The sequence below is a fragment of the Ovis aries genome, chromosome X (assembly GCF_016772045.2).
Source record: "Ovis aries strain OAR_USU_Benz2616 breed Rambouillet chromosome X, ARS-UI_Ramb_v3.0, whole genome shotgun sequence".
NCBI classification, from domain to species: Eukaryota; Metazoa; Chordata; class Mammalia; order Artiodactyla; family Bovidae; genus Ovis; species Ovis aries.
Window position 1 is genome coordinate 47,816,421 of NC_056080.1, and position 141,528 is coordinate 47,957,948.

General features: G+C 40.4%; 2 pseudogenes; both read left to right on the top strand.

Annotated features, from left to right (window-relative positions):
- Window positions 1–58,690: 58,690 nt before the first annotated feature.
- Window positions 58,691–72,942, top strand: LOC101105310 (actin-related protein 2/3 complex subunit 5-like; annotated as a pseudogene).
- Window positions 72,943–73,377: 435 nt separating this feature from the next.
- On the top strand, window positions 73,378–121,522 carry LOC101105556 (importin subunit alpha-4-like; annotated as a pseudogene).
- The last annotated feature ends 20,006 nt before the right edge of the window (window positions 121,523–141,528 follow it).

A 141,528-nucleotide genomic window follows, 5' to 3' on the forward strand; every position in this document is an offset into this window, starting at 1 on the left:
ATCTTTCTTGCAGTAGGCAAAAGTTATTTTAAAATTACCTAGCTTTTTTTTTTTAAAGCAGTATGTGCAGAAAGCAAAGTATTTAAACAGTGAAAGCAGCCAGATTGCCAAGTTCACTCCCTAGGGTTACCCAGTGGTAACAGTTTATCATGTGTTTCTTCTAGAAAATATTAATGGCTTATAGAGAACATTTTTTTTACACAAATGGACTCATAATACCTTGCTTTATTTACTTAACTGTATTTGGACAGCTTTCCGTATCTGTACAAATATATTTACTTCATTCTTTTTAATGAAGGTATTGTTGTTGTTCAGTCGCATAGTCATGTCTCACTCTTTGCGACTTCATGGAGTGCAGCACATCAGGTTTCCCTGTCCATCACCAACACACAGAGCTTGCTCAAACTCATGTCCATTGAGTTTGTGATGCCATCCAACCATCTCATCCTTGGTAATCCCCTTCTCCTCCTATCTTCAGTCTTTTCCAACATCAGGATCTTTTCCAATGAGTCAGTTCTTCGCATCAGGGGGCCAAAGTATTGGAGCTTCAGCTTCAGCATCAGTCCTTCCAATGAACATTCAGGACTGATTTCCTTTAGGATTGACTGGTTGGATCTCCTTGCTTTCCAAGGGACTCTCAAGAGTCTTCCAACACCATAGTTCAAAAGCATCAATTCTTCAGCACTCAGCTTTCTTTATGGTTCAACCCTCACATCCATACATGACTACTGGAAAAACCATAGCTTTGACTAGATGGACCTTAGTTGGCAAACTAATGTCTATGCTTTTTAAATATGCTGTCTATTTTTTTTAATTTTTAAATTTATTTAAATTTATTATTATTATTATTATTATTTTTTACTTTACAATACTGTATTGGTTTTGCCACACATCAACATGAATCTACCACTGGTGTACACGTGTTCCCAATCCTGAACCCCCTCCCACCTCCCCCCCCACACACACACGCCATCCCTCCGGGTCATCCCAGTGTATCAGCCCCAAGCATCCTGCACCCTGCATTGAACCTAGACTGGCGATTCGTTTATTTTAATTGGAGGCTAATTACTTTACAATATTGTATTGGTTTTGCCATACATCAACATGAATCTACCACCGGTGTACATGTGTTCCTCATCCTGAACCCCCTCCCACCTCCCTCCCCGTACCATCCCTCTGGGTCATCCCAGTGCACCAGCCCCAAGCATCCTGTATCCTGCATCGAACCTGGACTGGTGATTCTTTTCTTATGTGATATTATGCATGTTTCAAATATGCTGTCTAGGTTGGTCATAGCTTTTCTTCCAAGGAGGAAACGTCTTTTAATTTCATGGTTGCAGTCACCATCTGCAGTGATTTGGGAGCCCTCCAAAATAAAGTCTGTCACTATTTCCATTGTTTCCCCATCTATTTTCCATGAAATGATGGGACTGGATGCCACGATTATTGTTTTCTGAATGTTGAGTTTTAAGCCAGCTTTTTCACCTTCATCAAGAGGCTCTTTAGTTCCTCTTCACTTCCTGCCATAAGGGTGGTGTCATCTGCACATCTGAAGTTATTGATATTTCTCCCAGCCATCTTGATTCCAGCTTGTCTTTCATGCAACCAGGCATTTCACATGATGCACTCTGCATATAAGTTAAATAAGCAGGGTGACAATATACATCCTGGACATACTCCTTTCCCAATTTGGAACCAGTCTGTTGTTCCATGTTCAGTTCTAACTGTTGCTTCTTGACCTGCATACAGATTTCTCATGAGGCAGGTCAGGTGGTCTGGTATTCCCATTTCTTGAACAATTTTCCACAGTTTTTTGCGATCTACATAGTCAAAGGCTTTTGCATAGTCAATAAAGCAGAAGTAGATATTTTTCTGGAACTCTGTTGATTTTTCAATGATCCAACAGATGTTGGCAATTTGATCTCCTGTTCCTCTGCATTTTCTAAATCCAGTTTGAACATCTGGAATTTCACAGTTCACATACTATTGAAACCTGGCTTGGAGGATTTTGAGCATTACTTTGCTAGCATATGAGATGAGTCCAATTGTGTGGTAGTGTGAACATTCTTTGGCATTCCCTTTCTTTGGGATTTGAATGAAAACTGATCTTTTCCTGTCCTGTGGCCACTGCTGAGTTTTCCAAATTTGCTGACATATTGAGTGCAACACTTTCACAGAATCATCTTTCAGGATTTGAAATAGCTCAACTGGAATTTCATCATCTCCACTAGCTTTGTTCGTAGTGATGCTTCCTAAGGCCCACTTGACATCACCTTCCACAATGTCTGCCTCTAGGTGAGTGATCACACCATCGTGGTTATCTAGGTCATTAAGATATTTTTTGTATAGTTTTTAGGTGTATTCTTGCTGTCTCTTCTTAACATCTTTTTCTTCTGTTAGGTCCAAACTTTTTCTCTCCTTTATTGTGCCCATCTTTGTATGAAATGTTCCCTTGGCATCTCTAATTTTCTAAAAGATTAATTTAAGACAGTTTAATGAGTTGATATTTGCACTAACATCAGTAATTTAAGACAGTTTAATGAGTTGATATTTACACTAACATCAGTAATTTGTAAGGAACATATGAAGAATGTGTACAGAAAGTACCAAGCCCTAGTACCTTCCTCACAAATCTTTTAACTATTAGCCCCTGAACTTAAGGATTCTTTCAACCTCTCCCTGAAACCTTATCTTTGAGTCAGACTGTTTCTCTTTTACTTCCTTAGCTAGATCTTGTAAGAAATGAAGTCTTCCTGATTAATTCTCTTTGGAACTAGCCACTCTCAAAAGTTGCTTCTGACAATAAGCATAGAATCTTGCCAATCTCAGTTTATGCTAAGAGTTCTTAATAAATTTATCCAGGAGGAAAAACAAGAAAAACTCACGTTTTCACAGAAAGAGCTGTCTTATTTTTCAATTTTTTCATTGTCATAGTGCTTGTTTAAATTCTGAGGTTAAAATAAGACATTTCCAAATGGTGTAGTAGACACTATAAGAAATATGTTTGAGGGAACAAAATTGCTTCACCCTCACTGTGTAGGTGGAGTGTTGGCATTTGATGTGCTTCTTTTTAATTCCTTGGCAGGTAACAAAAAGATGGTTTCCCAGACCTGCTATCCTGTAAGGGTGCAAGAATCAATAATTAGTCAGTTAAAGTGCAATTCTGATTTGGAAGCCACCCAACTGAGGGTTCACTATTACTCTGTAGCCATCATGGGCAGGAGCATCTTTAAATAATATTTGTCTTAAGGTTTTAAGGAAGCCTTTCTATTAGAGATGCCTCCCCAAATTTAAAGATGTACTTTATTATTTTGAAAAAGTGCTTAAGTGAGTAAAGGCATTATTAACTCAGTCTTTCTTGTTTCCTTGGAAGAATCACAATGAAAACAGAAAATCTTATCTAAGGTTTTACTGAAAAGTACCTTTTGGGTAAATGTTTTGTATACATGGATGGCTGACTCCACAGTCTCTGGGCCAAGTGACCCTTGGTTCTGAGCATCACAGATGGCAGCTCTGCTCTGATATTCCAAACCTCTTGAGTCAAAGATGGGATTCCCCCATGTAAAGTCATCAAGTTTGGCCTCCAAAACTGAAAATCCCATAAAATCATATCAGCGTCCAGCTATCCAGTATCATAAAACACAGACTCAGATTTCCTCCCCAAATGGGGATTTCTTTTCATATGAGTCTGGAATGGTCTCAACACCTAAGGTGAGTGATCAATGAAAATTTCCCCCCAAAATATCCTTTTTATTTTTGAATTACATAGTGTGGCTTTTCTTTCTTTCTTTTTAAAAAACATTTATTTCCATTTATTTAATGAAATAAGTGAAACTGAACTCTTTTCAGTATGTGGGATCTAATCCCTTGATCAGGGTTTGAACCCAGGCCCCTTACACTGGGAGCACGGAGTCTTAGCCACCCAGGAAAGTCCCATAGTGTGGCTTTTTATTCCTACTTTCCAATTCTTATGTGATGCTTCAGTTCCAAACTCCTGCTTGAGAATTTTCTTGCCTGCTCTTGGTCCAGCTCACCTGGAGTAAGTGGGCTTCAGCCAGAAGTGCTCTGCAGAGGTCATGCTTTCTTCCAAATGCCCTTTCTTGCAGTAGATGAGTGTGCCTCACAGAAGCTAGGTTCTGAGGTGAGGGTGATAAGTGGCTTAAGTGGTAGTAGTGAGCAAGGTGGCTGGTATCAGTACTCAAGAATGACTGTTATTCAGAGAGCTGGGTCATCAGGGGGCTGCTAGATATTTTTTTGGATACTGATCTGGCATCCCAAGAATGTTTCCTTCTTGTTGACTTTGTATTGGTTTTGCCATACATCAACATGAATCCGCCACGGGTGTACATGTGTTTCCCATCCTGAACCCCCCCTCCCACCTCCCTCCCTGTACCATCCCTCAGGGTCATCCCAGTGCACCAGCCCCAAGGATCATGTATCCTGCATTGAGCCTGGACTGGCGATTCGTTTCATGCATGATATTATACATGTTTCAATGCCATTCTCCCACATCATCCCACCCTCTCCCTCTCCCACAGAGTCCAACAGACTGTTCTATACATATGTGCCTCTTTTGCTGTCTTGCATACAGGGTTATCGTTACCATCTTTTTAAATTACATATATATGCGTTAGTATACTGTATTGATGTTTTTCTTTCTGGCTTACTTCACTCTGTATAATAGGCTCCAGTTTCATCCACCTCATTAGAACTGATTGAAATGTATTCTTTTCAATGGCTGAGTAATACTCCACTGTGTATATATACCACAGCTTTCTTATCCATTCATCTGCTAATACACATCTAGGTTCCTTCCATGTCCTGGCTATTATAAACAGTGCTGCGATGAACATTGAGGTACACGTCTCTCTTTCAATTCTGGCTTCCTCGCTGTGTATGCCCAGCAGTGGGATTGCTGGGTCATAAGGCCATTCTATTTCCAGTTTTTTAAGGAATCTCCACACTGTCCTCTACAGTGGCTCCACTAGTTTGCATTCCCAACAACAGTGTAAGAGGCTTCCCTTTTCTCCACACCCTCTCCAGCACTTATTGCTTCTAGACTTTAGGATAGCAGCCCTTCTGACTGGTATGAAATGGCACCTCACTGTGGTTTTGATTTGCATTCCTCTGATAATGAGGGATGTTAAACCTCTTTTCATGTGTTTGTTAGCCATCTGTATGTCTTCTTTGGAGAAATGTCTATTTAGTTCTTTGGCCCATTTTTTTGATTGGGTCGTTTATTTTTCTGGAATTGAGCTGCAAGAGTTGCTTGTATATTTTTGAGATTAGTTATTCGTCAGTTGCTTCATTTGCTATTATTTTCTCCCATTCTGAAGGCTGTCTTTTCACCTTGCTTATAGTTTCTTTTGTTGTGCAGAAGCTTTTAATTTTAATTAGGTCCTATTTTGATTATGTTTGCTTTTATTTCCAATATTCTGGGAGGTGGGTCATAGAGTATCCTGCTGTGATTTATGTTGGAGGGTGTTTTGCCTATGTTCTCCTCTAGGAGTTTTATACTTTCTGGTCTTACGTTTAGATCTTTAATTTATCTTAAGTTCATTTTTGTGTATGGTATTAGAAAGTGTTCTAGTTTCATTCTTTTACAAGTGGTTGACCAGTTTTCCCAGCACCACTTGTTAAAGAGATTGTCTTTTCTCCATTGTATATTCTTACCTCCTTTGTCAAAGATAAGGTGTCCATAGGTGTGTGGATTTATCTCTGGGCTTTCTCTTTTGTTCCATTGATCTATATTTTTGTCTTTGTGCCAGTACCATATTTTCTTGATGACTGTGGCTTTGTAGTAGGGCCTGAAGTTAGGCAGGTTGATTTCTCCAGTTCCGTTCTTTCTCAAGATTGCTTTGGCTGTTCAAGTTTTTTTTGTAGTTCCATACAAATTGTGAAATTATTTGTTCTAGCTCTGTGAAAAATACTGTTGGTAACTTGATAGGGATTGCATTGAATCTATAGATTGCTCTGGGTAGTATATTCATTTTCACTATATTAATTCTTCTGATTCATGAACGTGGTATATTTCTCCATCTGTTAGTGTCCTCTTTCATTTCTTTCACCAGTGTTTTATACTTTTCTATATATAGTTTAATTTCTTTAGGTAGATATATTCCTAAGTATTGTATTGTTTTCGTTGCAGTGATGAATGGAATTGTTTCCTTAATTTCTCTATTTTCTCATTTTTAGTATATAGGAATGCAAGGGATTTCTGTGTGTTGATTTTACATCCTGAAACTTTACTATATTCATTAATTAGCTCTAGTAATTTTCTGGTGTAGTCTTTAGGGTTTTCTGTGTAGAGGATCATGTCATCTGCAAACAGTGAGAGTTTTACTTCTTTTCCAATTTGGATTCCTTTTACTTCTTTTTCTGCTCTGATTGCTGTGGCCAAAGCTTCCAAAACTATGTTGAATACTAGTGGTGGAAGTGGGCAACCTTGTGTTGTTCCTGACTTTAGGGGAAATGCTTTCAAGTTTTCATCATTGAGGATAACGTTTGCTGTGGGTTTGTCATATATAGCTTTTATTAAGTTGAGGTATGTTCCTTCTATTCCTGCTTTCTGGAGAGTTTTTATCATAAGCTAATGTTGAATTTTGTCAAAGGCTTTCTCTGCATCTATTGAGATAATCTTATGGCTTTTATTTTTCAATTTGTTAATGTGGTGTATTACACTGATTGATTTGCGGATATTGAAGACTCTTTGCATCGTTGGGAATAAAGCCCACTTGGTCATGGTGTATGATCTTTTTAATGTGTTGTTGGATTGATTGCCAGAATTTTTGTTGTTGTTGTTGTTGTTTTGTTTTCTTGCAGTTTTATTAAGATATAATTGACATACAGCACCACATAAGTTTAAAGTATATAGCATGATGGTTTTTGAAAAGAACTTTTATATTTTCTATTGGAGCATAATCAGTTAACAGTGTTTGATAGTTTCAGGTGAACAAAGGGACTCAATCATACATATACATGTATTCATTCTCCCCAAAATGATTTGACTTATATATATCATGAAGTGATTATCACAACAAGTTTAGGGCATATTCATCATTTCATATATAGATACAAAATGAAAGAGATAGAGAACTTGTTTCCTTGTGATGAGAACTCAGGATTTGCTTTGTTAATAACTTTCACTTATAACATACAGTAGTGTTAATTACATTTATCATATTGCCAATATCTGATGGATCATTGAAAAAGCAAGAGAGTTCCAGAAAAACACCTGTCTCCGCTCCACTGACTATGCCAAAGCCCTCGACTATGTGGATCACAATAAACCATGGAAAACTCTTCAAGAGATGGGAATACCAGACCACCCAACCTCCCCCTTGAGAAACCTGCATGCAGGTCAGGAAGCAACAGCCAGAACTGGACATGGAACAACAGACTGGCCCAAACAGGAAAAGGAGTACATCAAGGCTGTCCATTGTCACCCTGCTCATTTAACCTATATGCAGAGTACATCATGAGAAATGCAGGGCTGGAAGAAGCACAAGCTGGAGTCAAGATTGCCGGGAGAAATATCAACAACGTCAGACATGCAGATGACACCACCCTTATGGCAGAAAGTGAAGAAGAACTAAAGAGCCTCTTGATGAAAGCGAAAGAGGAGAGTGAAAAAGTTGGTTCAAAGCTCAACATTCAGAAGACTAAGATCATGGCATCTGGCCCCATCACTTCATGGCAGACAGATGGGGAAACAGTGGAAACAGTGGCCGACCTTAGTTTCGGGGGCTCCAAAATCACTGCAGTTGGTGATTGCAGCCATGAAACCAAAAGACGCTTACTCCTTGGAAGGAAAGCCGTTTTTGCATCTATGTTCATCAATGATATTGACCTGTAGTTTTCCTTTTTTCTGGCTTCTTTGTCAGGTTTCGGTGTTAGGGTGATGGTAGCCTCATAGAATGAGTTTGAAAGTTTACCTTCCTCTGCAATTTTCTGGAAGAGTTTGACTAGGATAGGTGTTAGCTCATCTCTAAATTTTTGGTAGAATTCAGCTGTGAAGCCGACTGGACCTGGGCTTTTGTTTGCTGGAAGATTTCTGATTACAGTTTCAATTTCTGTGCTTGTGATGGGTCTGTTAAGGTTTTCTATTTCTTCCTGGTTCAGTTTTGGATAGTTGTAGTTTTCAAAGAATTTGTCCATTTCTTCCAAGTTGTCCATTTTATTGGCATATACTTGCTGATAGTAGTCTCTGATAATCTTTGTATTTCTGTGTTGTCTGTTATGATCTTTCCATTTTCATTTCTAATTTCATTGATTTTATTTTTCTCCCTTTGTTTCTTGATGAGTCTGGCTAAAGGTTTGTCAATTTTATTTATCCTCTCAAAGAACCAACTTTTGGCTTTGTTGATTATTGCTATGGTCTCTTTTGTTTCTTTTGCATTTATTTCTGCCCTAATTTTTAAGATTTCTTTCCTTCTACTAACCCTGGGATTCTTCATTTCTTCCTTTTCTAGTTGCTTTAGGTGTAGAGTTAGGTTATTTATTTGACTTTTTTCTTGTTTCTTGAGATATGCCTGTATTGCTATGAACCTTCCCATTAGCACTGCTTTTACAGTGTCCCACAGGTTTTGAGTTGTTGTGTTTTCATTTTCATTCATTTCTATGCATATTTTGATTTCTTTTTCATTTCTTCTGTGATGTGTTGGTTATTCAGCAGGGTGTTTTTCAGCCTCCATCTGTTGGAATTTTTAATAGTTTTTTCTCCCTAATTGAGGTCTAATCTTACTGCATTGTGGTCAGAAACGATGCTTGGAATGATTTCAAATTTTTTGAATTTACCAAGGCTAGATTTATGGTGCAGTATGTGCTTTATCTTGGAGAAGGTTCCATGTGCACTTCAGAAAAAGGTGAAATTCATTATTTTGGGGTGAGATGTCCTATAGATATTAATTAGGTCTAACTGGTCTATTGTATCCTTTAAAGTTTGGGTTTCTTTGTTAATTTTCTGTTTAGTTGATTTATCCATAGGTGTGAGTGGGGTATTAAAGTATCCCAGTATTATTCTGTTATTGTTAATTCCCCTTTCATACTTGTTAGCATTTGTCTTACATATTGTGGTGCTCCTATGTTGGGTGCATATATATTTATAACTGTTGTATCTTCTTCTTGGATTGATAATTTGATCATTATGTAATGTCCTTCTTTGTCTCTTTTCACAGCCTTTGTTTTAAAGTCTATTTTATCTGATATGAGTATTGCTGCTCCTGTTTTCTTTTGGTCTGTATTTGCATGAATATCTTTTTCCAGCCCGGCATTTTCAGTCTGTATGTGTCCCCTGTTTTGAAGTGGTTCTCTTGTAGATAACATATATAGGGGTCTTGTTTTTGTATCCATTTAGCCAGTCTTTGTCTTTTGGTTGGGGCATTCAACCCATTTACGTTTAAGGTAATTATTGATAAGTTTGATCCCGCTGCCACTTACTTTATTGTTTTGGGTTCGAGTTTGTACACCCTTGTTGTGTTTCTTGTCTAGAGAAGATCCTTTAGCATTTGTTGGAGAGCTGGTTTGGTGGTGCTGAATTCTCTCAGCTTTTGCTTGTCTGTAAAGCTTTTGATTTCTCCTTCATATTTGAATGAGATCCTTGCTCGGTACAGTAATCTGGGCTATAGGTTATTTTCTTTCATCACTTTAAGTATGTCCTGCCATTCATTCCCTCCTGGCCTGAAGAGTTTCTATTGAAAGATCAGCTGTTATCCTTATGGGAATCCCCTTGTGTGTTATTTGTTGTTTTTCCCTTGCTGTTTTAATATTTGTTCTTTGTGTTTGGTCTTTGTTAATTTGATTAATATGTGTCTTGGGGTGTTTCACCTTGGGTTCATCCTGTTTAGGACTCTCTGGATTTCTTGAACTTGGGTGATTATTTCCTTTCCCATTTTAGGGAAGTTTTCAACTATTATCTCCCCAAGTATTTTCTCATGGTCTTTCTTTTTGTCTTCTTCTTTTGGGACTCCTATGATTCGAATGTTGGGTGTTTAACATTGTCCTGGAGGTCTCTGAGATTGTCCTCATTTCTTTTAATTCGTTTTTCTTTTTTCCTTTCTGATTCATTTATTTCTACCATTCTATCTTCTACTTCACTAATCATATCTTCTGCCTCCATTATTCTACTATTTGTTCCCTCCAGAGTGTTTTTGATCTCATTTATTGCATTATTCCTTATATACTGACTCTTTTATACTTCTTCTAGGTCCTTGTTAAACCTTTCTTGCATCTTCTCAATCCTTGTCTCCAGGCTGTTTATCTGTGATTCCATTTTGATTTCGAGATTTTGGATCATTTTCACTATCATTATTTGGAATTATTTATCAGATACTGTATCTGGGCCAGCTCCTCTTATTCCAGTAAGACTATCCCTTGTCTGAGCTCCAAACTCTTCATTGATGTCATTTTCCCACTCTGTGTAAGAATCTGAAAAGCTAGGACACAGTAGGCAGCAACTACTCTTCCTGGATACAAAGAAGATAAGAGAAATTAGGTGTTTTGCTCAAAACATTAACCCACAAAGATACCACCTACTTTTCTCCTTCCCAGCCCAGGAAGCCCTCACTCAGCCAGCTCAGGGAGACTGCCTCATTCTTCTGATTATCTGTCTCATGGCCATGAACACCATGTTTGAGGTTATCTTTGTCCCAGAGTACCAAGAAGCCATGAAAAGTATGTACTTCTGCAACATCCTTACTCTGACACCACCACCACCACCCCCGCCCCAGACACACACCATATTCATTGTATCTTTGAGCTTAATGTTCTAGATGGTTTCCTGCCTCTGAGGGACTTAATCAAGTCCCAGAATTGTATGCCTGGACTGATAAGTAGGATAAGATACTTGGTGGCCAACTGACTGGTCAATGGGTACCACAGAAGGATGAAGGATAAAGGGAGGGAGATGTCTTGTATAGGTTAGGGTAAAACCCCTGAGAGAGAAAGTGACTTGCTCAGATCACTGAGGGACTCAGTGGCAGAGTCCGGACTAGAACTCAAGTCCCCTGACTCTAGAACCAGTTCTCTCTCCTTTTCCCAAGGTTCTCTATTCAGAGGAGATCTGCATACTCCCACACTGTACTACCTTATTTTTTATAATCTATGTCTCCTGGGCAAAAATTTAAAAATCAAGGCAGAAACAGAGGTCTGAGTGAAGGAACCTGACAAAGGTGGCAGTGAGGCCAAAGACCTCAGGCATTGATTCTTCCAGCTTTTTTTGAAAGCTCTCTGATGTCCAAGCTTTTATCTCCAGATCTGGTGTTGTGCTACTTGTGTAAAGTCATATTTAACTCTAGCCTGATGGTAAAGGTGGTGAGCTTGCATGGCTTCAGCAATATCTTATATCATGGAGAATGTGAGTGCAGAGGTCCCAAATGTAGAGTGGGGAGCAAAGCAGACAGAGGGAAGGGAGGGTTGTTCTAGCAAAACAACCCCTGTCCTCTCTTGGAACAGGCCATTCTCTGGGACTGGGGGGGTTGAGATAAGCAGGTTCCTTATCATTCCCCTCTCCTTGTTGGGCAGGGGTACACTAGAGTGATTCATGATAGGCAGTATGGCTTAATGGAAAGACCTTTGGCTTTTTCATTAAGACTTGGGAGACCTTAGACAGACTTCTCTCTGGGCACTGGCTTAGATGCCTAACACTGTCTCAAAAGAACACTGGTCTAGGATTTAGTCATCCTGAATTCTTGTCCCAAATCTGTCCCTAACTCGCAGTGTGAGAGTGAACAAGTCTCTTCCCCTTCCTGGAACTTATTTACCCTATCTGTAAAAGGTTTGTACTAGATACCTGGCACTTTGTTTCAAGAACCAAGACACCTAGGATATGGTCCATACTCAGCCATCAGTTTATTGTGTGAACTTGAGAATCTCTCTCTCTCTTTTGGCTTCAGTTTTCCCATATGTAAATGCAGAGGGATGCATTTACATCCATGGATCTCTGAGGGGCCTTTCTGATGTAATGCATCTGTGTGTGGTAACCCAGTGTGATCTCCGTCATGCCTTGCTGCCAGCTCTCCTGAATGCATTCTTTGAGACCAATAAAAAGGTGATTTGGGGTCAGTATGAGTGCCTTGTCAGACATACTCTATCAATTGGGTGAATATAGAATGGGCATCTGGTCCTTGACATCCCTCTCTCTGTGAGGTCTCTCTTTGATATGAACAAAAAAATGTGGAAAAATAGTGACTATGTGTGTACATGGAGGTTCAGGGAGCTCTCTGAGTATGTTCTGTGGAGGTTGTAGATGAGTGAACTGGCACTTGCTAAAAGGCCCAAATGTGAAGAACGTGGCCACAGTAGAGACAGAGACTCACATTCTGCCTCTGAGATGCAGGTCCTTTTGCCCCTTTAGGTAACTTCATCTGTCTCCATTATCACCCCCTCCCCAGGCTGAGTTAATTTAACTCCCACAGTCCATTTCCCCAGTCTTCTAGTGTACAGATAGGCAAACATTTTCTGAAAAAGGCCAGGTAGTAAATAGTTTACTCTTTGTGGGCTATACGATCTCTACTGCAGCTGCTCAACTCTGCTGTTACAGAGCAAAAGCAGCCACAGACAATATGTAAATAAATGGGCATGGCTGTGTGCCAATAAAACTTTAATTCCACAAACTGGTGACCAGATGAACTTTGTACTTGGTTTATAATTTTCCAGCTTCTGTTCTAGTATAACACTGAGCCATATGAATTACAGGCATTTTGTACTCACATTTGTCATTTCTACCAGATCAAGCGCAGGGATAGTGACTTGTTCATGATTTCTTTAATCCTAAAGACCAGCCCAGTGCGTGAAAATTGTCAAATTAACAGATATCTATTAAACACATTCTATGTCTTTCAGTTCAGTTCAGATCAGTTCAGTCGCTCAGTCGTGTCCGACTCTTTGCGGCCCCATGAACCACAGCACACCAGGCCACCCTGTTCATCACCAACTCCCAGAGTTCACTCAGACTCACGTCCATCGAGTCAGTGATGCCATCCAGCCATCTCATCCTCTGTCTTCCCCTTCTCCTCCGGCCCCCAATCCCTCCCAGCATCAGAGTCTTTTCCAATGAGTCAACTCTTCTCATGAGGTGGCCAAAGTACTGGAGTTTCAGCTTTAGCATCATTCCTTCCAAAGAAATCCCAGGGCTGATCTTCACAATGGACTGGTTGGATCTCTATGCAGTCCAAGGGACTCTCAAGAGTCTTCTCCAACACCACAGTTCAAAAGCATCAATTCTTCAGTGCTCAGCCTTCTTCACAGTCCAACTCTCACATCCATACATGACCACAGGAAAAACCATAACCTTGACTAGACAGACCTTTGTTGGCAAAGTAATGTCTCTACTTTTGAATATGCTATCTAGGTTGGTCATAACTTTTTTTCCAAGGAGTAACCATCTTTTAATTTCATGGCTGCAGTCACCATCTGCAGTGATTTTGGATTCCCAAAAAATAAAGTCTGACACTGTTTCCACATCTATTTCCCATGAAGTGATGGGACTGGATGCCATGATCTTCGTTTTCTGAATGTTGAGCTTAAAGCCAACGTTTTCACTCTCCGCTTTCACTTTCATCAAGAGGCTTTTTAGTTCCTCTTCACTTTCTTCCATAAGGGTGGTGGTCATCTGCATATCTGAGGTTATTGATATTTCTCCCAGCAATCTTGATTCCAGCTTGTGTTTCTTCCAGTCCAGCGTTTCTCATGATGTACTCTGCATAGAAGTTAAATAAGCAGGGTGGCAATATACAGCCTTGACGTACTCCTTTTCCTATTTAGAACCAATCTGTTCTTCCATGTCCAGTTCTAACTGTTGCTTCCTGACCTGCATACAGATTTCTCAAGAGGCAGGTCAGGTGATCTGGTATTCCCATCTCTTTCAGAATTTTCCACAGTTTGTTGTGATCCACACAGTCAAAGGCTTTGGCATAGTCAATAAAGCAGAAATAGACGATTTTCTGGAACTCTTTTGCTTTTTCCATGATCCAGCGGATGTTGGCAATTTGATCTCTGGTTCCTCTGCCTTTTCTAAAACCAGCCTGAACATCAGGAAGTTCACGGTTCATGTATTGCTGAAGCCTGGCTTGGAGAATTTTGAGCATTACTTTACTAGCGTGTGAGATGAGTGCAATTGTGCGGTACTTTGAGCATTGTTTGGCATTGCCTTTCTTTGGGGTTGGAATGAAAAACTGACCTTTTTTTAGTCCTGTGGCCACTGCTGAGTTTTCCAAATTTGCTGGCATATTAGGAGCAGCACTTTCACAGCATCATCTTTCAGGATTTGAAACAGCTCCACTGGAATTCCATCACCTCCACTAGCTTTGTTCATAGTGATGCTTTCTAAGGTCCACTTGACTTCACATTCCAGGATGTCTGGCTCTAGATGAGTGATCACACCATCGTGATTACCAGGGTAGTGAAGATCTTTTTTGTACAGTTCTTCTGTGTATTTTTGCCACCTCTTCTTAATATCTTCTGCTTCTGTTAGGGCCATACCATTTCTGTCCTTTATCGAGCCCATCTTTGCATGAAATGTTCCCTTGATATCTCTAATTTTCTTGAAGAGATCTCTAGTCTTTCCCATTCTGTTCTTTTCCTCTATTTCTTTGCATTGATCGCTGAAGAAGGCTTTCTTATCTCTTCTTGCTATTCTTTGGAAGTCTGCATTCAGATGCTTATATCTTTCCTTTTCTCCTTTGCTTTTCACCTCTCTTCTTTTCACAGCTATTTGTAAGGCCTCCCCAGACAGCCATTTTGCTTTTTTGCATTTCTTTTCCATGGGGATGATCTTGATCCCTGTCTCCTGTACATTGTCACGAACCTCAGTCCATAGTTCATCAGGCACCCTATCTATCAGATCTAGGCCCTTAAATCTATTTCTCACTTCCACTGTATAATCATAAGGGATTTTATTTAGGTCATACCTGAATGGTCTCGTGGTTTTCCCTACTTTCTTCAATTTAAGTCTGAATTTGGCAATAAAGAGTTCATGATCTGAGCCACAGTCAGCTCCTGGTCTTGTTTTTGTTGACTGTATATAGCTTCTCCATCTTTGGCTGCAACGAATATAATCAATCTGATTTTGGTGTTGACCATCTATGTCTTTAGCCCCCTACTATATCCGAACAACAGATACATGCAAGGTACTGGCATGCAAATGTCTGTTGAACTTAAAAGCAAATATAAGTAATTGTTAAAGCTGGGTGATGAATTCACAAGGCTCATTTTACTTCATTATTTTTGTACTTTTGAAATTTTCTACATACAAAAGTTCTTTTAATTAATGAATTTATTTTAATCAGAGGCTAATTATTTTATACTATTCTAGTGGTTTTTGCCACACATTGACATGAATCAGTCATGGGTGTACATGTGTTCCCCATTCTGAACCCCCCTCCCACCTCCTTCCCCATCCCATCCCTCAGAGTTAACCCAGTGCACTGATCCTGAGCACCCTGTCTCAATTATCGAACCTGGACTGGTGATCTGTTTCACATATGGTAACATACATGTTTCAATGCTACCTCTTAAATCATCCCACCCTCGCCTTCTCCCATAGAGTCCAAAAGTCTGTTCTTTACATCTGTGTCTTTTTTGCTGTCTCGCATATAGGGTCATCATTATCATCTTCTAAATTCCTTATATATGTGTTAATATACTGTATTCATGTTTTTCTTTCTGACTTACTTCACTCTGTATAATAGGCTCCAGTTTCATCCACCTCATTAGAACTGATTCAAATGCATTCTTTCTAGTAGCTAAGTAATATTCCTTTATGAATATGTAGTACAGTTTTCTTATCCATTCATCTGCCAATGGACATCTAGGTTGCGTCCAAGTCCTGGCTATTCTAAACAGTGCAGCAGTGAACATTGAGGTACACATGTCTCTTTCAATTCTGGTTTCCATGGTGTGTATGCCAAGCACTGGGATTGCTGGTTCGTATTGCAGCTCTATTTCCAGTTTTTTAAGGAATCTCCACACTGTTCTCCATAGTGACTGTACTAGTTTGCAATCCCACCAACAGTGTAAGAGTGTTCCCTTTTCTCTGCAGCCTCTCCAGCATTAACTGTTTGTAGATTTTTTAATGGCAGCCATTCTGACCGGCGTGAGATGATACCTCACTGTGGTTTTGATTTGCATTTCTCTGATAATGAGTGATGTTGAGCATCTTTTCGTGTGTCTGTTAGCCATCTGTATGTCTTCTTTGGAGAAATGTCTGTTTAGTTCTTTGGCCCATTTTTTGATTGGGTCGTTTATTTTTCTGGAATTGGGCTGCAGAAGCTGCTTGTATGTTTTTGAGATTAATTCTTTGTCAGTTGCTTCATTTGCTATTATTTTTTTCCAACTCTGTAGGCTGTATTTTCACCCTGTTTATAGTTTCCTTCGTTGTGCAAAAGCTTTTCAGTTTAATTGGGTCCCATTTGTTTATTTTTGCTTTTATTTCCATTACTTTGGGACTTAGGTCATAGAAGATCCTGCTGTGATTTATGTCAAAGAGTGTTTTGCCTGTTTTCCTCTAGGAGTTTTCTAGTCTCTGGCCTTACATTTAGATCTTTAATGCATTTTGAGTTTATTCTTGTGCATGGCCTTAGAAAATGTTCTAGTTTCATTCTCTTACAAGCAGTTGACCAGTTTTCCCAGAACCAATTGTTAAAGAGATTGTCTTATCCATTGTATATTCTTGCCTGCTTTGTCAAAGATAAGGTGTTCATAGGTGCATGGATTTATCTCTGGGCTTTCTATCTTGTTCCATTGATCTATATTTCTATCTTTGTGCCAGTACCATACTGTCTTGATGACAGTGGCTTTATAGTAGAGCCTGAAGTCAGGCAGGTTGATTCCTCCAGTTCCGTTCTTCTTTCTCAAGATTGCTTTGGCTATTCGAGGTTTTTTGTATTTCCACGCAAATGGTGAAATTATTAATTCTAGTTCTCTGAAACTTGATAGGGATTGAATTGAATCTGTAGATTCCTTTGGGTAGTATACTCATTTTCACTATATTGATTCTTCTGACCCATGAACATGGTATATTTCTCCATCTGTATCATCTTGATTTCTTTCATCAGTGTTTTATAGTTTTCTATGTATAGCTCTTTTGTTTCTTTAGGTAGGTTTATTCCTAAATATTTTATTCTTTTCATTGCAATGGTGAATTGTATTGTTTCCTTAATTTCTCTTTATGTTTTCTCATTATTAGTGTATAGGAATGCAAGGGATTTTTGTGTGTTGATTATATATCCTGCAACTTTACTATATTCATTGATTAGCTCTAGTATTTTTCTGCAGGTGTCTTTAGGGTTTTCTATGTAAAGGATCATGTCATCTGCAAACAGTGAGAGTTTTACTTCTTTTCCAATCTGGATTCCTTTTATATATTTTTCTCCTCTGATTGTTTGGCTAAAACTTCCAAAACTAAGTTGAATAGTAGTGGTGAAATTGGGCACCCTTGTCTCATTCCTGACTTTGGGGAAAATGCATTCAATTTTTCACCATTGAGGATAATGTCTGCTCTGAGTTTATCATATATGGCTTTTATTATGTTGAGGTATGTTCCTTCTATGCCTGTTTTCTGGAGGTTTCTTATCATAAATGGATGTTGAATTTTATCAAAGGCTTTATTTGCATCTATTGAGATAATCATATGGTTTTACCTTTCAATTTGTTAATGTGTTGTATGACATTGATTGATTTGCAAATATTGATGAATCCTTGCATCCCTGGGATAAAGCCCACTTGGTCATGATGTATGAAATTTTTAATATGCTGTTGGATTCTGCTTTCTAGAATTTTTTTGAGGATTTTTGCATCTATATTCATCAGTATATTGGCCTTTATTTTATTTTATTTATTATTATTTTTGTGGCATCTTTGTCTGGTTTTGGTAAAAGAGTGATGGTGGCCTCACAGAACACATTTGGAAGTTTACCTTCCTCTGCAATTTTCTGGAAGAGTTTGAGTAGGATAGGTGTTAGTTTTTCTCTAAATTTTTAGTTGAGTTCACATGTGAAGCCATCTGGTCCTGGGCTTTTGTTTGTTAGATGATTTTTTATTACAGTTTTGTTTTTTATGCTTCTGATGGGTCTGTTAAGATTTTCTATTTCTTCCTGGTTCAGTTTTTGAAAGTTATACTTTTCTAAGAATTTGTCCATTTTTTCCAAGTTGTCCATTTTATTGGCAGACAGTTGCTGACAGTAGTCTCTTAGTATCTTTTGTATTTCTGTATTGTCTTTTGTGATTTCTCCATTTTCATTTCTAATTTTGTTGCTTTGATTCTTCTCCCTTTATTCTTGATGAGTCTGGCTAATGGCTTGTCTATTTTATTTATCTTCTCAAAGAACCAGCTTTTAGCTTTTTTGATTTTTGCTATTATCTCCTTTGTTTCTTTTTCATTTATTTCTGCCCTAAATCTTATGATTTCTTTCCTTCTACTAATCCTGGGGTTCTTCATTTCTTCTTTTTCTAGTTGCTTTAGGTATAGAGTTAGGTTATTTATTTGATTTTTCTCTTGTTTCTTGAGGTAAGCTCGTAGTGCTATGATCCTTCACATTAGCACTGCTTTTACTGAATCCCGTAGGTTTTGGGGTTTTGTGTTTTCATTTTCACACATTTCTATGCATATTTTGATTTCTTTATTGATTTCTTCTGTGATTTGTTGGTTATTCAGAAACATGTTTTTTAACACCCATATGTCTGTATTTTTAGTAGTTTTTTTTTTTTTTTCCTGTAGTTGACATCAAATCTTATTGCATTGAGATCAGAAAAGATGCTTGGAATGATTTCAACTTTTTTTTAATTTACCAAGGCTAGATTTATGGCCCAGGATGTGATCTATCCTGGAGAAGATTCCGTATGCACTTGAGAAAAAGTTGAAATTCATGGTTTTGGGGTGAAATGTCCTATAGATATCAATTAGGTCTAACTGGTCCATTGCATCATTTAAAGTTTGTGTTTCCTTGCTAATTTTTTGTTTAGTTTATCTACCCATAAGTATGAATAGGGTATTAAAATCTCCCACTACAATTGTGTTACTGCTAATTTGCCTTTTCATACTTGTTAGCATTTGCCTTATGTATTGTGATGCTCATAAGTTGGGTGCAAATATATTGATAATTGCTATATCTTCTTGGATTGATCCTTTGATCATTATGTAGTGTCTTTCTTTGTCTCTTTTCACAGCTTTTATTTCAAAGTCTATTTTATCTGATATGCATATTGCTACTCCTACTTTTTTTTTGACTCCATTTGCATGAAATATCTTTTTCCAGCCCTTCACTTTCAGTCTATGTGTGTACCTTGTTTTGAGGCGAGTCTCTTCTAGACAGCATATATAGGCGTCTTGTTTTTATATTCATTCAGCCAGTCTTTGTCTTTTGGTTGGGGCATTCAACTCATTTACATTTAAGTTAATTATTGATAAGTATGATCCCATTGCCATTTACTTTGTTGTTTTGTGTTCAAGTTTATACACTTTTTCTGTGTTTCCTGTCTAGAGAAGATCCTTTAGCATTTGTTGAAGAGCTGGTTTGTTGATGCTGAATTCTCTCAGCTTTTGCTTGTCTGCAAAGCTTTTGAATTCCCTTTCATATTTGAATGAGGTCCTGGCTGGGTATAGTAATCTGGATTGTAGGTGTTTCTCTTTCATCATTTTAAGTATGTCCTGCCATTCCTTTCTGGTCTGAAGAGTTTCTATAGAAAGATCATCTGTTATCCTTATGGAGATCCCCTTTTGTGTTATTCATTGTTTTTCCCTTGCTGCTTTTAATATTTGTCCTTTGTGTTTAATCTTCATTAATTTGTTTAATATGTGTCTTGGGGTGTTTCACCTTGGGTTTATCCTGTTTAGGACTTTCTAGGCTTCTTTGACTTGGGTGACTATTTCCGTTCCCATTTAAGGGAAGTTTTCAACTATTATCTCCTCAAGCATTTTCTCATGGCCTTTCTTTTTGTCTTCTTCTAGGACTCCTATGATTCGAATATTGAGTGTTTAACATTGTCCCAGAGGTCTCTAAGGTTGTCCTCATTTCTTTTAATTCTTTTTTTTTTTCCTTTTTCCTCTCTGCTTCATTTATTCCCACCATTCTATCTTCCACTTAACCCATCTTCTGCCTCAGTTATTCTACTGTTGGTTCTCTCCAGAGTGCTTTTGATCTCAGTTTTTGCATTATTCATTATTGATTGACTCTTTTTTATTTCTTCTAGGTCCTTGTTAAACATTTCTTGCATCTTCTCAACCCTTGTCTCTAGTCTGTTTATCTGTAACTCCATTTTGTTTTCAAGATTTTGGATCATCTTTAGTATCATTATTCTGAATTCTTTTTAATGTAGACTCCCTATCTCATCCTCTTTTGTTTGGTTTTGTGGGTATTTATCATGTTCCTTTACCCACTGAATATTTCTCTGCCTCTTCATTTTGTTTAGATTGCTGTGTTTGGGTGGCCTTTCTGTATGCTGGAAGTTTGTGGTTCCTCTTTACTGTGGAGGTTGCTTCCTGTGAGTGGGGTTGGACTAGTGGCTTGTCAAGGTTTCCTGGTTAGGGAAGCTTGCATCAGTATTCTGGTGGGTGGAGCTGAATCTCTTCTCTATGGAGTGCAATGAAGTGTGAGTTTTGAAGTGTCTGTGGGTTTGGTGCGATTTTGGACAGCCTGTATTTTAATGCTCAGGGCCTATGTTCTGGCATTGCTGGAGAATTAGCATGGTATGTCTTGCTCTGGACCTTGCTGGCTCTTGGGTGGAGCTTGGTTTTGGTGTAGTTATGAAGGTTTTCGGATGAGCTTTTTTTGATTAATGTTCCCTGAAGTCAGAAGTTTCCTGGTGTTCTCAAGTTTTGGATTTAAGCCTCCTACCTCTGGCTTTCAGTCTTATTCTTACAGTAGCCTCAAGACTCTCCATCCCTACAGCACAGATAATAAAACATCTAGGTTAATGGTGAAAAGGTTCTCCACAGTGTGGGACACCCAGAGAGGTTCAGAGTTTCATGGAGAAGAGAAAACGGAGGAGGGAGATAGAGGTGACTAGGAGGAGAAGAAGGGTAATCAAAAGGGTGAGAGCAATCTATTCAGTAATCAATTCCTTATGTGCTCTCCACAGTCTGGAACATTCAAAGAGTTTCACAGAGTTACATACAGAAGAGAAGAGGGAGGAGGGAGCTAGAGGTGATCAGAAGCAGAAGAGGAGGAGTCAAAAGGGGAGAGACAAATTTAGGCAGTAATCAGTTCCCTACGTGTTCTCTGCAGTCCAAAACACTCAGAGATACTCACAGAGTTAAGTAAAGAAGAGAAGCGGGTGGTGGGGTGGGGGTGGGGGGGAGAGATAGAGGTGACCTGGGGGGAGAAAAGGGAGAGTCAAAAGTGGAGAGAGAAATCAAGCCAGTAATCATACCCTTAAGTAAAATTGGGTACTGAAGATTAGATTCTTAAAAGTACAAAATTGATAACAAATACCAAAAAGCAAAGACTAAAAATCTAGATTAGAGGTTAGACTCTCAAAAATACAATATTAAAAATACAAAACAAAATCAATCACAAAAATTATAATATATATATGAAATTTGCTTTAAAAATAGGGTCTTTTTTGTGAGGTAATAGGTTATACAAATGAAAGTTAAAAGAGTAATAAAGAATTTAAATAAAAAATAAAAATAAGACAATGATAATAGTAAAATATATCTAGTAAGATATTTATCTGTAGCTGTTGGTGGCAGTGTGGGGTCTGTTCAGTTTCAGATAGTTCCTTGTTTCAGCTTATACTTCTTCTTAAGGTCTATTGACCTTTTCCAATGTAGTCAGTGCTAGCTACAGGGTTTTAATATGTTGCACCTGTCACTTCCAAAGCTGTTCCCTCGTCTTTGTTTATTTTGGCTTCTTCTGTTTGCAAGTCTTTTCAGTGTCTAATTTCTGCCCTGACACAAGGGGGCAAAGGTGGTCACTTATTTAGGCTTACTTGTTCAGTTGTGCTGTGAGGAGAGAGGAACACTGCAAACAAATATCACTGGTGTGTGGGGGGAGTGCTCCCAGTGTATGGACTACACTGGGTTTGCCCCAGCACACGGCTCATGCACTTTCCCAGTCTACACTGCTCAGGCTCCAGGTTGCTGTGCAGGGGAACTGTCCCAAGCAGGCCCTGGGTTTTGTGCACTTTGCAGGTCTTAGCTGCTCAGGTTCAGGTTCTCGAGTACTCCACAAAGACACAAACTCAGTTGGGCGTTTTGTGCCCTTCCCAGGTCTGAGCATCTCAGAAGACAGGTGCTTGGTGAACGCACTGTTCCAGGTGGGCTGTGCATCTTAATCACCTCCTGGGCCCCAGTCACTCAGTTTCCTGTGTGTGCCTCAAGAGCGCCGTCTCAGGTGGGCTGTGTCTACTCCGGGGAGCTGATCTCTGACTGCGACCCTACTGGCAGATGTCAACCATCCAGGATCCCAGGAAGACTTGGTTAGCAACTGGGAGCCTGCTGACAGTTTGGTGGAGGATGCTGTCTCTGGGGCCAAGACTGCCCCTTGCCTTCCAGCTCTGGCTGTTGCCCACCTGCCTCTCTGCCCAGTCTGCAGTCAGTTAGCTCTCCCTTGGTATTCAATCAATCCTTTGTTTTATGAGCAGGCCAGGCTGTGCCTTAGGTTAGAGCTTTTTGCAGGAAACTTCTCTCTCTCTCTCTCTTTTTTCTTTCTCTCTCTCTGGCTATCCCACAGTTTGGGTTGCTATCTTATGTTAGCTTCTTCGGATTGTCCTCAGGGCATTCAGGCCTAGTCCTGACCCTAAGCATGCAACCCACGCCTCCCTGTTCAGCCCCTACTCACTGGTGGCGGATGTGGATGCGAGCGGAGCATCTGGGCTACTTCACTGGGAGTTGCGGTTAGGCAGGTATTATGTGTGTGTGTGTGTGTGTGTGTGTGTGTGTGTGTGTGTGTGTGTGTGTGTGTGTGTGTTTTCCCCTACTGGTTATGTTGCCTTTTGAGATTCCAAAACTCTCCATAGACCTGCTGGTGGGATGGTTTCCTGGTGTTTGGAAACTTCTCCTCCTTCACAACTCCCTCCCCAGGAGGGGTCTCCATCCCTAACTCTTTTTTCTCTCTTTTTGTCTTTCATATTTTGTCCTACCTCCTTTCAAAGAGAATGGACTGCCTTTCTGGGTGCCTGGTGTCCACCGCCAGCACTTAGAAATTGTTTTGCGGAAGTTGCTCAGCATTCAAATGATCTTTTAATGAATTTGAGAGGGAAAAAGTGGTCTCCCTGTCCTATTCTTTTGACATCTTAGGACCGCCCCTCCCACATACAAAAGTTTTCAAAAAGAATAAGAAAAAATATCCAAGACAAGCAGCAGGAAATAGGAAACTAAAATTTCATGCAAAAGACCTAGAAGTGCTTAGAAAACAATATAAAACACTAGTATCTGCAAACCAGTATGTTGAGTATATGTAAAGGTATTGTTGGATGTGTGTAGGTAAGCACAGTCTGTGTGAATGGGAGTTGTGTGTCTTTGCATATGCAGATCAACCTGTGGGTGTATAGAATGTTATGGTTGTGTGTGTATGCAAAGGAGGTGACAGATTTTGGTCATGTTTATGCCTAAAGGGGAGGAATGTAAGTTCTGTGAGAGGTCGATGTGCATGTATAGCTTTAGGAGGGATTGAACCCAGGTCTCCTGCATTGTAGGCAGATACCTCACCATCTGAGCCACCAGGGAAGTCAAGTATATACATATAGAGTTGTGTAAGAATTTGTATATTTAGGAATGTGTAATTGTGGATACTTTATGATTCTATATATGGACATACATATTGCACACACATATACACACACATCTGAGAGGTGCATGTGTGTGATCAAGAAGCAGGTTATATATCAGTATGTGATGGTGAATTTGGATGACTCAATGTGTGTGCATGCCAGGAAAATTTCACTCAGGGCAGTGAGCCTAAGGATACTATGTCTTGTTCCTCTGTACTTGTGGGCAGAGGTTGAGTGCTATGGAGGTGAGCTAGCATGGCTGTGCAGGAGTTGAGGCAGTCAAAGCTCCTGGACACACATCCCTTATTTCTCATGGGAGTGAAGCTGTGTCTGTGTAAACTATCACTATGTTTAGAACTTTCTGGTAGTCAGGAGGACAAAAAGAACATTGCTTTCCTCCACAAACAGGTTTGCTGCAGCCTCATTCCCTTGCTCTTCAATCTCATGGATAAAAATAAGGAGGTGGTAAAGGTGAGCTCAGAGAAGGCAATGGAGCCCACTTCAGTGCTCTTGCCTGGAGGGTCCCATGGACGGAGGAGCCTGGTGGGCTGCAGTCCGTGGGATCGCTAAGAATTGGACACTACTGAGCGACTTCATTTTCACTTTTCACTTTCATGCATTGGAGAGAAATGGCAACCCACTCCAGTGTTCCTGCCTGGAGAATCCAGGGATGGGGGAGCCTGGTGGGTTGCCATCTGTGGGGTCGCACAGAGTCAGACATGACTGAAGCGACTTAGCAGCAGCAGCAGCAGCAGCAGCAGCAGCAGCAGCAGCAGCAGCAGCAACAGTGAGCTCACAGCCTTCCTTATGCTTTGTTCTTCCCAATCTTTTCCCCTCCTAGCAACATCCCAAGTGTATATTAGTAGCAAACTTCAAGTTGGCCTCTAGAGTCACTGGGTGCTTTGTTTCCCATGGTGGCCTGCAGTCTGTTTCTTCAATCTGGGAAGGCTAGTGTAGGGTTGGGAAGAAGCCCAAGAAGAGCTCATCCCTCCTTCTGGGGCTCAGTCAGTTAGATAAATTCCTCGATGAAACACCTAAGTTGTCTGAGGTCCACCTAACTGAATCTCACTCTTCTCCAGGATGCAAAGACCTCCTGTCCCACACCACTCCTTTTCTTCTCTCCCCTTCTCATTTCCCCTGGTTAAGCCTGGGCTAGACACACACCTTACCCCTCACCCCCAGAAAATGGGGGAGGAGGTTTGTGTGTATCTAGGGAGAGACTGTTTGAGGAGTCTTGTAGCCTGGAGCCACAGCAATGGTCCACCTTCCTTACTTTGGCCCCTTTTACTTGCTGTACAAATACCAAACTCACTTGCTTCCACTTGCCATTTTCCTTTAGTGATCGGACCTCCAGAAGCTTCTTCACCAGATGGCCTGGTATATGGGTCTGTGGTCTTTGTTAAATGTCTGCTGGTACTTTGTAAAGGTGAATTTAATGGTTGAGACAAGACTTTTGGTAAGAACTAGAACTTTGAATTATTTCACATGGACAGAGACCCATGGCATGGCAGCTGACACCATAGATTGGTTCAAAGGTAGCTGGGCTTTAACTGTGATTTCAAGCTTATCTTGTTTCCTTCCTGTAGATGGAGAACATGTTCTGAAAAGTGGGTATTTTCCTTTCCCGAGCCATCAACTAAATCCATTTCAGGCAGCTGATTTTACACAGAGCTACAGTATTATATATACATACACAGATAAGGCCAAGGTTTTCCTTCTTGACACTACTTCCACGTTTCAGGCCCTGATACCCAAAATCCTCCTTCTCCTATTCTTTGGGTTGGGTCCAAGTTCTGAGTGGTTTCATATTCCTTGGCCTCTATGATAGGAGTGAAAATATAGGGGATAGAGCACTGACTTGGAAGTTTAAAGCATTTAAGTACTCCCCAATTCTGCCACCTTAAATCTCTTTGCCACTGTGGCCCAATTCCTCCAGCGGTAAAATTGATTTATTGTAACTTGTCCTGTCCTCTTTCCAAGGAAGTTGAAAGGAGAGGGTCTTTCAGGGTTTTGTATAGGCATGTCTATATGCAAAATAAGCTAGATGACCTATAGGCCTGAATTCCTGGAAAAATGGGTAGAAATCAGACCCCTGAATGATGCTTTTGGACGGTGGATGTACTTGCAGAACAATATGCAAATGACTGCTTTGGTCTTGAGCTGGCCACAGAGTTAATTTTTTAAAAATATTCCATACAGCTCTGCTCACAGCACATTACCTTTTCAGGGAAATCTCTAGTTCAAATTCTAAGCATGTTCTCTAATTTTTACTGGATCCTTTGGGCTTTTGAAGCTGGCTCTGATTGCTCAAGCAACATCTGATAATCTCCAGCTTGAGGTTTGACTAAGCCTTTTCCTTTCTTATTTTTATGTATTTATTTTCTCAGAACATACTGTCAACTTGCTGTCCTGTGCTGTTCCCAGGGTTCTGGATAAAAAAGGTATGGCCTCTTGTTTGGAGTTAATCCCTGAGCAGTGGGTAATCTGGATTACTGGGATGGGGGCAAGAGGGCTTGTTTTTTAAGGCTACCTTGAAAATTGTGGTTCTGATCCTTAAAACAGTCTACTCCAGCACCTTCTGAAGGGACTAGAGGGGTACTGAAGGGGCCCTTTATCCCCAATCTACCCCCTACTAACCTAATAGAGGAGTGCCTGAAAATCCACTCTCAGGAAGTGTTCCTTTGTGTTAAGGACTCATGGTTACAGAAAGCCCCTGATAGCCTTTTTCTCCCCTTTTCCCCAAAGTTATGGGAATATAGCTATGGCTAACTTGATGTACCTTCTCTTTAGGTTTCTTTAGCTCTGTGTTGGCAGTGGTGGAGAGAAGGGTGATGGGTTAAAGGATTACTAAGGTCCCTTTTCCAGTAATAAGAGTCTATGTTACTAATTCATATTTTTAAATTTATTTATTTATTTTCATTGGAGGTTAATTACCTTACAATATTGTGGTAATTTTTGCCATACATCTACATGAATCAGCCATGGGTGTACACGTGTCTTACCATCTTGAACCCCCTACCCATCTTCCTCCCCTCCATCTTCCTCCCCACCCCATCCCTCTGGGTTGTCCCAGAGCACCAGCTTTGAGTGCCCTGCTTCATGCATCTAACTTGCACAGGTCATAATTTTACATTTGGTAAATTCATATTTTTTAACAGGACTGTATTTATTAGACATTCTATTGGGATGGAGTTTTCATGGAAATTAGAAAAGGATCTTCACATTTTGGCCCTTTACTCACTGAGGAGGTAAGAACTATCAATCTAGTTGTTGAGGTGCCATCTAGTTAGACTAGATTCAGCCCACAAGAGATGGGAGATGGCTTGCTGCAGGTTCAACCCCATGCTTTTGTTTTCTTTCTTTTCTTTTTACATTTAAAAAAAATGTTATTTATTTTTGGCTGTGCTGGGTCTTTGTTGCTGGACAGGTTTTTCTCTGGTTGCTGACAGTGGGGGCTACTCTCTCGTTTCAGTTCACAGGCTTTTCACTGTGATCACTGTTCTTGTTGTAGAGCATGGGCTCTAAGGTGTGCAGGCTTCAGTAGGTGCATCTTCCAGACTCTAGAACACAGGCTCAATAGTTGTGGCATATGGGCACAAGCTTAGTTACTCCACAGCCTGTGGGATCTTCCCCGATCAGGGATCAATCTAACGGGTGTCTCTTGCTTTGTCAGGCAGATTCTTTACCACTGAGCCATGGGGGAAGCCCAACTCCATGCTTTCCTTTTAGCTTCCTCTGCACAGCTCCTCCCCTTTCGCTCCCTTAGCTTCTTTTGTTCCTTTACTGTTACCCCTTTCCTTCCCCAATGACTTTTCCCACCATTCTTTCATTGTTTAGCTTCCTGCCTGTCACTCCCTGACCCTAAGCACCCAAAATAAGCACTCACAAGTATATTCAATTACATCAGCTGTACAAAAGATGGCTCTCTATCTCCAGGGGGGAGGGTGGTGGGGAACTAAGCAAGGAGGAGAGAATGCAGGTGTAGAGTAATTCACTGTTCCCAGAGTCCCCAGACTCCACCAAGGTCCCAATGAAAATCTAGGGATCAAGCTGACTAGCCTCACTCCCTTTCTTTTCTCTTTCTTTTCATTTTTCTGTTCTTGTTCCTTAGAAAATCCTTTGTTTTCCTTCAACTTCAACAAAAACTTCTTCACCAGAAGGTGCCTTCCAAGAAGGAAGCAGTATGAAGAACTAGAGAGGTGCTTTTCACAGCATGTAAATGGTTCTCCTTTCCCCGAATGTTTCCTTAAGTCAAGAGAAGGAAAGGAGGGGTTTCCTCGTGGCTCAGTGGTAAAGGTTACCCTTTCCAATGCAGGTGACACAGGTTCGATCCCTGATCTGGGAAGACCCCACATGCCGTGGAGCAACTACTGATCCTGTGCTCTAGAGCCCAGGAGCCACAAATACTAAGGCCACATGCTGCCACTACTGAAGCCTGTGTGCCTAGAGCCTGTGCTCTGCAACAAGAAGCCACCATGATGAGAAAGAAACCTGCGCACTGCAACTAGAGAGTAGCTCCCACTCACCAAAACTAGAGAAAGCCTGAGCAGCAACAAAGACCCAACATAGCCAAAAATAAACAGATAAAATTATTTTTTAAAGGATAGAAGGAAAGGAAAATCATTTCCATTCCCTCTTCTTCCTTGGGTCTCCTCAGGGAGAGATAATTACTGTCAAAACCAGTGAGTAGGTGATGAGTGGATAAAATGGCTGGAAAAGATAGAACCCCTGCTAGCAGAGGGGAAGCAGTGTATAGACGGCTGGTCCCTAGGTTAGGAGTACAGAAACTTTCATAGGCCCATAGTAGAGAGGTTAAGAAGGGAAGGAAGAAGAGGAGTTGAGAGAGAGGCTCCAAGCTATTTTCCATAGGGTCTTTTTCTTGCTTGGAGGTGGTCCAGGCCTGGCAAAGGTAGGATGGGCAGAAGAATAACTATGGTCATGTGATAGACACAAGAGTACTTCTTTTCTCTGTGCGTTGAGCATGCAGGTGAGGTGAGAAGACTGAAAACTAAGAGAAGCCCAGACATAGCGTCTTCATAAATCAAAAATAAAGGGTAGGAAAACAAAAACTTCAGTCAGAAAAATGGTTTATTTGGTCAGCTTCATGCCAAGAAGCTCTACTAGCTAACTGTTTTCCACTGAGTTAATCAGGTAAACCAAACTGACTCAAACTGAACCAAATACTGTGCTTAGTTGTAATGTTAACATAGATAATAACTTCTCTCTAGGCCCAAGTTTTCCTATTAATAGTAGTTCTATGAATGGTAACTATTACTTATATAACAGCATATATAATGTTATATAATAACAACACTAGTGGAATCATTTCTAAGGCTTAGCCTGTCTGGTTCTGGATGACCCCATTCCTACCTCCAACTCCAAAGTTAGTTTGATGCTAGAAAGGAGCTAGGATCTTTATTTGTATTTCAATCTTTAACATTCTAACAAAGAATAAGGAGATATTTATCTGCAACATGGCAGTTGCTAACTGAGATGGTCTTCACAAAGTAGAGCACTAGTTTAGCACATCAAATTGGAATCAGACCCCCCCCCCCACGCTGCCACAGCACTCAAACTTCTAGTCTCAGACTATATAAGTTCCATGGAGTTGGCTAGACTTCCTTTCCCCCACCCCATACCAGCCTCACCTGGCACCTCCCATCCTTATCCTGGCTCAGAATAAAGCTTATTTTCAGTACTCCATGGTTTGTTATTTCTTCTCTATGCTCAGGTGGGTTTGCCCCTCTCTCTGCTTCAGTCTTAATTTCACTACAACATAAGAGGATACCTGATGGAAATCAGCTAAATCTGCATAAGAGATCCCCAACTTGGGAAAAAGCAAATGTCTGCAAACTCTTCTCTAAACTCAGCCTAAACTCTGGGTTTCTACTTCAGACCCCACATTAATAGGCTGTGGCCTTTGGACAAAACCTGTCTCAACTCAGATAAGAGTTATTTACAAGTTGATACAGGTGTTTATGTCCCAGAACTGCAGCATCTGCATGGTCCTGGAGTCAAGTACTGCTACCAAGTTATTGAACATGGGCATTGGCTGGGAGTAGGGTGTGGAGGGTGGAGTTGGGTCTTGAGCATCAAAAGGTGATTTTGAGTAGAGTAATGTTAGGTCCCTCCAGCACTAAGATTCTGAGTCAGTTAGCTTCATCTCTTTGAATCTCAATTTCCTCATCTGTAAAATGGAGATAACTTTCCCTGTCTTGCCAACATCACAGAACTATGGGTTGCTAATTGGATGACCATTCGGGTGGTAACTTGTCATGATCAAATTACTCTTGTGTTCTAAGTGACTGTCAGATGTTGAAAGGTAGTTAAAATACATGGAATACTCCCTGGGTGTAAAAGGCTTAGATAAGTTATTAGAATCATCCCACCTCCAGAATCAGTACTTCTCTGGGATGAAAGGACAACTCCAGGGGAAAATGACATCTTGTGCTCTGGACCTGAGGCAATAGATGGAAGAGGAAATTGTGGTATGATTCCTTGGCTTGGAGAATGGTCCTGCTCTTTTCCTAGAATTTTCCATTCCTATGAGTTTCAAGAAATCAATTTCCATTTCATTTAAACATCATTTGGCTGCATATCTTTCACCCCAGCCCATGGAATATGTTTTACCCCATGATTAAGCCCCTGTCACAGCCAAGTGCTCTCCATTTTCCATCCAAATATTATTGTTTGTGCCCTAACTCATCTTTCTCAGCACCCCTTCTTTTCCCTAGACTGCCAACAATCAGCTCACTCAGGATCCTATACTTTGGACAGGTTTCTGGAACTTGAAACTCAGAAGACAGAGAAATGAAGAAAGATTCATTTATCCCTGAGCTCCTGCCTGATTTATAGGTATCTTTCCCTAATTTCATTCTGGAGCTAGGCTAGGCCAAACCTCATTTTCTTAGCAGTTCAACTGCCCCCGACTTTCCTTCCACCCAAGCATCCAGTCATAGGCCAGCTGAGGGTCAAGGATGATGGTTCATTGGAGGGGCCAAGTAGGTGGCACTGGCCTAAGTTCAATCCCAAGAAGCTCCTTGTTTCTGAAACTTCCTAGAATCATCATTCCCAGATGAGGCATGTTGTTAGTTCTTTGCAGGATGACACAAAACCTGTCCTCCCCCACCCCCCCTCCACTCTTCTGCCTGAAACTAAACTTCCCTTTCTTTTGACCTATAATGTAGAAGATTTGTGCTAGGAACTGGACCAAGAAAGATTTGGGAGGTTAACTAAGATATAGTTCTGTGTCCAAAAGAAGAAAGGACTTTTTTTTTTTTTAACCTCTAAGCTAGTTTGTTTAGACCCTTACTGAGTACTTCCCTGGCTGTCCAGTGGTTAAGAATCCGCCTGCCAATGCAGAGGGCATGGGTTTGATTCTTGGTACAGGAAGATTCCACATGCCACAGGGTAACTAATCCTGTGCACCACAACTACTGAGCCCGTGTGCCACAACTACTGAAGCCCCCATGCCCTAGAGCCTGTGCTCTACAGCAAGAGAAGCCACAACAATGAGAAGCCCATGTACCACAACTAGAGAGTGGCCCCCACCCACAACAACCAGAGAAAGCCTGTACACAGCAATGAAGACTTAGTGCAGCCAAAAATAAATAAATGCTTAAAAAAAAAAAACTTATTGAAAGAATCTGGGACTACTTTCTCACATCATATACAAGCAGAAACTCAAAATGAATTAGACTTAAATGTAAGACCTGAAACCTTAAAAGTCCTAGAAGGAGACTTTGGTCTTAGGAATTTTTTTTTGCCTATGTGTCCTCAAGCAAGGGAAACAAAAGCAAAAATAAACTAGTGGGACTATATCAAGTTAGAAAGCTTTTGCACAGTGAAGGAAATAATCAGCAAAACAAAAAGGCAGTTTAATGGATAGGAAAAAGTGAAAGTAAAAGTCATTCAGTTGTCTTTTTGCAACCCCGTGGACTGTAGCCTGCCAGTCTTTTCTGTCCATGGAATTCTCCAGGCAAGATTACTGGAGTGGGTAGCCATTCCCTTCTCCAGGGGATTGAACCTGGGTCTCCTGAATTCCAGACTGATTCCTTACTGCCTCAGCCACCAGGGAAGCCTGATGAATAAGCAAAGATATTTATAAATAATATATCTGAAAACAAGTTACTATCCAAAATATACAAAATCTCATGTAACTCAACATCAGAAAAATGAACAACCTAATTAAAAAATAGAGGACTTGAATAGACATTTTCCCCCCAAAAAAAGACATACAGATGGCTAACATACAAAAAAAGAAAATGCTCAACATCACTAAACATCAGGTAAGTACAAGTAAAATGCACAGTGAAATGCAACCTCACACCTGTCAGAATGACTATCCTCAAAAAGACCACAAACAAAAAGTACTGGATGTGGGAAAAAGGGAGCCCTTGTGCACTGTTTCAAGAGTTATGGATTGGTATAGCCACTGTGGAAAATAGCATGGAGTTTCCTCCATAAAATAAAAATAGAACTACCATGTAATCCAGCAATTTCACCTCTGGGTATTCACTTATTCCAAAAGATATATATATATATATATATATATATATATATATATTTACTCTTATATTGATAGCAGCATTATTTATAATAGCCAAGATATGGAAGCAACCTAAGTGTCCAACAATAGGTAAATGGATAAAGAAGATGTGGGGTGTGTGTGTGTGTGTGTGTGTGTGTGTGTGTGTGTGATGGACTATTAGTCATTAAGAAAATGTAACATTGCCATTTGTGACAACATTAATATATGTTGAGGGTATAATGCTAAGTGAAATAAGTCAGAGAAAGGCAAATACCACATGATTTCACTTATAGGGGAAATCTCAAATACAAAAAAAATGAATAAACATCATAAACTAGACTTAGAGATACAGAAAAGGCTGATGGTTGCCAGAGGGGAGGGGTGTGGGCATATAAGTGAACTAGATGGGGGAGATTAACAGGTACAAACTTTCACTTATAAAATACATAAATCAAGATTGGGAATATAGTCAATAATATTATAACAACTTTGTATGCTGACAGATGATAACTGTGATTATTGTGATGATCATTTTGTAAAGTATAAAAGTATCAAGTCACTATGTTGTACACGTGAAAGTAATATAAATTTTAAGTCAATTATACTTCAATGAAAGAAAGAGAGAAAGGAAGAAGAAAAGAGAAAGAAAGAAAGGATCAATTTGGGAATGTCCGCCTCTCCAGCCCTGAATCTTCAAATCTGCAAATTCTGGAATTCTGGATAGGGAGTCCTGTGCCAAAATATGAAGCCAATCTTTAGCAGGCCATGTAGCAAAGAAACATTTGGTTAGCAACCAGACCAGCAGCACAAGCTCTGGGATAAGTTTTCAGAGCTGGTCCAGGGAAGGAAGGTCTGAATTCCCTCTTCCAAACCCCTCCAGGAAGACCTATTTCTAGTTTCCAAGCTACTTGCTTTCTCCACTTCCCCACCTTTCATGGTAAAGATATGGAATTATGTTTGGATCATATCCCTTGCCTGAAGAAAGTAAGGCTATGTGGATATACTGTGAATTATCCCTGGAAGGTGACCTCTCTGTCCTCTCATCCTTCAGGAGAGAAAAGAAGAGCAGAATGTGGCTGAGAGTTTCACTTTTGAGGAACAAGGCTGATAGATGAAGCAAAGCCTCTCAGCCACTGTGAGGCACTATTTACCCACTTTTCCATGCAAGGCTAAGGGATAGCAGCTGTGTGCAAAGCAAACTGAATTTAAAAATTTGAAAACTTTTCAGGGATTTATTTCTAACTTGATTACTAATACAATGAAGGTGCTTAGGCAAATCCCTTGCTCTCTGTGAGTTTAACTTTCTTAGTTCCTTTTATGAACTGGGAAGCAGAAGGGGGGTTCCCTAAAATCTCTTCCAACTTCATTACTTGGCATATATGAGTAATCTCCAATAGTCATCTCAGTGGTGTAATTTTGGACCAAACAGAAGATGAGTATAGAAAAGAGCACAAGGGCCAAAGTATGTGTGTGGAATTGGGAGTGAGAAGGACAGGGGCCACGAAAGCAGGAGGACTTTGCAACACATGGACCAACACTTGTCCTGAGCTTTCCATAGTACCAAGGAAAAGATGAGACAGACATTCATTTGCTGAGTAAACACTGACTGACCACAAATTTGGTGTCAGGCTCTATGTGATGAAGGGAATGCTGGGGTGGTGGGCAGGACACTGAAGTAAATAAACCCCAAAAGTATTCACCAACCAGTAGGAAAGTAGATGAGTAAGCAAACAACTAGCACCAAGGGAGAATGGAGTCCATGGTAAATAGAAATATGAACTGCTGAGAGGATGTAAAAGAAGGAGGGGTAAATTTCAACATAATGGTAAGGAATATCACACAGAGAAGGAACCATTTTGACTGAGCTTTGAAAGATAAATAGATGTGTTGTTGGTGGTGTGTATGTAGTTTGAGGAAGGGAGGGCAGTATGGGGAGGGAAAGGCAGGCATTCTTAGCAGAAGAAATAGCTTAAGGAAAGACAAGGTGATGAGTTCATTTATGCCATTTTAAGCAAATAGATGGTAGTCTCAGGTGATAGGAGAAATAGAGTTTGAAAAACTAGTTTGGGGCCAGATTTTGGGTTTATAGAGCATTTTTCACATGTCCAGTTCTGTACAGTGTGTAAGGGACAGACTCCCAAGACGTGGGTATGGTACTAGTTCTCTAGTTTGGAGAAGACAAGGCCTACTCCCTCACACATATAGAAGGCTACCAAGGAACTGATGGGTGAAAGGCAGGCAGGCCTCAAAGGAGGGGGTGCCTGGGAGGGCCCCTCAAGGAGGATGGTGTTTCTGTGGGGAGTATTCACTCTCCTACTTTCCCTTGCAACACAGATGGCAGAGGCTCTAAAGACCTAACCTATGAGGAACAGGAAAAAACCTTGTCTCAAGAATGGGACAACCATCCTAGGAAACCTGGCTACCGTTCTCTGCTCTGGATACATTGGCAGAGCTAGTTGCCAGTTTTTTGTTGTTGTTGTTTGTTTGTTTGTTTGTTTGTTTTTCCAGTTAGATCTCACTAAACGGGCAAATGGCAAAAGGATTGAGGCACCACAAGACTTAGCATTAGTCCAATTATAGTAAAGCAGGTAAAATTTAGGTTAGACTTATAGAAGGTTCTAGTCTCTGAGAAATGAAAGATCTGGTAAACATGACAGGTAAAGATGTTTGCTCAATTACTGATGAGTGCCCACTTTGGGCAAGAGACATGGCTGTAGGGAGGAGTGCAGGGTCAGGGATTCCAAAGATAAATCAAACATGGCTTACCCCTTGGCAAATTCATAGTTGAGATGGATAAGGTAGGTAGAACAAAGGATCCCCAGAGACTTTCATGTCCTAATCCCTGAACTTGTGAATATGTTATATTGCATGGCGAGGGGAAATTAAAGTTGCAGATGAAATTGTTTGCTAATCAGATGATCCTACAATAGGAAGACTTTTCCTGGATTATCCCCATGGGCCCAGTGTCATCACAAGGTCTTTGTAAGTGGAGAAAGGAAGCCGAAAAGGAGATCAGAATTATGAGGTCTGAGGACTCCATTTGCTGTTGTTGGCTTTGAAGATATAGAGTAATGGGACTAAGAGCCAAGAAATGTAAGTGGCCTCTAGAAACTGGAAAAGTCAAGGAAACAGATTCTGTTATAACCTCCAGAAAAGAATGAAGTCTTGCCAACACTTCATTTTTAGTCCACTGAGACTAGTGTCAGATCTCTGACATAGAACTGAAAGATAATACATTTACATTGTTTTAAACCACTAAGTATGTGGCAATTTGTTACAGCAGCAATTAGAAAACTAATACAATGGAGCAATGGAGACACACATAATTATGTTCTAGTATGAAAAGTGCTCTAGAAAAAAAACCCCAAAGCAGGTTTTGAGAATGCAGAGGGCAGGACATCGTGTTAGGGATGATTCACAGAAGGCTCCCCCAAATAAGTGTCATTGAAAATGACTATGGAAGAATAAGTGGTCTTGTTCCTAGATAGTTGGAGAGGATAAGATAGTCATTAAGAGACTGGATGGTTTAGATATTTTTGTTGTTGTTACCCTGTGGCATGCGGGATGTTAGTTCCCTGACCAGGGATTGAACCCATGCCCTGTGCAGTGGAAGCACAGAATCTTAGTCACTGGACTGCCAGGGAAGTCCCAGGACTGGCTGGTTTGGGGAACCAAAAGGCAAATGGGCTAGTGTGGATGAAGGGCAGGATGTTTGAAGGAAAAGGGGCAGAGATGGATAGAGTGAGAAAGAAAGCTGCCGCTGCTACCCTTCCCACTTGGAAAATGCCCAAATTATTTTCTGCTCTCTTTGGCTGAGGTAAGAATTCAGCTTTGTAGAACTAGGGCCTGACACAGTTGTGTTTGTAACCACCACTCTCTCCTCTCTCCATCCTCACCAGAAAATCTATTGAGGGGACCCTCTTCATAGCAGCCCCAAAGCAAGACAGTGACCAAGAGGGAGGAGAGAAGCCATATCTTGAAATTCTCAATTCAAAAAGGCCCTGTTTTTGAGGCTTAGACTGAAAAGGAAGAGTTGAGGAGGGTATTGGATTGTGGTAAGAATCTTCATTTCTCTTGGGAATTTCTGGTCTGGTGATGGGAGAGAGGCATGGAGGATGGGTCAAGAAGTGGGGATGAAGGCTATCTCAGAACTTAGGATCATCTGAGGGCTCCACTGGCAAACTCACAAGCAGCAAAATTGGAGACTGTTTCAATCCTCAGGGACAGTTCCTGGAGGCAGAGGTTGTGGGAGAATTCAGGGAGACAGGGCTTGTCCCAAGGGGCTGAAGCCTCTGTGAATCCTAAAGGCCAGAGGCAATCAAGCTTCTCTCTAAAGTGGCTTGTTCCTGTTCCCTTTCCCTTCTCCCACTGCTACCATCATTCTTGGAATCAGGACCTCTGGAGAAAAGGGAAGAAAGACGAGTGGACAGAAACAGCTGATATATCCAGAAACACATTTGGCCTCCCAGCCTGTCTTCTGGCCCTCACTTCTCCCTCCTCCAACACCCCTTTCTCCTTTGCAAGCTTCTAACAGGAAAACTTTGTTCATAGTGATGCCTTGTAAGGCCCACTTGACTTCACATTTCAGGATGTCTGGCTCTAGATGAGTGATCACACCATCGTGATTACCAGGGTAGTGAAGATCTTTTTTTGTACAGTTCTTCTATGTATTCTTGCCACCCCTTCTTAATATCTTCTGCTTCTGTTAGGGCCATACCATTTCTGTCCTTTATTGAGCCCATCATTGCATGAAATGTTCCCTTGGTATTTCTAATTTTCTTGAAGAAATCTCTAGTCTTTCCCATTCTGTTCTTTTCCTCTATTTCTTTGCATTGATCGCTGAAGAAGGCTTTCTTATCTCTTCTTGCTATTCTTTGGAAGTCTGCATTCAGATGCTTATATATTTCCTTTTTGCCTTTGTCTTTCGCCTCTCTTCTTTTCACAGTTATTTGTAAGGCCTCCCCAGACAGCCATTTTGCGTTTTTGCATTTCTTTTGCATAGGGATGGTCTTGATCCCTGTCTCCTGTATAGTGTCACAAACCTCATTCCATAGTTCATCAGGCACTCTATCAGATCTAGGCCCTTAAATCTATTTCTCACTTCCACTGTATAATCATAAGGAATTTGATTTAGGTCATACCTGAATGGTCTAGAGGTTTTCCCTACTTTCTTCAATTTAAGTCTGAATTTGCTAATAAGGAGTTCATGATCTGAGCCACAGTCAGCTCCTGGTCTTGTTTTTGTTGACTGTATAGAGCTTCTCCATCTTTGGCTGCAAAGAATATAATCAGTCTGATTTCAGTGTTGACCATCTGGTGATGTCCATGTATAGAGTCTTCTCTTGTGTTGTTGGAAGAGTGTGTTTGCTATGACCAGTGCATTTTCTTGGCAAAACTCTATTAGCCTTTGCCCTGCTTCATTCTTCATTCCAAGGCCAAATTTGCCTGTTACTCCAGGTGTTTCTTGACTTCCTACCTTTGCATTCCAGTCCCCTATAATGAAAAGAACATCTTTTTTGGGTGTTAGCACTAAAAGCTAGTGGAGGTGATGGAATTCCAGTTGAGCTATTTTAAATCCTGAAAGATGATGCTGTGAAAGTGCTGCACTCAATATGCCAACAAATTTGGAAAACTCAGCAGTGGCCACAGGACTGGAAAAGGTCAGTTTTCATTCCAACCCCAAAGAAAGGCAATGCCAAAGAATGCTCAGACTACCGCACAATTGAGCTCATCTCATATGCTAGTAAAGTAATGCTCAAAATTCTCCAAGCCAGGCTTCAGCAATACGTGAACCGTGAACTTCCTGATGTTCAAGCTGGTTTTAGAAAAGGCAGAGGAACCAGAGATCAAATTGCCAACATCCGCTGGATCATGGAAAAAGCAAGAGAGTTCCAGAAAAAAACCATCTATTTCTGCTTTATTGACTATGCTAAAGCCTTTGACTGTGTGGATCACAACAAACTGTGGAAAATTCTGAGAGAGATGGGAATAACAGAGCACCTGACCTGCCTCTTGAGAAATCTGTATGCAGGTCAGGAAGCAACAGTTAGAACTGGACATGGAACAGGAGACTCGTTCCAAATAGGACAAGGAGTACATCAAGGCTGTATATTGTCACCCTGCTTATTTAACTTATATGCTTAAAATCATGAGAACTGCTGGGCTGGATGAAGCACAAGCTGGAATCAAGATTGTTGGGAGAAATATTAATAACCTCAGATATGCAGATGACACCACCTTTATGGTAGAAAGTGAAGAGGAACTAAAAAGCCTCTTGATGAAAGTGAAAGTGGAGAGTGAAAAAGTTGGCTTAAAGCTCAACATTCAGAAAACGAAGATCATGGCATCCGGTTCCATCACTTCATGAGAAATAGATGGGGAAACAGTGGAAACAGTGTCAGACTTTATCTTTTGGGGCTACAAAATCATTGCAGATGGTGACTGTAGCCATGAAATTAAAAGACGCTTACTCCTTGGAAGAAAAGTTATGACCAACCTAGTTAGCATATTGAAAAGCAGAGACATTACTTTGCCAACAAAGGTCCGTCTAGTCGAGGTTATGGTTTTTCCCGTGGTCATGTATGGGTGTGAGAATTGGACTGTGAAGAAGGCTGAGCGCCAAAGAATTGATGCTTTTGAACTATGGTGTTGGAGAAGACTCTTGAGAGTCCCTTGGAATGCAAGGAGATCCAACCAGTCCATTGTGAAGGAGATCAGTCCTGGGATTTCTTTGGAAGGAATGATGCTAAAGCTGAAGCTCCAGTACTTTGGCCACCTCATGAGAAGAGTTGACTCATTGGAAAAGACTCTGATGCTGGGAGGGGTTGGTGGCAGGAGGAGAAGGGGACGGCAGAAGATGAAATGGCTGGATGGCATCACTGACTCGATGGATGTGAGACTGAGTGAACTCCGGTAGTTGGTGATGGACAGGGAGGCCTGGCGTGCTGTGATTCATGGGGTTGCAAAGAGTCGGACATGACTGAGAGACTGAACTGAACTGAACTGAACAGGAGAACTATAATACAAGTGGAGGGAGGAGGAGAAAAAGACAAAGTTGTAAAAACTCTTAAAACGGGACTGGGTTGGTTGGAATTAGGAGACAGAGGTGTTTGAAATATTAACTGGTCTTGTGAGGTGGCCTTTCGGCTAGAGCCTGACCACCTAACGTCCTGTTTTTCCTCCAACTGCTTCCTACCCTCCCTCTGCTCTGGACTGGAACTGAGCCTAGGGGGGGAAGGAAGACCAGGAAGTTGGACTGTGTCTGTTGTCTCTTTTCTGGCAGGTTGGGGGCCAGGACAGCCTCCTTAAGCAAGCAGGCAGTAATACATACAATCTTAAACCAGATTATTACCTCTCAGTACTTGCTCCTCTGGCCATAGCAGGAACAAGAGTCCCCTCTCCAACTCTTCCATGAGCACACTCTGGTCCTGGGACCTGTTATCTCTCCATGCAGGAGCTGTCACAAACTCCAGAGGTGATGGCAATGCTGGCTACACCACTCATCTCAGCACCAATGGCCCCAGTGCCCAGTCAGCTCCCAGTGCCTTCACTGCCAGTGTTCATGGGCCATATAAAACAACCAAGTGAGTGAGAAAAGCCTGACCAAGGAGTGAGGGAAGGAGGGGGTAGTGGGTGTGAGGTTCCCAAACTGGAGGTGGCTGCCCTTGCCCTTTTTTATGCCCTCAGGGACAAACACAGGAGGCCCCAGAAGGCTAGCTGTCAGAGGGTAGGGAACACTGTAATGTTGATCTCTGTAGGTATTTTCACTCCTCTGGTTTGCCTTTCTGTACTCCTCCTACCTCTCTTTTGTACCCCTTCTCCCCATCTCCCCTCACTCTGTTCTTACTCTTTTCTGTTCCCAGACAAGGAACTAATTAACCTCAAACCAACTTTATGGCACCCAGTAGAGATCCAAAGAGGCTGCTGCTTCTGCTGCTAGTGTTGGTGATTACTGGTAGTGCTGCTGAGGAATGCCCAGGACTGGGTACCAGGGGAGTTGGAGTCAAAAATCATCCTTGTTAAGCCTGCCTAGCCCCCAGCCAGTTTCTCAAGTCAGGCACTTTCTACTCTCTGTGGAGGTCAAGGGATTTCTAAGATCCTCCAGCTTCCCCTATCACCCCCATCTTCATTCCACATTCCCTGCACTTAACCTCCCTCAGTGCTCCTCTTTTTATTCCCTCCCTCACTCCACTCCTGTCCCAAGTTTTCAAAGTGAAGGACAGAGGATTGAGAGACATCTTTGTCTCCATCTTGGCTATTTTCTCTGCATTTGCCAGTCTATGATTTACCCTGCATCCCCCAAGAGCATCTGAAAGACATCTATTTCCATGCTAGTCTGGTTTTTCTCCTGGAATTGCTGTGCCCAGGAGAGATTCTAGTTAGTCACTGTGACCACACCTGAGATCTGGCTGTCCTCCTGATTCCTAAAGACCTAGGAGGAAAAGACACTCCCAGCTCCCTGCCTAGGGTAGCTTCTCTTGGATGCCTGAGCTACCACATCATTCCTGTGACCCTCAGGCCCCTCCCTGCTCTGGCCAAGCCTGGGAGGGGAGAGGAAGGCAGGAGGACCCCATCCTAATCCCTGTCGTCTCTCCTCTTGCTAGCAGATATGAGCCAGTCAAGAAGGAGGCTCATGGCTTGCATGGAAGGCTCAGATGATAAACTGAACGTGGTGGGCAAACATCACGAGACCTACATAGCACTGTGCAGGCTTTTCCAGGCACGAGCCTGTACAAGTCAACTGAGCCACCCCAACCTGGCACCTCAGCTACACAGGGTCCACTGGTCCAAGAGTTTCTCTTTGACCAAAATCCTGAGCTCTTTGGCTATGTGCTAGGCTACTATTGTACTCAGCAGCTGTGCTGCCCTGCTAACATTTGTCAGAGTATACCAGAGGAGGATCTGGCTTATTGAGGCCTAGCAGAAGCACTGCTGGCAGCTTGCTGCTGGCTCAAGCTGAGTGGCAAGGACACTCAAAACCAGGACTTCCTGCCTTGGGAGGCCTATGAGAATGTCCCCAAGGATGAGCCCCTTCAGCAGAGCCCCACTGCAGGCCAGACTGTGGAATGTTTGGAAGCCATGGCTCTGGGTGCTTCCTGACCAACCTCGTTCTTCTCTAGGGGCCAAGGTAACTCAGTGGGTGGTGCCATGCTAGACTCTTGTACCCCTAAAGAAGCCTGTCAAGTTGCCACAAAGGCTACACATTGGTATTCGGGCCCTGAATTGAAAAGGCGCCCAAAACAAACATTTGAGAGGGAAGAAGGTTGGGGGTCTAGATGGAGAGGTGGGATGGCTTGTATATGGGGGTACTTCTAACATGCTTGTTTTTCCCCATTGCATTTTCATGATCTCCACACTCTTTCTCATGTGTCCTCTGGTCATCTTCTTCTAGGAGACAGGGGTCCAGATCCAGCTGGATTACTTCTCTGGCAACTTCACTCCTATGAGACATGGATGGGAGCAGCAGCAGTAGAAAAATGGTCTCATTTATCATCATTCCCCCCACTTGCTCTACCTGAAACTCCTCTGTGCCCTTTGGTTTGGAGCTGAGCTCTTTGCCTATGTCATTTCCTCTCCTGATAAGGTATGCTTCCTGTGTAGTCTTCTAAATCTAGCTGACATCTTCTGCCTGTTCCGTTTTGATGGAATGGATACTGGATGACAAAACCGAACGGCAACCCTGTCTCCGCCTAATGCTTGAGGCCGTGCATTCTGTCTATGTCCTCAAGCTGATTTGTCTCCTGGGCTTCCTTGACACATCCCTGGCCATTGGGTTCCTGGTTCATATGCTCTGTTCCTCCTGGAGGTAGATGTGTGCCTTTCTCCTGATTTGGGTGGCTGAGATCTTATTCTTTGGCTTACTTTTCCTCTATGGGGAGCTCTTGTGTATGTCTACCCTGGATCAGTGTAAGCCTCACTTCGGAGACATCTTTGTGTCCCTGGTGGACTGTCATAACTCTCACCACTGTTGTCTATGGAGAAGTTGACCCTCTCTTTGCTCTGGGACAGCTCAGTGCTGCTGTCACTGCCATTGTTGGCATGTGCACCAGTGTCTTCCTGGTGCCTGTGCTCCTCACTTACTTTCAGAGCTATTCTGCTGTAACCCTGGCTTGACAGAAACCAAGACCAAGTGGGAACCTGTGATAGTCCAGTGGTCTAGAAGGTTGTACTCCACTTTCCTTTCCTTCCTCTTGTCAGTTTTTGGTTACAGATAAGGGTTTCTAGCTTTGGATGTGGCAAAGAATCCTTCAAGAGTAGTCCCAGATCATGGCAATCCTTGCTAATCAGGATCAGCTAACCATGGCCTGAAGGGTAGACTCCTCTCCATCATTGGGGATGAGGGGGCATCCTGAAAGAGGAAGCTTAGGGACAAAGTCAGCTAGCCTTTTGCTTCCCCTCATCCCACCCTAGGCTTTTGGTTTTCTTTTAATTCTAGAGTGACCAGGAAAGATAGAGGATAGTTCTTTCTAAATTGGTGTTATATCCCCCACTAAACAATTCTCCATTCCCATCATCTAATCCCAATGTTCCAACTATACAGTGGTCTATATGGGGAAATTAGGAGTGGTGCTGGGAATAGAATATTAGTATCAGTCACCTATGGATATCAGTGGTGATTGGCTAAGGATTTCTAACTTCTTGTGGGTGAACAGTACCAGCAGTGCTCAGGCATAGCCAGATTATACCATTGCTCCCTGTACTGCTCCTGGCACAAATGCTCCTTAGAATCATAAAGGGGCCTTTGAATATTTAGGCTATTTTTCAGATATTAAAACCCCCTCTAGAAGGGTTGTTGTTGTTGTTTATTTGCTAAGTCATGTCCAATTCTTTGCAACCCCATGGGCTGCAGCACACCAACTTCCCTGTCCTTCACTATCTCCTGAAGTTTGCTCAAACTCATGTCCATTGAGTCAGTGATGCCATCCAAACATTTCACCCTCTGTCACCCCCATCTCCTCTTTCCTTCAATCTTTCGCAGCAACAGGGTCATTGCCAATGAGTCAGCTCTTCACAGCAAATGGCCAAAGTATTGGAACTTCAACTTTAACATCAGTTCTTCCAATGACTATTCTGGTTTAAGTTCCTTCAGGATAGACTGACTTGATCTCCTTGCTGTCCAAGGAACCCCAAAGAGGGCTTCTCCAGCACCACAATTCAAAAGAATCAATTCCTTGGCGCCAAGCCTTCTTTATGTCCAACTCTCACATCCATACATGACTATTGGAAAACCACAATTTGAATATAAGAACCTTTGTCTGCAAAATGATGTTACTACTTTAAAAAAATTAATATTTTTAATTTTTTTATATATTTATTTTTTAATTGGAGTAAAATTGCTTTATGTTATGTTGTTTTCTGCCTTACAACAATGTAAAAACAATGCACATCAGTCATGTTTATACATATATCCTTTCCCTCTTGAGCCACCCTCTCCTCCCCCCAGCCCACCTTCTAAGTCAACACAGGCTGTCATATAGCAACTTCTCACCAGCTACCTATTTTATACATGACAGTGTATACATATTCATGCTACTTACTCCATTCATCCAAATCCCTCCCTCACTGTGTCCACAAGTGAATTCTCTACATCTGTGTCTCCATTTCTTCTCTGCAAATAGATGTCTCTGCTTTTTAATATGTTGGCTAGGTTTGTCATAGTTTTCTTTCCAAGGATCAAGCATCTTTTTTTAATATAAACTTGTTTATTTTAATCGGAGGCTAATTACTTTACAATGTTTTATTGGTTTTGTCATAGATCAACATGAATCTGCCACAGGTATACATGTGTTTCCCATCCTGAACCCCCCTTCCACCTCCCTCCCTGTACCATCCCTCAAGGTCATCCCAGTGCACCAGCCCTAAGGATCATGTATCCTGCATCAAGCCTGGACTGGAGATTCGTTTCATGTATGATATTATACAAGTTTCAATGCCATTCTCCCAAATCATCCCACCCTCTCCCTCTCCCACAGAGTCCAACAGAATGTTCTATATATCTGTTCCTCTTTTGCTGTCTTGCATACAGGGTTATCATTACCATCTTTTTAAATTACATATGTAGGCGTTAGTATACTGTATTGATGTTTTTCTTTCTGGCTTACTTCACTCTGTATAATAGGCTACAGTTTTATCCACCTCATTAGAACTGATTCAAATGTATTTTTTTCAATGGCTGAGTAATACTCCACTGTGTATATGTACCACAGCTTTCTTATCCATTCGTCTGCTGATGGACCTCTAGGTTGCTTCCATGTCCTGGCTATTACAAACAGTGTTGCGATGAACATTGGGGTACACGTGTCTCTTTCAATTCTGGTTTCCTTGGTGTGTATGCCCAGCTGTGGGATTGCTGTGTCACAAGGCAGTTCTAATTCCAGTTTTTTTTAGGAATCTCCACACTGTTCTCCATAGTGGCTGTACTGGTTTTCATTCCCAACAACAGTGTAAGAGGCTTCCCTTTTCTCCACACCCTCTCCAGCACTTACTGCTTGTAGACTTTTGGATAGCAGCCATTCTGACTGGTGTGAAATGGTACCTCACTGTGGTTTTGATTTGCATTTCTCTGATAATGAGTGATGTTGAGCATCTTTTCATGTGTTTGTTAGCCATCTGTATGTCTTCTTTGGAGAAATGTCTGTTTAGTTCTTTGGCCCATTTTTTGATTGAATCATTTGTTTTTCTGAAATTGAGCTGCAGGAGTTCCTTGCATATTTTGCAGATCAATCCTCTGTCAGTTGCTTCATTTGATATTATTTTCTCCCATTCTGAAGGCTGTCTTTTCACTTTGCTATAGTTTCCTTTGTTGTGGAGAAGCTTTTAATTTAATTAGGTCCAATTTGTTTATTTTTGCTATTCTGGGAGGTAGGTCACAGAGGATCCTACTGTGATTTATGCCAGAGAGTGTTTTGCCTATGTTCTCCTCTAAGAGTTTTATAGTTTCTGGTCTTACATTTAGATCTTTAATGCATTTTGAGTTTATTTTTGTGTATGGTGTTAGAAAGTGTTCTAGTTTCATTCTTTTAAAAGTGGGTGACCAGTTTTCCCAGCACCACTTGTTAAAGAGATTGTCTTTAATCCATTGTATATTCTTGCCTCCTTTGTCAAAGATAAGGTGGCCATAGGTGTGTGGATTTATCTCTGAGCTTTCTATTTTGTTTCATTGATCTATATTTCTGTCTTTGTGCCAGTACCATATTGTGTTGATGACACTGGCTTTGTAGTAGAGCCTGAAGTCAGGCAGGTTGGTTCCTCCAGTCCGATTCTTCTTTCTCAAGATTGCTTTGGCTATTCGAGTTTTTTTTGTATTTCCATACACATTGTGAAATTATTTGTTCTAGCTCTGTGAAATATACCATTGGTAGCTTGATAGGGGTTGCATTGAATCTATAGATTGCTTTGGGTAGTATATTCATCTTCACTATATTAATTCTTTCAATTCATGAACATGGTGTATTTCTCCACCTATTAGTGTCCTCTTCAATTTCTTTCACCAGTGTTTTATATTCTATATATAGGTCTTTAGTTTCTTTAAGTCAATATATTCCTAAGTCTTTTATTTTTTTGCTGCAATGGTGAATGGAATTGTTTCCTTAATTTCTCTTTCTATTTTCTCATCATTAGTGTATAGGAATGCAAGAGATTTCTGTGTGTTGATTTTATATCTTGCAATTTTACTATATTCATTGATTAGCTCTAGTAATTTTCTGGTGGAGTCTTTAGGATTTTCTATGTAGAGGATCATGTCATCTGCAAACAGTGAGAGTTTTACTTCTTCTTTCCAATTTGCATTCCTCTTATTCCTTTTTCTGCTCTGACTGCTGTGGCCAAAACTTCCAGAACTATGTTGAATAGTAGTGGTGAAAGTGGGTACCCTTGTCTTGTTCCTGACTTTAGGGGAAATGCTTTCAGTTTTTCACCATTGAGGATAATGTTTGCTGTGGGTTTGTCATATATAGCTTTTATTATGTTGAGGCATGTTCCTTCTATTCCTGCTTTCTGGAGAGTTTTTATCATAAATGGATGTTGAATCTTGTCAAAGGCTTTCTCTGCATCTACTGAGATAATTATATGGCTTTTATTTTTCAATTTGTTAATGTGGTGTATTACATTGATTGATTTGCGGATATTGAAGAATCCTTGCATCCCTGGGATAAAGCTCACTTGGTCATGGTGTATGATCCTTTTAATGTGTTGTTGGATTCTGATTGCTAGAATTTTGTTAAGGATTTTTGCATCTATATTCATCAGTGATATTGGCCTGTAGTTTTCCTTTTTTGTGGCATCTTTGTCAGGTTTTGATATTAGGGTGATGGTGGCCTCATAGAATGAGTTTGGAAATTGACCTTCCTCTGTAATTTTCTGGAAGAATTTGAGTAGGATAGGTGTTAGCTCTTCTCTAAGTGTTTGGTAGAATTCAGCTGTGAAGCCATCTGGACCTGGGCTTTTGTTTGCTGAAAAGTCCTGATTACAGTTTCAATTTCTGTGCTTGTGATGGGTCTGTTATGATTTTTTATTTCTTCCTGGTTCAGTTTTGGAAAGTTGTAGTTTTCAAAGAATTTGTCCATTTCTTCCAAGTTGTCAATTTTATTGGCATATAATTGCTGATAGTGGTCTCTTATGATCCTTTGTATTTCTGTGTTGTCTGTTGTGATCTCTCCATTATCATTTCTAATTTTATTGATTTTATTTTTATCCCTTTGTTTCTTGATGAGTCTAGCTAACAGTTTCTCAATTTTATTAATCCTCTCAAAGAACCAGTTTTTGGCTTTGTCTTTTTTTGCTATGATCTCTTTTGTTTCTTTTCTATTTATTTCTGCCCTAATTTTTAAGATTTCTTTCCTTTTACTAACCCTGAGGTTCTTCATTTCTTCCTTTTCTAGTTGCTTTATGTGTAGAATTAGGTTATTTATTTGACTTTTTTCTTCTTTCTTGAGATATGCCTGTATTGCTTTTAACCTTCCACTTAGCACTGCTTTTACAGTGTCCCACACGTTTTGGGTTGTTGTGTTTTCCTTTTCATTCATTTCTATGCATATTTTGATTTCTTTTTTTTTTTTAATTTCTTCTATGATGTGTTGGATATTCAGCAGCGTGTTTTTCAGCCTCCATATGTTGCAATTTTTAATAGTTTTTCTCCTGTAATGGAGGTCTAATCTTACTGCATTGTGGTCAGAAAGGATGCTTGGAATGATTTCAACTTTTTTGAATTCACCAAGGCTAGTTTTATGGTGTAGGATGTGCTCTATCCTGGAGAAGATTCCATGTGCACTTCAGAAAAAGGTGAAATTCATTGTTTTGGGGTGAAATGTCCTGTAGATATCAATTAGGTCTAACTGGTCTATTGCATCCTTTAAAGTTTGGGTTTTCTTGTTAATTTTCTGTTTAGTTGATCTATCCATAGGTGTGAGTGGGGTATTAAAGTCTCTCACTATTATTCTGTTATTGTTAATTCCCTTTTCATACTTGTTAGCATTTTTCTTACATATTGTGGTGCTCCTATGTTGGGTGCATATATATTTCATTTCAGTTTAGTTCAGTCACTCAGTTGTGTCTGATTCTTTGCGACCTCATGAACTGCAGAACGCCAGGCCTCCCTGTCTATCACCAACTCCCAGAGTTCACTCAGACTTACATCCATCAAGTCAGTGATGCCATCCAGCCATCTCATCCTCTGTCATCCCCTTCTCCTCCTGCCCCCAATCCCTCCCAGCTTCAGAGTCTTTTCCAATGAGTCAACTCTCCTCATGAGGTGGCCAAAGTACTGGAGTTTCAGCTTCAGCATCATTCCTTCCAAAGAAATCGCAGGGTTGATCTCCTTCAGAATGGACTGGTTGGATCTCCTTGCAGTCCAAGGGACTCTCAAGAGTCTTCTCCAGCACCACAGTTCAAAAGCATCAATTCTTTGGCGCTCAGCCTTCTTCACAGTCCAAATCTCACATCCATACATGACCACTGGAAAAACCATAGCCTTGACTAGACAGACCTTAGTCGGCAAAATAATGTCTCTGCTTTTGAATATGCTATCTAGTTAGGTTATAACTTTTCTTCCAAGGAGTATATATCTTTTAATTTCATGGCTGCAGTCACCATCTGCAGTGATTTTGGAGCCCCCAAAAATAAATTCTGACACTGTTTCCACTGTTTCCCTATCTATTTCCCATGAAGTGATGGGACCAGATGCCATGATTTTCATTTTCTGAATGTTGAGCTTCAAGCCAACTTTTTCACTCTCCTCTTTCACTTTCATCAAGGGGCTTTTTAGTTTCTCTTCACTTTCTGCCATAAGGGTGGTGCCATCTGCATATCTGAGGTTACTGATATTTCTCCCGGCAATCTTGATTCCAGCTTGTGTTTCTTTCAGTCCAGCATCTCTCATGATGTACTCTGCATATAAGTTAAGTAATCAGGGTGACAATATGCAGCCTTGACGTACTCCTTTTCCTATTTGGAACCAATCTGTTATTCCATGTCCAGTTCTAACTGTTACCTCCTGGCCTGCATACAGATTTCTCAAGAGGCAGGTCAGATGGTATGGTATTCCCATCTCTTTCAGAATTTTCCACAGTTTATTGTGATCCACACAGTCAATCTTCTTCTTGGATTGACCCTTTGATCATTGTGTAATGTCCTTCTTTGTCTCTATTCACGGCCTTTGTTTTAAAGTCTATTTATCTGATATGAGTATTGCTACTCCTGCTTTCCTTTGGTCTGTATATGTGTAGAATATCTTTTTCCATCCCTTCACTTTCAGTCTGTATGTGTCCCCTGTTTTGAGGTGGTTCTCTTGTAGACAACATATATAAGGGTCTTGCTTTTTTTATCCATTCAGCCAGTCTTTGTCTTTTGGTTGGGGCATTCAACCCATTTACGTTTAAGGTAATTATTGATAAGTTTGATCGCGTTGCCACTTACTTTATTGTTTTGGGTTCGAGTTTATACCCGCTTTTTGTGTTTCTTGTCTAGAGAAGATGCTTTAGCATTTGTTGGACAGCTGGTTTGGTGGTACTGAATTCTCTCAGCTTTTGCTTGTCTGTAAAGCTTTTGATTTCTCCTTCATATTTGAATGAAATCCTTGCTGGGTACAGTAATCTGGGCTGTAGTTTATTTTCTATCATCCCTTTCAGTATGTCCTCCCATTCCCTCCTGACCTGAAGAGTTTCTTTTGAAAGACCAGCTGTTATCCTTATGGGAATCCCCTTGTGTGTTATTTGTTGTTTTTTCCTTGCTGCTTTTAATATTTGTTCTTTGTGTTTGATCTTTGTTAATTTGATTAATATGTGTCTTGGGGTGTTTCACCTTGGGTTCATCCTGTTTGAGACTCTCTGGGTTTCTTGGACTTGGGTGATTAATTCTTTCCCCATTTTAGAGACGTTTTCAACTATAATCTCCCCAAGTATTTTCTCATGGTCTTTCTTTTTGTCATCTCCTTCTGGGACTCCTATGATTCGAATGTTGGGGCATTTAACATTGTCCTGGAAGTCTCTGAGATTGTCCTCATTTCTTTTAATTCATTTTTCTTGTTTCCTCTCTGATTCATTTATTTCTACCATTCTATCTTCCAGTTCACTAATCCTATCTTCTGACTCGGTTATTCTACTATTTGTTCCCTCCAGAGAGTTTTTGATCTCATTTATTGCATTATTCCTTATATACTGACTCTTTTTTTATTTCTTCTAGCTCCTTGTTAAACCTTTCTTTCATCTTCTCAATCCTTGTCTCCAGGCTATTTATCTGTGATTCCATTTTGACTTCAAGATTTTGCATCATTTTCACTATCATTATTTGGAATTCTTTACCAGGTAGATTCCCTATCTCTTCCTCTTTTGTTTGGTTTGGTGGGCATTTATCCTTTTCCTTTACCTGCTGTGTATTCCTCTGTCTCTTCATCTTGTTATAATGCTGTGTTTGGGATGGGCTTTCTGTATTCTGGCAGTTTGTGGAGTTCTCTTTTTTGTGGAGTTTCCTCACTTTGGGTGGGGTTGTAGGGGTGGCTTGTCAAGGTTTCTTGGTTAGGTAAGCTTGTGTCGGTGTTCTGGTGTGTGGAGCTGGATTTCTTCTCTCTGGAGTGCAATGACATGTCCAGTAATGAGTTATGAGATGTCAATGGGTTTAGAGTCTCTTTGGGCAGCCTGTATATTGAAGCTCAGGGCTGTGTTCCTGTGTTGCTGGAGAATTTGTATGGTATGTCTTGTTCTGGAACTTGTTGGCCCTTGGGTGGTGCTTGGTTTCAGTGTAGGTATGGAGGTGTTTGATGAGCTCCTATCGATTAATTTTCCCTGGAATCAGGAGTTCTCTGGTGTTCTCAGGATCTGGACTTAAGCCTCTTGCTTCTGGTTTTCAGTCTTACATTTACAGTAGCCTCAAGACTTCTCCATGTATGCAGCACCATTGATAAAACATCTAGGTTAAAGATGAAAAGTTTCTCCACAGTGAGGGACACCCAGAGAGGTTCACAGAGTTACATGGAGAAGAGAAGAGGCAGGAGGGATTTAGAGGTGAACCAAATGAGATGAGGTGGAATCAAAAGAGGACAGAGCAAGCTAGCCAGTAATCACTTCCTTATGTGCACTCCACAGTCTGGGCCGCTCAGAGATGTTCACAGAGTTATACAGAGAAGAGAAGAGGGAAGAAGGAGACAGAGGTGGCCAGGAGGATAAAGGGGGGAATCAAAAGGAGAGAGACAGATCCAGCCAGTAATCTGTTCCCTAAGTGTTCTCCACCATCTGGAACACACAAAGGGATTCACAGAGTTGGGTAGAGAACAGAAGGGGGATGGAGGACATAGAGGCGACCTGGTGGAGAAAAGGAGGAGAGAGCAGTCAAGCCAGTAATCTCGTTCCCAAGTAAAAATGGGCACTGAAGATTGAGTTCTTAATCGTACAAAATTGATACTAAATACCAAAAAGCAAAGATTAAAAATCTAGAGTAGAGGTTGATTTTCAAAAATATAATATTAAAGAAAAAGAAAAACAAAGTCACAAAAATTATAATGTGTTGGTTACTACGAGTGAAATGACACAGAACATACAAGACACACAAGAGACAGACAGGACACCACTCTGGCCAGAGGAACAGAACTGGGCAAACTAATTGCCGTTTATTATTATAAAGCCCTCCTTAGGCAGAATTCCAGACTGTAAGAATAAGCCTTTTCAGTACAGTGCAGGTGCATACATGTTATCGTACAGCAAAGGTGAGGGAAATCTCTGTCTACTGCAGAGTCTGCACAAAGCCCTCATCTCCCTCTTATCTCAAGAAGGGAATGCTCCCTCGTTTGCAAGGGACCATTAAACTCAAGGCTGTATCCAGACTCTTTGGCAGAATGCCTCGTATGCAAGAACGCTCAGCCTGAGCAGAGAGACCCGTTTGCAGGCACATCTCTGCTACCCTATTAACCCTTCATAATGTGTATATATATATATATATATATATATATATATATATATATATGAAGTTTCCTTTAAAATATAGGGTCTCTCTTTTTTTTGCAAAGTAATAGTAGGTTATAAAAATGAAAATTAAAAGGGTAATAAAGGCCTTAAAAATTGAAAAATATTTTTAAAAATGATAGTAAAAATATATCTAGGACTTTCTCTCGTGTTGTCGTGGGTGGTGTGAGGTCAGTTCATTTTTGGATAGTTCCTTGGTCTGGCTTATATATCTCAAGATCTATAGGCCCCTTCCTATGTAGTTGATACTAACTACAGGGTTTTAATCTATTGCACCTGTCACTTACAAGGTGGTTCCCTCTGTTTTACCTTCTTTTGTTTGCTGGTCTCTTCAGTGCCTGATTTCCACCCTGACACAAGGGGGCGGTGGTGGACACTATTTAAGGCTCACTTGTTCCATCTTGCTGTGGGGAGGGAGGGACGCTGCAAACAAATAACACTGGTGTGTGCTCACAGTGTCTCAGCCACACTGGGCCTGCCCCTGCTCACGGTGCATGTGCCCTCCCTGCTCATACTGCTCAGGCTCTAGGTTGCTCCACCGGAAACCATCCGAGGCCTGCCCTGGACTGCATGCACCTCCCAGGTCTAAGCCGCTCAGGTTCAGGCAGTCAGGTAGTCCTCAGAGGTGCAGACTGCATTGGGCTTGTGTTTTGTGCCCTTCCCAGGTCTGAGCAGCTCAGGTGATGAGGTGTTTGGCGAGTGCAGTAGCTCTGACTTATCACCTCCCCCATCCCTGCTGCTTGATTTTCTGGGTGTAGCTTTGGGGCAGCTTCTCAGGTGAATGTTGACCATCCAGAACCCTAAGAAGTCTTAGTTAGCAAAGAAGCCTGCTTGCAGTTTGGTAGATAATGCCTCTCTGGGGCTGCGATTGCCCCCTTCTGGCTCTGGCTGCCTGTCACTGGAGGGGAGTGGTCTGCAGCCAGCTAGCTCTGTTCAGTCCTTTGTTCTGTGAGTAGGCCTGGCCATGTCTTAGGTTAGGGCTTTTCACATGGTAGCTATCCCACAGTCTGGTTTGCTAGCCCAAGTTAGTTCCCTCAGATTGCCCTTGGGGCATTCAGGCCCAGTCCTTACTCTAAGCAATGCTGCCCGCACCTCCCTGCCCAGCCCCCACTTGCTAGTGACAGGTGCAAGCATCTGTGCTGCTTCTCCATTAGGGGAGTTACCATTGGGCACGTAATCTGTGGGTTTTAATTATTTATTTTTCCTCCCAGTTATGTTGCCCTCTGTGGTTCCAAAGCTTGCCACAGACTCGGCATGGGGAGTGTTTCCTGGTGTTTGGAAACTTCTCTCCTTTTAAGACTCCCTTCTCAGGATGGAGCTCCGTCCCTACCTCTTTTGTCTCTCTTTTTGTCTTTTATATTTTTTCCTACCTCCTTTTGAAGACAATGGGCTTCTTTTCTAGGTGCCTGATGTCCTCTGCTGGCATTCAGAAGTTGTTTTGTGGAATTTACTCAGAGTTTAAATCTTTTGATGAATTTGTGGGGGAGAAAGTGGTCTCCCAGTCCTATTCCTCCACCATCTTAGGACCTCCCTTCAAGCATCTTTTAATTGCATGGCTGCAGTCACTGTCTGTAGTGATTTTTGTGTCCAAGAAAATAAAATATTTCACTGCTTCCACTTTTTCACCTTCTAACTACCAAAATGTAATGGGACCAAATGCCACAACATTTGTTGTTTGAGTGTTGAGTTTTAAGCCGGCTTTTTTTCACTCTCATCTTTCACCATCATCAAGAGACTCTTTGGTTCCTCTTTGCTTTCTGCCATTAGAGTGGTATCATCTGCACACCTAAGGTTGTTGATATTTCTCCTGGCAACCTTGATTCCAGCTTGTGAATCATCTGGCATGGCATTTCTCATAATGTACACTGCATATAACTTAAATAAGCAGAGTGACAATATGCAGCCATCTCGTATTCCTTCCCCAAATTGAAACAGTCAGTTGTTCCATGTCTGTTTTTAACTGTTGCTTCTTGACCTGCATAAAGGTTTCTCAGGAGAGAGATAAGGTGGTCTGGTATTCCCATCACTTTAAGAATTTTCCACAGTTTGTTGTGATCCACACAGCCAAAGGCTTTACCAGAGTCAATGAAGCAGAAGTAGATGTTTTTCTGGAACTCTCTTGCTTTTTCAATGATCCAGTGGATGTTGGCAATTTGATCTCTGATTCCTCTGCCTCTTCAAAACCCAGCTTGTACATCTAGAAGTTTTCAGTTTCTGCACTGTTGAAGCCTAGCTTGAAGGATTCTGTGGATAACCTTGTTACCATGTGAAAGTGAAAGTGAAGTTGCTCAGTTGTGTCTGACTCTTTGCGACCCCATAGACTGTAGCCTACCAGGCTCCTCTGTCCATAGGATTTTCGAGGCAATAGTGCTGGAGTGGACTGCCATTTCCTTCTCCAGGGGATCTTCCCAATGCAGGGCTCGAACCCGGGTCTCCTGCATTGTAGAGAGATGCTTTACCGTCTGAGCCACCAGGGAAGTCTTAAGCATGTGAAATGAGTGCAATTGTATGATAGTTTGAACACACTTTAGCATTGCCTTTCTTTGGGATTGATATGAAAATTGACTTTTTCCAGTCCTGTGGCCACTGCTGAGTTTTCCAAATTTGCTAACATACTGAGTGCAGCACTTTAACAACATCATTCTTTAGGATTTGAAATAACTAGCTGGAATTCCATCACCTCCACTAGCTTTGTTGGTAGTAATGCTTCCTAAGGCTCACTTGACTTTGCACTCCAAGATATCTGGCTCTAGATGAGTGACCACACCATCGTGGTTATCCAGGTCATTAAGACCTTTCTTGTATCAGTTCAGTTCATTTCAATCGCTCAGTCATGTCCGACTCTTTGTGACCCCATGAATCACAGAACGCCAGGCCTCTCTGTTCATCACCATCTCCCAGAGTTCACTCAGACTCACGACCATCGAGTCAGTGATGCCATCCAGCCATCTCATCCTCTGTCGTCCCCTTCTCCTCCTGCCCCCAATCCCTCCCTGCATCAGAGTTTTTTCCAATGAGTCAACTCTTCTCATGAGGTAGCCAAAGTACTGGAGTTTCAGCTTCAGCATCATTCCTTCCAAAGAAATCCCAGGGTTGATCTCCTTCAGAATGGACTGGTTGGATCTCCTTGCAGTCCAAGGGACTCTTAAGAGTCTTCTCCAGCACCACAGTTCAGAAGCATCAATTCTTTGGCGCTCAGCCTTCTTCACAGTCCAACTCTCACATCCATACATGACCACAGGAAAAACCATAGCCTTGACTAGACGGGCCTTAGTCGGCAAAGTAATGTCTCTGCTTTTGAATATGCTGAGTTGGTCATAACTTTTCTCCCAAGGAGTAAGCGTCTTTTAATTTCATGGCTGCAGTCACCATCTGCGGTGATTCTGGAGCCCCCAAAAATAAAGTCTGACACTGTTTCCACTGTTTCCCCATCTATTTCCCATGAAGTGATGGGACCAGATGCCATGATCTTCATTTTCTGAATGTTGAGCTTTAAGCCAACTTTTTCACTCTCCTCTTTCACTTTCATCAAGAGGCTTTTTAGCTCCTCTTCACTTGTATAGTTCTTTGTTTCTTACCACCTCTTCTTAATCTCTTCTGCTTCTGTTAGGTCTTTACTGTTTTTGCCTGTCTGTGTATGAAATATTCCTTTGATATCTCCAATCTTCTTGAAAAGATCTCTAGTTTTTCTGATTCTATTGTTTTCCTTCATTTGTTTTCATTGTTCTTAAGAAGGCCTTCTTATCTCCCTTTGCTATTCTCTGGAACTCTGAATTCAGTTGGATATATCTTTCCCTTTCTCCCTTGCCTTTCACATGTCTTCTTTCCTCAACTATTTGTAAAGCTTCCTCAGACAACAATTTTGCCTCTCATTTCTTTTTCTTTAGGATAGTTTTGGTCACTGCCTCCTGAATCTTGGTCCATAGTCCTTCAGGCACTGTGTGTACCAGATCTAATCCTTTGAATCTACTCATCACTTCCCTTGTATAATTAGAAGGGATTTTATTTAGGTCATACCTGAATGGCTTAGTGGTTTTCCCTACTTTCTTCAATTTAAGTCTGAATTTTGCAATAAGAAATTCATGATCTGAACCACAGTTAGCTCCAACTTTCATTCTTACTGACTATATAGAACTTTTCCGTCTTTTGCTGCAAAGAATATAATCAATCCGATTTCAGTATTGACCACCTGGCCATGTCCATGTGTAGAGTCATTTTTTTGGGTTGTTGGAAAAGGGTGTTTACTATGACCAGCATGTTCTCCTGATAAAACTGTTAGTCTCTGCCCTGCTTCATTTTGGGGCTTCCCAGGTGTCACTAGTGGCAAAGAAACCACCTGTCAGTGGAAGAGATGTAAGAGAGTCAGTTTTGATCCCTGGGTGAGGAAGATCTCCTGGAGGAGGGCATGGCAACCCACTCCAGTGTTCTTGTGTGGAGTATCCCTGTGGATAGGGGAGCCTGGCAGGCTATGGTTTATAGAGTTGCAAGCAATCAGACATGACTGAAGTGACTTAGCACATGCACTGCTTCACTTTGTACTCCAAGGCCAAACTTGCCTATGCTAGATTCTCCTGACTTCCTACTTTTTCATTCCAATCCTCTATGATGAAAAAGACATTTTTTTTTTGGTGCTAGTTCTAGAATATCTTGTAGGTCTTCATAGAATTGTTCACCTTCAACTTCTTCAGCATCAGTGGTTGGGGCATAGAGTTGGATTATTGTGATATTTAATGGTTTGCCTTGGAAATGAATGGAGATCATACTGTTGTTTTTGAGATTGCACCCAAGTACTGCATTTCTGACTCTTTGTTGACTATGAGGGGTTTCTCTATTTCTTCTAAGGGATTTTTGCCCACAGTAGTAGATATAATGGTAATCTGAATTAAATTCTCCCATTCCCATCCATTTTAGTTCACTGATTCCTAAGATGTTGATGTACAGTCTTGCCATCTCTTGCTTGACCATGTCCTGTTTACCTTGATTTATGGACCTAACATTCCAGGTTCCTATGCAATATTACTTTTTTACAGCATCGAACTTTACTTTCACCACCAGACACATCCACAGCTGAGTGTCATTTCTACTTTGGCCCAACTGCTTCATTCTTCCTGGAGCTATTAATAATTGCCCTCCACTCTTCCCCAGCAGCATGTTGGATACCTTCTGACCTGGAGGGCTCATATTCTGGCACCATCTTTTTCCCTTTTGATACTATCTGTGGGGTTCTGCCATTTCCTTCTCCAGTGGACCATATTTTGTCAGAACTCTTTACTGTGGCCCATCTGTCTTTGGTGGCCCTGCACAGCATGGCACATATCTTTGCTGAGTTATGCAACCCCTTCATCATGGCATACTGTGATCTATGAAGGAGTTTATAAGAATAGGCAAGTGATTTCCACTTCAATAGTTTTTACATATTTTTGGATTTTTACTCACTTACAATTCTCTTTGTTTTTATTTCTTCCAAACACTTTTCAGTACTGACAATGGGTCTGCCTTCAATCCTTGCTACTACTGAATATTCCCACCTTCCTATCTTTTCTTCTTCTCCTTCTCATTCCTCCCTCCTTCTTCTACTATTGCATGCTCTTCCCTCCTAGCTTTTTCTGTGATGCCCACAAGTACACACTTTTGTTAGAACAGTCTTCCAGGAAGGAGAGAAGGGACATCCTTAGGTCTGATTTCAAGTGAAGCCGCAGAGGTGTCTAAGGAAGTGCCCCAGGCAACTAGGCTAAGCTGGGAAGTTGAATTGAATTTTCACAGTTGCAGAAGCTGTGAGCATAATTCTGTTTATACAAAGCTTTTAAATAAAATATCCTTTGAATTCCCCATTCCAGGGTCCATCTGCTGTTTTTCTGACAGTATATTATGGGTATCGACAGGGATAGGGGTGGTGTACTAAACTAATTGACAAGATGTGTGGGCAAATCGTTTGGTAAGATAAAAATTAATTTTGTATCTTCATTGCAGTGTTCCACACAATAAAGTATTATCACTTACAGACACCTTGACTAGGAAAGAACTTTTTGATTGTGGTGGGAACAGGGCTGGGAAGGGAAGGAGACAGGTCCAGGAATTGAGTTAGTGTAATGGAAGGCTGCTTATTTTACTTATATGAAGAGTACATCATGAGAAATATGGGACTGGATGAAGCACAAGCTGGAATCAAGATTGCCAGGAGAAATATTGATAACCTCAGATATGCAGAAGACACCACCCTTATGGCAGAAAGAAAAGAAGAACTAAAGACCCTCTTGATGAAAGTGAAAGAGGAGAGTGAAAATGTGGCTTAAAACTCAACATTCAGAAAACTAAGATCATGGCATCTGGTCCCATCACTTCAAGGCAAATAGATGGGAAACAATGGAAACAGTGGAAGACTATATTTTTTTGGACTCCAAAATCACTGTAGATGGTGACTGTAGCCATGAAATTAAAAGTCTCTTGCTCTTTGGAAGAAAAGGTATGAACAACCTAGGCAGCATATTGAAAAGCAGAGAAATTACTTTGCCAACAAAGGTCTGTCTAGTCAAAGCTATGGTTTTTCCAATAGTCGTGTATGGATGTGAGAGTTGGACTATAAAGAAAACTGAACGCCGAAGAATTGATGCTTTTGAACTGTGGTGTTGGAGAAGACTCTTGAGAGTCCCTTGGACTGCAAGGCGATCCAACCAGTCCACCCTAAAGGAAATCAGTACTGACTATTCATTGGAAGGACTGATGCTGAAGCTGAAACTCCAATCCTTTGGCCACCTGATGCAAAGAACTGACTCATTTGAAAAGACCCTGATGCTGGGAAAGATTGAAGGTGAGAGGAAAAGGGGACGACAGAAAATAAGATGGTGGATGGAATCACTGACTCGGACATGAGTTTGAGCAAGCTCTGGGAATTGTTGATGGACAAGGAAGCCTATTGTGCTGCAGCCCATGGGGTTGCAAATAGTCGGACATGACTGAGCACGCACACACAACATAACAATGGAACTCTGACTTTCCTGTTTAGGGCATGGTGGTGGAAACTGTTATCGTAGATATGAAGTTGATGGGGGAGAGGTTTCTATTTAACATGTCGATGTTTGGCAAAACCCGCTACAATATTGTAAAGTAATTAGCCTCCAGTTCAAATAAATAAATTAATTTTTAAAATGAGCATTAAAAAAAGGATCAAGAGTATGACAAAACAATCAAAGACGATCTCCATCTTCTCACCACCTAGAAGTGAAAGATTTTTAGACCAGTTAACTGCTTTCAGAGACCATTCTAGTCCACTGCCCTTAAGTTAAGAATGGGAAAAATGAGGTGCAGCAAAGGGAGGGGATTTTCCCAAAGGCATGCAGAAGTAGTGGCAGAGCTGAGAGTTCTGTCACTTTAGAGGAATACAGTATCAATCTTTGTTAACTCACCAGCATCAGAAGTGGATGATTAGAATTTCCAACTAAAAGTAGAGAAGACTATATCCCGTTATAGGCAGCAACAGTGGTAGAAATGGGATGAAGGGATTGAGGTGGGGTTAACAACTTTCTAAAATGTTATAAAGAACTTTGGAAGATCTTAGGGACTGGCTGGATTCTATTTGGCTAAGAAAATGTCACAGAACATTATAAAAAGAGCAAATAAAATGTCAGAGCTGGGAGAAGACTAGGGCTCATCAAGTCCAACCTCCTCCTGCTTCAGATGGATAAGCTGAGACCCAGAGAGAGGGAGTGGAACTTGACCTGACTTATATCATGAGTCAAGAGCAGAACTAGAGCTGCAATCACCTCTTTCACGAACACTGGCTTCATTTTCACTCTTGCATTTACATTGGATGGTCAGAATTTTTAACCAAGATAGGGGGAAAAGAGTATAAGGTTTTGTGACTTGCCTAGTACTTCTATAATGGAACATAGAATGACAGCAATAAAAGATTTAGCATGTGCCTATTTCTGTAACAGAATCATATCTGAATTTATCCTAAGCCTCTAGTACATAATGCCCTGCAAGAACGAGTCCACAGATTGTCCCAAATGTAGCGAAACTCTAAAACTAAGACCATAAATTCTTTGAACCTTAGGGCCTTCCCTTCAATACTGAGAATTTTCCAGTATTTTTTCTCCTTCTTATTATTTAGAGTCTCACTTATGTACTAAGGTCATACTGGGTTTTCTTCAAAGGCATGAAATGCTTCTACTCCGAGGAGAGAAAGAAGTAGATGTGGATGCTAAACATTTTAATTTCAGCAGCTCCTATCATATGTTAAGAAGAGTTCTTTGCTGACTCAGTCACAGAATTAACTTCTACTCATCCTTACTGCACAGTCACAATCTACCCCCAAACACATGAGCCACATTTTCTCAAATCTTTATCCATGACAGAGATCCCACTGGCCACGGCCTCTGTACAGCTATCAAGGAAGGTACAATCTCCCAGCACACACTTCTGTCTGGATCCCTCTCATTACGGTGAGGCTAGAAAGTCTGCTGGCCAACCCTAGTTTATGTGTCTGGCTTTTGTTAGTGAAGCGTCTGGTTTTCTTTTGTGTCCCACTCCTGCCTCAACTCTTTGGCAGTTAGCCATAGCAGGTCAAGAAATGGCTGGGCCTGTGCTTTCAAGTCTGACCTGTAGAGGGCAGCCACTACTAATTTATGAGAAATTATTCAGGGCGTGGTCTTCTCCTCCTCCCTTCAATTCATTTTTAGCATTTGTAAAATTCTAAAACCACTGTTAGGTTATTATAATCAGAGTGTATGAGACTTCTCTGGTAGTTCAGTGGTTAAGACTTGGTGTTACCACTGCAGGGGGCAAGGGTTTGATCCCTGGTGGAGGAACTAAGATAAAAAAAAAAAATCAGAGTGTGTTTAGATAACTTATATTTGAATCATTTTATGATATAGATAGGGGAAATTCAGTTTCAATGAAGGGATGAGACAAGTTTAAACTCAGACAATGATCCAGTCTGGCAATTAGAATTAGAACTCAGATTTTCTGAATCTCTTTCCAGAACTCTTGAAATACAAAACTGAGCCTTTAAACCAAATGCCTCATTTTATAGTTGCAGAAACTGAGGTCCAGGAAAGAACTTGTCTAAAGTCATACAGTTGTTGTGACAGAGTGAGGACTACAAAGCAGATATTCTTGAAAGATGTTAAGCATCTAGATTATCCTGTATGTTATAGATGAAAAGGGCTCAGAAAGGGAATGCAATCTTCCTAATGTCACAGAATAAATTAATTACAATCAGAACTAGAGTCCAAGGCTAGCTGTAGGATAGAGATTGAAGAGAATTTGAGGATTCTGACTTGTAGTCTCTCAGAAGCCCCAGTGGCTTGGGGACTTGGTATCTCTGAATTATATAGCAGATACCTGCTTCAGCTGGACATTTAGTTCCTAGAAGGCTGGAATCTGGGGCACAGTATATTTGTGTGTTGGAGGGGTGTGGGCTCTGTCCATCTTTGTTCCAGCTTCTCCTCTTGGGGGGAAAAAAAAAACCTTAATGAAAGGCTCACTTCATTTCTCCCCTTTCAAGCCCTCTGGCTTTAAGAGTGAGAGGATGATTCATTTGGCACCCACAGTTGCCCCCACTTAGAACATAATTGCTAGCTAGGATATCACCATAGCACCCAGCCATCACATTTGTACGGTGCTGTCTTGTTTTTGTCAAGGTTCTTATCTTTTTTCTTTTACTGTAACTGCTCCAAGCCCCAGGGAGCCAGATGAGGCAGATATCATTACTCCTTTTACAAAGAGAAACTGATTTATGAGGATTTTTGTGGGGGGAACTCTTGATTGAACATGTTTAGAATAGACTGAGACTAAATCCTTTGGTTCTTTGATTTCCAAGTTTCTGGAGTTTTCCACATAAATACCCAGAGCCCCAGAAGAAGCAGCCCCCAACTTCCCTGATGGCAGTTACCTTCCTCACTTATTCATCAGTATCAGACACTGTATTGAACTTTCATTGGAGATGAAGAAGATCTGGACCCTGTCTTTGAATATTCACAATCTGAATATCTATCAAGTCTCAAGTCCACCCATCATTATCCTCAGCCTTCACTTTTCCTAGCAAAATGCTCTGAAACGTGCCTTTGAACTGATGGTGTTGAATCAATTTTATAATTTTTTCAGGGCACTTGATTAGGAGTCAGGAGACCAGCATTCTAGTGTCAGTCATTTCATTACTTTACTGTGGAGTGCTGGGCCATTCTTTCCCTGTTTTCTGTGGGCCTTCATTTTCACATCTGTAAAATGATAGGGGCTTCCCAGGTGGCACTAGTGGTAAGAACCCACCTGCCAAAGCAGGAGACATAAGAGATGCAGTTTCAATCCCTGGGTCTGGAAGATCCCTTGGAGGAGGGCATGACAACCCACTCCAGTATTTTTCCAATAAGAATTTGCTGTATGACTCAGGGAACTCCAACAGGGGCTCTGTAACAACCTAGAGGGATGGGATGGAGAGGGAGATGGGAGGAAGGTTCTAAAGGGAGAGGACATATGTATACCTGTGGCTGATTCATGTTGCTGTTTGGTAGAAACCAACAAAATTCTGTAAAGCAATTATCCTTCAATTAAAAAATAAACAAATTTTTAAAAGTGATAGGGCTGGGAAATGGGAATATGGAGAATTTGGGTGTGAAGAACCTCTGGTTCAGATTGTCTAGGAGATGGGGATCCTTTGTGGTCCACGGGCAATGCCCTCTGTTTGGGTGAAAAGTTGGAGGGTAGGAGTCAGCTGATTTTGCAACGAGACCCTTCATCCTGCTGCCCTCCTTAGCTCTGTGAGAACTTTCTGAGGGGAGAGGTGAGGGATATGAGTATCCTGAGCCCTTGGAGGGATCTCATTTCTACCTGTACTCACCAGCAACACTCAAGAAGTATCAGAGCTGTTTTGAGTTAGAAGCTATTCAGCCAGATTCACTCTCTGGGATCAGCGGTGTGACAGAGATAGAGAGAGAATCAGAAACAGAGAGACAGAAGAAAGAGGGGTGGAAAGGGAGAAGAAGAGAAACAAAGAGGGAGGAGAAAGAAGGACGGGGGGCGGGGAGAGGAAGACAAGAATAAAAAGAGACAAAGATTGAAGGGGAGAGAGAGGGAAAGGGAAGGAGAGAGAAAGCCAAAGAGAAAGAGACAAAAAGAGAAGAGAGAGGAACAGAAAGGAGAAAGGGAAACGGGGAACAGAGAGGAGAGAGAGACAGGCAGCAATGGGGATAGAGGGAGGTTGCAGAGAAAGAGAGAATGATAATGATACAGTACATACTTAGTCCCTGATATCTTTATGAGAGTAGCTGGATAAAATCCTGCATCTTGCAATAATGGAGTCCAAAACTGGAAGTATCCTTGAAGTAAATGAGACTGGAGAGGGCTTGCGACTGGGCTTCCTTGGTAGCTCAGCGGGTAAAGAATCTGCCTGCAATGCAGGAGACCCAGGTTCGATTCCTGGGTTGAGAAGTTCCCATGGAGAAGGGTAGGCTACCCACTCCATTATTCATGGGCTTCCCTGGCAGCTCAGACAGTAAAGAATCTGCCTGCAATGCAGGAGACCTAGGTTTGATCCCTGGGTTGGGAAGATCCCCTGGAGGAGGGTATGGCAACCCGCCCCAGTATGCTTGCCTGGAGAATCTCCATGGACAGAGGAGCCTTGTGGGCTACAGTCCATGGGGGGTCGCAAAGAGTCGGACACAACTGAGTGACTAAGCCCAAGGCATATAGTCACACAGTAAGCTAGTGGCAGTGTCAAGAAGCAAACCCATGAGTCTTTTTGAGTTAAAGCTATTCAAAAAGAGACTGAAATGATACTCCAGAGGCCTGGGCTTTGTCAGTTTGTCTTTGCTGGACTATGGGCAATGCAGCAACACAAGAAGAGTGCCAGAACATCATTTGCCACAGAGGAGGCACAAGCATAAGGGAATTTTGTCTTTTTCCCCCATCAACTTTCCTCTGAGGACTAAAACATACATACCTGTGAAAGCCAAATGGGGTAAGTTCTCTTACACAGTGCTTTTGGGTGATTTTGGAGGCAGACTTCATGAAAAAAGGTTACTTGATGGTTGGACCTTAAAGGATGAAAACATAAAAAAAAATGTAATGGCAAAATTGGATTCATCCTTTTGAAAAATTCAAACAACCCAGGAAAATCTAATGTGAGTAAGATTTTAATAAGTGCAGAGAGAGTGGTTCTAGTTCAAGTGAATAACACAAAGGGCAGGACAGCTTACTGTGGGCATGGGTAAGGAGCTGGGCAAGGTGCCATCTGCTTTCTGAAGGGCAGAGGGCATGAACAGAGAAAAGAAGCTCCAGGTTTTGTTCACTCCATGAATGTCAGGTGCCTGGGTTGGCTTGTGCTGACAGTGCGGAGAAAAGGAAGGATTTTTGAGCAGAGATAAGAAAAGGGCTGAGCTATAGTAAGATTCCCTCTGGCAAGCAATCTCGGAGAAGATGTATTAGTGGAAAGATACTGGCCTCAGGGAACCCTGGCAAAAAATCTTTGCTGTTGTCCAATAATAGACGAGTAATGAGAGTCTGATGCAGTAGAGTGCAAGTGGCTATGGATGTGGTAATGAGACAATGGCTTTTAAGGCTTCTTTGGAAAAAAATACTCTTATAGGATTTGAATTAGGACAATTGTTGTTGAGTGGAAGGAGATAGATGAGTAGAGATTCAGGAAGTAGCCCCCCAGAACTTCCAGACAGATGTCTTTTTTCATAGCTTCCCACTGGAGTGCAAGCTTGCACATGCACATATATATGTGTGTCTTTTGTGTGTGTGTCTATTACTCTGAGAGTGTGTGTATGTGTGTTACTTTGTGTTTCCCAATATGCCTGTGCAGTTTCCTGCATCTGTGTATGGATGTGTGTCTCCAGTCATCTAAGTGAGTCTATATTTTCTGTGTGTTTTGTCTAATCCATGCTGTGGTTAAATTGTTGACTAACAGAGTGACTTAACAATGTTTTATGCAATTTGGGGTGCAGGAATAGTCATTGTTTTCCCTATATGTGCTTCTGTATTCTACTTGTCAATATAGACTCTAATGAACTTGATTGATTAAAACAGCTATTTCAAATTGCCTGAGCTTCATGGCATAGCTACAACTTGAAATCAAATTACTGCTGGCTGTAGGAACTACCATAATGTGTTTGGCTTAATTTCCAGGCAAGAATTCAGGGCCTTACTACTCATCTATGCAAATGTATCCAGCTAAATGAGACCATATCTGGGAGATTTTTTTTTGCAAATGGAACTCCAGCTCAATGAGAGCACTCTGATGCCTTGAATGAAGTGAGGAGGGGGCTGCAGCCCTGAAGGACTCCAGATCCCTGATTATGGTTTGATTATGCCTCAAGACAGAAGCATGGAGTCCACAGGCTTTAGGTCACTTAGAGTTTAGATCATCCACTTCATTCTCTTTTTATTTCAACCTGTGAAATGGGGAGTCTTCTCATCATGCTTTGTTCTCATCCCCAGGAGTCATCAGTTCCACCAAGCCGAGTAAGTTGTCAATAGGTTTGTGTTGCCTTGAGTTGAAATAAGCCAAGGCTCAAAGAAAAAAAAAAATGAAATTTATCTAAGCTCTCATAAAGGAATGAGAACTCAAACCCTGGTTTCTGAATTTCCTGTTAAGAGCTCTTATAACCATATTATGCTGCTCAGGATTAGGATAGCTCAGGTTCAGACCTCTAGAGTGAATGGCTTATGCTGCACTGACCAATGATGTGACTGGGACCGGTTCCTTTTCCTTCTCTGGGCCTTAGTGCTCTCATCTTTACCATGGAAAGATTAGACTATGAGGTCTTAAATGGGCCTTTACAATTCTGTTCCTAAGAATCTGTGACCAACACTGAGAACAGAAACTTGTATGCTCTTTGGTGAAGTAGAGAAGGGAGGAAGCAATTAGGGCCTGTATCTCTGTGTTATACCCTTCCCCCTTCTCCTGACTCCAAGTCTCTATTAAAAGAAGTGAAATAACTTTTCCAGTTTAGGAAATCTTACTCTGACCCAAAAGTCACTGGGCCTCTGTAGCCTCCAAAACCTTATAGGGCTAGAAAGACGTAAATGACTGGCTGGGAAGGTGGGGAATGATTGGACCAGAGAAGTTATCCAGTTCCGGAGGATATAATCCTGGTGGGTGAGGGGGGCAACTACCACTCAGCTCTGGGCAGATTGGCAGACTGGGCCAAGCCAGTGTGTTCTGGAAAGGACAGGAATGATGTCATAGGACGCTTTGGGCTGCAACAACAGGAAACCACTGAGTGTTTACATTGGCTTGTAGAGCCCAGGCAGCCTGTTTTTTCTTCACTTCCTCAGTCTATCTGTTTCCTCTGATTCAAATACTATGAAGAAGGACTCACTGACCAGGCCAGAAAAAGCGGAAGGGAGGACCTCAGAAGAAACAGCCTCCTTCCCAGACCAGAGGGCTAGATGATTGGGAGAGAAGGCAAGAATTACTCTAGCTGGGGCCCTGCCAAGCACAGACCTTAGGAGAGGAAGCAAGGCAGTTAGAATATATGCTCTGAGTGTTCTGCAACTCCACAGAGAACAACTTCAGAATTCTTCCTAGGACTTAAGTTATAAACTTGGAAGCCATCTTGGTCTTCTTAGATCAAATCAATCACCAAGTCTTATGAATTCAACTGAATTGAATCCATTTAATCAACAGCGAATTTGTGTGCTAAGTGCTGTGCTGTGCTGTGTGTGTGTCTATATGGGATATAATGATGGAAAAGACAGTTCTTACCCTCAACAACTGATGATAGAGTCATATAGTGGCAGTGGGATTTCCTCCATCTATTTTGTTCTTTCATCCCTCAGGTTTTTCCACCAGCTCAGGGACCCTATCACTTTCCACCTTTATGCAGCAGTATTTTTTAATCAATTTATTTATTTTAATTAGATAATTGGAGGCTAATTACTTTACAATATTATGGTGGGTTTTGCCATACATGGACATCAATCAGCCACAGGTGTACATGTGTCCCCCCATTCTGAACCCCCTCCCACTTCCATCCCCACCCCATCCCTCTGGTTGTCCCAGAGCACTGGCTTTGAGTGCCCTGCTTCATACATCGATCTTGCACTGGTCATGTATTTTACATATGGTAATATACATGTTTCAATGCTATTCTCTCAAATCATCCCACCCTTGCCTTCTCCCACAGAATCCAAAAGTCTGTTCCTTACATCTGTGTCCCTTTTGCTGTCTTGTGTATAGGGTCGTCATTAATGTCTTTTTAAATTCCATATATATGCATTAATATACTGTATTGGTGTTTCTCTCTCTGACTTATTTCACTCTGTATATGGAGTGGACATACTTCAGTTACTTCATTCCAGTTTCATCCACCTCATCAAAACTGACTATAATGTATTTTTTTAAATAACTGAGTAATATTCCATTGTGTATATGTATCACAACTTCTTTATCTATTTATCTGCTGATGGACATCTAGGTTGCTTCCATGTCCTAGCTATTGCAAACAGTGCTGCAAATGAACATTAGGGTACACGTGTCTCTTTCAATTCTGGTTTCCTTGGGGTGTATGCTCAGTAGTGGGATTGCTGGTCCTATGGCAGTTTTATTTCCAGTTTTTAAGGAATCTCCACACTGTTCTCCATAGTGGCTGTACTAGTTTGCATTCCCACCAACAGTGTAAGAGGGTTCCCTTTTCTCCACACTCTCTCCAGAGGAGACAGGGAGTCTACCTGAAAAAGAATTCAGAATAATGATAGTAAAAATGATCCAAAATCTTGAAAACAAAATAGAATCACAGATAAATAGACTAGAGACAAGGACTGAGAAAATGCAAGAAATGTTTAACAAGGACATAGCAGAAATTCCCTGGTGGTTCAGACGGTAAAGAATCTGCCTAGAATGCAGGAGACCTGGGTTTGATCCCTGGGTCAGGAAGATCCCCTGGAGAAGGAAATGGCAGCCCACTCCAGTATTCTTGCCTGGAGAGTTCCATGGACAGAGAATCCTGGCAGGATAAAGTCTATACAGTCCATGGGGTCACAAAGAGTCAGACATGACTGAGCGAAGAAATAAAGAAGAGTCAATCAGTAATGCAACAGTCTTTTAACTGGTCTCTATTTCCCTTCTTTTCCCCTCCCATGCCTTATACTAAAGTGACTCTGTCCCACTTCTCTAGCCCCCCTCACTTTCTTCAAGCTCCTAGGCAGTATGACAGAGTGGTTCTTTCTGTCTAGTACACCCACTATGGAGAACAGTGTGGAGATTCCTTAAAAAACTGGAAATAGAACTGCCATAGGACCAGCAATCCCACTACTGAGCATACACCCCAAGGAAACCAGAATTGAAAGAGACGTGTGTACCCTAATGTTCATTTGCAGCACTGTTTGCAATAGCTAGGGCCATTCTGTGGTCTTGGTGCCAGGCAGACCTGAGTTTGAATGTCTACCTTATCACTCACCACTGGCTATTTGAAAGTGAACAGTGGCTTTGCTTTTCCAAACCCTTTCTTCTCTAGCCTCAGTTTCTTCATTAGCTGAATGAGGATAAAAACTAATGCACAGGGATGTTCTGAGAATTAAATGAGGTAATGTATGGCTTATATGGTGTCCAGCGCAGAGTCAACACTTGATAAATGGTGATTTTAATTACTATCTCTCAGATATACCAAGTTTTTAAAATTTATTTTAATCGGAGAATAATTACTTTACAATATTGTGGTGGTTTTTGCCATACATCAACACGAATTAGCCACCAGTGCACATGTGCCCCCTATCCTGAACCCCTCTCCCAACTCCTTCCCTACCCTATCCCTCTGGGTTGTCCCAGAGCACTGGCTTTGAGTGTCCAGCTTCATGCACTGAACTTGCACTGGTCATCTATTTTACACATGGTAATATACATGTTTCAATGTTATTCTCTCAAATCATCCCACCCTCACCTTCTCCCACAGAGTCCAAAAGACTGTTTTTTACATCTATATCTCTTTTGCTGCCTTGCATATAGGATCATTGTTACTGTCTTTCTAAATTCCATAAATATGTGTTAATATACTGTATTGGTGTTTCTCTTTCTGACTTACTTCACTCTGTACAATATGTTCCAGTTTCATTCACCTCATTAGAACTGACTCAAATGTGTTGATTTTAATAGCTGAGTAATATTCCATTGCACATATGTACCACGAGTTCCTTATCCAATCATCTGCTGATGGACAGATATACCAATTTTTCTTTTAATCTATCTAGCTTCTTTATGCCATCTGAAACAGGATCCTTTCTCTTTAAGCCTGTTTCAACTTGTAGAGCAGAAAGACCACCTAGAGCTGTCCAATCACTCCACTGAGGCCAGTGAGGGGGAAACAATGTGCCCAAGGTTATATAGAAAACAAATTCTATAATCATGGCTAAAACCACTACTAGAACTAAAACTTGGATTCTCCAAAATCCTAGCTTAACAATGGTTCCAGCGCACCTTGCTGAATTTATACAACACCAACTGCTAGACTAAACCCTTACCCCTTAAGATTAATCAACTGTAATACTTGTTTACTCTGAGATGATGTGTGTATTAATGTGTGTGTGTTTGTGTAGTATCACTACTGCTAAACTACAATAATAACTTTATCAAGCATTATTATGAACACTTTATAAGTATCAACTCATTTCACCCTTACAACAACCCTTTGAGGTAGGTACTAATATTATTAGACCCATTTAATAGATGAAAAGATAGGCTCTGATGGGTTGTATAATTTGCCCAAGGTTACAGTGCTAGAAATGACAGGTCTGGGATGTAAATAGTAGCCTATTACGTGACTTCAAGTTGATGAGCACTTGATTTCAAGTAACCTGACTTCAAGTTGATGAGCACTTAAAATGTGGTTGCTCTTACTAAGGAATTTAATTTTTTAATTTTTCTTTTATTTTGTATTGGTGTATAGCAGGTTTCTCTGGTGGCTCGGGAGGTAAAGAATCTGCCTGCAATGCAGGAGACCCAGATTCAACCCCTGGGCCAGGAAGACCCCCTGGAGAAGGGAATGGCAACTCACTGAAATATTCTTGCCTGGAGAATTCCATGGACAGAAGAGCCTAATGGAGTACAGTCCATGGAGTCACAAAGAGTCAGATACATCTGAACATCTAACACACATAGCCAATAAACAATGTTGTCATAGCTTTGAGTGAATGGCAAAGGGACTCAGCCATGCATATACATATATCCATTCTCCCCCATACCCCCCTCCCATCCAGGCTGCCACATACCATTGAGCAGAAGGAATTAAATTTTTGATGTTATATTAAAGTACATTTATTTTAATATTTATTAACTTTATATTAATAAATCTAAAGTTAAAGTTTAATAGCCACTTGAAACTAGTGGCTACCATGTTGGACAGAGAACATGGTAGCTTCTCCAGACTCTAGAAGAATAGGAATCATATTTAATAAACTTGGATCATGGCACATATATTAAGTTCAAATTCAGCGAAGTTAGGAGGATCTCGTGATTCAGGCAAGAAGGAGGTCTATACTATGGCAGTCATAGTCAGGAGGGATATTTGAGAAATCATTGTAATAGCCATTATCATAGATAGCCAACAGACATTAAATACTTCCTATGTGAGAAGGAACTGTTCTAAGTGCTCTATGTAGATTAATTCACAACCTGATAAAGTAGATATAAGTACTGTTATCATCAACATTTTTCAGGTGAAGGCACTGAGGAACAGAAAATTTAAGTAACTAGTAAGTTACAGAGCCAGGATATAAGCTAAGAAAAGCCAGTGTTAGAACCCGATCTTAGCCACCACTCTATATTGTGCAGAAGATGATAGTTTCTGTGGACTCAGTGTTGGGTGAGATGTGAGGACTCATCTCAATCAAAGATGAATTACATTTTTTTTTGGGGGGGGGGGTCAGGGAACTCTGGGTATCCAGTAGGACACATGCACCTAGGGAACACTGGGGCAGAGGAACAAATGTACAGGGTGCAATATGAAGACTTTGGTTTGGTTCATAACAGGGTTGTGATGCATGTAAGATGTCCAGGGGAAGATATCCAGTAGATGGTTGACCATGTGGGTCTGGAGCTCAGAGAAGTGTGCAGAGCTATAGATAGAACATTGAAAGTCTTCAGAATAATAATGGTAATTGAAGTTAGAGGAGTAGATGTGATTTCCCAGGTATAATTTGTACTATTAACAAAGGCCAGAAAATACGGTGCATCAACATGAAGGAGAGATTCCCTGACAGTGGAATTTGATGTAGAATGTATGAACTTTTGAAGCTTGTTGCAGATAGACAAAAAAAAAAAAATAGAAAGAAAGAAAGAAAGAAACAAGAAACTTAACATTTTCCCCTGTGAGGCAAATCTTCTCTGGGTTCCCCCAGCATGAATGTCTTCCCCCCAATCCTATGCTTAACCAGTGGTCTCTAGCTCAGACTATGGCTCCATCATGAACACAACTTTTTGCAAATCATGCAAATCAAAAAGCTGGGGGTCATCTTTGACTTTTCCATCTCCCTCACCTATCATATCCAATCTATTATCAAGGTCTGTTGGCTCTTTTTCCAAAATTCTGAACTTGACCACTTGCCCTCATCTCCATTTCCCTTGTCTAAGCTACCATTACTTTTTTTCCCATAAGACTAAAATAGCCTCCTTCTTGGTCTTACTTATAGTTGGTTCTTACAGTCAGCCCTCACAATCAGTTCTCAACCGAGGATCCAGAATGGTCATGTTAAAACAAAAGTTAGTTCATATTGCTGCTCTGCTCACAACTGCCCCATGGCTCCCACTCACACCCAGGATTTATAATTCTGTTAAAGTTGCCCAGCACACAGAAGACCCTAAATAGCCAAAGCAATCTTGAGAAAGAAGAATGGAACTGGAGGAATCAACCTGCTTGAGTTCAGACTACACTACAAAGCTATAATTAGCAAGGCAGTATGGTACCAGCACAAAGGCAGAAATATAGATCAACCCAACAAAATAGAAAGTCCAGAGATAAATCCACACACCTATGGACACCTCATTTTTGACAAAGGAGGCAGAAATATACAATGGGTAAAAGATAGTCCCTTCAACAAGTGGTGCTGGGAAAACTGGCCAGCTACATGTAAAAGAATGAAATTAGAACACTTTCTAACACCATACACAAAAATAAACTCAAAATGGATTAAAGACTTAAATGTAAGACCAGAAACTATAAAACTATTAGAGGAAAACATAAGGAGAACACTCTCTGACATAAATCACAGCAAGATCCTCTATGACCCATCTCCCAGAGTAATGGAAATAAAAACAAAAATAACAAATAGGATCCAATTAAACTTAAAAGCTTTAGCACAGTGAAGGAAACTCTAAGGAAGGTGAAAAGGCAATCCTCAGAATGGGAGAAAATACTAGCAAATGAAACGACTGACAAAGGATTAATCTCCAAAATATACAGCAGCCCATGAAGTTTGATACTAGAAAAACAAACAACCCAATAAAAAAATGGCCAAAAGACCTAAACAGACTTTTCTCCAAAGAAGATATACAGATGGCTAATAAACACATGGAAAGATGCTCAATATCACTCATTAGTAGAGAAATGCAAATCAAAACCACAGTAAAGAATCATCTCATGCCTGTCAGAATGGACATCATCAAAATGTCTACAAACAGGGAGGCACAAATCTGCGGATTCCAGCTGGGCTGGGCTTGCTAAGGTAGAGGTATAATCGAGAGGAGGCCTTCACTATCGGTCCAGATGGGGGATGTCAAAGAACAGTGTCTTCAGCCTGCTTCCAGAAGGTGGACTTGGATGAGTACAATGAGAAGAAGTTCCAAGATGAGGAAGACAGGGATAATGCGCAGGCCAAGCCCAATCAGGACGAGGTAGATTCCTTCCTGCAGCAAAGAAAAATGACAGCAGCCCCACAGGCATTTCTGAAACCCACCCACCGCCCTCTCCCCCCCTCCGCCCCACACACACATCAACACCAAGAGTCAGGCAGTGAAGGATCCAGCAGGCAACATTGTCTTGAAGGTGCTCCTCTCATTTAGAGCTAATGATATTGAAAAGGCAGTCCAATCCTTGGATAAGAATGGTATGGATCTCCTAATGAAATATATTTATACAGGCTTTGAAAGCCCCCCTGACAATAGCAGTCTGTGTTATTGCAGTGGCATGAAAAGGAGTGGGATACATTGTGTGAGTCTTGACTGCAAGGAAACCATGTATTCGGGCGGGAACTGGATTTCCCCCATGGTGTGGGAGTTGCTGGTGGAAAGACCAAAACAAGCAAATGGCACCGCTGCTATTCGAGTAGCATCCGTTTCTCTCATCTTTGCCTTCCTGCTTCCTTTTCATATCTATAAAGAAGAAAATTACATATTAGTTTTCCTTCAATGAAAATTGGTATAAAATAGAGGAAATGTTTCAACAAAAATGAATCACAATCTCAGAATGATTTCAGTGATGGGTATACCAGTCTGTAAATAGCATAATTTGCATTCAACTTTAATTGTGCAATTGCTAACTTCTATTGGCCTGCGTGGGGGTTTTTTGTTTGTTGTTTGTTTGGGGGAGTTTTGTTTGTTTGTTTGTTTTTGACTAATGGTGAGAAATTCGATCAGAATTGGAGGGCAGCTTCTTAACTCATTGCTAGCCAGGAAAAGATCTTTATCAAAAAAAAAAAAAAGTTTGAGAGACTGGCAGCTATTAACATTGCAAAACTGGACCAAACTTTCCTTATTTAAACGAAATGTGTTTCTGGAACAAATGGTGGCTGAAAACCACAACCAAGTCCATCTCTGTTTCTGCCTGCCTCCAGATTATGTGAGCTTTAAGTATGCTTCTTCCTCTCAACAACATTAATCATGGCTTCTTGATTTCTCTGTGGTCACCTAGGGTACAGAGCAAGGATTCTTGCTGTACACAAATGTATCTATAAAATGCTAGAACTTGTTTTGCATAAGGATAAATTTGTTTTCGAATAATATGACCTATTTTGGGAAACTACTCCAAATCAGGAAAGATGTAGAAACGATGATGTAGTTCAAACTCTGGACAGCCTATGAATGAAGAAATATTTTCTTTAGAATTGCAGTAGCTGCCTTTGACTTCATGAGGTATATAACTTGTATTTAGTATATTCTATAAATGCCTTCTTTATCAAGCCCATCTTTGCATGACATTTTCCCTTGGTATCTCTAATTTTCTTGGAGAGATCTCTAGTCTTTCCCATTCTACTGTTTTCCTCTATTGCTTTGCATTGATCACTGAGGAAGGCTGTCTTATCTCTCCTTGCTATTCTTTGGAACTCTGCATTCAAATGGGTATATCTTTCCTTTTCTCCCTTGCATTTAACTTCCCTTCTTTTCACAGCTATTTGTAAGGCCACCTCAGACAGCCATTTTGCTTTTTTCCATTACTTTTTCTTGAGGATGGTCTTGATCCTGGTCTCCTGTACAATGTCACGAACCTCCATCCATAGTTCATCAGGCACTCTGTCTATCAGATCTAGTCCCTTAAATCTATTTTTCACTTTCACTGTATAGTCAAAAGGGAATTGATTTAGGTCATATCTGAATGGTCTAGAGGTTCTCTCCACTTTCTTCAATTTCAGTCTCAATTTGGCAATAAGGAGTTCATTATCTGAGCCACAGTCAGCTCCTGATCTTGTTTTTTTCTGAATGTATAGAGCTTGACAAAGGACAGAAATAGTAGGGATCTAACAGAAGCAGAAGATATTAAGAAGAGGTGGCAAGAATACATAGAAGAACTGAACAAAAAAGATCTTCATGATGCAGAATATCACGATGGTGTGATCACTCTCCTATAGCCAGACATCCTGAAATGTGAAGTCAAGTGGGCCTTAGGAAGCATCACTATGAACAAAGCTAGTGGAAGTGATGCAATTCCAGTTGAGCTACTTTAAATCCTCAAAGATGATGCTGTGAAAGTGCTGCACTCAATATGCCAGCAAATTTGGAAAACTCAGCAGTGGCCACAGGACTGAAAAACCATCAGTTTTCATTCCAGTCCCAAGAAAGGCAATGCCAAAGAATGCTCAAACTACCACACAATTGCACTCATCTCACACACTAGTAAAGTAATGCTTAAAAATCTTCAAGCCAGGCTTCAGTGATATGTGAACCATGAACTCCCAGATGTTCAAGCTGGTTTTAGAAAAGGCAAAGGAACCAGAGATCAAATTGCCAACATCCACTGGATCATGGAAAAAGCAAAAGAGTTCCAGAAAAACATCTATTTCTGCTTTATTGACTAGGCCAAAACCTTTGACTGTGTGGATCACAATAAACTGTGGAAAATTCTGAAAGAGATGAGGATACCAGACCACCTGACCTGCCTCTTGAGAAACATATATGCAGGTCAGGAAGCAACAGTTAGAACTGGACATGGAACAAAAGACTGGCTCCAAATAGGACAAGGAGTACGTCAAGGCTGTATATTGTCACCCTGCTTATTTAATTTATATGTTTAAAATCATGAGAACTGCAGGGCTGGATAAAGCATAAGCTGGAATCAAGATTGCCAGGAGAAATATCAATAACCTCAGATATGCAGATGACACCACCCTTATGGAAGAAAGTGAAGAAGAACTAAAGAGCCTCTTGATGAAAGCGAAAGAGTAGAGTGAAAAAGTTGGCTTAAAGCTCAACCTTCAGAAAACTAAGATCATGGCATCCAGTCCCATCACTTCATGGGAAATAGATGGGGAAACAGTGGACAGTGTCAGACTTTATTTTTCTGGGCTCCAAAATCACTGCAGATGGTGATTGCAGCCATGAAATTGAAAGACATTTACTCCTTGTAAGGAAAGTTATGACCAACCTAGACAGCATATGCAAAAGCAGAGACATTACTTTGTCAACAAAGGTCTGTCTAGTCAAGGCTATGGTTTTTCCATTGGCCATGTATGGATGTGAGAGTTGGACTACAAATAAACTGAGTGCCACAAAGACAGAAATATAGACCAATGGAACAAAATAAAAACCCAGAGATAAATCCACACACCCATGGACAACTTATCTTTGATAAAGGAGGCAAGAATATAAAATGGAGAAAAGACAATCTCTTTAACAAGTGGTGCTGGGAAAACTGGTCAACCACTTGTAAAGAATGAAACTAGAACACTTTCTAACACCATACACAAAAATAAACTCAAAATAAATTAAAGATCTAAACGTAAGACCAGAAACTATAAATCTCCTAGAGGAGAACATAGGCAAAACACTCTCCGACATAAATCACAGCAGGATCCTCTATGATCCACCCCCCAGAATATTGGAAATAAAAGCAAAAATAATCAAATAGGACCTATTTAAAATTAAAAGCTTTTAATTTTAATTAGATCCCATTTGTTTATTTTTGCTTTTATTTCCAGAATTCTGGGAGGTGGATCATAGAGGATCCTGCTGTGATTTATTTCTGAGAGTGTTTTGCCTATATTCTCCTCTAGGAGTTTTATAGTTTCTGATCTTACATTTAGATCTTTAATCCATTCTGAGTTTATTTTGTGTACGGTGTTAGAAAGTGATCTAGTTTCATTCTTTACAAGTGGTTGACCAGTTTTCCAGCACCACTTGTTAAAGAGATTGTCTTTACTCCATTGTATATTCTGCCTCCTTGTCAAAGATAAGGTGTCCATATGTGTGGATTTATCTCTGGGCTTTCTATTTTGTTCCATTGATCTATGTGTCTGTCTTTGTGCCAGTACCATACTGTCTTGATGACTGTGGCTTTGTAGTAGAGCCTGAAGTCAGGCAAGTTGATTCCTTCAGTTCCATTCTTCTTTCTCAAGATTGCTTTGGCTATTCGAGGTTTTTTGTATTTCCATACAAATCTTGAAATTATTTGTTATAGTTCTGTGAAAAATGTGGCTGGTAGCTTGACAGGGATTGCATTGAATTTGTAAATTGCTTTGGGTAGTATACTCATTTTCACTATATTGATTCTTCCAATCCATGAACATGGTATATTTCTCCATCTATTAGTGTCCTCTTTGATTTCTTTCACCAGTGTTTTATAGTTTTCTATATATAGGTCTTTAGTTTCTTTAGGTAGATATATTCCTAAGTATTTTATTCTTTTCGTTGCAATGGTGAATGGAATTGTTTCCTTAATTTCTTTTTCTACTTTCTCATTATTCGTGTATAGGAATGCAAGGGATTTCTGTGTGTTGATTTTATATCCTGCAACTTTACTATATTCATTGATGAGCTCTAGTAATTTTCTGGTGGAGTCTTTAGGGTTTTCCATGTAGAGGATCATGTCATCTGCAAACAGTGAGAGTTTTACTTCTTCTTTTCCAATTTGGATTCCTTTTATTTCTTTTTCTGCTCTGATTGCTGTGGCCAAAACTTCCAGAACTATGTTGAATAGTAGCGGTGAAAGTGGACACCCTTGTCTTGTTCCTGACTTTAGGGGAAATGCTTCTGCACAACAAAGGAAAATATAAGCAAGGTGAAAAGACAGCCTTCTGAATGGGAGAAAATAATAGCAAATGAAGCAACTGACAAACAACTAATCTCAAAAATATACAAGCAACTTCTGCAGCTCAATTCCAGAAAAATAAACTACCCAATCAAAAAATGGGCCAAAGAACTAAATAGACATTTATCCAAAGAAGACATATGGATGGCTAACAAACACATGAAAAGATGCTCAACATCACTCATTATTAGAGAAATGCAAATCAAAACCACAATGAGGTACCACTTCACACCAGTCAGAATGGCTGCGATCCAAAAATCTGCAAGCAATAAATGCTGGAGAGGGTGTCGAGAAAAGGGAACCCTCCTACACTGTTGGTGGGAATGCAAACTAGTACAGCCACTATGGAGAACAGTGTGGAGATCCCTTAAAAAATTGCAAATAGAACTACCTTATGACCCAGCAATCCCACTGCTGGGCATACACACCGAGGAAACCAGGATTGAAAGAGACACATGTACCCCAATGTTCATCGCAGCGCTGTTTATAATAGCCAGGACATGGAAACAACCTAGATGTCCATCAGCAGAAGAATGGATAAGAAAGCTGTGGTACATATACACAATGGAGTATTACTCAGCTGTTAAAAAGAATTCATTTGAATCAGTTCTGATGAGATGGATAAAACTGGAGCCAATTATACAGAGTGAAGTAAGCCAGAAAGAAAAACACCAATACAGTATACTAACACATATATATGGAATTTAGGAAGATGGCAATGACTACCCTGTATGCAAGACAGGAAAAAAGACACAGATGTGTATAACGGACTTTTGGACTCAGAGGGAGAGGGAGAGGGTGGGATGATTTGGGAGAATGGGAATTCTAACATGTAAACTATCATGTAAGAATTGAATCGCCAGTCCATGTCTGACATAGGGTGCAGCATGCTTGGGGCTGGTGCATGGGGATGACCCAGAGAGATGTTGTGGGGAGGGAGGTGGGAGGGGGGGTCATGTTTGGGAACGCATGTAAGAATTAAAGATTTTAAAATTTTAAAAAAAATAGACCTAAAAAAATAAAAATAAAAATAAAAATAAAATAAAATATTAAAAAAATAAAATTAAATTAAAAGCTTCTGCACAACAAAAGAAACTATAAGCAAGGTGAAAAGACAGCCTTCAGAATGGGAGAAAACAATAGCAAACAAAGCAACTGACAAGGAATTAATCTCAAAAATATACAAGCAACTCCTGCAGCTCAATTTCAGAAAAATAAATGACTCAATCAAAAAAATGGACCAAAGAACTAAAGAGCCATTTCTTCAAAGAAGACATACAGATGGCTAACAAACACACGAAAAGATGCTCAACATCACTCATTATCAGAGAAATGCAAATCAAAACCACCATAAGGTACCATTTCATGCCAGTCAGAATGGCTGCTATCCAAAAATCTACAAGCAATAAATGCTGGAGAGGGTGTGGAGAAAAGGGAACCCTCTTACACTGTTGGTGGGAATGCAAACTAGTACAGCCACTATGGAGAACAGTGTGGAGATTCCTTAAAAAACTGGAAATAGGACTGCCATACAACCCAGCAATCCCACTTCTGGGCATACACATTGAGGAAACCAGAGTTGAAAGAGACACGTGTACTCCAATGTTCATTGCAGCACTGTTTACAATAGCCAGAACATGGAAGCAACCTAGATGTCCATCAGCAGACGAATGGATAAAAAAAGCAGTGGTACATATACACAATGGAGTATTACTCAGCCATTAAAAAGAATACCTTTGATTCAGTTCTAATGAGGTGAATGAAACTGGAGCTGATTATACAGAGTGAAGTAAGCCAGAAGGAAAAACACTAATACAGTATACTAATCCATATATATGGAATTTAGAAAGATGGTAATGATAACCCTGTATGCAAGACAACAAAAGAGACACAGATGTATAGAACAGTCTTTTGGACTCTGTGGGAGAGGGTGAAGGTGGGATGATTTGGGAGAATGGCATTGAAACATGTATATTATCATATGTGAAATGAATTGCCAGTCCAGGTTTGATGCATGATACAGGATGCTCAGGGCTGGAGCACTGGGATGATCCAGAAGGATGGTATGGGGAAGAAGGTGGGAGGGGGGTTCAGGATGGGAAACACGTGTACACCCATGGTGGATTCATATTGATCTATGGAAAACCAACAAAATATTGTAAAGTAATTAGCCTCCAATTAAAATGAATAAATTTATATTAAAAAATTTTAAAAATGTGACTGCCATTTTTAAAAAAAAGAAAGAAAACTGAATGCTGAGGAATTTATGCTTTTGAAATGTGTTGGAGAAGACTCTTGAGAGTCCCTTGGACTGCAAGGAGATCCAACCAGCCCATCCTAAAGGAGATCAGTCCTGGGTGTTCATTTGTAGGACTGATGTTGAAGCCAAAACTCCAATACTTTGGCCACCTGCTGTGAAGAGCTGACTCATTTGAAAAGATCCTGATGCTAGGAAAGATTGAAGACAGGAGGAAAAGGGGGCGACAGAGGATGAGATGGTTGGATGGCATCACCAACTCAATAGACATGGGTTTGGTGAGCTCCAGGAGTTGGTGATGGACAGGGAAGCCTGCTGTGCTGAGGTTCATGGGGTCACAAAGAGTCGGACGCGGCTGAGTGACCAAACTGAACTGAACTGATAAATGCTTTCATTGTTCTTCAGAGTAAATGGGACCTCAAAATATTTGGTCCAGATCCAAATACATACATATTCTGTATTTTAGCTCAGAGTTTTGTTTATTTGTTTGTTTTTTAAAGAAAATGCCACACATCAAAAAGTGTTTACTTTGTTGGACAAACCAAATGGCTTCTCAAAAAAAAAAAAATAACCAGTGCTTATGAAAAGTTATTATTCAGTAGCTCTGAAACAAACCACTGGATGCTTATGACCAAGTAGGAAATCAAACTATATCTCATATTTACATTCAATGCCAGTTTCATAAGTACTGACTTGTGTGAAAACTGATGCAGTGATTCTGTATGTAACAGAAATGTCTGCTCTTTTTGATACCTGCTTTTTGTTTTGTTTTGTAAAAGTGATAATCTTCAGGAAATAAATTGTCACTGTTGAGTTAAACAAAAGTCTACAAACAATAAATGCTGGAGGGGTGCACTGCTTGGGGGGGGTGGTGCGGGAATGCAAACTGGTACAGCCATTATGGAGAACAGTGTGGAGATTCCTTAAAAAAACTGGGAATAGAACACTATATGACACAGCAAGCCCACTGTTGGGCACATACCTTAAGGAAACCAGAAGTGAAAGAGACCTATGTATCCCAATGTTCATTGAAGCACTATTTACAATAGCTAGAACATGGAAGCAACCTAGATGTCCAATGACAGATGAATGGATAAAGAAGTTGTAGTACATATACACAATGGAATGTTACTCAACTATAAAGAGGAATGCATTTGAATTAGTTCTAATGAGATGGATGAACCTCAAGCCTATTATACAGAGTGAAGTAAGTCAGAAAGAGAAAGACAAATACTGTATATTAACACATATATATATGGAACTTAGAAAGATGATACCGATGATCCTACGTGAAGGGCAGCAAAGGAGACACAGATTTAAAGAATAGATTTTTGGACTCAGTGGGAGAAGGTGAGGGTGGGAGGATTTGAGAGAGTAGCATTGAAACAAATGCATTACCATATGTAAAATAGATGACCAGTGCAAGTTCGATGCATGAAGCAGGGCATTCAAAGCCAGTGCTCTGGAACAACCTAGAGGGATATGGTGGAAAGGGATATGGGAGGGGGTTCAGGAGGATGGGGGACACATGTATACCTATGGCTGATTCATGTTGATGTATGGCAGAAACTATCACAGTATTGTAAAGTAATTATACTCCAATTAAAATAGATAAATTAATTCAAAAAAGAAAAAGATGTCCAGCCTCTCTCTTGGGCTCCAGGCTCATGTTTAATATCTCCATTTGGATGTCTTGCTGGTAAACCTAAGACAACTGAACCAGAACTGCTTCCTTCCACCTCAAAACCTGTTCCTATCAAAAAATGGCATCACTATATACCCACGTGACAAATCAGAAACTTAAGTTATTTTGGCCTCCTCTTTCTCTATCACCCCTCATTATCCAGTCTATCAGCAAGTCTTGTTATAGTCAGAATATATCCCTAATATATCTATCTTTCTCCTCATTTACTTCCAACTGTCGGACCTTAGTCCCAATCACCTCTCACCTGGACAGCTGCCCTAGAATCCTAACAGGTCTCCTTGTTTCCATCCTTGCCCCCTACAACTCATTCTCCACAAGGAGCCCAGAAGAATATTTGTAAAACATAGATTATGTCTTTACCCTGCTCAAAAGCCTCCAGTATTTTCCTACCACATGAGGACCACAAGACAAATTTTTTACCATGGTCCACAAACCCCTACATAGTCTGGCCTCTTCCAGGCTTTCCAATCCTACTTCCTGTTGCTCATTCCCTTTCTTACCACAATCCAGCCATGCTGACCATTTTCTGATCTTTGAGTGATCCAAGATCATTACCATATTCTCCTCTTTACATGTCATCTGATTCACTCCTTCTTCAGGTTCAGATGGTGCTGGCCCTGGAAGACTCCCTCTAACCTTCCAGACTAGGAAATTCCTTTTGTGTATCACTATCACAGAATCCTCCCTTATTCTTTCATAGTATTTATCTCAGATTCAATTATTGTTGTGATTCCTTGGTGGCTCAGGTGGTAAAGAATCTGCCTGCAATGCGGGAGACCTGAGTTTGATCCCTGGGCTGGAAAGATCCCCTAGAGGAGGACATGGCAATCCACTCTAGTATTCCTGCCTGGAGAATCCTCATGGACAGAGGAGCCTCGCAGGCTACAGTCTATGTGGTTGCAAAGAGTTTGATGTGACTGAGTGACTAAGCACATATCAATTTAATGATTAGATTGCAAACTCTGTAAGGACAGGTACTGTCTATCTTAGAACTCTGTCCCACATGCCTAACATAGTACTTGGAATATAGTGTTCATTCATTTTCTCATTCATTCATTCATGAAATATATTTATCAAGCCCTTATTATTTCTCAAGCCCTGCTCTAGAAGGTTGGGGAACAAAACAGACATAAAGCCTCCGCCCTCATGAAGCTTGTATTACAGAGGGACACACAGTGAGTGGCAGGTATTATATTTGGTGTTTATTGGATCTGTGATCCTGAGCCAGAATAGAAACTATATCACTTAGTTTATTCCTTTATTCAACAAATATCTTCTGAACAGGGACTTTTGTATCCTTTCATTTAATCCTCAAAACACTCCTATGAAAGAGATATCATCATGAATCCCATTTCTAGAACACAATAACTGAAGTCAGAATGATTTAGCAACACATCTTAGGTCAAATAACTAGTAAGGAGTCAAGTGCAGGCAATTTGGCCACAAGGCCTGCTAGCTTAATTGCCACAATGTAGCAGGCTACTTTTGACATGTCAGTTCTGGGCTTAAAATGATACGCAAGAACCCCTCAGAGTTGCTGACCCAGAAGGAGACCTTGAGAAAATATAGGCACACAGAAAACTTCCAGTCTAGACCAAGCTTGATATGGCTCTTTTTGCATTCTCCACCTCTCAGAGTGATGGGTTAGACCTCACAATTGGTTTCTATTGGGCAGATGGGGAAAACAGAGAGAGTCAGGGAAAGAGTCACCCAAAGGCATATTGACTGAGAAGAAAGACTCTGGTATTCTTTTATTTAAGGCCCATAGAATAGGACACTGAGGGCTAACTCCAGGAAAGGAGAAGGCAGTAGTAGTTACAGAACAACGACTTATTGTCACTTTAAAACCTCAACTCCTAGGGAAGACCTCCCTTCCATGCCTTTATATGAGCACTGATCTCCAATTCCTCCTTACCTTGGGCCAATATCTGGAAGATAAGAGCCAGAGGAAATGGTTCAGTGGTTCATCTTCTACTACTATCAAGGCAGATGCAAGGAAAAGACTCCAACACTGAAAGTGGGGGTAAGATGCAAGAATAGGTAAAAGGGGGCATAACCCTACCAGATAGGTCTTCCCTGAGGTCTGGGACAGAGCTTTGTCTGCATACCCACCTTCTGCTAAGTGATTCCCAATCCACAGTGTCAGGGAGACAAACAAAGGAAATAGGGGAGGAGTTGGCAGCCCCTGGGTGTGACCTGGGCAGGGCCTATCAATACAAGCCTGTGAGTGGGGTATGTTTGTGGGTAAAATGAAGACAACTTGGCATGGAGATAGAACAGGTCTGGGAAGGGAGGAGATTCAGAGGGTGGTGTGGCAGAGTAAGTGAAGAATCTCTGTCTAGTTTTATTGCCAGAACACAGAGTGATTGTCTATTTCTGAGAGACATGTTCATACTTGGGTGGGTTGGAAGGAGGCAGGACTTATCATTTTCATGGCCTATGCAAGCATATGTGTATGTGTAAAGTGCCAGGGGAAGAGGAGTTGTACCAGCGTATTTGTAAAGTCTGTCTGTATGGATTGCATGTAGGTTTGTGTGTGGTATTCAACAAACATTAGGTATAGACAGTATGTCTGAGAGAGAAAGCAAGGGAAATCCAGAAAGACATCTACATCTATTTCATTGACTATGCTAAAGACTTTGTAAGGATCACAACAAACTGTAACAATTCTTAAAGAGATAGGTATACCAGTTCACCTTACCTATCTCCTGAGAAACCTGTATGCAGATCAAGAAGCAACAGTTAGAACAAGACATGGAAAAATGGACTGGTTCAAAATTGGGAAATGACTATGTCATGGCTGTATATTTTCACCTTGCTTATTATATGCATAGTACATCACGAAAACTGTTAGGCTGTATGAATCAGAAGCTGATATCAAGATTGCCAGGAGGAATATCAACAACCTCGTATATACAAATGATACCACTCTAATGGCAAAAAGCAAAGAGGAACTAAAGAGTCTCTTGATGAACGTGAAAGAGGAGAGTAAAAGAAGCTGGCTTAAAACTCAACATTCAAAATACTAAGATCATGGCATCTGGTCCCATCGCTTCATGGCAAATAGAAAGGGAAGAAATGGAAACAATGACAGACTATTTTCTTGGATTCCAAAATCACTGCAGACAGTGACTGCAGCCATGAAATTAAAAGACACTTGCTCCTTGGAAGAAAAACTATGACAAACCTAGACAGTGTATTAAAAAGCAGATACACCACTTTGCTGACAAAGGTCCATAGCTATGGCTTTTCCAGTAATCATGTATGGATGTGAGAGTTGGACCGTAAAGAAGCCTGAGCACTGAAGAATTGATGCTTTTCAATTGTGATGCTGGAGAATACTCTTGAGAGTCCCCTGGGCTGCAAGAGGATCAAACCAGTCAATCCTAAAGGAAATCAACCATGAATATTCACTGGAAGGTCCCTAAAGCTGGGAAAGATTGAGAACAGGAAGAGTGTTTTACAGAAAGTTTTCAATTTGGTCTCAGATTGTAGTGAAGTGAAAGTCGATCAGCCATGTCCGACTCTTTGCGACTCCATGGACTATACAATTCATGGAATTCTCCAGGCCAGAATACTGGAGTGGGTAGCCTATCCCTTCTCCAGCAGATCTTCCTGACCCAGGAATCGAACCCAGGTCTCCCACATTGCAGGCAGATTCTTTACCAGCTGAGCTAACAGGAAAGCCCCTCAGGTTGAAAGATTTATTAACAAAGTAAGCCACTCATTATATGCAACTAAATAATGCCAATATTAGGGAATTATCTAGTTTTACTTTCAATATACTAACATTAAAAGAAAAGAGAAATAGAAACAGCAAAGGCTACCTCACCAAAATGGGTTTTGACTGACATCCAGACTTAAACAGTGCTGGGAAGTCCCTTGACACAGCACATCTGGAGTTCCAATTGGGAAAAAGCCCCAGGCAGGGCATCTGCTCTGTGGGTGCGACTTCAAAAATTGCAGTTTGTGTTCCTCTTATAATTATAATCCCAGGACATAAATTGATATGTCATCAGTCTGTGAGCAAGTTCCAGCTCTGGATTCACGTTAATGTTGTTTGTTTTGTCTTGTAAAACTTGGAATGTTGTTAAGCCCAGGGCATGGAGTACCAGACCCCTTTGAAGAGCTCAACAATCTCAAGATTTGTCTCCTATCTTATCTATGGTATCCCAAGTCTTGCACTCACAGCAGGCAGTTCGGGCACTAACAGTCAGGACCATGTCCAGGCAGGTTAGAAGTAAGATCAGAGACCTGCTCTGCTTTGATTCCTAAGCCTAAATCAGTTCAGTTCAGTTCAGTTGCTCAGTCGTGTCCGACTCTTTCTGACCCCATGAATCGCAGCACGACAGGCCTCCCTGTCCACCACCAACTCCCAGAGTTCACTCAGATTCACGTCCATTGAGTCCGTGTTGCCATCCAGCCATCTCATCCTGGGTCGTCCCCTTCTCCTCCTGCCCCCAATCCCTCCCAGGATCAGAGTCTTTTCCAATGAGTCAACTCTTCGCATGAGGTGGTGAAAGTACTGGAGTTTCAGCTTTAGCATCATTCCTTCTAAAGAAATCCCAGGGTTGATCTCCTTCAGAATGGACTGGTTGGATCTCCTTGCAGTCCAAGGGACTCTCAAGAGTCTTCTCCAACACGACAGTTCAAAAGCATCAACACTTCAGTGCTCAGCTTTCTTCACAGTCCCACTCTCACATCCCTACATGACTACTGGAAAAGCCATAGCCTTGACTAGACGGACCTTAGTCGGCAAAGTAATGTCTCTACTTTCGAATATGTTATCTAGGTTGGTCATAACATTTCTTCCAAGGAGTAAGTGTCTCTTAATTTCATGGCTACAGTCACCATCTGCAGTGATTTTTGAGCCCCCAAAAATAAAGTCTGACACTGTTTCCACTGTTTCCCCATTTATTTCCCATGAAGTGATGGGACCAGATGCCATGATCTTATTTTTCTGAATGTTGAGCTTTAAGCCAACTTTTTCACTCTCCTCTTTCACTTTCATCAAGAGACTTTTTTAGTTCCTCTTCACTTTCTGCCATAAGGGTGGTGTCATCTACATATCTGAGGTTATTGTCTATTTAATTTATCTAACAAGGAGGAAGTGGCAACAGAGTATGAAATAGTTGGATGGCATCATCAACTCAATGGATATGTGTTTGAGCAAGCTGCAGGAGATAGTGAAGGACAGGGAAGCCTGGCATACTTCAGTCCATGAGGTCACAAAGAGTTGGACATGACTTAGCAACTGAAAAAGAATGCAAGAGAAACATGGGTGAAGTGAGCAGTGCGTGCTGTGGATTGTAAAGGTACATTGAAAAGCAAGGTGTTGGAGAGTGCGTGGTGCACTGACTGTGTTAATAATACATGAATTGTGGAATGGTTTAGGTGCATAAGGCCCCTCAGTGACCTTAGCCAGGGTTTTTTGAACCTCAGCTTCTCGACTGAAAAATGTGGATAACCCACACCCTTGCACAGGGTTGTATGAAAAGTCAGTGAGTTAATCCATGGGACATGTCCAGCACATAATACATGCTCAAAAAATGGTTATTGTCATTATTCTGGTTGCAAAGTGAAGTGGCTAACATCTGGGTCAGAGCAGGGGCTCTTTAAATATTTGTCCAGTTGAGGAATGAGTGACTTTGGTTTGGTTTTGCTTGTTTGACACCAAGCACTCAGTTGATAACTAAATTGTGTCTTGAATTGGACTATTATTTTGTCTACGTTCAGAGCCCTGGAGCTGGAGCCCTGGATTTTCAAAGTCCATGATGGGTGGGATGAGGAAGTTAGGTGATTACTGAAGTCAATCAGCCAAGCCTTGACAACAAAATAGGGAAAGAGACAGTGCCAGGAGCTTCCCAGGCACTTAAGGAATTGATTCAAAGAGAGGTGAAGGCAGTGAGGTGTCAAGCGTCAAGGGAATATTGTGAAGAGTAAAAAAAATCTAAATTCTCCACGTCTGGCATGAGTTCTGTTATTCCAAGGCAGCTCTTGTGTTTGAGGGTCAGTTCCTTCCAGTACAAGGTAAAATTGGCTACCTAGGAAGCAGAGGGGCAAAACTGCTTTCAGAGTAGCTACTCATTGCCATGAACTTGACCATATGCCAAGCATAATTCTACAACCTAGGTCTCTATAGTCTGGCCCAAGGCAGGAGTTCATGAAGTGGTCATGGAAAACAGAAACCACATAGTGCCAGAGTCATAACAGTGTTGGGCTATAAATTAGGTTTCCTGACTCCTTATTTGTTTATATACCATCTGGTTTTTTTTTTTTTTTTCCCCTCACTGTTCTTCACACTGTTTCCCCAGGACCTAAAATAGTACCTGGCATGGAGGAGGTAAAACAAATGGTTATGCTAGATCATAGAAGTAAGAGTAGTACTTGTAGGTGTTATTTTTCACTTCTCCCTCTTTTTTGGACATATTTTACTATGATAAAATGTGTATAATATGACACTTGCCAATTTAACCATTTTGAACTGTACACTTCAGTGACATTATTATATTCAGTGTTGTATAACCATTCAGTTCAGTTCAGTTCAGTTCAGTCACTCAGTCGTGTATGACTCCTTGCAACCCCATGAATCGTAGCATGCCAGGCCTCCCTGTCCATCACCAACTCCTGGAGTTCACTCAAACCCATGCCATCGAGCCATCTCATCCTCTGTCATTCCTTTCTCCTCCTGCCTCCAATCCCTCCCAGCATCAGAGTCTTTTCCAAGTCAACTCTTTGCATGAGGTGGCCAAAGTATTGGAGTTTCAGCCTCAGCGTCAGTCCTTCCAACGAACACCCAGGACTGATTTCCTTTAGAATGGACTGGTTGTTTCTCCTTGCAGTCCAAGGGACTCTCAAGAGTCTTCTCCAACACCACAATTCAAAAGCATCAATTCTTCAGTGCTCAGCTTTCTTCATAGTCCAACTCACATCCATACATGACCACTGGAAAAACCATAGCCTTGACTAGATGGACCTTTGTGGGCAAAGTAATGTCTCTGCTTTTGACCAGCCTAGGTTGGTCATAACTTTCCTTCCAAGGAGTAAGCGTCTTTTAATTTCATGGCTGCAATCACCAGCTGCAGTGATTTTGGAGCCCCAAAAGATAAAGTCTGACACTGTTTCCACTGTTTCCCCATCTATTTCCCATGAAGTGATGGGACCAGATCTCATGATCTTCATTTTCTGAATGTTGAGCTTTAAGTCAACTTTTTCACTCTCCACTTTCCCTTTCATCAAGAGGGTTTTTAGTTCCTCTTCACTTTCTGCCATAAGGGTGATGCCATCTGCATATCTGATGTTATTGATATTTCTCCTGGCAATCTTGATTCTAGCTTGTGCTTCTTGCAACATTAACACCTATCTATTGATATTTCTGAAACTTTTCCATTATCCCAAATAGAAACTGTAACCATTAATTAATAATTCTTTACTCTCCTCCCACCTCTAGCCCTTGGTAGCCTGCAATCTACTTTCTGTTTTTGAATTTTCCTATTCTGGATATTTCATGTATGTGGAAGCATGCAATCAATACTTGTCCTTTAGTTTCTGATTCGTTTCACTCAGCATGTTTTCAAGGTTCATCCATGTATCATTGGCTTGTATCAAATTTCATACCTTTTAATGACTGAATAAGATTCTATTGTATGCGTGTACCCACTTTATCTATTCATTCATTCATGATTACTTGGGTTGTTTCCACCTTTGGCTATTGTGGATAATGCAACAATTAATATTAGCATACAAATGTCTATTTGAGTCTGTTTTCAATTCTTTTGGTTATATACATAGGAGTAGAATTGCTACTGTTGTTATTCAGTGTGTTAGTCATGTCTGATATTTTGCAATCCCATGAACCGCTCTACGCCAGGCTTCCTTGTCCTTCACTATCTCCCAGAGTTTGCTCAGACTCATGTCCATTGAGTTGATGATGCCATCCAAGTATCTCATTCTCTTTCACACCCTTCTCCTCCTGCCCTCAATCTTTCCCAGCATCATTCTTCCACAATCACAGAAATCTAACCAAAATGATCAAATGAATCACAGTTTTGTGTAACTTAATGAATCTATGAGCCATCACATGTAGGGCTACCCAAGACAGGTGGATCACAGTGGAGAGTTCTGACAAAATGTGGTCCACTGGAGAAGGAAATAGCAAACCACTTCAACATTCTTGCCTTGAAAACCCCATGAACAGTATGAAAAGAATTGCTTGGTCTTATGTAATTCAATGTTTAGCTTTTAGAGGAACTAACAAATTGTTTTCTGCAGTGGCTGCACTATTTAACATTCCCACAGCAATATAGGAGGGACCAAATTTCTCCACAATTTGCCAACCTTTAATTTCCATTCTTTTTTTTTTTAAGCTTTTGGTATTTATTTATTTACTTTAAATTATGGTGAAATACATAAAGCAATGTTTACAGTCTTAGAAAATTTTCAGTGTTCAGTAGTGTTAAATGCATTCACATTGTTGTGCAGACAATCTACCGAACTTCTTGCAAAACTGAAACTCGATATCCATTAACAATAATTTCTTATTTTCACCTTCCTCCAGTCCCTGGAAATCACCATTCTTCTTTCTGTCTCAGTGAATTTGATTATTCTAGATACCTCATATATATGGAATCATGCACTATTTCTCTTTTTGTGACTGGTTTATTTCATTTAGTGTAGTGTTCTCAAGTTTCATCCATGTTATAGCATATATCAGAATTTCCTTCTTTTTATAAAGCTGAATAATATTCTACTGTGTGCACATTATGCATTTTTAAATGTTTGTCTATAGTTTACTTATTTTATTTTCTAAATTGAGATATAGTTGAACTATAATATTATGTTAGTTTCTGGTGAAGGGCATAGTGATTCAAAATTTTTTATATATTAGACTCCATTTATAGTATTTAAAACTTAGGCTGTATTCTTTGTGCTTTACAATATATCCCCGTAGTTTATTTTATGCGTAGTAATTTGTACCTCTTAAATCTTTACTTTTATCTTGCTCCTTCCCCTTACCATCTCCCCACTGGTAACCAGTAGTTTGCACTCTATATTTGTAAGTCTACTTCTTTTGGGTTTCATTCACTAGTTTTATTTTTATTTGTTTATTTTTACCATATGTACTTTATTTTAATTTTTAAAAATTTTTATTGGTATAAGCGTTGATTTTCAATGTATTAGTTTCAAGTGTACAGCAAAGAATTGTTATATATATATAAAAATATATATATATATATACACACACATTAGATTCTTTTTTTTTATTAGACCACTGCAGAGTATTGAGTAGTGTTCCTTGTACTATACAGTAGGTTCTTATTAGTTATCCATTTTATATATAGTAGTGTGCATATGTCAACCCCAGCCTCCCAATTTATCCCTCATCTGCTTGCTCCCTGGTAACCATGTTTGTTTTCTACATCTGTCACTCTATTTCTGTTCTGTAGATAAGTTCATTTGTACCCTTTTCTAGATTCCATATATAGTGATATCATATGATATTTGTCTTTGTCTGACATATTTCACTCAGTATGAGAATATCTAGGTCCATTGTGTCACTATAAATGACATTATTTCCTTCTTTTTATGGGAGAGTAATATTCTATTATATATATAATGCATATATTATACATTATAATATATATATGTATGTATACATATATTGTATATTATGTATACACCACATCTTCTTTATTGATTTATCTGTTGATGGACATTTTGGTTGTTGCTTCCATATCCTGGTTATTGTAAATAGAGTTGCAATATCTTTTCAAATTATGGTTTTCTTTAGATTTATGCCTAGGAACAGGATTGCAAGATCATATGTTAGTTCTATTTTTAGTTTTTAAAAAAGCCTCCATAATGGCTGTACCAAAATACATTCCCACCAACAGTGCAGAAAGGTGCTCTTTTCTCCACACCTTCTCCAGCATTTATAGTTTGTAGATTTTTTAGATGATGGCCATTTTGACAAGTATGAGACGATACCTCATCATAGATTTGATTTACATTCCTCCAATAATGAAAGCTGTTGAGATATCTTCCTGTGCTTTTTAGCCATCTATATGTTCTCTTCGGAGAAATGTCTATTTAGATCTTCCACCCACTTTTTAAATTGTGTTGTTTGATTTTTTTATATTGAGATGCAGGAGCTGTTTTTATATTTTGGAGATTTCTCTTGTTGATTGCTTCATTTGGAAATATTTTCTCCCATTTGAAATGTTGGACATAAGTTTGAGCAAACTTCAGGAGATAGTGAAAGACAGGGAAGTCTGATGTGCTAGAGTCCATAAATTCACAAAGAGTTGGACATGACTTATTGACTGAAGAATAGTCACTGAATAGCAATCAGTCTGTGGGAGAAAATATTTGCAAACAAAATGACTCATAAGAGATTATTATGCAAAATACACGAACAGGTCATACAGAGCAATATCACAAGAAACAAACAATCCAGTCAAAAAATAGGTAGAAGATATAAATAGACATTTCTCCAAAGATGACATACAGATGGCTAAAAAGCACATGAAAAGATGCTCAATATCACTAACTATTAGTGAAATCCAAGTGAAAACTACAAAGAGGTATCACCTCCCAGCAGCCAAAGTGATCAATATAAAAAAGTCTACAAAAAATAAATGCTGGAGAAGATGTGGAGGAAAAATCCTTCTACACTCTTGGTGGAATGTAAATTGGTACAGCCACTATGGAGGACAGTATGAAGGTTCCTTAAAAAACTAAAAATAGAGCTAACATATGATCCTGCAATCCCACCCCTAAGCATATATCTGGAGAAAACCATACTTTGAAAAGATACATGCTCTCCAATGTTCATAGCACCACTATTTGCATGCAGTAGCGTAAACATGGAAACAACCTATGTGTCCACCAACAGAGGAATGGATAAACAAGATGTGGTACATGTATATGTATATATAATGAAATATTACTCAGCCATAAAAAAATAAGGAAATAATGCCATTTACAATGAATTGACTGTGTGGATCAAAATAAACTGTGAAAAATTCTGAAAGAGATGGGAATACAGACCACCTGACCTGCCTCTTGAGATATCTGTATGCAGGTCAGGAAGCAACAGTTAGAACTGGACATGGAACAACAGACTAGTTCCAGCTAGGAAAAGGAGTACGTCAAGGCTGTATATTGTCACCCTGCTTATTGAACTTATATGCAGAGTACATCATGAGAAACGCCGGACTGGAAGAAACACAAGGTGGAATCAAGATTGCTGGAAGAAATATCAATAACTTCAGATATGCAGATGACACCACCCTTATGGCAGAAAGTGAAGAGAAACTAAAAAGCCTCTTGATGAAAGTGAAAGAAGCGAGCAAAAAAGTTGGCTTAAAGCTCAACATTCAGAAAACTAAGATCATGGCATCTGGTCCCATCAATTCATGGGAAATAGATGGGGAAACAGTGGAAACAGTGTCAGACTTTATTTGGGGGGGGGGCTCCAAAATCACTGCAGACAGTGATTGCAGCCATGAAATTAAAAGACACTTACTCCTTGGAAGAAAAGTTATGACCAACCTAGATAGTATATTCAAAGCAGAGACATGACTTTGCCAACTAAGGTCCGTCTAGTCAAGTCTATGGTTTTTCCTGTGGTCATGTATGGATGTGAGAGTTGAACTGTGAAGAAGGCTGACCACCAAAGAATTGATGCTTTTGAACTGTGGTTTTGGAGAAGACTCTTGACAGTCCCTTGGACTGCAAGGAGATCCAACCAGTCCATTCTGAAGGAGATCAACCCTGGAATTTCTTTGGAAGGAATGATGCTAAAGCTGAAGCTCCAGTACTTTGGCCACCTCATGCAAAGTGTTGACTCATTGGAATAGACTCTGATGCTGGGAGGGATTGGGGGCAGGAGGAGAAGGGGACGACTGAAGATGAGGTGGCTGGATGGCATCACGGACTCGAAGGACATGAGTCTGAGTGAACTCTGGGAGATGGTGAAGAATAGGGAGGCCTGGCGTACTGAGATTCATGGGGTCGCAAGGAGTCAGACACGACTGAGCAACTGAACTGAACTGAAACGGAACAAGATCGAGAAAAACAAATATCATTACGATATTGCTTATATGTGAAATCTTTTAAAAATTGTAAAAACGAACTTATATACAAAATAGAAATAGACTCACAAACATAGAAAAGAAATATGGTTACCAAAAGGGATCATGGGAGAGATACATTGCGAGTTTGGGATTAAAATATACATACTACTATATATAAAATAGATAACCAATAAGGACCTATTGTATAGCACAGGGAAATACACTCAATATCTTAAAATAAGCTGCCAGAGAAGAGAATGTAAGAAGGAATATTTTATACACACACACACACACACACACACACACACACACACATATATATATATATATGTTTGAGTAACTTTGCAGTACACCAAGAACTAATACATTATAAATCAACTATATTTTAATAAAGATTAAGAGAAGAAAATGTCTATTCTGGTCTTATGCCCATTTCTTTCTTTCTTTCTCTCATTTTTTTTTAAATGAATGATGCAATTTATTAACCCAGCAGCATTTGTTCTAATGTTTCCTGTTTCAGTTCGGTTCGGTTGAGTCGCTCAGTCGTGTCCGACTCTTTGCAACCCCATGAATTGCAGCAAGCCAGGCCTCCCTGTTCTTCACCATCTCCCAGAGTTCACTCAGACTCATGTCCTTCGAGTCCATGATGCCATCCAGCCACCTCATCTTCAGTCGTCCCCTTCTCCTCCTGCCCCCAATCCCTCCCAGCATCAGAGTCTATTCCAATGAGTCAACACTTTGCATGAGGTGGCCAGAGTACTGGAGCTTCAGCTTTAGCATCATTCCTTCCAAGTAATCCCAGGGTTGATCTCCTTCAAAGTGGACTGGTTGGATCTCCTTGCAGTCCAAGGGACTCTCAAGAGTCTTCTCCAACACCACAGTTCAAAAGCATCAATTCTTCAGTGCTCAGCCTTCTTCACAGTCCAACTCTCATATCCATACATGACCACAGGAAAAACCATAGCCTTGACGAGACGGACCTTAGTCGGCAAAGTAACGTCTCTGCTTTTGAATATACTATCTAGGTTGGTCATAACTTTTCTTCCAAGGAGTAAACGTCTTTTAATTTCATGGCTGCAGTTACTATCTGCAGTGATTTTGGAGCCCCCAAAAATAAAGTCTGACACTGTTTCTACTGTTTCCCATCTATTTCCCATGAATTGATGGGACCAGATGCCATGATCTTAGTTTTCTGAATGTTGAGCTTTAAGCCAACTTTTTCACTCTCCTCTTTCACTTTCATCAAGAGGCTTTTTAGCTCTTCTTCACTTTCTGCCATAAGGGTGGTGTCATCTGCATATCTGAGGTTATTGATATTTCTCCTGGCAATCTTGATTCCAGCTTGTGTTTCTTTCAGTCTGGCATTTCTCATGATGTACTTTGCATAGAAGTTAAATAAGCAGGGTGACAATATACAGCCTTGACGTACTCCTTTTCCTAGCTGGAACCAGTCTGTTGTTACTTGTCCAATTCTAACTGTTGCTTCCTGACCTGCATACAGATTTCTCAAGAGGCAGGTCAGGTGGTCTGGTATTCCCATCTCTTTCAGAATCTTCCACAGTTTGTTGTGATCCACACAGTCAAAGGCTTTGGCATAGTCAATAAAGCAGAAATTGACGATTTTCTGGAACTTTTTTGCTTTTTCTATGATCCAGCGGATGTTGGCAATTTGATCTCTGGTTCCTCTGCCTTTTCTAACACCAGCTTGAACATCAGGGAGTTCACAGTTAACATATTGCTGAAGTCTGGTTTGGAGAATTTTGAGCATTACTTTACTAGCATGTGAGATGAGTGCAATTGTGTGGTAGTTTGAGCATTCTTTTGCCTTGCCTTTTTTGGAATTGGAATGAAAACTGACCTTTTCCAGTCCTGTGGCCACTGAGTTTTTTTTTTTTTTTACTTCAAGTTGTATTAGCTACAAATTTATTTTGTATATCAGTCCCTTGTTGGTCATATTATTTGCATATATTTTCTCCCATTCAATGAGCTGTCTTTTCACTTTGTCAATGGTTTCCTTTGCTATTTAAAAGCTTTTAAGTTTAATTCGTTTCCATTTGTTTATTTTTGTGTTTGATTTCTTTGCCATAAGAAATAGATTCAAATAATATTGCTACAATTTTTGTCAAAGAATGTTCTGTGCATGTTTTCTTCTAGAAGTTTTATGGTTTCTGGTCTTACACTTAAGTCCTCAATTAATTTTGCATTTCAGTGATTTTTTAAATGTTTTAATATCCTCTATTTCATTTATCTCTCCTCTGATCTTTATGACTGCTTTCCTTCTACTAACTTTAGGTTTTGTGTGTTTGTCTAGTTCCTTTAGATATAAGGTTAGATTGTTTATTTAAGATAGTCTTATTTCCTGAGGGAAGTTTGTATCACTTAATCTTCCCCCGTAGAACTGTTTTTCTTTCATTCCATAGATTTTTGATCATTGTGTTTTCTTTTTCATTTGTTTCCAAGCATTTTTTTTTTAATTTCTAATTTGTATACTGTAGTGATACATTGGTTGCTTAGTGGTACCTTGTTTAGTATCCATGTGTTTGTTGTTGTTGTTTCCATTTTTTTCCTTGTAGTTGATTTCTAGTCTCATAGTGTTGTAGTCAGAAAAGATGCTTGACTACATTCAATTTTCTTAATTTGCCAAGGCTTTTTTGTGGCCTAACATGTAATGTATCCTGGAGATGGTTCCATGCTTCTAAAGAATGTGTATTCTATTGCTTTTTGATGGAATGTTATATACATATATATGTGTATGTATATGTATATATATATATATATATATATATATATATATATACATGCAAAAATAACACTCAGTTTTGGATGTGACTGGTGATTGAAGCAAGGTTCAATGCTGTAAAGAGCAATATTGCATAGGAACCTGGAATGTTAGGTACATGAATCAAGGCAAATTGGAAATGGTCAAACAGGAGATGGCAAGAGTGAATGTCAACATTCTAGGAATCAGTGAACTAAAATGGACTGGAATGGGTGAATTCAAATCAGATGACAATTATATCCACTACTGTGGGCAGGATTCCCTTAGAAGAAGTGGAGTAGCCATCATGGTCAACAAAACAGTCTGAAATGCAGTACTTGGATGCAATCTCAAAAACAACAGAATGATCTCTGTTCATTTCCAAGGCAAACCATTCAATATCACGGTGATCCAAGCCTATGCCCCAACCAGTAATGCTGAAGAAGCTGAAGTTGAATGGTTCTATGAAGACCTACAAGATCTTTCAGAACTAATACCCAAAAAAGATGTGCTTTTCATTATAAGGGACTGGAATGCAAAAGTAGGAAGTCAAGAAACACCTGAAGTAACAGGCAAATTTGGCCTTGGAATACGGAATGAAGCAGGGAAAAGGCTAATAGAGTTTTGTCAAGAGAGCACAGTGGTCATAGCAAACACCCTCTTCGAACAACACAAGAGAAGACTCTACACATGTACATCACCAGATGGTCAACACTGAAATCAGATTGATTATATTCTTTGCAGCCAAAGATGGAAAACCTCTATACAGTCAGCTAAAACAAGACTGGGCTCTGACTGTGGCTCATATAATAAACTCCTTATTGCCAAATTGAGACTTAAACTGAAGAAAGTAAGGAAAACCACTAGACCATTCAGGTATGACCTAAATCAAATCATTTATGATTATACAGTGGAAGTGAGAAATAGATTTAAGGGACTAGATCTAATAAAGTGCCTGGTGAACTATGGATGGAGATTCGTGACATTGTACAGGAGACAGGGATCAAGACCATCTTCATGGAAAAGAAATGCAAAAAAGAAAAATAGCTGTCTGAGGAGGCCTTACAAATAGCTGTGAAAAGAAGAGAAGGGAAAAGCAAAGGAGAAAAAGAAAGATATTCCTGTTTGAATGCAGAGTTCCAAAGAATAGCAAGGAGAAGTAAGTCTTCCTCAGTGATCAATGAAAAGAAATAGAGGAAAACAACAAAATAGGAAAGCCTAGAGATCTCTTCAAGAAAATTAGAGATATCAAGGGAATATTTAATTCAAAGATAGGCTTGATAAAGGACAGAAATGGTATGGACCTAACAGAAGCAAAAGATATTAAGAAGAGGTGTCAAGGATACACAGAAGAAATGTACATAAAAGATTTTCATGACCCAGATAATCACGACGGTGTGATCACTCACCTAGAGCCAGACATCTTGGAATGTGAAGTCAAGTGGGCCTTAGAAAGCATCACTACGAACAAAGCTAGTTGAGATGGTGGAATTCCAGTTGAGCTATTTCAAATCCTGAAAGATGATGCTGTGAAAGTGCTGCTCCCAATATGCCAGCAAATTTGGAAAATTCAGCAGTGGCTACAGGACTGGAAAAGGTCAATATTCATTCCAATCCCAAAGAAAGGCAATGCCAAAGAATGCTCAAACTACTGCACAATTGCACTCATCTCACATGCTAGTAAAGTAATCCTCAAAATTCTCCAAGCCAAGCTTCAGCAATACGTGAATTGTGAACTTTCAGGTGTTTAAGCTGGTTTTAGGAAAGGCAGAGGAACCAGAGATCAAATTGCCAACATCTGCGGGATCATCAATTCAATGGACATGAGTTTTCATGAACTCCGGGAGTTGGTGATGGACAGGGAGGCCTGGTATGCTGCGATTAATGGGATCGCAAAGAGTCGGACACAACTGAGTGACTGAACTGAAACTGATATATATATATATATATGTGGTTTATATATTTAAGTGGCCCTATATTGGGTGCGGAGAAAGTGATGGGACCCCACTCCAGTATTCTTGCCTGCAAAATCCCATGGATGGAGGAGCGTGGTAGGCTGCAGTTCATGGGATCGAGAAGAGTCAGACATGACTGAGCGACTTCACTTTCACACATTGGAGAAGGAAATGACAACCCACTCCATTGTTCTTGCCTGGAGAATCCCAGGTACGGTGGATCCTGGTGGGCTGCCGTCTATGTGGTCGCACAGAGTCAGACACGACTGAAGTGACTTATCACAGCAGCAGCAGTATGCTGGGTGCATACATATACACAATTATTATATCTTCTTGTATTGATTCCTTGAGCATGATGTCAATTTCCTTTGTCTCTGTTCAAATTATTTTATTTAAAAAATTGGATTTTCTGCATTTTTGTTGTTGACGTGTATGCATTTTTTTAACATCATCTAGATATTAAAACCTTTATATATATATATATATATATATATATATATATAATCTTCAAATTTTTTCTCTCATTGTGTAAATCATCTTTTCAGTTTGTTGATAATGTCTTTTGATACACAGTTGGTTTTTTTTGTTTGCTTTTTTTTTTTTAATATTCATGAAGTCCACATTATCCAGGTTTCTCTTTCTTTGCTTTTGGTGTCATATCTCATAAAGCCAATAAGGCAATTCTTCATTAACTAGTCGAATTCATCAGTGAAACTACCTGGTCTAGATTTTCTTTTGTTGGGAGGTTTTGGATTACTGATTTAATCTCTTTACTTATTATAATTCTGTTAAGGATTTTTATTTCTTCTTGACTCACACAATTTGCTTGTTTCTAGGAATTTTCCATTTCATCTAAGTTATCTAATTTGTTGGTGTATAATTTTTCACAATATTCTCTTATAATCCTTTCTATTTCTGTAAAGTTGGTAGTAATGTCCCTGCTGTCATTTCTGTCTTTAGTTTCATGTGGCTTTTCTCTCTTTTTCTTTGTCATTCTAGCTAAAGATTTATCAGTTTGATTGATCTTTTCAAAGAATCAACTTCTGGTTTCAGCAATTTTCCCTTTTGGTTTTCTTTTCTCTGCTTTTCTTGTTTTTAGTCTAATTTTTCTTCTTCTTTTATTAGGCCACCTTTGGGTTTAGTGTGTTCATCTGTTCATCTTTTTATAGTTCCCCAAGTTATAAATTTAGGGTACTGGTTAGAGATGTCTCTTCTTTTTAAATGCAGGTATTGACAGCTATAAATTTCCTGCTGAGAACTGTTTTCACCTCATCTCAAAAACTTTGGCATGTTGCATTTTTATTTTAATTTATATTTAAGCATGTCTTAATTTTCCCTGTGATTTATTTTTTGATCCATTGGTCTTTAAAGAATATCATGTTTAATTTCCACATATTTGCATCATTTTCATTTTCATTTTGTTAGTGACTTCTATCTTCATTCCACTGTGGTTGAAGAAGATATTTTGTATAATTTCGTTTTTTTAAAAAATTGAATTATTGGGATTTGTTTTGTGACTTGACATATGATCTGTCCTGGAGAATGCACCACATGCACTTGAGAAGAATGCATTCAGCTGTTGGGTAGAGTGTTCTACATGTATCTGTTAGGTCTAGCTGGTTTACAGTCCTTTTTATGTTTTCTACTTTCTTAGAAAAGGCAGAGGAACCAGAGATCAAATTGCCAACATCTGCTGGATCATGGAAAAAGCAAGAGAGTTCCAGAAAAACATCTATTTCTGCTTTATTGACTATGTCAAAGCCTTTGACTCTGTGGATCACAATAAACTGTGGAAAATTCTGAGATGGGAATACCAGACCACCTGACTTGCCTCTTGAAAAATCTGTGTGCAGGTCAGGAAGCAACAGTTAGAAGAGGACATGGAACAACAGACAGGTTCCAAATAGGAAAAGGAGTACAAAAAGGCTGTATATTGTCACCCTGCTTATTTAACTTCTATGCAGAGTACATCATGAGAAACGCCGGACTGCCGGGAGAAATATCAATAACCACAGATATGCAGATGACACCACCCTTATGGCAGAAAGTGAAGAGGAACTAAGAAGCCTCTTGATGAGAGTGAAAGAGGAGAGTGAAAAACTGTGGAAAATTCTGAAAGAGATGGGAATACCAGACCAGCTGACCTGCCTCTTGAGAAATCTGTATGCAGGTGAGGAAGCAACAGTTAGAACTGGACAAGGAACAACAGACTGGTTCCAAATAGAAAAAGGAGTATGTCAAGGCTGTATACTGTCACCCTGCTTATTTAACTTATATGCAGAGTACATCATGAGAAACGCTGGACTGGAAGAAACACAAGCTGGAATCAAGATTGCCAGGAGAAATATCAATAACCTCAGATATGCAGATGACACCACCATTATGGCAGAAAGTGAAGAGGAACTAAAAAGTCTCTTGATGAAAGTGAAAGAGGAGAGCGAAAATGTTGGCTTAAAGCTCAACATTCAGAAAACGAAGATCATGACATCTGGTCCCATCACTTCATGTTTTGTTTTTTGGGAGAATTTGGATCACAGCTTCAATTTCAGTATTTGTAATTAGGTGTTTCATAATTTATATTTCTTCTCGGTTCAATATTGGAAGATTGAACTTTACTAAGAACCTGTCCATTTCTTCCAGGTTATCCATTTTATTAACACATAGTTGTTCATAATAGTCTTTTATAATCCTTTGTGTTTCTGCATTGTCTGTTGTAACCTCTCCTTTTTCATTTCTAATTTTGTTGATTTGATTCTTCTCTCTTTATTTTTTTCTTAAGAAGTCTGGCTAAAGGTTTGTCAATTTTGTTTATCTTTTCAAAGAACCAGCTTTCAGTTTTATTAATCTTTACTATTGTTTCTCTCTTTTTTTTCATTTATTTCTGCTATAATTTTATGATTTCTTTCCTTTTACTAATTTTGAGGGTTTTTTGTTCTTCTTTTTCCAGTTGTTTTAGGTGTAAAGTTGGGTTGTCTCTTCGATGTTTCTCTTGTTTCTTGAGGTAGGATTGTATTGCTATAAATTTCCCTCTTAGAACTGCTTTTGGTGCTTCCCATATGTTTTGAGTTGTCGTGTTTCCATTGCCATTTGTTACAAGAATTTTTGCTTTATTTCCCTTTGATTTCATCAATAATCTGTTGTTTATTTAGAAACGTGTTGTTTAATCTCCATGTGTTTGTGTTTCTTACAATTTTTTTGGTTGTAATTGATATCTAGTCTCATAGCTTTGTAGTCAGAGAAGATGCTTGGTATGATTTCAATTTTCTTAAATTTACTGAGGTTTTATTTGTGACCTGAAGGTCAGACAAAGGTCCGTCTAGTCAAGGCTATGGTTTTTCCAATGGTCATGTATGGATATGAGAGTTGGACTATAAATTAAGCTAAGTGCTGAAGAATTGATGCTTTTGAACTGGTGTTGGAGAGGACTCTTGAGAGTCCCTTGGACTTCAAGGAGATCCAGCCAGTCCATCCTAAAGGAGATCAGTCCTGGGTGTTCATTAAAAGGTCTGATATTGAAGCTGAAACTCCAATACTTTGGCTACCTGATGTGAAGAGCTAACTCATTTGAAAAGACCCTGATGCTGGGAAAGATTGAGGGCAGGAAGAGAAGGGGATGACAGAGGATGAGATGGTTGGATGGCATCACCGACTCAATGGACCTGGGTTTGGTTGGACTCCGGGTGTTGGTGAGCAACAGGGAGGCCTGGCATGCTGCGGTTCATGGGGTTGCAAAGAGTCGGACATGACTGAGCTACTGAACTGAACTGATTTGTGACCCAAGATGTGGTCTATCTTAGAGAATGCTCCATGTGCACTTGAAAGGAAAGTATAGTGTTCTGCATTTGGATGGAATATCCTGAAGATATCAATGAGATCCATCTCATCTAATGTATCATTTAAGACTTGTGTTTCCTTATTAGTTTTCTGTTTTGATGATGTGTTCATTAGTGTAAGTGGGGTGTTAAAGTCTCCTACTATGATTGTGTTACTGTCAATTTCCCCTTTTATGTCTGTTACTGTTTGTCTTATGTATTGAGGTGCTCCTATATTGGGTGCATAGATATTTACAATTGTTATGTCTTGGTCTTGGATTGATCCCTTGATTATTATGTAGTGTTCTTCCTTATCTCTTGTAAACTTTTTTATTTTAAGGTCTATTTTATCTGATATGAGGATTGCTACTCCAACTTTCTTTTACTTCTCATTTGCATGGAATATATTTTTCCATCCTCTCCCTTTCAGTCTATATGTGTCTTGAGGTCTGAAGTGGATTTCTTGTAGAGAGCATATATATGAGTCTTGTTTTTATATCCATTCAGCCTGTCTGTGTCTTTTGGTTGGAGCATTTAATGCATTTACATTCAAAGATTTAAAGTAATTATTGATATATATTTTCCTATTGCCATTTTCTTACTTGTTTGGGGTTGATTTTGTGGATCTTTTTTCTTCTCTTGTATTTCTTGACTATATAAGTCCCTTTAACATTTGTTGTAAAGCTGATTTGGTGGTACTGAATTCTCTTTACTTTTGCTTGTCTGAAAAGCTTTTTATTTCTGTATCAATTTTGAATAAGATCCTTGCCAGGTAAAGTAATCTTGCTTGTAGATTTTTCCTTTTCACTGCTGTAAATCAGTTCAGTTCAGTTCAGTTGCTCAGTCATGTCCGACTCTTTGCGACCGCATGAATCGCAGCACGCCAGGCCTCCATGTCCAACACCATCTCCCGGAGTTCACTCAGACTCACGTCCATCGAGTCAGTGATGCCATCCAGCCATCTCATCCTCGGTCGTCCCCTTCTCCTCCTGTCCCCAATCTCTCCCAGCATCAGAGTCTTTTCCAATGAGTCAACTGTTCTCATGAGGTGGCCAAAGTACTGGAGTTTCAGCTTTAGCATCATTCCTTCCAAAGAAATCCCAGGGCTGATCTCCTTCAGAATGGACTGGTTGGATCTCCTTGCAGTCCAAGGGATTCTCAAGACTCTTCTCCAACATCGCAGTTCAAACACATCAATTCTTCGGCACTCAGCCTTCTTCACAGTCCAACTCTCACATCCATACATGACCACAGGAAGAACCATAGCCTTGACTAGGCGGGCCTTAGTCGGCAAAGTAATGTCTCTGCTTTTGAATATATTATCTAGGTTGGTCATAACTTTTCTTCCAAGGTGTAAGCGTCTTTTAATTTCATGGCAGCAGTCACCATCTGCAGTGATTTTGGAGCTCCCCCAAAAATAAAGTCTGACACTGTTTCCACTGTTTCCCCATCTAATTCCCATGAAGTGATGGGACCAGATGCCATGATCTTCGTTTTCTGAATATTGAGCTTTAAGCCAACTTTTTCACTCTCCTCTTTCACTTTCATCAAGAGGCTTTTTAGCTCCTCTTCACTTTCTGCCATAAGGGTCCTGCCATTCCCCTCTGGCCTGCAGAGTTTCTGTTGAAAGATCAGCTGTTAAGCATATGGGATTTCCCTTGTCTGTTTCTTGTTACTTTTCCCTTGCTGCTTTTAATATTATTTATTTGTGTTTAGTCTTTGTTAGTTTGATTAGTATGTGTCTTGGCATGTTTCTCCTTGAGTTTATCCTGTATGGGACTCTTTGTGCCTCTTGGATTTGATTGACTATTTCCTTTTCATGTTGGGGAAATTTTCAAATATAGTCTCTTCAAAAATATTCTCATACCCTTTCTTTTTCTCTTCTAAGAAACCTCTGTAATTTGAATGTTGTTGTGTTTGATATTGTCCCAGAAGTCTCTGAGACCATCATCAGTTCTTTTCATTCTTTTTACTTTATTCTTCTCTTCAGAAGTCATTTCCAACATTTTGTCTAGCAGCTCACTGATTTGTTCTTCTGCTTCAGATAGTCTGCTACTGATTCCTTCTAGAGTGTTTTCAGTTTCAGTAATTGTGTTGTTTACCTCTGTATGTCTGTTCTTTAGTTGTTCTAGGTCTTAATTGATTCTTGCATTTTTTCCATTTTGTTTTCAAGGTTTTTGATCATCTTTGCTATCATTATTTTTATTTCTTTTTCAGGTAATTTGCCTATTTCCTCTTCATTTATTTGGACTTCTATGTTTCTAGTTTGTTCCTTCACTTGTTTAGTATTTCTCTGCATTTTCAGGGTTTTTTTTTAAACTTGTTGTGTTTGATATCTCTTTTTCCCAGGCTTCAAGGTTGAATTCTTTTTCCTTTTGGTTTCTGTCCTCCTAAGTATGGTCCAATGTTTTGTATAAGCTTTTCATAGGGTGATATTTGTCCGAGTTTTTCTTTGTTTGTTTGTGTGTTTTTCCTCTGATGAGCAAGGCTGAGTGAGGTGGCAATCCTGTCAGCTGATGATTGGGTTTGTATTTTTTGTTTTCTTTGTTGTTTAGATGAGGCATAGTGCACAGTTTGCTACTGGTGGTCAGGTGATGTCAGGTCTTGTTCAAGTGATTTCCTTTGTGTGATTTCTCACTATTTGATACTCCTTAAGGTTAGTTCTCTGGTAGTCTAAGGTCTTGGAGTCAGTGCTCCCACTCCAAAAGCTCAGGGCTTGATCTCTGGAAATTTATAAATACTATTCTTGAAACCCTTCTAAGCTGGTTGAATGGAATAAAAAAGGAAGAGTCCATGTGACGCAGTCTGTATATGCAGTATTGTCCTTTTCTTTTTCTTTCTTTCTTTTTTTTTTTTTTTTTTTGACTGTGCTGGGTCCTTTTTGCTGCGTGGGCTTTTCTGTAGTTGCAAGTGGAGGGTACTCTCTTTGAAGTGTGTGGGCTTCTCCTTTTGGTGGCTTTTCTTGTTGTGAAGAATGAACTCTCCAGTGTGCAGGCTTCAGTAGTTGTGGTTCCCAAGTTCTAGAGTACAGGCTCAACAGTTGTGGTGCACAGGCTTAGTTGCTTCATGGCAGGTTGGATCTTCTTGGACCAGGGATCAAACCTGTGTTTTTGCAGGCTGCAGTGCAATGGGTGTGTCATGTGCATGTGCTGGGGGGAAGATTCCCCATTCTCGGCTGGGTAAATTCCCCCTTTTGAAGCCTTTCCTTTGTGCCCTAAAATAAGTAGCCTCACTGTGAAAGAAAACTGTGTATATATTTGAATTTACTATAGTTGGAATTTGTCAAGGTTCTTGATTTGTAAACCTATGTCTTTCACTAGATTTGGGAAGTTTTTGAACACTATTTCTTCCAGTATTCTTCTCCTTTGTTTCTCATTTCTCCCTCTAAGACTCCCATAATGTGTGTGTTGGTCACTTGATTTACTTCAGGTCCTTTTGGTTCTGTTCACTTTTCATTATCATTTTTTCTTTCCACTTTATAAATTTCACACTTCATGAATTTCAATTGGCCTACCTTTAATTCACTGACTCATTTCTCTCTGATTAAATATGCTATTGAATCCCTCAGTTAAATTGTTTTTCAGTTTCTCTGCTTTTTAACTCCAGAATTTTTATTTAGTTCTTTTTAATAATTTCTTTTTTATTTATGTCCAAAACATTTTGATTACATTTTCTTCCTGATTCTCTTTAGTTTTTTTCTCCATGTTTTCCTTTAGCATTTTGATCATATTTAATATAGTTGTGTTGAAGTCTTTGTCTAGTAAGTTTCATATCTTAATTTCATTTCTGTTCATCAATTTTATTCTTTGAATAGGCCATACTTTCCCATTGCCTTGTATATCCTGTGATTTTGTTGTTAAAAACTGAACGTTTGATTGTTGTAATATGGTTAACTCTGGAAATCTTTCTCAGGGTTTGCTGTGTTGTTGCAGCCTTTGTTGGAAATCTGGAGTAATCCATATATTCAGTGAGTACTCAAAGCTATTTTTGAAAAGATTGTATTCCTTTTCATGAATGGTCTCTGAGGTCTCTATTCCTTTAGCTCTTGTTTGACTTGTGTTTTGACAGAGATTTCCTTGAATGCTAGGAGCTAAAAACAAAATTAAATGCCAATAATAAAAGAAAAGCACCCTCAGGATTCTCCTGGTGGTCCAGTGGTTAAGAATCCATCTTGCAATGCAGGAGATACTGGTTCAAACCCTAGTCCAAGGAGATCCCACATGCCTCTGTAAACTAAGCCTGTGTGCCACAACTATTGAAGCCTATGTGCCTAGAGCCTGTGCTCTGCAGGGCTAAATGTCACCACAATGAGAAGCCCACGCTTGCCAAAACTAAAGAAAGCCCACAAGCAACAACAAAGAGCCAGCACAGCCAATAAATAATCTGCCTTACAATGCAGGAGACACGGGTTCCATCACTGGTCAGGAACTAAAATTCCACATGCCACAAAGAAACTAAGCTTGCATGCCACAAATACTGAGCCTGGGCATGGCACAACTACAGAGTCCATATGCCACACCAAAAGTTCCCACATGACACATGGAAGATCCTGTGTGCTGCAACTAAGACCTAATGCAGCTAAATAAATATTTTTTAAAAGAAGAAGAAAAAATAAAAACAGCCTCTTTCAAAACAAAACAAAACCCTAAACACCTCTCGCAGTCCTTACAGATTGCTTTTGTGCTGGGGCAATCTAACACTTAGTCAGGTTTATGCTAAGCCTGTGGTGAAACGTAGTGTGACCTGAATTCTAAGTTAGGCAAAATAGAGACAAGTTCCTTGCATTAGTCCTTCAAGTAGACCTCAGAAAACTTAGAACAGACACATATAATACTTTGCAAATAAGGTCTTCTCTGCTCCCTCTAGAACCAGGGACCAGGATCCCACAGTGGGAGCATAAGCTTTTACCACTCAAAGACTGCTGCCAGTGCTTGGCAGCATAGAGTAATATGCGCTCCTCTCCCCCTTTCCCTCTCTTCCCCTCTCGCCCTCCACTTCCCCTTCCCTTACTGAGACTCACTGCCTCCACTACTGCTGTGACACAGCTGCAGATGGAGCCAGCAAACAGCCATAGTTGAGAACCCCAGCTTGGAGAACCACCTCATCAAGAGCTTTAAGAATAAGGGCCATGATGTGAACAATGTGAAGATACAGAAATGAAATGACTGTTCAACTGCAAAAGAACAAAAGAGATGAACAATTACTGAAAAAAAGAAATGTTCCCCAAGAAGAAAATTTAGAAGATTCAGATGTTGATGCTGATTTTAAAGCACACAGTATAATACTAGAAGCTATAATGCAGAATGCCACAAATGATAAATACTCAGTGGCCCAGTTGAGTGCTATACAGGTTGCAAGAAAACTTTTATCCAGTGACAGAAATCCAACAGGTGATGACCTAATAAAACCTTGGATGTTACAATTCTAGTGAAGTGTCTAGAAAGGGATGATAATCCTTCATTACAGTCTGAAGCTGTATAAATGTTAACTAATATAGCATCAGGAACTTCTGCACAGACTCAAACTATCATACAGTTTAATGCTGTACCTCTTTTTCTAAGACTTCTTTCAGCCACATCAAAATGTTTGTGAGCAAGCAGTATGGGCTTTGGGAAATATTGTAGGTGATGATCCTCAGAGTAGAGATTATGTCATGTTCACTGAGAGTTGTCAAAACGCTCTGTCCTTCATCAGTCCCTCCATTCTTATTGCCTTCTTCTGTTTTCTTTTCTTTCTTTTTTTTTTTTTTTTTTGTTTATTTTAGTCTGGGGTCTGATGCTCATGATCAGCACACAGTTAAGTTCTGCCAGGATGGGGTATTATTTTTTTTTAATTTAAATTTATTTATTTTAATTGGAGGCTAATTACTTTACAATATTGTATTGATTTTGCCATACATCAACATGAATCTACCACGAGTGTACACGTGTTCCCAATCCTGAACCCTCCTCACACCTCCTTCCCCATACCATCTCTCTGGGTCATCCCAGTGCACCAGCCCCAAGCATCCTGTATCCTTCATCAAATCTGGACTGGAGATTGGTTTCTTATATGATATTATAAATGTTTCAATGCCTTTCTCCGAAATCATCCCAGCCTCTCCCTCTCCCACAGAGTCCAAAACTGTTCTATACATCTATGTCTCTTTTGCTCTCTCGCATTCAGGGTTACCATTGAAGAGGTGGCAATATTTGGAAGAACTGTACGAAGTACACGGAAGAACTGTACAAAAAAAGATCTTCACGACCCAGATAATCATGATGATGTGATCACTAATCTAGAGCCAGACATCTGGGAATGTGAAGTCAAGTGGGCCTTAGAAAGCATCACTATGAACAAAGCTAGTGGAGGTGATGGAATTCCAGTTGAGCTGTTTCAAATCGTGAAAGATGATGCTGTGAAAGTGCTACAATCAATATGCCAGCAAATTTGGAAAACTCAGCAGTGACCACAGGACTGGAAAAGGTCAGTTTTCATTTCAATTCCAAAGAAAGACAATGCCAAAGAATGCTCAAACTACCACACAATTGCACTCATCTCACATGCTACTAAAGTAATGCTCAAAATTCTCCAAGCCAGGCTTCAGCAATACGTGAACTGTGAACTCCCTGATGTTCAAGCTTGTTTTAGAAAAGACAGAGGAACCAGAGATCAAATTGCCAACATCCGCTGGATCATGGAAAAGCAAAAGAGTTCCAGAAAATCATCTATTTCTGCTTTATTGACTATGCCAAAGCCTTTGACTGTGTGGATCACAATAAACTGTGGAAAATTCTTCAAGAGATGGGAATACCAGACCACCTGACCTGCCTCTTGAGAAATCTGTATGCAGGTCAGGAAGCAACAGTGAGAACTGGACACGGAACAATAGACTGGTCCAAATAGAAAAAGGAGTACATCAAGGCTGTATATTGTCACCCTGCTTATTTAACTTATATGCAGAGTACATCATGAGAAATGCTGGACTGGAAGAAACACAAGCTGGAATCAAGATTGCCAGGAGAAATATCAATCACCTCAGATATGCAGATGACATCACCCTTATGGCAGAAAGTGAAGAGGAACTAAAAAGCCTCTTGATGAAAGTGAAAGAGGAGAGCGAAAATGTTGGCTTAAAGCTCAACATTCAGAAAACGAAGATCATGGCATCTGGTCCCATCACTTCATGGGAAATAGATGGGGAAACCGTGGAAAGAGAGGCAGACTTTATTTTGGGGGGCTCCAAAATCACTACAGATGGTGACTGCAGCCATGAAATTAAAAGACACTTACTCCTTGGAAGAAAAGTTATGACCAACCTAGATAGTATATTCAAAAGCATAGACATTACTTTGCCAACTAAGGTCTGTCTAGTCAAGGCTATGGTTTTTCCTGTGGTCATGTATGGATGTGAGAGTTGAACTGTGAAGAAGGCTGAGCGCTGAAGAATTGATGCGTTTGAACTGTGGTGTTGGAGAAGACTCTTGAGAGTCCCTTGGACTGCAAGGAGATCCAACCAGTCCATTCTGAAGGAGATCAACCCTGGAATTTCTTTGGAAGGAGTGATGCTAAAGCTGAAACTCCAGTACTTTGGCCACCTCATGCGAAGAGTTGACTCATTGGAAAAGATTCTGATGCTGGGAGGGATTGGGGGCAGGAGGAGAAGGGGACAACAGAGATGAGATGGCTGGATGGCATCACTGACTCGATGGACATGAGTCTGAGTGAACTCTGGGAGTTGGTGATGGACAGGGAGGCCTGGCGGGCTGCAATTCATGGGGTCGCAAAGAGTCGGACACGACTGACCAACTGAACTGAACTGAACTGAACTGATTACCATCTTTCTAAATTCCATATATATGCATTAGCATACTGTATTGATGTTTTTCTTTCTGGCTTACTTCACTCTGTATAACCGGCTCCAGTTTCATCCACCTCATTAGAACTAATTCAAATGTATTTTTTAATGGCTGAGTAATACTCCATTGTGTATATGTACCACAGCTTTCTTATCCATTTATCTGCTGATGGAAATCTAGGTTGCTTCCATGTCCTGGCTATATAAACAGTGCTACAGTGAACATTGGGGTACATGTGTCTCTTTTAATTCTGGTTTCCTTGGTGTGTATGCCCAGCAGTGGGATTGCTGGGTCATAAGGCAGTTCTATTTCCAGTTTGTTAAAGAATCTACATACTGTTCTCCATAGTGGCTGTACTAGTTTGCATTCCCACCAACAGTGTAAAAGGTTTCCCTTTTCTCCACATCCTCTCCAGCATTTATTGCTTGTATACATTTGGATCACAGGCATTCTGACTGGCGTGAAATGGCACCTCATTGTGGTTTTGATTTCCATTTCTCTGATAATGAGAGATATTGAGCATCTTTTCATGTGTTTGTTGGCAATCTGTATGCCTTCTTTGGAGAAATGTTTATTTCGGTTTTTGTTCCATTTTTAATTGGGTTGTTTATTTTTCTGGAATTTAGCTGCAGGGGTTGCTTGTATATTTTCAGAGTAGTTGTTTGTCAGTTGCTTCATTTGCTATTATTTTCTCTCATTCTGAAGACTGTCTTTTCACCTGGCTTATAGTTTCCTTTGTTGTGCAGAAATTTTTAATTTTAATTAGGTCCCATTTGTTTATTTTTGCTTTTATTTCCAATATTCTGGGAGGCGGGTCATAGAGGATACTGCTGTGATTTATGTCACAGAGTGTTTGCCTATGTTCTCCTCTAAGAGTTTTATAGTTTCTGGTCTTACATTTAGATCTTTAATCCATTTTGAGTTGATCTTTGTGTATGGTGTTAGAAAGTGTTCTAGTTTCATTCTTTTACAAGTGGTTGACCAGTTTTCCCAGCACCACTTGTTAAAGAGATTGTCTTTAATCCATTTTATCTTTTTGCCTCCTTTGTCAAAGATAAGGTGTCTATAGGTGCATGGGTTTATCTCTGAGCTTTCTATTTTGTTCCATTGATCTATATTTCTGTCTTTGTGCCAGTACTGTACTTTTTTGATGACTGTGGCTTTGTAGTAGAGCTTGAAGTCAGGCAGGTTGATTCCTCCAGTTCCATTCTTCTTTCTCAAGATTGCTTTGGCTATTCAAGGTTTTTTTTTTTTTTTTTTTCCTTACACATTGTGAAATTATTTGTTCTAGCTCTGTGAAAAATACCATTGGTAGCTTGATAGGGATTGCATTGAATCTGTAGATTGCATTGGGTAGTATACTCATTTTCACTATATTGATTTTTGACATCCATGAACATGGTATAATTTTCCACCTATTAGTGTCCTCTTTGATTTCTTTCACCAGTGTTTTATAGTTTTCTATATATAGGTCTTTAGTTTCTTTAGGTAGATATATTCCTAAGTATTTTTTTCTTTGCATTGCAATGGTGAATGGCATTGTTTCCTTAATTTCTCTTTCTTTTACTTATTATTAGTGTATAGGAATGCAAGGGATTTCTGTGTGTTGATTTTATATGCTGCAACTTTACTATATTCATTGATTAGCTCTAGTAATTTTCTGGTGGAGTCTTTAGGGTTTTCTATGTAGAGGATCATGTCATCTGCAAACAGTGAGAGTTTTACTTCTTCTTTCCAATTTGGATTCCTTTTATTTCTTTTTCTGTTCTGATTGCTGTGGCTAAAACTTCCAAAACTATGTTGAATAGTAGTGGTGAAAGTGGGCACCCTTGTCTTGTTCCTGACTTTAGGGGAAATGGTTTCAATTTTTCACCATTTAGGATAATGTTTGCTGTGGGTTTGTCATACATAGCTTTTACTATGTTGAGGTATGTTCCTTCTATTCCTGCTTTCTGGAGTTTTTTTGTCATAAATGGATGTTGAATTTTGTCAAAGGCTTTCTCTTCACCTATTGAGATAATCATATGGCTTTTATTTTTCAATTTGTTAATGTGGTGTATTACATTGATTGATTTGCTGATATTGAAGAATCCTTGCATCCCTGGGATAAAGCCCACTTGGTCATGGTGTGTGATCTTTTTATTGTGTTGTTGGATTCTGATTGCTAGGATTTTGTTAAGGACTTTTGCATCTATGTTCATCAGTGATATTGGCCTGTAGTTTTCTTTTGTTGTGGCATCTTTGTCAGGTTTAGGTATTAGGGTGATGGTGGCCTCATAGAATGAGTTTGGAAGTTTACCTTCCTCTGCAATTTTCTGGAAGAGTTTGAGTAGGATAGGTGTTAGCTCTTCTCTAAATTTTTGGTAGAATTCAGCTGTGAAGCCATCTGAACCTGGGCTTTCCTTGCTGGAAGAGTTCTGATTACAGCTTCAATTTCCATGCTTGTGATGGGTCTGTTAACATTTTCTATTTATTCCTGGTTCAGTTTTGGAAAGTTGTTTTCTATGAATTTGTCCATTTCTTCTATGCTGTCTATTTTAGTGGCATATAATTGCTGATAGTAGTCTCTTATGATCCTTTGTATTTCTGTGTTGTCTGTTGTGATCTCTCCATTTTCATTTCTAATTTATTGATTTTGTTTTTCTCCCTTTGTTTCTTGATGAGCCTGGCTAATGGTTTGTCAGTTTTATTTATCCTTTCAAAGAACCAGCTTTTGGCTTTGTTGATTTTTGCTATGGTCTCTTTTGTTTCTTTTGCATTTATTTCTGCCCTAATTTTTAAGATTTCTTTCACTCTACTAACCCTGGGGTTCTCCATTTCTTCCTTTTCTAGTTGCTTTAGGTGTAGCATTAGATTATTTGACTTTTTTTCTTGTTTCTTGAGGTATGCCTGTATTGCTATGAACTTTCCCCTTAGCATTGCTTTTACAATGTCCCACAGGTTTTGGTTTGTTGTGTTTTCATTTTCATTAGTTTCTATGCATACTTTGATTTCTTTTTTGATTTCTTCAGTGATTTGTTGGTTATTCAGCACCATGATATTCAGCTTCCATATGTTGGAATTCTTAATAGTTTTTCTCTTATAATTGAGATCTAACCTTACTGCAGTGTGGTCAGAAAAGATTCTTGGAATGATTTCGATTTTTTGAATTTACCAAGGCTAGATTTATGGTCCAGGATGTGATCTATCCTGGAGAGGGTTCCGTGAGCACTTGAGAAAAAGGTGAAATTCATTATTTTCGGGTGAAATGTCCTATAGATATCAATTAGGTCTAACTGGTCTATTGTATTATTTAAAGTTTGTGTTTCTTTGTTAGTTTTCTGTTTAGTTGATCTATCCATAGGTGTGAGTGGGGTATTAAAGTCTCCCACTATTATTGTGGTATTGTTAATTTCCCCTTTCATACTTGTTAGCATTTGTCTTACATATTACAGTGCCTAGAGGAGCTACCCCGTGTCCGAGGTCAGGGGTGGCAGCTGAGAGGAATTACGCTGTGTCCAAGGTAGGGACATTGGCGGAGAGTGCCAGGCTGCAAAAGCGCAGTAGCAGCTGAGAGGAGCTACCCCCGGCCAAGGCCAGGGGCAGCAGCCAGGAGGAGTGACCCCACGTCCAAGGAGCAGTGGCTGCTCAGGCGCCGGAGGGCCTAGAGAAGCTATTCCATGTTCAAGGTCAGGAGGGTCAGCAGTGAGGAGATATTGCATGTCCAAGGTAAGGAGCAGTGGCTGTGCTTTGTTGGAGCAGCCGTGAAGAGATATCCTATGTCCAAGGTAAGAGAAACCCAAGTAAGACGGTAGGTGTTGCAAAAGGGCAGACACATTGAAACCATAATCACAGAAAACTAGTCAATCTAATCACACTAGGACCACAGCCTTGTCTATCTCAATGAAATTAAGCCATGCTCTGTAGGGCCACCCAAGACAGGTGGGCCTGGTGGAGAGGTCTGACACAATGTGGTCCACTGGAGAAGGGAATGGCAAACCACTTCAGCATTCTTGCCTTGAGAACCCCATGAACAGTATGAAAAGGCAAAATGATGGAATACTGAAAGAGGAACTCCCCAGGTCAATAGGTGCCCAATATGCTACTGGAGATCAGTGGAGAAATAACTCCAGAAAGAATGAAGGGATGGTGCCAAAGCAAAAACAATACCCAGCTGTGGATATGACTGGTGATAGAAGCAAGGTCCAATGCTGTAAAGAGCAATATTGCATAGGAACCTGGAATGTCAGGTCCATGAATCAAGGCAAATTGGAAGTGGTCAAACAGGAGATGGCAAGACTGAGCATCGACATTCTAGGAATCAGCGAACTAAAATGGACTGGAATGGGTGAATTTAACTCAGATGTCCATTATATCTACTACTGCGGGCAGGAATCCCTCAGAAGAAATGGAGTAGCCATCATGGTCAACAAAAGAGTCTGAAATGCAGTACTTGGATGCAGTCTCAAAAATGATAGAATGATCTCTGTTCGTTTCCAAGGCAAACCATTCAATATCATGGTAATCCGAGTCTATGCCCCAACCAGTAATGCTGAAGAAGCTGATGTTGAACGGTTCTATGAAGACCTACAAGATCTTATAGAACGGACACCCCCAAGAAGATGTCCTTTTCATTATAGGGGACTGGAATGCAAAAGTAGGAAGTCAAGAAACACCTGGAGTAACAGGCAAATTTGGCCTTAGAATGTGGAATGAAGCAGGGCAAAGACTGATAGAGTTTTGCCAAGAAAATGCACTGATCATGGCAAACACCCTCTTCCAACAACACAAGAGAAGACTCTACACATGGACATCACAAGATGGTCAACACCGAAATCAGATTGATTCTATTCTTTGCAGCCAAAGATGGAGAAGCTCTATACAGTCAGCGAAAACAAGACTGGGAGCTGACTGTGCCTCAGATCATGAACTTCTTATTGCCAAATTCAGACTTGAATTGAAGAAGGTAGGGAAAACCGCTAGACCATTCAGGTATGACCTAAATCAAATTCCTTATGATTATACAGTGGAAGTGAGAAATAGATTTAAGGGCCTAGATCTGATAGATAGAGTGCATGATGAAGTATGGAATGAGGTTCATAACATTGTACAAGAGACAGTGATCAAGACCATCCCCATGGAAAAGAAATGCAAAAAAGCAAAATGGCTGTTGGAAGAGGCCTTACAAATCGCTGCAAAAAGAAGAGAAGCGAAAAGCAAAGGAGAAAAGGATAGATACAAGCATCTGAATGCAGAGTTCCAAAGAATAGCAAGGAGAGATAAGAAAGCCTTCTTCAGCGATCAATGCAAAAAAAAAAAAAATACAGGAAAACAATAGAATGGGAAAGACTAGAGATCTCTTCAAGAAAATTAGAGCTACCAAGGGAACATTTCATGCAAGGATGGGCTCTGTAAAGGACAGAAATGGTATGGCCCTAAGAGAAGCAGAAGATATTAAGAAGAGGTGGCAAGAAAACACAGAAGAATTTTACAAAAAAGATCTTCATGACCAAGATAATCACAATGGTGTGATCACTCACCTAGAGTCAGACATCCTAGAATGTGAAGTCAAGTGGGCCTTAGAAAGCATCACTATGAATGAAGCTAGTGGAGGTGATGGAATTCCAGTGGAGCTATTTCAAATCCTGAAAGATGATGCTGTGAAAGTGCTGCACTCAATATATCAGCAAATTTGGAAAACTCAGCAGTGCCCTCAGGACTGGAAAAGGTCAGTTTTCATTCCAATCCCAAAGAAAGGCAATGCCAAAGAATGCTCAAACTACTGCACAATTGCACTCATCTCACATGCTAGTAAAGTAATGCTCAAAATTCTCCAAGCCAGGCTTCAGCAATATGTGAACTGTGAGCTTCCAGATGTTCAAGCTGGTTTTAAAAAAGTCAGAGGAACCAGAGATCAAATTGCCAACGTCTGCTGGATCATGGAAAAAGCAAGAGAGTTCCAGGAAAACATCTATTTCTGCTTTATTGACTAAGCCAAAGCTTTTGATTGTGTGGAACACAATAAACTGTGGAAAATTCTGAAAGAGATGGGCATATCAGACCACCAGACCTGCCTCTTAAGAAATCTGTATGCAGGTCGGGAAGCAGCAGTGAGAACGGGACATGGAACAACAGACTGGTTCCAAATAGGAAAATCAAGGCTGTATATTGTCACCCTGCTTATTTAACTTATATGCAGAGTACATAATGAGAAACACTGGACTGGAAGAAACACAAGCTGGAATCAAGATTGTTGGGAGAAATATCAATAACCTCAGATATGCAGATGACACCACCCGTATGGCAGAAAGTAAAGAGGAACTAAAAAGTCTCCTGATGAAAGTGAAAGAGGAGAGTAGAAAAGTTGATTTAAAGCTCAACACTTAGAAAACGAAGATCATGGCATCTGGCCCCATCACTTCATCGAAATAGATGGGGAAACAGTGGAAAGAGAGGCAGACTTTATTTTTGGGGGGCTCCCGAATCACTGCAGATGGTGACTGCAGCCATGAAATTAAAAGACACTTACTCCTTGGAAGAAAAGTTATGACCAACCTAGATAGCATATTCAAAAGCAGAGACATTACTTTGCCAAAAAAGATCTGTCTAGTCAAGGCTATGGTTTTTCCAGTAGTCATGTATGGATGTGAGAGTTGGACTGTGAAGAAAGCTGAGCACCAAAGAATTGATGGTTTTGAACTGTGATGTTGGAAAAGACTCTTGAGAGTCCCTTGGACTGCAAGGATATTCAACCAGTCCATTGTGAAAGAGATCAGCCCTGAGATTTCTTTGGAGGGAATGATACTGAAGTTGAAACTCCAGTACTTTGGCCATCTCATGTGAAGAGTTGACTCATTGGAAAAGACTGATGTTGGGAGGGATTGGGGGCAGGAGGAGAAGGGGACGACAAAGGATGAGATGGCTGGATGGCATCACTGACTCCATGGACGTGAGTCTGAGTGAACCCTGGGAGTTGGTGATGGACAGGGAGGCCTGGCGTACTGTCATTCATGGGATCGCAAAGAGACGGACACGACTAAGCGACTGAACTGAACTGAACTGAACTGAGTTGCAGTGCTCCTATGTTGGGTGCATATATATTTATATCTTCTTCTTGGATTGATCCTTTGATCATTATGTAGTGTCCTTCTTTGCCTCTTTTCACAGCCTTTGTTTTAAAGTCTATATTATCTGATATGAGTATTGCAACTCCTGCTTTCTTTTGGTCTCTATTTGCATGGAATATCCTTTTCTAGCCCTTCACTTTCAGTCCGTATGTGTTCTTTGTTCTGAGGTGGGTCTCTTGTAGACAACATATATAGGGGACTTGTTTTTGTATCCATTCAGCCAGTCTTTGTCTTTTGGTTGAGGCATTCAACCCATTTATATTTAAGGTAATTATTATTTTAAAAAAATATAAATTTATTTATTTTAATTGAAGGTTAATTACTTTATAATATTGTATTGGTTTTTTGATAAGTATGATCCCGTTGCCATTTACTTTATTGTTTTGCGTTCGAGGTTATACACCCTTTTTGTGTTTCCTGTCTAGAGAAGATCCTTTAGCATTTGTTGGAAAGCTGGTTCGGTGCTGCTGATTTCTCTCAGCTTTTGCTTGTCTGTAAAGCTTTTGATTTCTCCTTCATATTTGAATGAGATCTTTGCTGGGTACAGTAATCTGGGCTGTAGGTTATTTTCTTGCATCCCTTTCAGTATGTCTTGCCATTCCCTCCTGGCCTGAAGTGTTTCTATAGAAAGATCAGCTATTATCCTTATGGGAATCCCCTTGTGTGTTATTTGTTGTTTTTCCCTTGCTGCTTTTAATATTTGTTCTTTGTGTTTGATCTTTGTTAATTTGATTAATATGTGTCTTGGGGTGTTTCACCTTGGATATATCCTGTTTGGGACTCTCTGGGTTTCTTGGACTTGGGTGATTATTTCCTTCCCCATTTTAGGGAAGTTTTCAACTATTATCTCCTCAAGTATTTTCTCATGGTCTTTCTTTTTGTCTTCGTCTTCTGGGACTCCTATGATTCAAATGTTGGAGGGTTTAATATTGTCCCGGAGGTCTCTGAGATTGTCCTCATTTCTTTTAATTCATTTTTCTTCTTTCCTTTCTGATTCATTAATTTCTACCATTCTATCTTCTACTTCACAGGTCTTATCTTCTGCCTCTGTTATTCTACTATTTGTTGCCTCCAGAGTGCTTTTGATCTCATTTATTGCATTATTCATTATATATTGACTTTTTTATTTCTTCTAGGTCCTTGTTAAAACTTTATTGCATCTTCTCAATCCTTGTCTCCAGGCTATTTATCTGTGATTCCATTTTGATTTCAAGATTTTGGATCATTTTCACTATCATTATTCAGAATTCTTTATCAGGTAGATTCCCTATCTCTTCCTCTTGTGTTGGTTTGGTGGGCATTTATCCTGTTCCTTTACCTGCTGGATATACCTCTGTCTCTTCATCTTGTTAATATTGCTGAGTTTGGGGTGGCCCTTCTGTATTCTGGCAGTTTGTGGAGTACTCTTTATTGTGGAGTTTCCTCGCTGTGTGTTATGTTGTACAGGTGGCTTGTCAAGGTTTCTTGGTTAGGGAAGCTTGTGTCAGTGTTCTGGTGAGTGGAGCTGGATTTATTCTCTCTGGGGTGCAATGAAGTGTCCAGTAATGAGTTATGAGATGTCGATGGTTTTGGGGTAACTTTGGGCAGCCTGTATATTGAAGCTCAGGGCTGTGTTCCTGTGTTTCTGGAGAATTTGTATGGTATGTCTTGCTTTGGAACTTGTTGGGCCTTGGGTGGTTCTTCGTTTCAGTGCAGGTGTGGAGGCATTTGATGAGCTCCTATCAATTAATGTTCCCTGGAGTCAGGAATTCTCTGGTGTTCTCAGGATTTGGACTTAAGCCTCCTGCTTTTGGTTTTCAGTCTTATTTTTACAGTAGTCTCAAGACTTCTCCTATACAGCTCCAGTGATAAAACATCTAGTTTGAAGATGAAAAGTTTCTCCATGGTGAGGGACATCCAGAGAGATTCACAGAGTTACATGGAGAAGAGAAGAGGGAGGAGGGAGTTAGAGTTGACCCAAATGACATGAGGTGGAATTAAAAGAGGAGAGAGCATGTTAGCCAGTAATGAGTTCCTTATGTGTGCTCCACAGTCTGGACCGCTGAGAGATGTTCACGGAGTTATACAGAGAAGACAAGAGGGAGGAAGGAGACAGAGGTGGCCAGGAGGATAAAAGGAGGGAATCAAAAGGAGAGAGACAGATCCAGTCAGTAATCAGTTCCCTAAGTGTTCTCCACCATCTGGAACACAAAGAGATTCACAGAGTTAGGTAGAGAAGAGAAGGGGGAGGGATGAGACAGATGCGATCTGCTGGAGAAAAAGGAGATTCCAAAGGGGGAGAGAGCAGTCAAGCCAGTAATCTCACTTCCAAGTAAAAATGTGTACTGAAGATTGGGTTATTAAAGGTATAAAATTGATAACATATACCAAAAAGTAAAGATTAAAAATCTAAAGTAGAGGTTGGATTTTGAAAATTACAATATTAAAGAAAATAAGAAGAAAAAAAATCACAAAAATTATTTAAATATATATATATGAAGTTTGCTAAAAAAAATAGTGTGTTTTTTTAAGTAATAGTAGGTTATAAAAATGAAAATTAAAGGAGTAATAGAGGATCTAAAGTTTCTTTAAAAAAGAAAAAAACAATGATTATAAAAATTGTAAAAATATATCTAGGACTTTCTCTGGTGTTGTTGTGGGCAGTGTGGGGTCAGTTCATTTTCGGATAGTTCCTTAGTCCAGCTTATATTTCTAAAGATCTATAGGCCCCTTCTTATGTAGTCAGTACTAACTACAGGGTTTTCATCTATTGCAATGGTCACTTCTAAGGTGGTTCCCTGTTTTAGCTTCTGTTTGCTGGTCTCCAGTGTCTAATTTCCACCCTGACACAAGGGGGGCAGTGGTGGACACTATTTTTAGGCTCACTTTTTCAGTCGCGCTGTAGGGAGGGAGGGACACTGCAAACAAATAACACTGGCATGTGCTCACAGTGTCTCAGACACACTGGGCCTGCCCCCGCTCATGGCGCGTGTGCCCTCTCTGCCTACACAGCTCAGGCTCTAGGTTGCTCCGCCAGGAACCATCCGAGGCCAGCCCTGTGCTGCATGCACCTCCCAGGTCTAATCTGCTCAGGTTCAGGCACTTGGGTTGTCCTCAGAGGTGGAGACTCGGTTTGGCCTGCGTTTTGTACCCTTCCTAGGTCCGAGCAGCTCAGGTGATGAGGTGTTTGGCGAGTGTGGTCGCTGTGACTTTTCACCTCCCCCATCCTTGCCATTCATTTTTCTGGGTGTACAACTGGCGCACCTTCTCAGGCGAATGTTGACTGTCCAGAACCCCAGGGAGTCTTAGTTAGCAAAGAAGCCTGCTTGCAGTTTGGTAGATAATGTCTCTCTGGGGCTGCAGTTGCCCTCTTCTGGCTCTGGCTGCCTGTCACCAGAGGGGGATGGTCTGAAGCCAGCTAGTTCTGTTCAGTCCTTTGTTCTGTGTGTGGGCCTGGCGGTGTCTTAGGTTAGGGCTTTTTGCGTGGTAGCTATCCCACAGTCTGGTTTGCTAGCCCAAGTTAGTTCCTTCAGATTGCCCTCGGGGCATTCAGGCCTGGTCCCTACTCTAAGCAATACAGCCTGCCCCTCCCTGCCCAGTCCCCACTTGCTAGTGGCAGATGCAGGCATCTGTGCTGCTTCTCCACTGGGGGAGTTTCCATTGGGCTCCTAATCTGTGGGTTTAAATTATTTATTTATTTTTCCTCCTAGTTATGTTGCCCTCTGTGCTTCCAAGGCTCGCCACAGACTCGGCAGTGAGAGTTCCTGGTGTTTGGAAACTTCTCTCTTTTTAAGACTCCCTTCTCGGGATGGAGCTCCATCCCTACCTCTTTTGTCTCCTTTTTTGTCTTTTATATTTTTTTACTACCTGCTTTTCTGGGTGCCTGATGTCCTCTGCCGGCATTCAGAAGTTGTTTTGTGGAATTTACTAAGTGTTTAAATGTTCTTTTAATGAATTTGTGGGGGAGAAATTGGTCTCACCATCCTATTCCTCTGCCATCTTCTATTGCCTTCTTTTGGAATGTCTTATGGGTTATTTTCAGTCTCTGCAGAAATAAGGACTGACTCCATCACCTATGGAGAGAGTCTGGAGATTTTGCCAGGATTGTGTGTCTTAATATATCATATGGACATAGACACTCTTGTGAATACTGCTTGGGTGCTGTCACATCTTATAGATGGAGTTAAAGAGCAGATACAGATGGTTATTGATTCAAGGGCTGTGGCATTTATTGTGCCCCTTCTGAGCCATCAGAAAATGAAAGTTCAAACAGCATCACTCAGAGCAGTTGGCAACATAGGGACAGGTGCCAACGAGCAGACCCAGGTTGTTCTCAACTGCAATGTCCTGTCACATTTCCAAATATCTTATCACTTCCAAAGGAGAAGATAAATAAGGAAGCAGTGTGATTCCTTTCCAACATTACAGCAGGCAACCAGCAAAAAGTTCAAGCTGTAATAGATGCTGGATTAATCCTATGATTATTTATCAGCTTGCTAAGGGGGGACTTTGGAACACAAAAGGGAGCTTTGGGAGCAATTAGCAACTTAATAATAAGTGGCAAAAAATATCAAGTTGAGTACAGCACAATACTGCCTTTCTCTAATTTACTTTCAGTAAAAGATTCTCAAGTTTTTCAGGTGGTTTTAGATGGTCTATAATGGCTAGTGATGAAGCAAGCATGATAGCTGAAGTAATAAAGAATGCAGTGGTTTGGAGAAGTTTTACAGCAATATAAAAATGAAGACATATATTTAGCATTTGAAATCATAGATCAGTATTTCTCTGGCAACGATATTGGTGAAAATCCTAGCCTCATTGTGAAGCAACACAAGGAGTTACTTACAACTTTGATCCAACAGCCAACCTTCAAACAAAAGAATTTATTTTTGAGTTCAATTGAGTGCAGCATGTTTCCCACAATCAATGTGAAGCACCACCAAATGGCTACCAAGTAACAAAAACAACAACTAGAAAAGGCTCCAAAATATACATGCCCCCTTGTTTTGATGCTTCTAAAGCAAGCCATGTCTCAATCACTCTGCAAATGCCAAAAGTCACTAATCAAGTGGACTATAAAGGCATATGATTGCTTAAACTGTTTTAGAATTCTTTAACAACCTCAACTACCCTATTTTCCCTGTTCCCTGGTGCCACATGCTGACAAGTGCAGTAACCAGTTTAAAATATTCTGAGGTGGTAGCTTTGCTATTCCAGAAAATACCAAGGAGAGATTGTAAAAAAGCCTTCCTCTGCGATCAATGAAAAGAAATAGAGGAAGACAATACAAAGGGAAAGACTAGCGATCTCTTCAAGAAAATTAGAGATACCAAGGGAACATTTCATGTAAAAATGGGCACAATAAAGGACAGAAATAGTATGGGCCTAACAGTAGCAGAAAATATTAAGAAGAAGTGGCAAAAATACACAGAAGAACTATACAAAAAAGACCTTTATGACCCAGATAACCACGATGGTATGGGCACTCACCTAGAGCCAGACATCCTGGAATGTGAAGTCAAGTTGGCCTTAGGAAACATCACTATGAACAAAGCTAGTGGAGGTGATGGAATTCCAGTTGAGCTGTTTCAAATCCTGGAAGATTATGCTGTGAAAGTGCTGCACTCAATATGCCGGCAAATTTGGAAAATTCAGCAGTGGCCACAGGACTGGAAAACGTCAATTTTCATTCCAATCCCAAAGAAAAGCAATGTCAAAGAAGGCTCAAACTGCTGCACAATTGTACTCATCTCACATGCTAGTAAAGTAATGCTCAAAATTCTCCAAGCCAGGCTTCAAAAGTATGTGAACCATTAACTTCCAGATGTTCAACCTGGATTTAGAAAAGGCAGAGGAACCAGAGGTCAAATTACCAACATTCATTGGAACATTGAAAAAGAGAGAGTTCCAGAAAAACATCTATTTCTGCTTTATTGACTATGCCAAAGCTTTTGACTGTATGGATAACAACAAACTGAGGAAAATTCTTCAAGAGATGGGAATACAGACCACCTGACCTGCCTCTTGAGAAATCTGTATGCAGGTCAGGAAGCAACAGTTAGAACTGGACATGGAACAACAGACTGGCTCCAAATCAAGAAAGGAGTACATCAAGACTGTATATTGTCACCCTGCTTATTTAACTTATATGCAGAGTACATCATGAGAAATGCTGGCCTGGAAGAAGCACAAGCTGGAATCAAGATTGCTAGGAGAAATATCAATAACCTCAGGTATGCAGATGGCACCACCCTTATGGCAGAAAGTGAAGAAAAACTAAAGAGCCTCTTAATGAAAGTGAAAGATGAGAGTGGAAAAGTTGGCTTAAAACTCAACATTCAGAAAACTAAAATCATGACATCTGATCCCATCACTTCATGGCAAATAGAAGGGGAAACAATGAAAACAGTGACTGACTATTTTTGGGGGCTCCAAAGTCACTGCAGATGGTGACTGCAGCTATGGCATTGAACCATGTATAATATAAGAAACGAATCACCAGTCTAGGTTTGATGCAGGATACAGGATGCTTGGGGCTGGTGCACTGGGATGACCCAGAGGGATGGTATGGGAGGGAGGTGGGAGAGGGGTTCAGGATTGGGAACACATGTACACCCGTGGCAGATTCATGTTCAAGTATGGCAAAACCAATACAATATTGTAAAGTAAAAAAATAAATAAATAAAAGATGTTTGTGTCTTGGAAGAAAAATTATGACCAACATTTGCAGCATATTTTAAAGCAGAGACATTACTTTGCCAACAAAGGTTCATATAGTCAAAGCTTTAGTTTTTCCAGTAGTCATGTATGAATGTGAGAGTTGGATTATAAAGAAAGCTAAGCACTGAAAAATTGATGCTTTTGAGCTGTGGTGTTGGAGAAGACTCTTGGGAGTCCCTTGGATTGCAAGGAGATCCAACCAGTCCATCCTAAAGGAAATCAGTCCTGAATGTTCATTGGAAGGACTGATGCTGAAGCTGAAACTCCAATACTTTGGCCACCTGATGCAAATAACTGACTCATTTGAAAAGGCCCTGATATTGGGAATGATTGGAGGCAGGAGGAGAAGGGGATGACAGAGGATGAGATGGTTGGATAGCATCACTGACTACATGGACATGAGCTTGAGTAAGCTCCAGAATTTGGTGAGGGACAGGGAAGCCTGGTGTGCTGCAGTCCATGGGTGCTGCAGTCCAAAGAGTTTGACACGACTGAGCAACTGAACTGAAGTGAAGTGGTGGCATGTCAGCTGCCCACTTGATATTCCTTTGGGAAATTGTGTGCTATGGATCAAGACGTTTTTGTATGACACATACACACACATGTTGGAAGAATTTAAAGAGGTGCAGTCTGATCTGAAGTCCATCAATGTCCTCCATAAACATATTTCATACTCTTTAAGTGGAATAATAAATTTTAAAGTACAAATCAAATGATTTTCCTTCGTGGAACTGACACAAAAAAGTAACTTAAAAAAAAAACTTATTTATTGATTAAACTGATAAGTTTGAGAAGCCCTACTTCATCTACCAGTAATTGACACTTTTATTATCTGCCTCACAAGCTAGGGCTCGAGGAATAACTTTAGCTATGGATGGTAATGCTTTTGCTGTTATACCTAATTTTTGAGAACAGTAAGCCCTATTTGACCATTCGCTTCACCCTGTGTGTGCTTACTGTTTTGAAGTACTCAAATGTTGTGCGTGGTATTTTACTTGAGCTGCAACTCTGTTATAGACTTGAATTTCTGTTTACATTGAAAGCAGAAGTCCTTGCATATAAAGGAAAAAAATAAAAAACACAAAGCTCAAAGAAAGAAAATAGCTGCCACAATACCCAGGAAGGGGTGAGGCAAAGGCATGCAAATGCACCACAAACTCTCCTATTTGCAGTTGTCTTTTTCTTGATTTAGTCTCCACTTGATTGCCAGAAATATTTGACTGATTTTCAGAGCTCTGACAAAGCTGGCTCTGACAGTTTCTGCTTATTTTTTGATGTTTCTGTGGAGAAATGAGAGCTTGGAATTGTCTACTCTGTTGTTTTGTTATATGATCTATAATTTTTTAAACAATAGCTTTATTGAGATATAGTCAAGTACTATCAACTTTACCTTTTAAAATGTACAATTCAGTGGGCTTTAGTGTATCACAGAGTTTTGCAATCATCATCATTATCTTTATTTCAAACATTTTCATCACCATAAAAAGTGACTTTATCAGTCCCTTTCCATTCCACCCCTCCTCCAGCTCTAGGCAATGACTAGTCCAATTTCTGTCTCTATGGATTTGTCTTTTCTGAATATTTCATATAAATAGAACCGTGCATTATGTGGTCTTTTGTTACTGACTTCTTTCACTTAGTATAATTTTTACATGGCTCATCCATGCCATAATATGTATCAGTACTCTACTCCTTTTAAAAAAGAATTAACTCTTAATTTTGAGGTAGTGATAGATTCACATGCAGTTATAAGAAATAAGACAGGGGTATCCTCTGCAGTATTTTCCTAGTTACCTACAACCATAGTTCAATATCACAACCAGGATATTGACATTGATACAGTTAAAGTACATAATATTTTCATTACTACAAGGACCCCTCATGTTTTCCTGTTATATTATAGCCGCACTCACCACTCTCCTAATTCCACTCCATTCTTAATTTCTTGTAGCCTCTTATCTGTTTTCCATATATATAATTTGTTTTCATTTCAGGAATGTTAAGTGAATATAATTTTACAATTATATCTTTGGAGACTGACTTTTTTCACTCAGCATAATTCTTCTGTTGTTGAGGTTCATACATTGGTGTTGCATGTCTTAATAGTCCATTCCCTTTTTATTGCTGAGTTGTATTCCGTGTTATGGATACACCATAGCTTGTTCAACCATTCACCCACTGAAGGACATTTGGTTGGTTTCCAATTTGGGGCTACTATGAACAAAGCCATTATGAACTTTCACACAGGTTTTTGTGTGAACAGAAATTTTCACTTATCTGGATAAATGCCCAAGTGTAATTGTTAGGTCACATGGTAGTTGCATTTTTAATTGCATAAGGAACATGTGTATATCTATGGCAGATTCATGCTGATGTATGGAAAAACCAATACCATATTGTAAAGTAATTAACCTCCAATTAAAATAAGTAAATTTATTTTTAAAAAAGTGCCAAACTTTCAGAGTTGTGCCATTTTGAATTCATACCAGCAATGTATGAATGATTCAGTTTCTTCATCATTATCAGCATTTAGTGCTGTCATTTTTTTTACTTTAGACATTTTTGTGGGTTTATAGTGATATCTCGTTATATAACCTGAGCTTTTTCATAGTGTTCACCTCAATGAAGTTCATGTGAGAGTTCATGTGTGTAAAGTATATAGCATAGATAGGTAATGCCACCTATAGTTATCACAAAAATGTTAATGATATCATCCCCATCCTCAAAATAGTCATTATCTTATGGGAGAAAAAGACATGGGAACACATAATGTCAAACAATATCAATCCAGATGACATTAAATGGAGATGGCATTAATCAGAAATTATGAGATTCCAGACTAGGGATAAAAGATGGTTAAGGAAGATTTCCTAGGAAAGGTGATTTTTAGCTAAATTCTGAAGAACAAGTTAGTTTAGCTAAGCAAAGGGAGGGGTGGCATGGATGCATTTCCGATAGATAGTACATATGGAGTACGGTGGTCAGAAGTTTAATATGGCTATGATATATGAGATTGCAGTGAAGAAAAGTCATAGATGGGGCTGGGGGAAAGCAGTGAGGGATCAAGCAGGGACTTACTACAAAATGGAGTTTAGGATTAATCTCATAGGTACTGGGGAGCCACGAAATCCCCAGAAGTGACATTTGGCCAGATTGGAGACTTTTACGGTGCCCTTCATCTCCTAAGGCTTCTTGCTCAGATTCTTGTTGTCAAGGAGCTGGCTAATTTCTGGGTCTCTGACGGGCTGGCCATGCTCCCTTTTCAATGGTTTCTTACAAAAAGCTCCCTACATAATAGACATATTTATAATTCCTCCCCAACCTGTCACCAAACAAGCCCAAACATGGCCATAAACACATCATTAATCACATCTCAGTTCTTATTAAGACAATAAATATAGGTTTCCATTTTTAACCCCCTCCTCCAGTTTCCCATTTTTCCCCAGGCTTCTTTCAGGATTTCTTGCTTTCTCCTCCTGTTTCTGCCCTAGCAAAATTCAGAAAATCTGTGTTGCCTCATCTGTACCAGGAAGTGTGTTTTCTTTAATGGTCTGGCATTCCCCAAAACTATTTGTAATAATTTGAACTCTTCTCACACTTGTAGATTCTTTATTTTCTTTTAATTTATTTTTTTTAAATTTATTGACTGTTCTGGGTCTTCATTGCTGAACACAGGCTTTTACTAGTTGCGGTGAGCAGAGGCTGCTCTCAAGGCTTTTCCTTGTGGGGGCTTCACTTGTAGAGTACGGGCTCTAGGGCACGCAGGCTTCAGTAGTTGTGGTAGATGGGCTTAGTTGCCTCACAGCATGTGGGATCTTCTAAGACCAGGGATCAAACCCAGGCTTTGGCAGGCAGATTCTTAACCACTGTTGCTGAAGCTGAAGCTTCAATACTTCGGCCACCAAATGTGAAGAGCCGACTCAATGAAAAAGACCGTGATGCTGGGAAAGATTGAAGGCAAAAGGAGAAGGGGGGCAACAGAAGATGAGATAAGTTTAGGTAGCATTGCCAACTCAATGGACATAAAGTTGAACAAACTCCAGGAGACAGCGGAGAACAGAGCAGCCTGGTGTACTGAAGTCTATGGAGTCACAAAGAGACACAACTTAACGACTGAGCAACAACAACAGTCTTGACCACTGAACCACCCGAGTATTAGAAACACTTGTAGTTTCTAATGGTTTATTCTCTTGTCAACATCATGAGTACTCTGGCAAGTCGCTCAGTCATGTCCGACTCTTTGCGACCCCATGGACTGTAGCCTACCAGGCTCCTCCCTCCATGGGATTCTCCAGGCAAGAGTACTGGAGTGGGTTGCCATTTCCTTCTCCAAGATGAATATTAGCTCTATTTTATTAAAAAGGATGCTGAATTTCAGAAGGATAAAGTCACATACTGAAGCTCACACTGTTTTTAGGGCAAAGTTGGGCCTTAAGCCTATGAGTAGATTAGACACCCCTTCTTCACTTTCTTGGCCAAATCTCTTTGTTCTCTCCCTACTGGTCCTTGCAACCCCCAAAGGACAGGCTTTGGCTTGAAAGTTTCTACTTCTTGTCCAAGGACTCTGACAAAATGATTGAAAATGAGCAGTCAGAGAGGCATCCAAACAGGTCCAGAAGGAAAGCATGTCATTTCATCACTGTACGCTAGCCCCTAGATCCATGGTGGCACATCAGGGGAAAACCTTTAAAGGCCTCAAAAGTTGAATAGATTCTGGTCCCCTTGCCAATATGTAATTCAAAATAAAAACGATAAGGTGTTGAAATCACTACAGAATTCATTAATATCTGGAGTGTTTTAAAATATCAAATAGAAAAGTGTTCTCATTTTAGAGGTCATTTTTTTGTCCACTGGCTTTGAGGGTGACTATTTATTGGCCCATCTGCACTACATGGTAGGTATGAGTTCCTGACGACAGTAGTGTGCAAATATGAGGCCTGTTTGGGCTGACTGCCAAGCTTGCCTTGGTCCTTCTGTCTGTCATGGCCTCTGGGAGGCCCTGTCGTTCCCACCCTGAAGAACTGGATTTTGTAGGAACTGTCTCCTGGACTCAGTTCAGGCTTCTAGACACAAATGGTTGGCTTGATGCAGGAGTTTAGGACAGGTCCGGGGACTGAGGTTCACTCCTTTTTTCTCTGCCTATTTCTGACTATATATATCCCTTTCCCACTTTCTCTTTGCTTTTTTCTTGTCCTCCCTATTTATTCATATCTCTGAGTCTTTCTCCTTCTTTGCCCTAGTCTCTTTATCCTTTTCTTTTATCCTTTCTGTCTCCTTCCTTGTCATTCTGTCTTTCTCTATTTTCCTCATATCCCAATTTTCTTCCTTTGCTTTTTGATCTCTGTATATGTGTGTCTTGGTCTCATCATCTCCATCTTTCTCTTGTTTTCTTTCCCATCCCAGAGCCCACAGGGAGTTTTAAAGAGGATAAGTTGCTATATCTTGGGCTTTCTCTCTAGAGGAGTTAGGGATCGAGACTTAGGGCTAAATTTGAACTTCTCAAGTGTGGATTGGGCCCTCCAAGGAGATAACTAAAGCAGGAGGGAAAACTGGTTTATTCAGTAATAGAATGGAGGCTGGGGTGGGAACTTGGCAAAGACTGTGAGTTCCAATGTGAGTTCCAATGTTCAGTCAGTGTCCTGGCCCTGGAAGTGAGGCCTTGAGGCTACTTTTGGAAGCTTTCAAAATCTCCCAGAAGACTCCTACCCTTTCCAATCAGCCTGGGCTGTCAGAGGATTCATTGATGATAAAAGAGCTGAGGCCTGCCTTCTGTCTTTCCTGAGCTCTGACTAGCCCTGAGAAAACAATAATATCACTGCCCCAGAGTGGGGTGTCATGGAGAGAAGGGGGAGTAGTGGCAACTCATGGTGAGATAGCCATGGAGCACAATGGAGGTGATACAGCACCTCAAACCCCAAGATGCCAAAGTATTCCATCTTGAAGGTATCCTAGAGATCAGCTGGTCTTGCTCCCTCAATATGTATACACGGGGAAGACTGAAAGTGGCACTATTAATATTTCTCTTAAAGGAAGGGAGAAAAAAGAAATCTCTTAGATCCATTTCTGTCACCTCTGCCCTAGCTTACTATCTTTGTCATAGATTGTTGCAATAGCCTAGGTTTTCTGCTTCTAGACTCTCTCTGAGCAATCTAGCCTCCTTATTTGCCAGACAAGCTTATCATAATTTGGGGCTGAGGTGGAATTGCAGGAGTGTGTCACACCTGCTTAAAACCTTCACCAGCTCCCAAGTACCTATTGGATAAAATCCAAAATTCCTTAGCTAGATATATAAGCCTAACCCTGTTTATTAGCCCCCACTTATCCTTCTAAATTATCCTTTTACTTGTTATGCTTCCCTTTGGAATGTTCAAACTCCCTGCCACTTTCCATATTCTCCTAACCTGACATTCTCTCTTTCCCCTCTCCCAACATCCACCTCTTCCCCCCAAAAATTTAACACATTTCTACAGATAGAAATTAAAATAGCCTATTGAATACCTACTTTCTGTCAGGCACTGTGCTGGGTGCTAGAAGTGTACAGTGAATGAAACCAGAGCAGGAGGACACAGGTGGCAAATAGGTAATGAATATAAAGAACACATGGTAGTCCTCTCATTTTATGGATGAGGAAACTGGGTCTCAGAGAGAGAATATGATTTGGCCACAACATACAGCTAGTGCTGAGATCCCAAATGCAAATTTGATCCCAAATGCTAACTTTAACTTTGGTACTATTTCCACTATTTCTACTACCTACCTACCTGATCCTGCTGCCTTCAAATCATTTCCTTCACCTACCTATCTTAGCTCTCAAAATTATTACCCTGTTAGAAAAGTACTCTTGTGCAGTAGCATTTGCTTCCAAGAATCCCCTATTAACGTGTCAAGACAGCATACCTAGAAGCCTGAGAACACAGCACTTTTCAATTTATGAGCTTCAATGTAGCAGTCACCTAGCAGGAAACAGAGGAAAGTGGGTGCCATATGCTGAATTCTGATGGAAGGCAGAAGAAAGATATAGTAGTCAGAATGAGGGCTTAAATGTATTAGAAGAAAATATAGATTAAAATTTTTATAACCTTGACAGGATAAAACAGAAATAATAAAACAAATATTGATAAGGTTGACAATAGAAAAAATTGCATTGTGAAAAATTAAAGTCAAAAGACAAAGGAAAAACTGCTGACATATTTGTAAGATATTTGACATATAAGGGGATGATATCCTTAAACTATAAAGGAATTTTCTAAATCAATAATAAAAAGAGAACACCTCAGGGGAAATTGAACAAAAGAAATGAATCAATTTATAAAAGAAGAAACATAAATGACTAACTTAACATTAAAGATGCTCAACCTCACTAGTAATTATATAAATGGAAATAAAGATGAAGGGAATGTTTTTGTCTAGCATATTGGCAAAGATTAAATTGACTGATATCCAGTCTTGGTAAGTATGTGAGGATAAAAGTACTCGCATGCACTGCTCATGAAATGAAAGCTAGAACAATCTTTGAAGATTTTTTGGTGACCTGTATAAAAATTTTAAAGTTGCTTACCTTTTGACTCACTGAGGAATAAATGTGGACTAGACTGCAGAGGTATATGCATGAGGTTATTCATTACAATGTTGTTTGATAATACAAAATGAAAACCCAAGTGCCCTTTGATAGCAGAATGCACAAATAAACTATGATACATCATACAAAGAAACACTATGCAACAACTTAAAAATGGTGACATAGATTTATATTAGTTGACATAAAAAGATGCCCATGAAATACTTTTGAGTGGAAAAAAAAGCAAATTATAAATTAGCATATAAAAAGTGTAAATTATGGTTGGTGTGTGTACACCTCCGTCTTTCTCTCTAGCTTTGTGGTTGTTATTGTTCAGTCATGTCCAACTCTTTGTGACCCCATGGTCTGCAGCATGCCAGGCTTCTGTCCTTCACCATCTCCCAGAGTCTGCTCAAATCCATGTCCATTGAGTTAGTGATGCCATCCAACCATCGTGTCCTCTGTTGTCACCTTGTCCTCCTGCCTCCAATCTTTCCCAGTATCAGGGACTTTTCTAATGAGTCAGCTCTTCCCATCAGGTGGCCAAGGTATTGGAGTTTCAGCTTCAGCATCAGTCCTTCCAATGCATATTCAGGGTCGATTTCCTTTAAGATTGACTGGTTGGATCTCCTTGCAGTCCTAGAGACTCTCAAAAGTCTTCTGTAACACCACAGTTCAAAAACATCAATTCTTGAGCATTCAGCCTTCTGAATGGTCCAACTCTCACATCCATACATGACTACTGGAAAAACCATAGCTTTGACTAAACAGACTTTTTTCTATTTCCTTTGTCACAGACACATGAGCCTTCTGACCATTGTACTAGGCACTACAAATTTATATATTAAGAGAAATATTATTTTTAGAAGAAATTCATCTGTACATTGGGCAGAGTCCCCTAGGGTCCAGCTTCGGGCATGGTATGTTAACAGGCACACAGACAAATGATAAATTAGAGTCTATCCAGAGGGACATAAATAGGTTAGAAGGGACACAACTCAGGGAAATTAGGTGAAGGTGCTGGAAACAGAGAGAATAAAAATTCCAGGGAAACTGATTCTGGTTTAAATAAAAGAAACTCTTAAAATGCCCTAGTTCTCTTGTGATTGAGCAGGATGTCTAGCTAGGGATGGGGAGTGAGCTTCTCACCACTGGAGGTATGTAAGAAGAGGGTTAGGGAGTCAGATGGCTTCCAAGTCAGTTCTCTTAGAGTTTCTGAGAATCTCAAACCTGACAAATATTGTGGACCTGAACTACCTGCCTGAGACTGATGGGAAAGGCAAGGGTGGGAGTCCCTGAGAATTAAGCCTAATGGGATTTGCAGTGAGTTAGAGCAAAGATCATGATCAGCCTGGCTTCCCACCTCCTGACCCTTGGAGAGATCTCACCTTACCTCTCCAGGCCTCTCCTCCCCACCAGCCCCTCTTTTTTTTTTTTTTTTTACAGCATCTAACCAGTGGGAATTGCAGGGCTTCCCACAAGGAGACTGGAACTCCTACAGCTGTTCTCTCCTTGGGGTCAGTTCAGTTCAGTTCAGTCACTGAGTCGTGTCTGACTCTGCGACTCCAAGGACTGCAGTACACCATGCTTCCCTGTCCATCACAAACTCCTGGAGCTTACTCACACACATGTCCATCAAGACCTTGGGGTCAGAGAGTTTAATTGGCTCCATTGTTAGGCTGAATAGATAGGCCGTTACCTAGGTGGTGTGAACCCAAGGGCACTAAGCAGATCCTCTTGTTTTAAGGACTTCCCCAATGTCTGAGTTTTCACCATTAGTGCTTCGTCCTTTGAATCTTGAATGCTTTCCAAAGTTCCTTTGCAAAAAATGCCAGTAATTCCAGGAAGGGGATCACCTTAAGCTGCCAGGAAAAGGGGAAGAGGGGAAGAGCTTCTGCATTCTGTAGAGAGCCTCCTCTGAGTGTCTAGAGAAGTTTTGTACACTGGGAGGCTAAGCAAAACAGAAGAGGGGAAGAAGACTGAAGAGGAAATTTTTCTATCCACGGGCCCAGTCTACTATGTGGTTAAAGCTTAGAAGAGCTAGACTCAGTAGCTGCTAGGCCTGGCTACACATTAGAATCACCCAGAGAACTTTTAAAAATACTGATGCCCAGATTTCACTCAAGCACAGAAGATTCTGACTTAATTGGTCTGTGGTGGGTGCAAGCATATTTATTTTTTGCAAATCTTCCCAAGTGAGTCTAATAAGCAGCCAGGACTATGAACCAAGTTAAGAAGAGCCCTGTCAGATATAATCTAGTGTGGGAGGGAACAAACAGGGTTAGATCTGCCTCCTGGTTCTCAGTAGTATGAAACCATAGGGAAGGGAAAGTACTAGCTCTCTGCTCCCCAGCTATACCCCTTGCCTCAAGGGTGATTAGAGGCAGGTGGGTTAGTTACTTGTATAGGTGACCAAACTTTCTGGTTTTCCTGGGAATTTATTGGTTTTAAAACTGAAAGTCAGACATCCCCAGCAAACTGGAAAAGTTGATTACCCTACACAGGCTGAATGAAAGTATTTAAACCTTAAGTCACTTATTTGACCACAGACTTAAAACCATTACTTTCTGTCCCTCAGTTTTCTTTTCTATGAAATAGGGCTAGCCTTTGAATGCTTATACTGACTCTCTCACTGGCTGTTGTATAATGAATTAGCGTTAGTGAAAGGGCCCAATGATCTGTTAAGCACTCCACACACTACTGGATGAAATGTTATAAATAATAAGCACTACCTGCCAGGTTGTAAAGGTCATAAGATTCTTGCCAGTTAAATCTGTTATGTACATTGTGGTGATGGGCTGGTTCTCATTTATCCTTTTCTTCTCCCTCATGTGTTTCTTTACCTCTTCCTTCAACATTTAAAAAAGTCTAGGATATCAGAGGTGGAAAGTACTTCAGACACCTTTCAGTCCTATCCCACGGTTAAACAGCTGAAGAGAGAGAGACCTAGGAGGTAAAATGACTGATCCAAGATAATCATCCAAAGCCAGAGCTGGGATTCAAACTCAGAACACCATGATGCCCAGTCCCTTTATTCCAGAGTTATGTGACATTGCCCAACAACTTCCTGGACCCCCCCTAAGTCCATATGTCCTTTTTAAGGGCACTGTGTTTAATTTTTCCCACAAACACTGAGTATAAAGAGAAAAAGAAGCTCAAGGGACTATGGGAGTTCAAGAGAGGGGAACCCTCTCAGATAAGATGAGCTGAGACTAGAAGAAAAGTAATAGCTATTCAGGTAAACAGGGGTGTAGAGGGTGAGGGAAGCCAGAAGGGAAAGGGCACTTTAGGCAGTGGGGAAAGCAGACCCAATGGCCCAGAGGAATCAAAATTGTCCAGTGGTTGGTATGACTAGAAAGCATGGTAATCAGTAGCTAGACAGATGAGACTGGTCATATATACCCAGCTAAGGGGTCTTAACTTAGGTTTAGATGTCAGAACACCTCTCTTCAGTTTTAAACTTCGGTCAGGTATTTAACTCTCTTTAACCAATTGTAACTCCAGCATGAATAGAGTGGAATTAATAAAAACAATGTGAGAGTTAGCATTATCCTCAATCTCAGAACAAAACACTCACTTTCCTGGCCCAAGTTGCTGAGTAATGGAATGACACCTAACCCTTACTCACCCCTGGAATACCGGGCTGGGAGGAGGCCCAGCTCCTACGTGGAGGTTCAGCCCCTCAGCCCCACCCTTCCATGTCTGGGCTGAGTTTAGGCTGAGCCAGGTAGACTCTGGGCCCAGGCTGGCTGGTCTTTAGGCTGTCCCTCAGAGAATATGCTTTCCAGGTTGCTCTGAGACAAGGGGACTAGGGGCCTTGGGTCCCTTTACCCCTAGCAGTTCTTCCCCCTGGAAATAAATACATCACCCAAGATCTCTGCTCTGATTGTTTCAGTCTGTATTGGTGGAGTGTTCCCTATCTGTATTCTGGGCTTCATGTAATGACCTCTTCAATTCAGTTCACTATAGCACAAGGCTCTTTCTTTCTCCCCCATGGAGTTTCCCTGAAGCATGTTCATTCACTGACAGTCTAATGAGGAAGGCAGACAAAAATAATTATAGAGCAGTGGGAGAGTTGGGTGTCCAAAGCATAGTTGTAGCACAGGGAAGGAAAGGAATTTCTGTGGTGGGCGAGGCAGCTTTCCAGGGAAAAATGACATTTGGCTTGAGATGTAAAGGTTGATAGGGGTTGGTCAGGGAGAAAAGGATTATAAAAGTGAGGGAGCAATAGGCTTAAAGGAATAGAGATTTGAACTTACCTGGGGATGATTAGGTGTGGTTCCAGCACAGAGGAAATGCATGATGGTGCTGGAGAGAGCAGAGAATGCAGGAAGGAATGTTGAGATAAGATTGCTCAGCTGCCTCCTAGGCCTTTCCACCCGATGGTTCATGGGTACCTCAAACTCGCTGTGTCCAAAATCTTCATCTTTTGCCCCATAAACTGGTCCTCTTCTAAAATTTCTAATCAATGAGTCCTAGTAATTCTACCTCTTCAATCTCTCTGTAACTTATCCTCTTCTCTCTGTTTCTCATACCACCACAAATGCTGAGTACAAAGAGAAAAGGAAATTCAAGGAACTATGGGAGTTCAAGACAGGGGAACACTCTTAGGTAAGATGAGCTGAGGCTAGAAGGAAAGTAACAGCTCTTCAGGTAAACAAAGGTGTAGGGAGTGAGGGAAATCAGCAAGGAAAGGGCATTTTAGGCAATGGACAAAGCATACCAAAAGCAGACCTAGTTCAGTACTGAAGAATTAATATAACTTTTCCCTTTCTAGAAAGAAAATTATGTGACTGATCATGTCTTTCTTTTAATATGGACCACAAGATTCTTGTAGTTGTTAAGTTGCTAATTCTTTGTGACTCCATGGACTGTAGCCCACCAGGCTCCCCTGTCCATGGGAAATTTTCCAGGCAAGAATACTGGAGCAGGTTGTCATTTCCTTCTCCAAGGGATCTTCCTGGACTAGTATAACATAGTAGTTATGCTACTTGGATACTGGCTAGGATCAATTCAGTTCAGTCTCTCAGTCGTGTCCTACTCTTTGCGACCCCATGAATCGCAGCACACCAGGCCTCCCTGTCCATAGCCAACTCCAGGAGTTCACTCAGACTCACGTCCATCGAGTCAGTGATGCCATCCAGCCATCTCATCCTCTGTCATCCCCTTCTCCTCCTGCCCCCAATCCCTCCCAGCATCAGAGTCTTTTCCAGTGAGTCATCTCTTTGCATGAAGTGGCCAAAGTTCTGGAGTTTCAGCTTTAGCATCATTCCTTCCAAAGAAACCCCAGGGCTGATCTCCTTCAGAATGGATTGTTTGGATCTCCTTGCAGTCCAAGGGACTCTCAAGAGTCTTCTCCAACACCACAGTTCAAAAGCATCAATTCTTCGGTGCTCAGCCTTCTTCACAGTCCAACTCTCACATTCATACATGACTACTGGAAAAACCATAGCCTTGACTAGATGGACCTTAGTCGGGAAAGTAATGTCTCTGCTTTTGAATATGCTATCAAAGTTGGTCATAACTTTTCTTCCAAGGAGTAAGCGTCTTTTAATTTCATGGCTGCAGTCACCATCTACAGTGATCTTGGAGCCCCCCAAAATAAAGTCTGACACTGTTGCACTGTTTCCCCATCTATTTCCCATGAAGTGATGGGACCCGATGCCATGATCTTCATTTTCTGAATGTTGAACTTTAAGCCACCTTTTTCACTCTCCTCTTTCATTTTCATCAAGAGGCTTTTTAGTTCCTCTTCACTTTCTGCCATAAGGGTGGTGTCATCTGCATATCTGAGGTGATTGATATTTCTCCCAACAATCTTGATTCCAGCTTGTGTTTCTTCCATTCCAGCATTTCTCATGATGTACTCTACATATAAGTTAAATAAGCAGGGTGACAATATGCAGCCTTGACGTACTCCTTTTCCTATTTGGAACCAGTCTGTTGTTCCATGTCCAGTTCTCACTGCTGCTTCCTGACGTGCATACAGATTTCTCAAGAGGCAGGTCAGGTGGTGTGGTATTCTCATTTCTTTCAGAATTTTCCACAGTTTATTGTGATCCACACAGTCAAAAGCTTTGGCATAGTCAATAAAGCAGAAATAGATGTGTTTCTGGAACTCTCTTGCCTTTTCCATGATCCAGGGGATGTTGGCAATTTGATCTCTGGTTCCTCCGCCTTTTTGAAAACCAGCTTGAACATCAGGAAGTTCACGGTTCACGTATTGCTGAAGCCTGGCTTGGAGAATTTTGAGCATTACTTTACTAGCATGTGAGATGAGCACAAATTCTCAGCTCAACAGTGTCAGCCCTAGTGGCTTCCATACCTGTCTTCTCTTCTTACTAATTTATCCTTCTCTCACCATCAACAGTTAGTTAATTCCATCATTTTGTCTTTCTGATTCTAATGTCTATCATCATGATTTTTAAATTGCATTTATTTATTTATCATTTTTTCTGTGGTAAGTTACCTCAGATCATTTATGGAATATTGAGAGCTGGAAGAATTGACAGATGATTGGCCCACAGGAGATAAAATATGCCAGATCCTCATTATTTTCACCTGCACTATTACAATGGCTTCCAAACTGAGTTCTATATGTTACAGCTCCAGTTTGTCTTCTTCTGGCCTGCAACACTATTCTTTCTGGAAACAAATCCTGATCAAGACATCCACTTGCTTTAAAATCAACAGCAGTTCCTCATTGCCCTGAGGATAACATTAAAAACCCTTAATGTGAATTGCAAACCACTTTGCAAACTTACCACCTCTCATTTATTGTACTTATTGAATACCAGTTATACTATGTGCTAAATATTGTGCTGGGCACTGGCAATAAATAGTGATCAAAAATAATGTACTGTTCCATATGGTACTGGCACAAAAACAGAAATACAGACCAATGGAACAAGATAGAAAGTCCAGAGATAAACCCATGCACCTATGGGCACCTTATTTTTGACAAAGGAGGCAAGAATATACAATGGAGAAAAGACACTCTCTCAAATAAGTGGTGCTGGGAAACCTGGACAGCTATGTGTAAAATAATCAAATTAGAACACTTCCTAATGCTATATATAAACTCAAAATGGATTAAAGACCTAAATGTAAGACCAAAAACTAAAAGACTCAATGGAAAAGATAGGCAGAACACTCTGTGATATAAATTGCAGTGATTCTCTATGACCCACCTCCTAGAGTAATGGAAATAAAAACAAAAATAAGCAAATGGGACCTAATTAAACCTAAAAGCTTTTCAAGCAAAGAAAACCATAAACAAGGTTAAAGACAACCCTCAGAATGAGAGACAATAATTGCAAATGAAGCAACTGGCAGGGGATCGATCTCCAAAATATATAAGTAGCTCATGTAGCTCAATATCAGCAAAACAACCCAATCAAAAACTGGGCAGAAGACCTAACAAGACATTTCTCCAAAGAAGATATCCAATAAATACATGGGGAAAAATGCTCAACATTGCTTATTATTAGAGAAATACAAATCAAAACTACAGTGAGGTATCACCTCACACCAGTCAGAATGGCCATCTTCAAAAAATCTACAGACAATAAATGCTGGAAAGGATGTGAGAAAAGAGAACTGTCTCGCACAGCTGGTAAGAATGTAAACTGATACAGCCACTATCAAGAACAGTATGGATATTTCTTCTTAAAAAAAACTAGGAATAAAACTATCGTGTGTGTGTGTGTGTGTGTGTGTGTGTGTGTGTGTGTGTGTGTGGTTAGTCACTCAGTCATATCCGACTCTTTGCAACCCCCTGGACTGTAGCCCACCAGACTCCTCTGTCCATGGAATTCTCCAGGGAAAAATACTGGAGTGGGTAGCCATTCCTTTCTCTAGGGGATCTCCCCAACTAAGGGATCAAATCCCAGTCTCCCACATTGCAGGCAGATTCTTTACTGTCTGAGCCACTAGGCAAGCCCAAAACTACCATATGACAGAGCAATTCCACTACTGGGCATATATCCTGAGAAAACCACATTTCTTTTCTTTCTTTTTTTTTTTTTTTTTTTTTTACTTTATTTTACTTTACAATACTGTATTGGTTTTGCCATACATTGACATGAATCCGCGACGGGTGTATACGAGCTCCCAATCCTGAATGCCCCTCCCACCTCCCACCCCATATCATCTCTCTGGATCATCCCCATGCACCAGTCCCAAGCATCCTGTATCCTGTATTGAACATAGACTGGCGCTTTGTTTCTTATATGATAGTATACATAAAACCACATTTCTAAAAGACACGTGTATCTCAATGTTCATTGCAGTACTATATATAATAACAAGACATGGAACCAACCTAGATGTCCATCAACAGATGAATGGATAAAGTTGTGGTACATGTATGGAATATTACTCAGCCATAAAAAGGAACAAATTTGAGTCAGCTCTAGTGAGGTGGATGAACCTAGAGCTTATTATACAGAGCAAAGTAAGTCAGAAAAAAATTGTATATTAACACATATATATGGAATCTAAGCAGTGGTACTGATGAATCTATTTTCAGAGTAGGAAAAGAGACACAGACATAGAGAATAGACTTGTGGACACAGTGAGGGGGGAGAGGGTGGGACGAATTGAGACAATAGCATTGAAACACATACATCATCATATGTAAAACAGATTGCTAGTAGGAAGTTTCTGAACAACACAGCTCAACTCCAATCTCTGTGACAACCTAGAGGAGTGGGATGGACTTGGAGGTGGGAGGGAGTTTCAAAAGGAAGGGAATATATATATATATATATGTGTATATATATATATATATATATATATATATATATATATACACACACACTTCTGGCTGATTCATGTTGTTGTATGGCAGAAACCACCACAACATTGTAAAGCAATTATTCTCCAATTAAAAATCATAAAAAAAATATGTACTGGCCCTGCCCTCATAGAACTTACAATCTATTTGGGGAGACAGACATCAACCAGCTCAAGACTCAAATGAATGTATGCTTACAAACTATGGTTAATTCTCTGGAAGAAGGTGGCTAGTTCTCTGAGGATATATGGCAGGAGTCCTAAATTTTAGAAACTTTCACAAGAAGTAGTATTTGATCTAAAAGAAGAAATATGTTGGTGTTAACTAGGTGAATTGTATGTGTGTGTTTGGAGGGGAGTATGTAGCCCCTGCAGAATAAATAGTATGCAAAGATCTTTGTAGGGGATGGATTGGAGGAAGTGTGATACCTTTTAGAAACAGAAAGAAGGCTAATGTAACTGGAGCATAAATAGCAACAGAAAAAGTTGAGAGGTTATAGTGGTAGACATGAGCCAGACCAAAAGGGTTTTTAAAAGTCATGACAAAGATGCTGTTCTTCATCATAAGAACTAAGGTAAGAAGCCACTGAAGGTTTTTAAACTACAGAAGATAGGATCAGATTTGCATACTGAAAAGATTCTCCTGACTGCTTTGTGGAGAATAGATTGGAGGAGAGCCAGAAAGGATGTGGGGAGATCAGTCAAGAACCTGCTGCAGTTGTCCATTTGACTCAAGTGGGACCAGGGTAGTAACAGTGGAGATGGGGAGAAGTGAGCAGATTTGAGATCTATTTATGAGGCCCATTGATAGAAGTTGGTAATGGGCTGAAATGGTAGGGGTAAAGAAGAAAGAGATGTTAAAAATAACTCAGGTTTCTAGAGGAGGACAGATTTGAGAGGGAAGATCAGAAGGGATCCACCTTTTAGAAATGTATTAGAGGAATGTGTGAGCTGAAGTCTCCGCCACATGACCCAGTGCTCCAGCCTTATCAATCTGCTTTCAGATCTCTAAATTTTTGTGATCTCTCTTGCTTTCTTGACTTTATAGATCCTGTTCCTTCTGTCTGATGTACCACTTTAATTACTTCCTCATCTTCATCCCCACTTTTCAGGAGGGAGGAGGGGCTAGAAGAATGTCTCTAAGGTGTGAATGTGCAGGATGTGTGTGCGTGTGTGTGCATATAGAATAACCAAGTGAGTGCAGTAGTTAAAAGTGTGTGTCCTATGTCAGAGCATCAGGGTTTGTATCTTGTCATCTTCAGGTGTCAATGACATTGGGCAAGTTACTTAAATCTCTTCAGTTTCCTTGTCTATAACTCAAAGATAATAAAAGATGATTTGTAGTTGTTGTGATGATTAAATGAGATATTAATGCATATCTAGCACATAGCAAGGCATCTGATAAATAATAAGCAATTAAGATTGATCATATTTATTATTGATGGGTGTCGGTGTCTTAATAAGCAATTAAGATTGATCATATTTATTATTGATGGGTGTCAGTGTCTTTGTGGTGAGGGGTTAGGGTGGGCATGGGCATGGGCAAAGAAAATACCAGCCTGATATAGAAATACAGCTGCATTTAAAGGAAGAGATGAGCTTGGAAATGCAAGGTACAGGGCCTTGCTATGGACAGGGAGAAGGTGCTAATAATCACACTCTTCATAAGTCACCAAGAGAGTACTGACACCTAGGCCAGTATCCCAAATTCTATGACTTTTCTACTCAATCTAATGCTTTCTTTCACTAGAAGGAAAATGGGGGGGTGAAAAGTGGTTTGTAAATGTCAGGGTATACATTTCAGTAGGGAGATGGTAGAATGTTCAGGATGTGGT